This window comes from Lygodium microphyllum, chromosome 2, assembly GCF_053477565.2.
Source record: "Lygodium microphyllum isolate KBCC chromosome 2, Lygodium_microphyllum_v1.1.10, whole genome shotgun sequence".
Taxonomy (NCBI): domain Eukaryota; kingdom Viridiplantae; phylum Streptophyta; class Polypodiopsida; order Schizaeales; family Lygodiaceae; genus Lygodium; species Lygodium microphyllum.
In genome coordinates, this window is record NC_141136.1 from 17,442,554 (window position 1) to 17,586,732 (window position 144,179).

Consider the following 144,179-nt stretch of genomic DNA (forward strand, 5'->3'; position numbering starts at 1 on the left):
GAAGAACAGATCCATCGATGAAGAAAGCAAAGATTTGTTGAGGGCTAAAGGAGAGTCAAGGAAGCTCGAAGAGGAACATAAAAAGAGAAGAGGAGGTGAAATAAAGGCTAAGACGAGAGGAGGAGGAGTAGGTGGCCATCGCCATCTAAAGATTAGTTTAACAACCCTCTCAATCCCAGGAGCTAGACATGATGACCCCGACACGTGAAGATGTGCCTAGCACAAGTGTTGTTGCTGCAGAGGAGGTCAAACAAAGACCAATGGTGTAAGGTAAGGGATGAGCCCCTGTGCATGTAATATCATCGTTCATGGTACCACAACCACCCCCACCACAAGGAGCGACAAAAGCAGTGATGAGCCCCTGTGCATGTAATATCATCGTTCATCATTGTCGCTACAGAGAAGGTCAAACAAAGACCAATGGTGTAAGGTAAGGGATGAGCCCCTGTGCATGTAATATCATCGTTCATGGTACCACAACCACCCCCACCGCAAGGAGGGACAAAAGCAGTGATCAATGAGAGTAACATGATGGCATGGGTGCAATACTTACTAGGCAAAGTGCATGAGCTGGCACTAATAGCATTAGAAGGGGCTCTGATAGTAGGAACCAAGATATCAACAGCCAACCGATGGAGAATCTTGCCAAGGTCCAAAGGTACCACAACTTAAGGTATCCACTACTTCAATACCATTGGCAACATGCAACATAGAAGAGTATGATGAGCTAGTGAAAGAGCTTCAAAGCCAATGTGAGAATGAATGAGGAAAGAAAAGCTGCACTCATGTCCTGAGTTAGAAGTAGAAAATGAGACTTTTGTAACCTTGCAACTAGAAAAAACAAGGCAAATGATGGTATACACCAAAAAAGTGACAGGATTGAAAGAGGCCTTAAAGGCAAGATGGCAGGGCAAAGAAAATCTGGACAACCTTTATGAAGAGGAAAGGGAAGGCCGCATGGCTTTAGAGCAATTGTGTGCCTCAAACTCAAAGGAAAACAAGCATCTAGAGTTAGAAAACAAGGAGTTGAAGCGACAAGGAAAGGAGTTGAGACAAGAGTTGCATGCCACAAAGATGAAAACGGATGAAGAGACCATGAAGAAGATGGCAGAGCTGCATAATCAACTCCAAGTAGTACCCCATGAGCAAGGCATCCTAAGGGAGTAGGTGGAACACCAAAGCTAAGACAAAGAAAGGATGCTTGCAATATGGAAAGAGCAAGAGCAGATCGTAACTACCCTCTCATGAGAGCAAAACTAGAGCCTCAAACAAATGAAAGAGAAAGCTAAAGAATAGGCAGAAAGGAACGAGGCTCAAATCAAAGATTTAGCTGAGCACATGGTGCTATCAGAAAGTGAGTGTGTAATGGCTGAAGGAAAAGCAAAGGTGATAGAGACAGGGATGCTAGCACAGCAAGAGGCTTTCTTGAATACAATGTTGTATGTCACTCTGGTTAAAGGAGAAGTGACAAGCGAAGGGCTCGAAAGGAAATTAGAACTCATAAGGAGAGCATTAAGATATGACCTCCATGAAAAGACATCCATAGCCAACACAAGACTAAGCATAAAAGAGCAAAGGGAACATTTGATCAAGGCAGGGTTATCTAGGCAAGACCTTAACTTGTTGGATTTTGGGGAACAAGAGCAACAAGCACAACCCCCCATTCAAGAGCCATTAGAGCCAAATCTGGAAGAAGGGCTGAATTTTGAGCAATAGAATGATGAGAAAGAGCAGCCTAATGTACCAAGACCACCTCCACAACTTGAATCGCAAGCAGAAGTGCATGATGAAGAAAATTATGGAAATGAGGTGAAGAAGAAGGGAGTTGGCAGAGCTATCACATAGAAAGCTTACTACCAAGCCTTAGCCCCAGTCAATGTCCCTATCCCTCAACATGAAGAATGCTTACCAATTAATTCAACACGAGAATTGTCCCTATGGGATCAGTATGAAAGCCATTGTAACCCATTCAAGTTCGGCTTCTCTTATCCCTAATAACTTGATCGAGTGCTATCATTAAGGGTGGTGGAGGAGGTAATCAAACTTTCAATGCAGCTTGGCAAAAGGTGGCTAGGGCACTCTTAGGATCGAACTTAGTACGCTTGTCTTTGGGCACATGGTAGAATGCCTCACATCCAAAGACACGTAGATGCGCATAAGATGGAGGTTTCCCAGTCCATACCTCCTCTGCAACCTGGAAATCCAAACCACTAGAAGGTGATCTATTTATGACATGCACAACTGTACTACTCCGAATGGTTTGACTTTCATTCTGTTTACTAGTGTAACATTAAACCATGCAGTTTCCACTAGTGGGTTTCCCCAAGCTTGCATAACAATGTGGCTAAGCACACTAACTCCTGCTCCTATATCCACTATTCCTTTCCATGTGGCATCACCTAATGCAATGATAGGTAAGACTACGTGCATTTCCATGCCCTCCCAAAAGGCATTCACTTGTAGGGATCTAGATAATGGGTTCAAGGTTAAGCTTTGTATAAGCGTCTCTGCATCATAATCCAATAAGTCCTTTGCTCCATGTCAATCAAGTCTTTCTACTCACAGCTTCAACACTTGCCATGACATGGAATTTTTTCTAAGCAATTCTCATGATTGCAAGGTTATACGAGTTGATATCATTATCGTGAGCAAATTGCCAATCTTTTTCCTTTCCTCTAACTCAAGGCCTTTCTGCCAATGCTTTTGGGCAATTTGTATGTCCATGGCATCTAGATTCCACTTGTGTGGTGCTACATGGGGTATTGACATGACTCTTGATCTTGAGTGCGTAAGGGGGATTGGTGGACTCACTCTAGAGAGCTCATTAATCTCATCCTCCATGACAAGCTCTACATCCCATAAGTGCACTTATGCTTCTTTCATCCACTCTTTGACTTTGTCTACAACTTCTAATTGGCGTTTTGGGATAGGATATTCTCCAACCGTGGCATTTCCCTTTGCCATTGTCTTAGGAGTAGATGTTTCTGCCTTTGCATCTGTAACCTATTTCCCTTTGGTCAGTGTAGTGGCACTATTAGTCTTGAGTGTTATCTTGGCATCTGCCATCTTCCTTCTCCTTCTCCAACTCTTCTTTCCCTTTGATGTTGCATCTAAGTTCCTAGGTCTAGGCAATGAGATACCATCCTATTTCATCAGAGCTTGGGTCATAACATTGAGAGGGATTGGTATGGCTTCACAATTAGGTATTTCGATACTAAAAAGTCAAAGTGGTAATGATGGCACAACTATCATACTTGTGGAGGGTTTCCGTCTAGGGCGATCAACACATACAAATGTGTAATTCCACACTCTGGACATCTCAAATTGGGCTTGTCCTTGTTTGCTTGCTCCTTTTTAGGGCAACAAAACAAAATGTGCCCAAGGTGTCCACAAGTCCAACATGCTAATGGCTCTTGCTTCGGGCCCTCTCCTAGACCTCTACCTCTTCCCCTACCTAAAGCCATAATCGACACTGCGGTCTAAAATCCATTAGTATAGGAATACCCTCGTCGTCATAAGAGACATAAGGATTCACATACATTTTGTCCTCCCGTGGCTCCTCTACAAAGTGTATCAAGGTATCACTCAATGGATGGGTCACTATGGGTCTAGGTGGCCTTTGGATTCCTATAGGGTTGACATCAATCCTAGGGGCAACTAGCTTCGAGTCAATGGATGCTGGTAGAGCTAATGGAGCTCCTCTTCCAAAGTTGGGCTACCTATTCCCCGAATAGTAAGGCTGAGTATAAGGTTTTGGGTATGGTAGCCTTCTTGGGAACCAGTATGCAACACATCATGTCCAAACCTACTACAGTTAGCACAAGGCCGCGATCTAGGATGAGACATTCAGCTAGAAGATGGTTCCCACCACAATGCACACATTGCACATAGGGTCGCACTAGCCTTCTCAACATCTCTTGTAGCTTGGCCAACCCTAACTTCAAGTCAGCTATTTCTTGGTTTTGGTCTATGTTTTTTCCATTAACTTGCATGCCATGGCTTGATCGATCACTAAGGATTATGGTTCTCTCAGTGTTCCTAGAGGTGATGTTCACTTGTGGTGTGACTCTTGAGCTTCTCTCTCTCAACAAGTCATCCACCCATATTGCCTCTTCAAAGACCTTGTCTAACATGTCCCTTTGCAAGTTTGATTTCTAGCTAAGGCCTTATAGAGATCTTCATTTCGAATTTCATTGATAAACATAGTGGAGAATGCTCTCTCATCGGGTTGCTTTGTCCTTGTTTGGAATCCTCTTATAGAGACTTCTCACGTGAGCGATATGGTCTTAGATCTCCTCCTTGTATTTTTGGTTAACATTCATCGGTCTGACAATGAGGTTGTTTGAGTATCTAACCTTGAAAAATATTTCAATGAAAATATCCTTTAGGTTATTGAAGTTGTTGTGCTCAGTGTTGTCTAGGCTAGTAAACCAAGTTTGTCCCTTGTCTCCTGGGCAGAGTCCAAAAGATTGAGCATGCTGAGTGGGGTCCATGAGAGTATTTGCCTTGCGCACCTGGTCAAACTGCTCAACAAAGATGTATGGATCATTACCTATTCGGTACTTCTCAAGCTCCTTTGCAACTATAGGTATCTTGGTTTGGCTTCTAGTGTTTTGGGTGAATGATCCCTAGCCCAACTAGAAGCAAAGTTGCTAGGGCTACTGTACTTTGCTCCATGGTAGTGTTATCTAATAGCTGCTTCATGAAGAGCTCATAAATGTAAGATCAACCTCTAATGCTCTCTCCTTATTAGCATTTCCTTTGGCTCTATTCCTACCTACAATAGCTAGAACTCATTGAACATCATTAAGCTTTATTTCCTAACATAGCCTCTAAGCACATTGCTCATGGTTGTAGCTGGCCAAGCATTGTAGGGCAACTCTTCATAGCCTCCTCTCCTTCTCAAGATCGGCTATGATTTCATCTATGGATCTCCCATGGTGTGCTATTTTCATTTGACGGTTGTATCATGATATGAGTTGCTGTAAATTGCCTAGGTTGAGATCTTGGTTGCCCATGTCCATGCTAGCACATGCCATGTTGGCGGTATCATGAACCGCTAAGGTATTAATGGGGTGATTAAGTTGGCTAAGGACACATCCCTAATTGTGGTTCATTCCTTGATTCACTCGGTTGTTAGGTAGTCTGAGACTGTTCACTTCTCAATGTTGGGTGTCTAGGTTTGTTTTTGTGATTCCAGGGGTGTTGCAAGTCCTACTGGTGGGTTATTTCTCAGCTTCGTTCCCCTTTAGTGTGTTCCTTAATGAAATCATTCGCAGATTTACAGGTACTCACACACTTGGATGGTGCAATATAAGGTGAGTTGTACACAATCAGGCTTTCAACTTTCAATGCAAGGTGAGTTGTGCAAGGTAACTTTCCAACTTAGTTACATGTGCTTCTAGTTATGATCATGTGCTTATTGTTTAGTTTTTACAAGGAGGGTTCAAAGCATACCTGGAACCACCGATGGTAATGACACACAGATTTCTACTGCTCTCTTGGCATGTCGCTTTCTCCTTACTTGATGTTCTCTCTCTCTCTCATTCTCATACAAACTCAAATGGGCTATTTCCCCCTTTTCTTTTCTTTTAACACACTTTCTTTCTTCCCTTACTCTCTCTTTTTCTTCCAAGATATTCAAAATCTCTTTTCCTTTCTTTCCCTGCTCCCTTGTTTCCTAGTTGCTGCATAAACTTATCTTTTCTTTCTTTTTTCTTATTTCCCAAACCTTAATGCATCCTACTAATGAAAAATATCCTACCATTGATCTAACTAACATTCTAAATCTTCCAACACCTAAACTATCTGGCAAAGGAGATCAAACACCTTCCAACTCCTTTGCTTCCTAATTTGAACCAAGCACCATTTCAAAGATGAACTCCTACTGGGTCCCTCAATTTGGAGTGTGTAGGCACTCAAGCTTGAATCCCTTGGGCTTGGCAATGGAACCAAAATATTGTTGCTATCACTAGCAACCACTGAGACCCTACGGACCACTTATCAAGTCAAGTGTTTCAAGTGAGTGGTAATGGTGTGAAAAGTGCGAATCTAGAGCATGGCAGGAGCTATGGAGGATGGAAGATGAAGACAAAATTCATGTTGACATTGAAAAATAGAGACCAATTGTTACACAAGTGAATTAGGTTTCAAGATGGAAGCCTGGACTCATAAAGACAATCTTGTGTAATGGACTGACAATGACAAATACACTAAGTGAAAGTACAAAACATCATGATATTGTATTCATTCCATATGAAAGTGATAGTCAAGTACAATGCTTTATAGAAGTTGGATTGTTCCACTCTCCTCACCGTGCATCTAGGATTCAGGACATCTATTCCTGGAGCATATATCATTTGTCTATTTCTCAACACCCCCCCTCAAATGATGAGTCCCTACACTTGCTGGCTTTTGCCCCCCCTACATGGTAACATGGCCTAGGAGACTAGCTCATAGGCAGCCTAGTCAAGTTAAAGCTTGAAACTTTACATCTTTGGCAAGGGTTTTTACAAAGCAAATCCACTATAGGAAAACATACTAAAGATACAATGAATATTCTTTAGAACAATGTGTCAGAGTTGTTGATGTTAGCGGAAGCATCTTCTTCTTCATTCATGAACTGGTTCCGATGGTGATCATTCTGCATATGTTGTACTCTTTTCTTGTGGAAACATTCACTGGCTATATGGCCAATCTTACCACAATAATGACATGTCATCTAATTTTTGTTGTCGATGTTGAATCCTCGACCTCTTCCTTTGGGTCTAGCAACTCCTTTGGTGTATAAGAGATTTTCCCTAGATGATGGGATACCATCTTTTGCATTCTTGTTCTTCTATTTGTTCTCTTCATTAAGACGAGAGTGCTCAATATCTTTAAGTGAGAGACTTGGAACATTACTTAGGGGATGGACACATGATTCTCATATGGATCCTTATTTACACTTGCAAGTAGCACAACTATTGCTTCATCTTCATCAACATACTTCTTAAGAGTTGCAAGCTGGGTTTTTAGGCTCTTGAACTTGTTAATGTGTATGGTCATGGAAGCACTGTCCTTTATATCCAGTTTATAAAACTGCACGAGTAATTTTACCTTTGGATTCTTTGCTTGGGTACCAAACATCCTGTCAAGTTCCTCCCAAGTAGTTCTAGCATCTCTAATGCCAGAGATATGATGTAGCACATCATCACTCAGTCCCCAGGAAATGATGCCTAGTGCCTTGTTATTCATCTTCATCCATTCTTTGGTTTTTGGTGGAGCTATTGCAAGGATCCCGCTTTTTGAATCTTCTTTTCCATCATCTGCATCACCTTCATCATCTTCAAAGAGATCCTAGAGGTCTTTCCTCATGAGGTGGTACATGGTCTTTTCCTTCTAGGTATGGAAACCTTCTCCATTGAACTTTGCTATTTACTCAAGCTCTGCCATGTTGATAAGCTTCAATTAACCAACAAAAGGGCTGTATTTTGATGTGTCAAGAGTCACAAGTGCAAGGTAATGTGAAGACACACTCTGTAGTATCAAGAGATAATGTGTCTAGTCTTGAGCTTGGATCTTATTCCTGCTTGATGGTGATTCTTGATGCTTGTCTTGTCCTTCAACTTGAGTTTGGCTTTGTCAAATGGATTTGAGAATGGAGTGAGGAGGGAAGCTTGAATGTTAATGACTATGGTGTTTTATTAGGGTTTGCAGAAACAGACGACTAGTTTTTTGGTTGTAGCAGATTGTACAAGCAATCAATTGGGACAAGAATTGTTGGGGAGGTAGCCTATGAGGTAGGCTTCAAAAGCCCTATACCAGCAGGATAGATTGCACCATATGGAGGAAGGTTTGATCATACGTATAGAGATTGGTGCAGTTTAGGGCATTAACCATGAAATCTCAAAATGCTAGAGCATAAAGTGCTCAATTCATGAGGTATTGTGGCAGAAAGTTGCATCCTGAGTTATTAAACAACTCCTCAGAAGAAATCGTAATGAGATATGGCCTCTATTGTGAGATTTAAGATCTCAAATGGCTGCAGGTCTTGTTTGGCTATGGAGGACACATAGAATAGAAGTTGACACTGTTGACAATGTTGAGCTATAGATGACCTAATGTTGAGCTCTAAGGTGATAGAGAGGAGCTCCAGTAGTAGAAGTAGAGATCTCCAGAAGAAAGCTTGTCAAGATCTTGTCTACTTGAAGAGATCTAAGAGCTCAAAGCAGGGTAGGTGCAAAGTGGCTATGGCTGCCAAGCAGGGCAGTGAGAAGAAGGAGTAGGAAGACTTGTCTTGACCTGGCTCAAGTTGAGCTAGATGAGAGTGAAACGAAGCTAGAGGAGTAGTGCCATGCCCGACTGGGCTCTGATATCATGTGAAAAGTGCGGATTTAGAGCATGGCAAGAGCTATGGAGGATGGAAGATGAAGACAAGATTCATGTTGACATAGACAAACAGAGACCAACTGTTATACAAGTGAATTAGGTTCCAAGACGGAAGCTTGGACTCATAAAGACAATCTTGTGTAATGGATGACAATCCAAGACGGAAGCTTGGACTCATAAAGACAATCTTGTGTAATGGATGACAATGACAAAGACCTAAGTGAAAGTACAAAGCATCATGATATTGTATTCATTCCATATGAAAGTGATAGTCAAGTACAATGCTTTATAGAAGTTGGATTGTTCCACTCTCCTCACTGTGTATATGGGATTTAGGACATCTCTTCCTAGAGCATACATCATTTATCTTTTTCTCAACAAATGGCTACTTGAATCCGATCGTTGTAGTCCTCTTCCTCAAATCCTTTGATGGCTCCACAATTCAAGGTGCTCACTCAAGCAAGCTCCAACCTCCAACCTCCATAGCCATGCGCACAATAAAAGAGAATAGAAAAAGGAGAAAAATAAGAGAGGAGAAGAATAGCTTCTCCACAGTCCCTCACTCTTACACACTCACACTCTCCCTCTCATGCACAAGAAGGAAGCAAGAGTAAGAACAAGAAGACATCTTGGTGCGCAAATCGGATGTTGTATGCGTGTGTAGTGAACGTCGAAAGGTCCCCAAGAACAAAGAACTCTACAAAAGCTTCATAAAGACAAAAATAGATTTTGCATGACAAGAGACAAGAAGACCAATTGGGTGCAATCTCCCCCCATGCCTTGTGTGAGCACTTCACAACGCATGTATTTATAAATTTATTAATCTCCAAGCTAAAAAATAGTCCACTTTACAATTAGCATGCTTTTGGCTTTTGTGTTTATTTTTGCCCAAATAAAGAGTAAAGCATTTGGGCGTCCCAAAGATCGAGATGTGTCCAAATACAATGTCAAATAATGAAATATTTAAACTGAGTGCCTATGCACATATAAAATAATAAATGTTTGTCAAGTACTCGCGCTCAAATAAATATTGGTGCCACGCTTTTAATGATAAGATGCGCACCTATTGAAATAATAATTCTTCTAGGTAATCTGAATACACGCCATCGCCTAGTGCTTCCCAACATCTCCGATGTCTACTCTACACATCAATTGAAGCATTCACAATTGTTAGAAAATAATAAGATAAAACCCACAAAAGTGAATACCTAAAGTGATCTTGTGAATTATTTTGAAAGATCCATAAAATCTAGGTGCTAACTTAACAATAGGGTGTTTCTCAACACTTTGCAATCTTCTCTTTTCAATGCATAACCAAACATAATCATCAATATTGAAACTCATGGCTTTTCTTTTCTTATTATCTTGTTCAGTGTATGATTGCTGGGCTTTCGCAATCATATCTTTAACTTCAACAAAAATAGTAGCATGTGTATTGGCAATATCATTAGCAGCTTTAACTTTGTTTGACAATGATGTAATAGGTCTAGGGAATCTATGTCCATAAATTATTTCAAAATATGCTTTATGTGTAGCTGTGTGTGGTATATTATTGTATGCAAATGGAAGTAGATGCAAATGTGTATCCCATGTTTGTGGTTATGCCAGGAGGCATATTCCACGGTGGATTCCGTAAAATTATATTTATTGCCAGGGCACGTACACAAGGTGAATTCTTTGTGCGAAAAGTCGATGGGGACGCCTATCCTTTTCAAGTGTTTCGTTAATTTAATGTGCAAGTGGGTGATTCCATAGCGGGTGACTCCGCAAAATACATATTTAAATTAATAGACGTTTATGAGTTTAGAGTGTGCACTCGTAATAAATTAAGGTTAGAATTGAGTTCTAACCAATTTATTTATTTTGTAGCTAAAGACTACTAGGTATTCACTTTTGTCGGTTTAATTTTATTATTTTCTAACAATTGTGAATGCTTCGGTTGATGTGTAGAGTAGGAAATATGCTTGTTTGCTAAATCGATCTACTATAGTCTAAATCATATAATGATTAGCTTGTGTGTTAGGCAAACCAATTATAAAATCCATTGAAATACGTTCTCATGGATGTTCAAGAATTGAAGGCATTAACAAACCATATTGTTTACCATGGTGTCTCTTGACTCTTTGACAAATTAAACACTCAGAAACAAAGCTAGAAACATCAGATTCCATTTGTAGCCAGTAAAAATCTTCAACCAATGTTCTTAAAGTAGATATAATACCTCTATGGCCTTGATATGGAGGACAATGAATTTCGTACAACACAAATGATCTAAATTGAATAGTGGCACACAATATTTTATCATAAAACTTAAATCCATTTGAATAAGATAAAGAATCAATTGGAATCCAGTTATTAGCAACTAATTTATTCCAATCAGCTTGAAAACTGGGGTCATGGTCATAGGTGTCCTTTATAGGAATAAGGGAATCAAAAGATAGAACATGAATATTATGGATACTTGGTCTTCTACTCAATGCATCGGCAACAACATTCTCTCTACCGGATTGATATTGGATAAGTGGATGGAAATTTTGAATGAAAGCAGCCCATTTAATATGACTGTTAGAAATTCGTGGCTAACTAAGGAGATGTTTGATACTTTGCTCATCAGTTTTGATCATAAATTCAGATCCCATTAGATAATGTTTCCATTGACGTAAGGCTTAAACTACAGCTAACAACTCTTTATCATAGGTGGAATACTTCAGTGTTCAGAGGGTTTAAGTTTGCAACTAGAATAGGCTATGGGATGTGAATCTTGCATGAGGACAACTCCTATTCCTGATTCGCTAGCATCAGTGACTACTAGAAAGAATGGTCGATTAAAATCAAGCAATTGCAAAATAGGTGCATGTGTTAAAGCATGCTTCAATAAATTAAAAGACTTTTGTTGATTGTCAGACTAATGATACACAACACCTTTCTTTAATAATTTCGTTAAAGGTAATGCAAGCAATGAAAAAATTCTCACAAATTTTCTATAAAAGCTGGCAAGACCTAAGAAAGAAAGTAACTCATGCATATTTTTAGGGGATTGGCGAATTCAAAATTGTCTCTATCATTATAGAATCAACACGAATACCATCAGAAGAAACAATGTGACCTAAATATTCAATTTGGGTTTGGAAAATTTCACTCTTGTCAGGGTTAGCATACAATTGATTCTCTTTCAACAATTTGAAAACCAAAGATAGATGTTCACAATGCTCATTCTCATTCTTACTGAAAATCAATATATAATCAAAGAAAACAATAACACAATTCTGATACTTCAAAAATATACGATTCATCATACGATTGAATGTAGCTGGTGCATTAGTCAAATTGAAAGGCATAATAAGAAATTCATAATGACCAAACTGAGTTCTAAATGCAGTCTTAAAAATGTCAGGTGTATCCAATTGTACTTGATGATATCTAGATTTAAGATCTATCTTGCTAAAAATAGTGGCTCATTGTAGTTTATCCATGAGGTCGTCTACCCTAGGAATCAGATATTTATTATTAACAGTGATCTTGTTTAGGGCATGATAGTTAATGCATATCCTATAGGTATTATATTTCTTCTTAACTAATAGGACATGCGCACCAAAAGGAAAACTACTGGGCCTAATGAGTCCTCGGTTCAATAGTTCTTCAGCTTGTACTTAGATTTCTTTCTGTTTAATCTAATTTTTTCTATAAGGTGCTTTACATGGTGGTTGAGAACCATGGATTAAGTCTATTTTATGGTCTTCAAGATGTGTAGGTAGTAAACCAGGGGGTAATCAGTAGTAAAACAATCTTTAAATTGTGCAAAAAATTATGCATGCCTAGGATGCATCTAATTTTTCTTAGCTTCAATTTCATTCACCCATACTAAGTATGATTTGCTATCTTTTTTCATTGCGTGTTTAGCATGTGTGTGACTAAGCAATGGAAAATTATCAAAGCAGGTGTACCAAAAGGAGAACTACTGGGCCTAATGAGTCCTCAATTCAACAGTTCTTCAACTTGTTCTTGGATTTTTTTCTCTTCAATTAGATTATGTCTATAAGGTATTTTACATGGTGGTTGAGAACCAAGGATTAAGTCTATTTTATGGTCTTTGGGACTTGTAGGTGGTAAACCAGGGGTTGCGCTCCTTGATTGACAGTGGATCATTGAAGTGTAGCTAGTTGTGCTTGCAAATTTTGACGTACTCTTCGCTCTTCTTGAAGTTGCATCATGATTAAGTCTAATTTTTGCTCCATAGTTGTCTCTGATAAATCACCTTCGCCCATAAAATCTTCCATGTTTCGATTGGACATCTTGCAAAAATCTCAAACAACCTCACACACTCAAAATCTTGTTAAAAGGATGAGCATAGCTCAAATTTGGGTTTACAAGGCTTGCTTTTTTTTTTTTTAAATGGCCTTTGCGATCTTGCTTCTTTCGCGGGTACGGCAATTGATGATTGTCTTCTTCCAAGTGAAAAATAAAACTGTGTGTGATAGCTTGTTTGTTGTGAATCAACTCTACCAAGTTGCAGGTGTGAATAGAGGCTTGTTGGAGTTTCGAAACAGTTTCGGGATTGATTTGATGTGAACTCCCACTATGGAAGAGATTAAAGATTGAGTCTTTAGTCTTAGTAAGGGTTAAAACTTTAAGCTTTAAAGAAAAAGCTTTAAACAATTTGAATTGTCTGTAACAAGACGGCGGCACGTCATGATTAGAATCGGCAACCATGAGTACATGCTACCACCGCCGATTGTTGAACTTTGAAAAGCTTAAGTTTTTTCTTAAGCTTTATCAACTCAAACTTAATGAAATTTATTATCTGCTTCTCTAAAAAAAAAACATTTTGACAAAGGAGCTTGAGAGATGGTCCTCCACCTCCTAGGAGTGGTCCTTCGCGATCTGACAACACAACAGGGGGTTCTTCACCGCCAATAACACGACTGTATTGATGGTTTGTCGCGAGGCTGCCTATAGAGCCTGATCATTCCAGGAGCTTCATCTTTGCGCGAGATGGTAAGCGATTGGAAGCCCTTGATCTCAGCTTTGCTGCAATATCACTGATGCGCAAATCGGATGCTACATGCACGCGTAGTGAATGCCGGAAGGTCCCCAAGAACAAAGAATCTACAAAAGCTTCATAAATACAAAAAGAGATTTTGCACGACAAGAGATAAGAAGACCAATTGGGTGCTATCTCCTCCCATGCCTTGTGTGAGCGCTTCATAAGGCATGTATTTATAAATTTATTAATCTCCAAGCTAAAAAATAGCCCCACTTTACAATTAGCATGCTTTTGGCTTTTGTGTTTGCTTTTGCCCAAATAAAAAGTAAAGCGTTTGGGCATCCCAAAAATTGGGTTGTGCCCAAATACAATGTCAAATAATGGAATATTTAAACCAAGTGTCTATGCTCATACAAAATAATAAATGTTTGTCAAGCACTTTAATAAATAAGTATGCCCAAATAAATATTGGTGCCACTCCTTTAACGATAAGACGTGTGCCTATCAAAATAATAATTCTTCTAGGTAATCTGAATGCACGCCATCGCTTGATGCTTCCCAACACCACCGTTGCCTGCTCTACACATCAACTGAAGCATTCATAATTGTTAGAAAATAATAAGATAAAACCCACAAAAGTGAATACCTAGCAGTCTTCAACTCCAAAATAATTAAATAGATTGAAACTCTGTCCTAACCTTAATTTAATACGAGTGCACTCTAAACTCATAAAGGTCCATTAATTTAATATGTATTTTGCGGAATCACCCACGTGCACATTAAATAGGGCACCCAACCCATTTCCATGACTTGTCATCTGGCCTTGGTTCTCTTTTCCACTCTTTTTCCTATTCTTTCCTATTCTCATGGCTCCTTTGCATGCACCTTTTGACCTACAACTTGCACAGGAGGGAGCCTAGCACTCTTTTTCAAGGACAAAATATATGCTTTATCTCTTGTGTGCCTTGTTCTTGATTTTTAAAATTTTTCTTGCACTTCTTGGCCTTCTTTTTCTAGCAGGCTATCTTTTTATGCTCCTTCTTAAGTCTTTTTTGTGCCTCGTGTTGTTTTGTGCCTTATGTCATTTTGAGGGTTACCACTTTAGTTTTTTATTAAAATTATAAATTTCACTCCTATGCTTATCCAATAGAAAACCTTAATTACAATCCAATTTTGTAGAGCAACATAATCTAACAAATATTTACAAACCCTCTTTCGACTAAATAGATGTTGATCAATTCCAATGACTGCATTGATACTATAAACCTTCTACTAGGGCTAGAAGACGATCTCTTTAAAAAAATTGTAGAGGAGCCATAAAAAATGGGTTGATGCTAAGCATGCTTCAAATACCTTAAATTTTAAGAATGATGCAAACATTTTAAGACACAATTAAGCATTCAATCACCCTGCCACCCTTGTGACATTAAGCTCATCCTTAACATCAATGGATATAAGAACCTAACTAATAAAAAACATTAAGTTAGGGACATGAAAGTTTATAAGTAAACATCAATGTTTTGACCATTCAAACCATTCACATTCTTATTATATTATGCTCACACAACATATTGAGTAAAGTGCTCAAAGTATCTCTTGAAAAAGTCAGTTAAAGCTAGCTTAGTTTAGCATACGATTGTATTTAGAGGCCATGTCAAGTTTTCAAAGCGACCAGCTCCTCAAACCGTACATATAAGGTCACCTTGCTCTTAGGAAGTGAATTTTATGGGGAACAAAGGAATATCCCCTTGCACCCTCCCGTGCCCCCAATTGATGACATTATGGACTGATGGGGCAGACCAATGAGCATCAATCAACTTGCAAACTATTTAAAATCAAGCTCATCCTTGAGATTGAGTAACATTGGAGCTCAATTAATCAAGAACATGTGCCTTGAGAACATAAAAGTTTCTAATTAAACATCAATGCTTTCACCATTCAAACATCTCAAACATTCAGATAATTTAGATTCCTATTGTATTATACTCAAAGAAGACCTTAACCATAATACAAAGCAAGTCACGACTAGCATTAGAAGAAAGGCTATATCAAAAGCCTAACATCCTTAGTTGTATCATAAGCACATCTGTTTACCTCAAAATTGTTTCACACTGACACAAAGTATTCACATCTACATTAATTATGAGATTATAGATAGATATTGTTGTTCATGCATTATGATGAGGGCTTACTTTCATGTGCACACAAATATTAGTATTCCCACAAAGGCCCTAAAAATGAGAGAGAGAGAGAGAGAGAGAGAGAGAGAGAGAGAGAGAGAGAGAGAGAGAGAGAGAGAGAGAGAGAGAGAGAGAACTCCTTTCGATGTTGGAGGCCCCTATTCTTACTAAAATTTTAAGCGTCCATTTGTTGCATCATCAAGATAATAATAATTGGATATCTTTTGTAGGTTGTTTGTTGAATATCCTCATTGAGCGGAGTGTGAAAATAAGTTATTTATTTTGCTATCCTATGTCTAGGCATTGTGTGTGTGTGTGTGTGTGTGTGTGTGTGTGTGTGTGTGTGTGTGTGTGTGTGTGTGTGTGTGTGTGTGTGTGTGTGTGTGTGTGTGTGTGTGTGTGTGTGTGCATCGAATGAACATGTATATATGTGCATGGACAATGGCAATAATTATTCTATTTTTGACTACCATTTTAAAATTACGTGTACATGTAAGTACCCAATACAAGTCCACAATCTTACAAACACTTGTATAGTTGCATGCTAGTTGCCTCCTAGTTGTGTATTTCCATATATCCATGCACACAAATATGTGAATATTAAAATAGGGCTTCATGTATGTAATACTTATTTCTTTAGAGCTAAGTTGAAAAACCATAAAAATGGTTCATAAACATTTTAGTGATTTTGAAGAATGGTGGAATATAGAAAAGTATAATCATTTTCAAGGCTGAAACATTAAAGGCCTCGTGATACCACCTATGCACATAAAAGAAGGGGACTATCTAGGTGAGAGGCAAGATGTGATACTAAAGAGCTTTTGAATATTGAAAGTGGCCTAGATATTGGAATGTAGATATAAGTCTAACAACTCTAGAATTTGTACACATGGGACGAGATCTTAGCAAACGAGGCTAGAGGATGCCACGAAATACCCACATAATTTTCAAAATATTGTTGGTAAACAAAGTTTATTTTTAAAGATACACATAAGGTCACTCAATGGATGAAATTTCACTTCATTCAGAGGTTCCCATATGAAATTTGTTAATGCATCATCTAGTCTAAATAACCAAGAAGCCCAATATCACTTGAATACATTATATGATAACAATGCACTTATGTCTATCTCAACTAGTTCATAGTGCACACTATAGATGAAGCCATCTAATCTAAACATGTTTTAACATCTAAAGAAACCTGCCATCTTAGCTTTAGAGCCTTCCCACTTCAATGAAAATTCAAGGAAAACAAAAAGGAATATCTATTTCACCCTAGCTTTAAACTTTATAGCTACTTCAACTCTATTGTGCATCCATACCATGCTATCTCATTTCCATTCTTTATTTTATAATTTCTATTTTTAAATTGTACTCTCTCTTTTGCTCTTCCACTTTTTCATATGCATATATTTTCATCTAAGCTTTAAATGAACACTTTTGTTTTAACATTATGTATACATGGATCCTTTGAAGGAAGACAATAACCTTGATTCTTCACAGGAATAGTTTACTTTTTGCAAAAGTAACCAAGTAGGAGATGGGACAAGGGCATGACAAAGATCTACACGTGCTTTGTTTGAGAGATAGCCATGCACAATGGTTCGCAAGAATGCTTTAGTTTATCACATAATTCGATTAACATTTGCACACTTTCATGAAATGTTTATGTTGTTTCCCTTTTATTTATTCTCATGAAAGAATTGCCTACTAATACTATATAGTACACTTGATGAAAGGTAGCATATTTTATGCGGTTAGAGAGACGAGCAGAGAGAGCCACTCTTGGAACCGAAGGTGGCAATCTCATAAGAAAGAAACACTTGGTTTTTTGCATGAAAGACAACATAATATTATAATGTTCTCAATGAAAAATACATATCCGAAATAGTTTGAATATATGAAGAACATATGCACTTGAACATTTGTAAGAGGAAGCATGAAAATTTTAATGTGCTTCTATCACCATGTATGTCTCCAACTTCAAAGTTGTATCACATGTCATGATTTGCAGTTCAGAGTAAAAAGGTTATATTGTGTGTTAGTTGCTTATTCAACATCTAAGAATGAGGTGGACATAAGACTTATATAATTAGACATGTTGGAGAGCCAAGTTTACAGTGCCCAAACTTTCCATGCTAATTTTTGACATTGTATATTAATTGGTCTTCACTAGAGCCATTCTTTAAATGTTGCTAAAACCCTTGCACAACTTTGTTTCTTTGGATCTAATGATGGTGCGAACTACAGAGGCTTATATTATTTTGTGAAGGCACACAATTAAGTTTTTGGGAATGGTTATTTGAAGCTTATTAGTATTGCAAGAGCAAGATTCTTCACATGCTTTCATTCTTGCTTCTTCGACAGGTTGTGGATCTTATCTTTGTTGTTCTTTCTTCCTCTTGTTGGGTTTGTTACACTTCTTTGTCTAGGGTTGTCCCTCTTATGGTTTTTGCAACACTTCTTTGTCCAAGTTTCTCAATAGTGCATGTTTGCACCTAGAGGGTGATGAATACTTCTCCCATCAAGAACCATAGCTCTAACAATCAAGTAACCACCGAAGGCACACCAATTGTTGGAAGCACTAAAATTTTGTTATTATTTTACGAGGTGTGTACAAGGGGGGAGTCTATATTTGCACTATGTTGTAAAGATTTTCTAAAATTGGCTCTAGATGCTTCAATCTCTCCATCATATCGCAAATATTTTTTAGCATAATTCCATGATCGCTTCTCATTGCCTCTAAGGTCATGTTTCATGTTAGTCAAAAGATCAAGATGCCAATTGTTGAACTTGTTCATACAAAACTGAGATATACAACACAAATATTTTCTCCCCATGATGTGAAGATATTCTAAAAGTGGCTCTAGATGCTTCAATCTCTCCATCATTTTGCCATGATTTTTAGCACTATTCAATGATCTGTTCTCATTGTCTCCAAGTCCATGTTTCATGTTAGTCAAAAGGTCAAGAGTGCCAATCGTTGAGCTTACTTGTTCCTACAAAAGAGAGATATGCAACACAAATCTTTTTGTTTGTTTTAAACACATTTTCATTCCAACTAGTTTATTTTATGGTGATAAGAGACATACCTGAAGGCCCACAGGAGGGGTGCTTCCATCTAAGTACTTCTCACAATACATCTACAACCCGCATATAACACCAAAGAAGTCCACCAATCGACATTTGATAAGCACTATGTTGTTCATGAAAAAACTATTTAAGATTATCACAAAAGGAGAAAAGAAATTGAGTCATTTAGACATTGCTTTTCTTCATTCGCCTTTGGACACAACAAATGAAGATATTGTCCCTTCTTATCATCTTTTCCGCTAACAAAAAGGAGTACTAGAGGCCTAGCTTTAGGAGAAAGGGCATGGGATGTAGATTTCTTGTTTATTATTGAGCAAGAATATTAAGTGTGTAACCACACGAACACAGGTGTGTAACTAGGTGACACAACTACCCAAACTTTGCTAGTACAAGCCTCATATTTAACTATTCAGACATCTCAATAGGGAGATAGGCAGTGATAGAGCTTTAGGCATCATTGTTCTCTAGAGGGAAGTGTTTCCCTTGGCAAGATCCAATAAATACCCAACAAGGATAAGTGAGCCATGTGGCAAAGTGTTTAGGTGATGTAGTAGTCCTTTAGGTAACACAACAATTATTTGGGGGACGCGTTGTGACATAGCTGACATGACATTGTCTACTAGAGGAAAGTGACTTCCCTCACAATATCCTAAGAAAGGCTCAATGATGATGAGTGAACTGTGTGGTCTAGCATTGCGGTGACATATTAGGGTTGGTTCCAGGCTTCATTGGATGGACATAATGGCTAATTTTGTGTCCAATTATGTAGCATTCATACTAAAAAGGATGCCAAATTTGCAGCACCAATGGTTTTCTTGTCCTAGAAGTCTTGTAATTGGTCAAGTATGTCTCGATGGTAGTTCAAATTCTGCCAGCTTTGATTTTACACATCCGTGCACACCTGGTGTCTACCCTATCTAGGCCGAAATTGTTGAAAAGGTAGAGTTTTGTCGTGTCATTTGGCATAATGAATCAAAAATGGACATATGGACATCGATTATCCTTTTCCCCTTTTTGTCCACTGGGTCTGAATTGACCCTTAGTAGGCCTGTGGAAAGAGAGGGGACAAGTTAGCGGTGTGGGTGTCGGCAACAATCAAGCATAGCGAGAAGGTGGAATTAACGCCGGGGGGTGGAATGCGTGTGAACGCATGGTAAGGGAGGAGCGGGGGGTGGGAACACACGATGTCATGGGTTCACCAAACCAAAGCAAGTGTGAAGGGAACCTTACAAAAAACGAAGTTCTTTATTCTTTTCATCTTCCTCTTCCTCCTTTTCTTGGTAGGCTAGCGCAGTAGAAGTAGATTGTTTTCTCCCCCCCCCGCTCTCCCTTCCCCTCGGGTGTGCACCGTAGAGAGAGAGAGAGAGAGAGTGTGTGTGTGTGTGTACCCTTGCAGGCTTTCCTCGCCACTGTGGTTTTCCCTCCCGCTGCCTGTCTTTTCCCCTCGTTTCCCCCTCGCCATTTCGCCGCGGCCTCTCCATGCCATTCCGCATTTCGTCTTGCAGGTTCTGGCAGGCATCCGCCCCTGATTCCTTCCTCTCCCTCTCCCCGCGCTGAACTACCATCATCCCTGGGCCTCTGAAGTGCTCTTGCAACGGCATTTGTTCCCTTTGCCCGGGCATGGAGTCCTCGCAAGATCGAATGCGCCACAAAGAGTGGCCGCATTGAGAGCCATTCCAGGGATTTGTAAGTCTGCTGCCTCTTTTTGTTGCGGAATTTGCTCATGACTGGAGGAGACAGATCTCGCTTGCTTTTGACATGTCATCCTCAAGGAATGACGAAATTTACCCGAATTAAGAAATCAGAACGCGGATGTGCGAGAAGCCACAGCTAGCTCGACTTGTCCAGACAAAATTTCGTTACCTGCAATTCTGTTATGAGTTTCTGTACAGTTTCATGGAGCGGCTTCTTCTGGGAGCTCATGACACTAGACTGGAAGGATGATCATAGCGACTTTGAAGCAGCGAGGCTGAATGCACACAGTGAATAGGCTTATGGAAATACTGGTTCCAGTTACAGGAAGATTGGGATCTTTGGTATCTCAAAGACCATTCTTCGACTTGTCATGTTACTCTAGACCACTGCAAACAAACATCATACGAGGAGCAGGGCTCGTCCATTGCAGTTTTTGTCACAGGAAGGCAGTGAAAAGTTGCTTATGGAGAACATAGGACGATTGTGGAATCTTCGTCTTAACATTAAGACTGCTGGATGAAGCACTCCTTGAATGATTAGACCAAATGGGAGAGGCTGCACATATCATTCTGGACTTTTTGCGGAGACATCATTTTACGAGTGCCGAAGCTGCTTTTAAAACAGAGTTACTTGCTCGTGAAAGAGGTGAGTTACCACTTTCTTCCTCAGAGAGTGTCCCGGATTGGGAAATAGAATTCCGGTTGCGGTCACTCAATGGGACTGATCGTTCAATCTTGAACGAAAAGTCATCTTTGTCTGCTCTTCAGGGAGAATTTTGCAGAAATGTGACAAATCAAGCAGAAGTGGTGCATGATCTGCAGCTGGATAAGTCCAAATTTCCACCTGAGAAACAATTGTTTGTTGAGTATGAACCTGGAAAATCTGAGGGTTGGGAGTCTCAGCCGTACATAACTGAAGAGTTTGCTTTTGGGGATTTTAGAACTCCAGGAGAGTCAGAATCAGCAGTTGGATCTAATTTTTCTTCTATCACCCAAGATTTGAAACCCCCTTTACAGATTGGGAATCAGCTTCTGGAGTGGGATGATCCAAGTGCAGCTGTGGGCACAGTGCAGAGTATTGCCTGGGCAGATGCAACACACAAAAGAGAAGTCTTTTTAGAAAGCAGACTAAGTGGAGGCTTCTTAGAAGAGAAAAGGCAAATGAGTTCCTCTGCTAGTGGGGAAGCTAGCCAAACTTCAAACTTGGAGATGGGTGCACAAAGACAGCAGCTTGGAAAATATGAGGCTTCTGACTTAATTTCAGTTTTTCCAGCTACACAAAGTCCCAGGGATCTATCCAAGAATGTTCATGATGGGATGCATAGAGAGACAGATACCAAGCCCAAGGGGTTAGAGCTTTTTAGTAATGCAGTGAGTTACAGAACAGAGCAGAGCAACTCATATCAAGATGGTTCACATGGAGAGTCGTCTATACATTGGAAGGAAAAACTAACTTCTAGTTCTGATATGTCCACGAAGGGAAGAATGCAGGAAGGCAGGAAAATGGTGGTGGATTCAGGTGAAGGCACCTCAGAGGTTGCAGCAGGGATAAGAACTGGATTAAAAAATGGGCTTCCAAGCATTTCGCCACATGAAGTAGTCATTAAAGGACCTGCCTTAAAGACTTCCTTACCTCTTTCTCTGTTTAAGTCTTCCATGAACGATGAACCAGAGAGGTGGGTAACAGTACAGCACGTGGATTTAAATTTTCAGGCACCTGTAAACAGGCTAGGATGGACTCAGCAAGATTCAGGGCAAATAAATGATGCTGCCCAGGCACTTGTAAGAAATGGAGAGGCTTGCCCGTCATCAGCTGAGGTGTGCTTGTTTCCAGATTGTTTAGAAAGTCAGGAGTGTAAAACATTGAGCGGTAGTCATGGACAGGAAGAACTACCAAGACTGCCTCCTGTGCGTCTCCATTCAATGGATAAAAATGTTGTCGATATCTCCAAGGATGGAGAATCTAATGCTGACAATTCTACAAAAAGCTTTGAGTCAGCTGTTTTCAAGAGTCTAGGAAGCACCCCAGAGGCAAGTTTTGGATGGGCCACATTTATGGACGGTCCCGTGGGTCAAGAGCTGCCATCTTCAGGTATCTTCTGTCTGAGCCGTGTAACATTAAATCAGTAAGAGCAACTACACAAAAGAAATTTCCCTAGTATCCCTTGGATGAAGTTCATTTCTTATGTGATTTGCTGCAATTCTGTTTCTGAAATAGCTAATTCCTAGATGGATACTTTGCTGGAAGTTGTGTTTCTGTCATAGCTGCTTCTTAGATCTAGAAAGTTTACACTTGTGAGGATGCAGGGTTGAAGCGACCAGTTTCTCGGCCCTCTGTCAGTCAAGGGATCGTGGAAGATATGTCAGAACGGCTTTCAGGATTTGCAACTGCAGGTGATGGCCAGAGTGAACGAGGTTACCCAGATGATTACTGTGATTCTGACACATATGAAGATGATGATGATCCTGGCTATCTTAGGCAGCCAATTGAGGACGAGGAATGGTTTCTTGCTAATGAAATTGATTATCCTAGTGATAGTGAAAGAGGAAGACAACGTTCTGTCAAAAACAGCCTCACTACTTACAAGCAAGCTGGAAAGGTTGAGGAGGATGATCGCTCCTTTGTTGAAGAGGAATCTTACTTTTCAGGTGAGGAGTACTACAGATCGCAGGTGGCAAAAGAGGATAAGTACAGGTTACAGCAGTCTGAATTAAGGGGTCAAGTCAACAGACCTGAAGCTGGTTACGATAATTTATGTTCTAAGTGTAATGATAGTGACCTATTGACACTACCGACTAATACTGAACCTGAGTACGCTAATCAGGATGGTGCTTCAGAAGAGTTCACAGTGTTACAATCAGAGCCAGCATGGAAAGGCTTCATGGGACAGATGAATGAGCTTGACCATGGGAAAGAGGGTTTGACTGGTGACAGGGTGATTGGTCCAAGTGTGGATGACGAACATCATGGATCTGTAAGATCTGGAGGCAATGTTTTAAGTAGTGATGCTGCAGATGTGGGGAGTGAAGTGCGAGATAGTTTGTTAGGTGGTAGCAGTGAGGGTGATGTAGAAAGTCTTAAAGATCAAGAGCTTGTGGCCTACAAGTCGACTCTTGGAAAGTTCCACTTAGGAGGAAACTTTCATGAAAAAGAAGGGAGACATGTGGAGGTTAAGAGTGCTCCTGTTCGGCACTTGGATGAAGAAGAAGAGGACGAGAGGGACATGATTCTGGAATATTATAATGAGGCTTGGGGGCATACAAAGAGGGCCAGTGAGATTGACATGGCTAACAGGAATACCTTTGATCTGGGGAGTACAAGCCTTGATTTGGCTAAAACTAGTAAACTTACATTCAGCAGCAGCAGCAAAGTTGTAAAAGACAATGGATCATTTGTATTTGATGGATTCTCTTTCGCTTCTCCCTCCAGCACTGGTGATGTGGCTGCTTCAAGAACTGGATCTGGAAAATCACTCTGGTCAAATAGAGATAGTGCAGCTCAGGGTGAAGAGACTGATGGCTATGCTAGTGGCATGGTTGGGCCTGATGATACACTTGCTGCTTGGAAAAGAAAGAGCAATGAATCATCTCCAATTATTTGTCCAAGTGAGGAGAACCTTCCAAATGCAATCTTGTCAAATCGCTCAACTGTTTCTGCTCAGTCCACCGATGAATATGTAAGCTTGGAGGCAAGAGAGGATGATCTTGAGGACCCAGGTGCAGTCCAGCCCCAGAGTTGCCCACCATTGCCGCAAGATGATGAAGATGCTGCCGCTGTTCAGGATGAAATAAGAAGGTTAAGTCTCGATGAGGATGAGTATGAGATCTTTGACCTCAGAATTATCCATAGGAAAAACAGGTACACCTACAGCTTCTGTTCTTTTTAGCTAATAAACTTGCTTGTCATGGTCTTGTATTGTTGTTGGGTATCTTCCTCTCTTATAAACTAGTTTCTGATGATTGTAAAGTGTGTGGCTATTTAAAATCAGTAGTGATTGTGTACTTTGTATTACGTGTATAGGAGTAGTGTAGGATTTGCATAATGTAGAGAAGTGGCATATAATTTGCATAGTGCACTGTGACTTTCTATTTGTGAAGGGGCAGTTGCTCTGTTGCCTCCGAGTGAAATTCATATACCTGGCTCTTTTGATGTGGAGAACAGTCAGTGCCTAGATCAGCCTGCATGTAGCTTTGCTGAATGGATACATCTATCTGTGTATCATGTAACATTGTCCTGATTTTTGAAGTTTAGAAGTTAAGAGTTTGTATTCTTTCTACTTGCTGCCTGCAACTCCTCAATGACATTCATAATTGCATTAGCAAAAAACTCAAAAGAACAATATGTTTGCCACTGTTTGCTCAGCCCACCTTGACAATTTGGCTTGCCTGCTCCACGCATTGCATCATCTAAACCCTTACCTCACTGCTTACTCTACACCTTGCCTTGCCTAAAGCCTTACTTCACTGCCTCAAGATTTTGCACCTACCACCTTATCCCTCTGTTTACCACATTCTGTGAGCTAGCTTCTCTTGGCTCTATCAATGCTTCACTTGGCTTGCAAAGGGTATTCACTAGTCTTTCTCCTTTTCCTTTCTTCACTGTTGTAGGGACCTCAGCCACCTCTTGAGAAGGACTTGGTGGAAGCTTTGGTGTCTTCTTTGAGCAGGCCATGTAACATGCCATGGTAAATTACAGCTTCTATTTTGAGGTTTCATTGTTGCAGAGAAGGACCAAGTTTGGCATTTGTCATCTAGCAGGCTGTTAGAAGTGTAGTGCGTAACAACATAATGAAATAGAATGCACCTGATAAGAGTACATGGGAACATGATCTAATATGATATTCAAACGGAAGTGTCAGATTAATCACTCCACGAACTTGTTAGAATGGTGTGGAGCACATAAGCAAAGAGACAGCTGATAGACCTGCTATAAACATGAACTCTTAAAGAGAACGAACTTAGGAAATGGAATCCATATACCACGGCTCAAGAGTGTGTACAAAGGCACAGGTTGTGGGCAATTATTAGGTTGCTGCAGTCTCCCTCTCCAATAGTAGTGTGCTTGTATGATTGAGTATGGTAAACAGTGGAGGAGCAGCAGCCAATAAATAGGTTGCAAAAATACAATAAAATGAGCAGGTTGGCCAGCATTAAATGTGGCCAAAAATCAGATCAGCCAGCATTAAATTCACCTACCTTAGAACAAAAATGCCCTTTGACTATAAGCTCTATTGCCTAGGAGATGTACAATGCTAACATTCTCTCTTAAAAATAAAATATACAATGATGAAAGACACAATATGGTACTTAACAATGACAATTAGATAGGACCATGGATACCCAAGCAATGGATGGTTAAGCCACCATGAAGGTACCTTTGCAAGACATGGATGCCGATGTTGATAATACCAATCCTTGACCATTGAGAGTAGAAGTAGTTGAATCTCAATGCTTGTCACGAACTTGTTGCGTGGAAAGTACTATTATGATGAAGGACTCCTTGCATTTGGCTAGATAAAGTATCCCCTCATGTGAGAACTAACTAGGAGCAAAGACTACCTTGTCAAGACTCAAACATCCTATCATGAACTTGATTTGAAAGGCAAACAAGCTCCAACATTTGAATTTGCCAGACTTAGTTGGTGCATGTAGAAAGGCACCCTTATGGTCCACCACACCTGCATATGGATGAGGAATTGGATGCCCCAGTACCACCACCACCACCCTCTCACAATCTCTTTGGCATTGGAGAATTACGAGGGATGACAATACTACTAGGGCTGGAAAGTTGTAGAGGTTGTTGGAGTAGTCCTTCCTCTTCCTCTTCTTCTTCTTCTTTGTTTCCTCCTCCTTTTGCAACACTACTAGTTTCTTGCAATGCTTGTGGAGAATCTCATAGTAGTTCGGAGTTTCAATAAGGCATGGTAGGAAATGCGTTTCAAACAAGTTTTTTACATCATTAATTTCTAGGAAACGTTTGAAAAACGTTTCTTACCTATATAGTAAATAATATGAGCTATAGAATCCCATATACTTGAAATGCTCAAAGAAATAATCCTACCTATCCATTATCTAGTTGATCAATGATCATATTGTCTACTATAAACATGCAAACAATGTCAAATCTTCAAGAAAATAGCCATTATTGGCCATTTCTAAATCACAGTTCAATTTATAACTATTAACATCATTATCAATGATTATCGACATAATATTTAAAAGGAAACATTAAATATAATTTTAAAGCAAGGATAAAAGAAGCAAACATGAATAGAATTATAAAAGTAACAAAGTGTCAAACAAGTCCCAAGCCTCACGGACCTTGTCAAATATTCAATACATAAATGGATTATCTAAAAGCCAATCCTAAGTCTTAGAGAGAGTATCATGAGTCATGACTCATACTGAATGTCCTCCTCATCGTTCTCAATCTCCTCATCCTCCTCATCACTCTTGTTACTAGAGTTAGAGCTCGTAAGTAAATCTTCATTAGTAGTTGCAGTGGTATTTGTGCTAGTTGCATTACGAGTACGAGCTACTGATCTTGTAGCTCAAACATGCATCACAAGTTCCTCAAAAGTTTGTAGAATGCAATCTGTCATGGATTGTTTGGAAGGGCTGTAGCCTTTCATGATTCATGAATTCTAAGGTTTCAAGTAGAAGGCATGATTGCAAGGAAATAAACGCCACTTTCAAGTGCTTTCACAAGGAAAAAGGCGCTTTCATGATAGGGCACACTTTTTGGGGCCAAAATGTCACTTTCTAGCCCATTTATATTTTTTTCTTTTGGGATGTATAAGAAACGGCTCAAAAAGGCAAGAAATGTTTTTTAACCGTTTCATATGTATCCAACCTTGAAAAACACATTTCTTTCCAAATATGGTAGAAATGCCTTCTTACCACAATGGTAGCATTAACTTTTCTTCTTTTGCTCATTACCCCTCTTTTAAAATAGCCAACATACTTGAAGGGCGGTTGTGAGATTGAGATTGTAACCTCCCCTATAAATGCAAAGTAGCCTCATGCTTGAGTTGCATTGAGGTTGTGTGATCAAAATTGATAGGGGTGGTCGATATTTGGACTTGTAAGTCATTGGCAACGCTGTCAAACTTCGGAGCTAGATTGTTGGTATAGATCCCACTAGATGCGATTCGAGAAAAGCAAACTACACGTTCTGAAGTTGATTTTGGATCTGTCGCTTTGAGAAGAAATGACTTGTCACTCAATCATATTAGTTGCCTTGAACCTAATAGTTTGCAATTGGCGACAAAGGGTAACAGCTTGCTGCTAGTAGATATGTCAGCTCATGTGCGAGTCTGTGCATGCTAGATTGGGTTGGGCATGTGTTAGATATCTTATGCATTTTATTTGTGCTTTATTTGTGGCATTCTATGGAATTTTATGCCAGTCAACGAGCATTAAATGCTGGTCGACTATATTTATTGCTTGTATATTGTGCTCCTTCTCAGTCAGCATTCATCATGTGGAGGTCTTGGAGGAGAGAGGAGCTAGTGTTAGTACCCGTACAACCAGTGACTCATTGCTGTACATGACTGTCTCATGTCCTGCTATATGGATTTCATTTCTTGAGTCTTTTTCTGAGTTCTTCTCTTTTGTAGTGTTCTTCTTTTCTCTCTATTTTGTGTTTAGTAGTGTATTTCAACATACGCATAGGTTTCCATTGTTGCATTCACTTTTGACATGGTATCAAATTGCAGGATCTATGTTCGTGCTAATGTTTTCTTGCTGATTACAAGTTTGTTTTACCTCTTTTGATCAAGCGACCTTTTGTTGATTGATTTGAGTCCTTCTGTCCTCTATTGCAGCTTGCGTTTTCTGCACAACAATCTGGGTTTTCAGCTTGTGTCAGCATTCTGCTATGTTTCTATCAGCAGATATGTCAGCTCATGTGTGACTCTGTGCATGCAGATGCTGGGCACATTATTTAGGATATTTAGGTATTTTTATTTTTGTCATTTTATGGTCATATTGGGCATTTATTGCCGGCTAACTTGATCATTCTGAGGACATATTTTTGTCCTATTATTCAGGCTCTTCCTCCTCAGTCAGTTAGTCACTCATCATCACTTGTGGATCTTCTGTTGGGGAGAGGAGCCTGCCGGTGCCCACGCAACCAGTGACTCATTGCTGTATGTGATTGTCTTGTGTTGGATATATGGATTCCGTTTCTCGAGCATACATCTGAGTTCTCATGTGTATTGTGTTCTTTAGTGTTTTTTCTTTTCCTTTCTCTTTTGTCTTGTGTTTTAGTAGCTTATTACAACATATGTTTATGCTTCTATTGCCACTCTACTTTTAACATGGTTTCAGATTTTAGGTTCTATGCTCTTGCTGTGTTTTCTTTGCTGATTTCAGGAGTGTTTTGACCATTGCTGATTAGGTGATTGTTGCTCCAACCAAGCGACTTGTTTTACTTGCGTTTTTGTTGTCGTCAACATCTGTACAGCCTGCCTTAGTCCCTCTACTGCTTGCATTCAATTTCAGCCTGCGTTTTGGTGTCTTTGCATCTCCTCCTAGTTGGGCAATTGCATTCTCAGGCCGTTTTTACTGTTTCAGGCAGTTTCTAGGTAAATTTTTGCCTTTTCACAACAAATTTTTTCTTGTTTTGGTTAGATTTTGGTGAATACTATATGTGTACTCTCATTTTCTGCAGTTTGTGCCTGTGATTTGGCAATGTTTCCTCTCCAATTACCTTCTTTTCTCTACTTCTCTTCTAAATTCTATATAGATGTCTTCTCTGTGCACATACACTGATGATAAGTTATGTGGACTTGATTATCTCACATGGAGTGCTGTGATGAAGGCTTGGTTTATATAGAAGTAGTTATGGTATGTGGTTTGCAGAGCTATTGACCGTCCTCAATGGCCTTTTCCTATTCCAGTTTGATGAAGATAACCATGAGGAAGTGATGCTTACATGGGATTCGGATGATGCCCGTGCTTACTTGGCCTTGCTTTGATGTATTTTCAAAGAAGTCCTATTGGTGGTTACTTGTAGGACATCTTCTGAAGTATGGACGAAGTTGTTGTTGATGTACGTGGCACCTTCCACCGTGAGGGTAGTTACTCTTTATGGACAACTCCAACAAATTTTGTTCGCGACCACAGATACTATCCAGTCTTTTCTACTTCGTGTGATTCACATCCAAGACCAGCTTCGGCAAATGCAGTCTGCCCTTCCAGAGGCTCATCTTGTTGGACTCGTACTCTTCTAACTCACTCCGGTGTTCAATGGCGTGGCAAATACTTTGAGGTGTAGGCATCATCGACTCTTGTCAGTTTTACACATATGACCTCAATGCTGCTTGAGCATGAGGTATCATTGCGGTTACAGGGGAGGCTTTCATCAGGTTCTAGTGAGGCTCTTGCAGCTTCAGAGAGGAGTTTGAAGAAGCAGTTGAAGACCCAGTGTTACCATTGTGGGAAGAAATGTTATTTATAGGACTGCAAAGAGTTAGTGGCTGCTAGGAAGGAGGAGAAGAAGACAATGCGAGATGTGGACTCCTTCAATGAGTCATTGTTCGCCTCTTAGACTCAGACTTTGATCCTCTGACCAAGGAGAAGTCCAAGGCGCAGAAAGGATCAGCTTCTTTAGATTGTGGGGAGGGATTGATGGCCCCTTCCTCAGTTGCTTTCTAGTGGTGGTGATGAGAGCATCCCTCATGACTCTCAAGTGCCAGAGAGGGAGTGTGAGGGTGGTGAGATGGGGCAGTCATGCCTCATCTATACATCTATACAGATGCATAGGATCCAGAGAGAAACTTCTCTGACGCATTGATTGAAGTCTTGCAGGTTCAAATCTCAGAGCTAGGATTGACATCTAGGCTCATGATGGGTTGTTTATTTGATAGAGTGCAAGATTGGTTCCTAGTCATGAGTTCACGTGAGGGGACACCTTGGGGGTCTAGCTAAAGGCGGGGAATCCTTGGTCATATATGTTTCAAAGGCATTTTTGATAGACTTCATGTATGCTACTGTGAGACATTGGGACAGACATAGAGATATGCTATGATCTTCTCTATTTTTTAGAGTTGGTATGATCCACATCGACATTAGGTTCTCTCCGAGACACCTTGGTGGTGGCTTGATCACCCACTGCTTGGGTATTCATGGTTCTACTTGGTGGTTCTATGTTGTATGGTTTATGATTCATTCTCATTGTACCATTGAATTGTATCAAATCACTCATGATTTGAGAGAGGGTGTTAGCAGATATGTCAGCTCGTGTGTGAGTTTATGCATGCAGAGGTTGGGTACATTATTTAGGATATTTAGGCATTTTTATTTGTGTCATTTTATGGTCATATGGGGCATTTATTGCTTGCCGACCTGATCATTTTGAGGACATATTTTTGTTCTATTTATTCAGGCTCTTCCTTCTCAGTCAGTTAGTCACTCGTCATCACTTGTGGATCTTCTGTTGAGGAGAGGAGCTAGTGCCGGTGCTCACGCAGCAGCTAGTGACTCACTGTTGTATGCGAATGTCTCATGTTGGATATATATGGATTCCATTTTCCAAGCATATATCTGAGTTTTCATCTGTATTGTATTCTTTAGTGTTTTTTATTTTCCTTTCTCTTTTGTCTTGTGTTTCAGTAGTTTATTATAACATACGTTTATGCTTCCATTGCCGCTCCACTTTTGATAGTTTCCGTCAGATTGTTGCATTTATCACTTAATTCAGCCCGTATTTTGGTTTTTTGAGCTTGATTGCTGGTTGGGCGATTGTGTGTATATGTCTTTTTGTTGTTTCAGACATTTTTAATCTCTTATAGTAGTCTCAGTATCGTTTGGTCAGATTTGGGTCTCCATTGTGTGTGAACTCACACTCTGTGCAATGTTTGCTATTGGTTTGGTTGTCTTCTTTCTCTGTCCGTCTTCTATCCCCTATCTTCTCTTTCTATCCTCTCTAGATGGCTTCTACTAATGGTAAGTTACATGGCCTTGATTGTCTCACATGGAGTGCTGTTATGAAAGCCTAGTTTGTGTAGAAGCAGTTATGGTATATTGTTTGTGGAGCTATTCCACGTTTTCAGTGTCCTTTTCCAGTTCCAGAAGATTTTGATGAGGACAATAATAAGAAAGTTGAGCTTACATGGGAAACGGATGATGTGCGTGTCTATTTTGCTATTCTCGGATGTATTTCGAAATAAGTTTTAGTTGCGGTTATCTCTTTTAGACATCTTTAAAAGTATGGTCGAAGTTTTAGATGCTGTACGAGACACCTTTCACCATGTGTGTAGTGACACTTTATGGATAGTTCCAATAGATGAAGTTCGAGCCTAAGGACACTATTCAGTCATTTTTTCTTTGTGTTACATAGGTATAGGACTAGCTTTGATACATGCAGATTGCTCTTCTAGAGGTGCATTTTGTGGGGATGATACTCTACAAGCTCTCCTTAGGGTTTAATGGAGTGGCCAATTGTCATGAGCACATGTATGTTTGAAATCTCACTTAACACGTGGATTAATTTTTAATTACATGGTTATGTAAATGTTGCACATGTGATATGTAATCGGGGTTAGAGTAAATTTACGAGCCTAAGACCCGAGGAGATCACTAGAAAGTTGCTATAAGTTATGTCGCATTGGTTCTTGGTGATATTTGGAGCCAGTTGTTGGCCTAGGTCATTCATTTGGCCATAAGTGTCAGTTTTGGTGACACTAGAGAAGTGGCATTTAATGGTACCTAACACTAATCTGATGGTCAAAGATGGCATAGAGACACTTGAGAATTGAAGTTGCCTAGCCAATTTAATTATTGGCTAGTCAGATTATTTTTCTAGACATCGAAATAATTATTACATTGATTTTCAGTATTTAAAGATTGAAAATTAAGATATAATTGTGGATAATGCTAGAAAAACCATTTGGGAAGATTGCAACTTATCTAGAATGCCCATGTAAGACAGAAAAACGTCTTTAGAGTTTGTAGAGAGTCATTTTAGTGCATTCACCTTGCAAGAGAGAGGGAGGAGATATTACTGGTCTGATCTATAGCCATTGGAGGATCTTTTGAGGTAGTGAGGGGCAGGAGAAAACCAATCAATAACAAGAGATAGCATATACAGTGTGTTGAGACAGGGTAGCAATAGTAAATGATTGATTTTCTTTAGTTCTTTATGGAGAAAGTTTGAATTTTCTCTCTCCTCAACTCTCTCATCTCCCAACCTTTCTATAGCCTTGCTTTGAAGATTACAGCATTGAGATCACCAGAGGCTAAGAACTTTCAGATTTCTTTGCTATAAACTCTAACTTGCGACATAAATTAGGGTTTAACAGTAGCATCGGGAAGTTGCTAGAAATTGGAGGTCCAGTCTTCAAGACTTGGATTCAATAGGGCTGAAACCGTTTTCAATCAAGTTCAAGTGGAGGGACCAGCAAATCAATGAATTTGGGGCATTTTCCATCTCCATCAAAGTGGGTGAAGGCCAATTGACTGCCCAAATCAAGGGGCAAATTAGATTGAAGACTTATTGGTCATTTTGGATAGCAAGGGGAGTTGGAATATCGAAAGGGATTGGGAGAATCCAATTGTACATAAACCTTTTCTTCAATTGAGTTAAAGAAATACCAAAAGGGATGCTAGTTTTGGGGCCAACAAGGTGTCCATTGTCCAAGATTGTAACTTAATTTGCATTTCTTAGTTTTGTAATAAATGTTGTTGCTGTAACTAAGTTGTAATCAAGAAATTACCACCCATCCATGGAAGCAAGGTTGGTTTCACCAATGCTTTGAAGGCACAGATATCCTCGACACCTATAAATTTTACCCATATTTCCTCCGTGTTGCTTGAGCATGAGGTATCTTTGTGTCTATAGGATAGGCTTCCGTCTGGTTGTATAGGTTTTAGTGAGGCTTTTGCAGCTTTTGAGAGGGGTGACAGAAAGAAGTCGTTGAAGGCCCGACGTTGTCACTATGGTAAGAAGGGATACTTGTAGAAGGACTGTAAAGAGTTAACAGCTTCGAGGAAGAAGGAAAAGAAGAAGAAACATGATCCAGACTCTTCTGTTGAGTCATCATCTTCCTTAGACTTTGATTCAAATCCTCCAGCCCAGGTGAAGGCCAAGGTGAGGAAGGGGTCCACTTCTTCCGATCGAGGTAAGGGCTTGGTTGCTTCTTCCATTGTTGCTTTCTAGTGCATGTGATATGTTTGTCCCTCATGAGTCTTCAATGCTAGAGAGGGAGTAAAGAGGGTGGTGAGATGAGATAGGTGAACCTCATCTATATAGGTATACCTATTACCAATGCATAGGTTCTAGAGAGGGGCGTCCTTGACACATTGACCAAAGTTTGACAGGTTCATATCTTGGAGTTCGAATTGTCATTCAGGTTCATGATGGGCATAGTTTCGTGCTCATATGAGGGGACACTTTGGCGGTCTAGCCAAAGGCAAGGATTCTTGGTCACATATGTTCAGAGGCATTTTTGACAGGATGGTCTTGTATGCTAATGCAAGACATTGTTGACAGATATTGAGAGCTGCTTTGATTCTTCTCTATTTCTAGGAGCTAGTATGATCGACATTGACATTAGGTTCTCTTGGAGGCCCTTTGGTGGTGGCTTGGATGCCCATTACTTGGGTATCCATGGTTTAACTCTGTTAGACATTGTTGCATGTACTATGATGGGACATTGTCATTGTATATTGTATTGTATCAGATCACCCATGATCTAGGAGAGGGTGTTAGTAGATATGTCAGCTCATGCGTGAGTCTGTGCTAGACTGGGTTGGGCATGTGTTAGATATTTTAGGCATTTTATTGTTCTTTATTTGTGGCATTTTAGAGCATTTAATTCCAATCAGCTAGCATTTAATGTTGGCCGATTGGGTGTTGTTTATGGCATATTTATTGCTTATATATTGTGTTCCTTCTCTTTGGTCATTGCATTCATCACGTGGAGGTCCTAGAGGAGGGAGGAGCAAGTGTGAATGCCCGCACAGCCAACAACTCATTGTTGTACGAGACTGTCTCATGTCTTGATATATGGATTCCATTTCTAGAGTCTTCTTTTGAATTCTTCTCTTTTGCAGTGTTCTTTTTCTCTGTCTTGTGTTTAGTAGTTTATTTCAGCATACATATACGCTTCCATTGTTGCATTCACTTTTGACATTGCATTCATCACTTGGAGGTCGTCGAGGAGAGAGGAGCCAGTGTCAGTGCCCATGCAGCCAATGACTCACTGTTGTACACGATTGTCTTGTATCTTGATATGTGGATTCCATTTCCCAAGTCTTCTTCTAAGTTCTTCTCTTTTGCAATGTTCTTTTCTCTTTGTCTGGTGTTCAGCAGTCTATTTCGGCATATGTATATGCTTCCATTGCTGCATCCACTTCTAACACTTGTATGGTTGACGGAGCTTGGACATAAGTAAGAGCTTCTCCCATACCTTGGAAGATGTCTTGCAAGAGGTAAATGCTGGCAAGGCTTCCTTCAAGATGCATTGAAGAAGAGCTGAATATACATTGGCATTGTCATCATCCCAATTCAGAACCACTTCGTCATAGTCATCTTCATCCTAATCGGATGGAAGGGAAACTTGAGCGTAAACCACAATTATACGGTGAACACTAATAGTAGAACTTAGGGGTGAAGAGTAAGTCAAAGATAATGATGAATAAGTGAATGAATAATGCTGAATGTTGTAAACACACTATTCAAGAGTGAATACAAAACCTTGAACTTTCGTGTCTTAGAAAGGGCCGGGGTTAAAGATGAACTTGAGAGTGTGTCATACTTCGAATGGATCTTGAAACACAATAGGCAGCCTTTGAAAGCAATCAGCAGCTGCAAATGCAGATCTGAGTGTGGATTAGGCTGAATAAGGTAGTGGCAGCAGGGTGCCCTGCATAGAGGTGAATATGCCAGGGCAGCAAGTTTAAGATTAAGCGGATGATGCAGATGACTGCTTGAAAAGCAAAATGCAGCCTTCTGCTGCTTGGAATGCTGATGGTGACAGCTGATCTAATGATGTCAGCTGTCAGGCAGGTCCATATAACAGTAAGTACAGCCTTTGGGGCTGATGTCAGCTGGCTGTTTGCATAGACATGCTGAGAATATGATGTTGCCTGCAGCAGATGCAATAGTGTGGGCTGCCTTGATAGCCCGCTTGGGACTGAGGAAGAGATGATAGCACCATGAATAGAGGTATTTGTTGAAGGAGGGGTGTCGACAACATTGGAAATTGTGTGCTAGTAATCTGCAAAATGAGGATGGGCTTGGTGGAAAGAACAGCCTTCTATTCATAGATGTGAATCCCGTTAAAGAATAGGCCGCTACAGTAGGTTAGGGGATGAGGGATCACAAGGAAATCCCATAGGGTAAATGGGTTGAGGATAGCCTTGCTCTTACATGATTAGATGTCATAGTTTGTCCCATCTTAAAACATTCACCTAGGATCCAACTTGCACATGAGACATGATACTAGTCATATCCACAAACCATAGGAGGAATAGATTCAGAGTCCAGTCTCACCTCCCACCCATAGAGCCAAATAGACTCTCCCTCAAGCTTGGGAGCTAGCAACAAATTGGGTCACAACCGTGTCCCAAGAATTGTCATCCCATACCACCAGCCCACTCCATCCCATTGTACGGATGCGTCAGCCTAAGTGCGAAGAGTCCAAGAGTGGTGATCACACAATGATGTTTATAGTGGGGCATTGAGTCCTATAAATAGGACTTGAGTGTGGACTCCACTAACCTTGGAAGTACTTGTAGTGCATTTGCATCGAGTCACTTGATAACCAATATGATCAATGCTACTAGTGCCCATCTAGATGTCCAAGGATGTAACATATCTAGCTTATGGTCATTGAGAGATTTGGTAGGACATGCATCTATACTTGGAGTCAAGAAGAGTGAGATGAGGATGAGACCCCTTGGAAGAGGGGATAGAGAAACATCAAGAGATGTCATATGAGAGGGAGTTTAGTCATGGTCTTCATCTAGTTTTGCATCATGATCATGTCGATCTTTGCATTAGTCCTCTTACTCTTGGTGGCTTTGTGATAATCCTCCTGGTCTTAATAATTGTCATGGGGACGTGAAATTTTGAGATGCTTTAATCGTGTTGATAACATTTGATTAAGTTATTAGTAAAATGTGCAAGGTTGTTTAGCAAGTGATGCTCATGGCGATTATTTCATGGTAATAGGCCAAGGACATCGAGGATGTAGTGGGTGTCAAAGGTAAAAGTTGTGATAAGTTAATGCGAATTGGGTTTTGGTGGTTAGTTGGTGTCAGTTTTGACCCTAGGATAGTTGCTTGGCCGATAAGTGTCAGTGGTGATATTAGGGATTGACATTAATTAATCAATTAATACCATTTTAAGTGTCAATAGAGATTGGGGACCACTCCATCTTGCAAATGGCCTAGCCAATTTAAATATAGATAGGCACATTTAATTTTGGGCAGTTCAAAAAGACAAAAATTAGTTTTATTTTTTTTAAAATTATGAAAATTAATTCAATAGATGGATAATGCTGAAGAATGGATTTAGAAGGTTGCTATGTGGCAATAATGCCCATGCAAATTGAGAAAACGTTTTTGGGGGCTGGGTCTCAGCCTTTTAATAAGTTTTTAGTTGGTGGGAGAGAGAGAGAAAAGACTGATGAACATTTTTCGAGCAGAAAAAAAACAGCAATTGGTTGTAGGCAACAGCCATTTGAGACCTTCCAAGGGCAAAGGATAGCATTGTTAATTAAGCGACAACATTTTGGGGGTGCTTGTATAGGTGATTGCATTAAATGCATGTTGGAGCAGGCATTATGCAGATTTTAGAGTGTTCTTGTGAAGAAAACTAGATTTCTCTCTCATCTTGGCTCTCTCTCATTTTCCAGTCCATTCTCAGGAGATCTCAGCTTATCTCAGCCAATTGGAGTAGATCTCAGCCAGATTTGGTGGATAATAGAGGATATTCTGCTGTAAACCCTAAATTTCTATAGAAATTAGGGTTCAGCAGCCACCTTGGGACCTGTGCCATCAGTAGAAGGCATTGTACATTGAAATCAGCACCTGCAATTTGTTGTAAAATTGGGGCAGCATTTGGCCACTTGGGGTCCAATTAGAGCAAATCCTGGGTGAAATTCAAGGGTTAAATTGCCCAATTTGTTTGCTGATTGTTGTACCAGCAAGGGGCTTTTGGATCAACCAAGGAGATTGTGGAATCTTCGCTTGTAATAAATCCATTGGCATTTAATGCAATCAATTTAATGCAAGCAAATAAATCCATTTGGCATTTAATGCAGATTTTAGAGTGAGAAGAGAGGAGAAAGAAGATGACGGCTGGCTGGAGGTGATTGTGACTAAACTCTTGGTATAAAGGCTCTAAATGTTTGGAGTGTATTGCTTTAAGTCTCAACATAAAGTAAAGGCCTTAAAATTAAGACGTAGGTCCAAGATTTATCAGGCTGATTAGTATTGAACTAGTATCGGATGGTACTAATTGGACACCATTGGATGTGACAACCATGTTATTGCAATATTACTTTGTATTTCCTCAAGGTTTAATCTACACTTGTTTTCTTGCTGTTTGATTTCCCTTGTCTAAAACTGAGATTTGGCTCTCTAGGAGGACATAGATTAAGCCCTCGTAGATGGGAAAATCTTGATGATCCATGAGCATTGAGTAGATCACTCCAGGGAAGTTTGCAACAAGCAAGGAACAGATCTAGCTGATTTAGTCTTTGACAAATTACAGTATAATGCTTGATCACGTTTGCTATTCTGTTTTTATATTTTCATCCATGTCTAACTCTCTCTTTTATACAGAACCGGTTTTGAGGAGGAGAAAGATTTTCCAGTGGTAATAAATTCTGTCATAGCTGGACGATATCATGTCACTGAATATCTGGGATCTGCTGCATTCAGTAAGGCTATACAAGCACATGACCTACATACGGGAATGGATGTTTGTATGAAGATTATAAAAAATAACAAAGATTTCTTTGACCAAAGTCTTGATGAGATAAAGCTTTTGAAGTTTGTGAACAAGCATGATCCGGCAGACAAGCACCATATTCTCCGGCTTTATGACTACTTCTACCACCGGGTATGCTTTTTATATAAACACGAGACAGGAGTTACACTGTCCAAAGTTGTTGACACACCTGTATCTGCAGACACAGGCATCCTTGTTTAACATCTGAGTCAGTATGATAGGTTGATAGTTGTGCAGCTTTATGACTGCTTCTACCACTGGGTATGCTTTTCATATAAGCACGCTAGGAGTGACTCTGCCCAAAGTTGTTGACACACCTGTATCTGCAAACACAAGCATCCTTGTTTAACATCTGAGTCAGCATGATAGGTTGATAGTTGTGCAGTTTTTATTTCAGAAAGAATGGTACCAAAATTATAGTAGAATGCACACGTCTTGAATCTGGATTATCTGTTTCATTTTCAAGTTAACGTGTTATATGTGTCTGTGCTATTCTCAGAGTGAGCAATTAGTCTCTTTGTTCTATCTCTAAGATGTCTAATCTCAGAAGCTGGATTCATTCCAGCACTGATATATTTTGGTATATTAATGATTATGCAAGACAGTTCAAAACCGTGGCCTGTGAGAAACTGGCAAGGTTGTTACAAAGTTATACTGAAAACATATTATTGCTACTTATTACCAGGAACATCTTTTTATTGTGTGCGAGTTACTGCGTGCCAATCTCTATGAGTTTCATAAATTCAACAGAGAATCTGGAGGAGAAGTCTACTTTACCATGCCTCGCTTACAGGTATCTTCTCAGTCTCATCTACTGCTTGAAAATGAGATTGGACTTCAGTGGTTTTGCTCATAGAATTACTTGATTGAGCTATCTTAAGTGTGCATCAAGATGCATGTTTCACAGCTAGTTAGACATCACTTGAGGTGACAGCTTGAAGTTCTACAAGTGGTTTATCCTGGGTATAGAAGCGTGGGACTTTTTTTCATACCTGAATTATTTTTGCAGTCTATAACGCGACAGTGCTTGGAAGCTTTGGAATTCTTGCACAAGTTGGGAATCATCCATTGTGACCTAAAGCCTGAGAATATCTTGGTCAAGAGTTACAGTCGCTGTGAGATCAAGATCATTGATCTAGGGAGTAGCTGCTTTCAAACCGACCATTTGTGCTCATATGTGCAGTCACGTTCATATCGTGCACCTGAAGTCATTCTTGGGCTTCCATATGATGAAAAGATTGACATGTGGTCACTTGGTTGTATTTTGGCTGAGCTGTGCTCAGGAAATGTAAGTGTTGTGCTTATTTGCAATAATACATTTATACATGCTTCATGCACATGATTGACTGCATTTTTGGATTAAAATTAATGGTATTGTTACATTTTTGTTAGGCATTCTTTGTATGCGGTGCTTTCGTGCATGACACTTGGAGGCTTGATGAATATTTTATCCCAAGTGTTTTAAAAGTGCTAATTTGTCTTATTAAACTGGCTCTTGGGATGACTGTCCTTGGCAACAGTCAAGGAAGGGTTCTTTGGTGAAACATGTGACACTCTGAATTCTGAGGATTCAAGGAATGTTTCTCTCCATAGAGTAGAGGGGTGATGGTAAAATTTCTTTTTCCCTTTTCTTTTGGGGAGGAGTGAGGAGGGGCGAGCTGCACAATGAGCTTTACATTCTTTTTCTGCCTAGTTTGAGCTATTGCCTAATTGCACACCTGCACCTAGATATTGGAAGCCGCTTTTGCTAAACTACAAGGACAGAAGTACCAGACAAACTGGATCAGGTTGCTGCATTGCTGAAAAATGCACTAGCAAGAGGTTGTGCATTTAAGTTTCCACAAGTCTCAATGTGGTGGATCTTCTTAAAGGTGTCTCTAATTTTGTGGCATCTTCATCAATGCTTTCATACACCATCTTCATAGGAAGACCCAAGTAAGCAAATGATTGGAGCAAGGCTGTACTTTTCAAAGGAAAGCCAAGATCTCCTTTCCAACTTTGATGGAAGTGGGATACCTAATTTTAAAAAAGTTTCATCGATGTCCATGTCTTGAAAAAAACAAAAGCTTGTTCAATGAGTTGCTTCTTCGCAATCCATGCATGGGTGTTGGTAGAGTTATCCATCACCCATTCTATGGACAATTGGGGTTTTGCCTTAAACAATCTCAGATGGGGTGTTGTGGTAGAAGTTATAAAGTATTATTGTAAGCAAATTCCACCACAAACAATTCTTTCATGGGCATACTTTAATGTATCAAGTATTTTAATATTTGTCATTGACTTTGTCCATTTGCATGTGAATGGTATTTGTCATTTAACATTGTCCATCTGCCTGTGGATGGTATGAAGATGAGAAACTACGTTTCCCCATCAAACTATCAAGTAATGCTCTCTAGAGCAAACTGGTGGTTCAGGAATTTATCTGCAACTATTGATCCTAGAAGTTCGTCTGGTGATTGAAGATTTGTGCCATAAAAGCTCTTGCCATATTTGGAGCTTTGTTAGTCTTACTAAATTATAATGAAATGAGCTATCTTGTTGAATCTATCTGTGATAGTTCATATAGCATCATTTCCGTTCAATGATTTTGACAATTCTGTAGCAAGAGCCATGGCATTGTTCTCCCAAGGTCCGGGTTGCATTAGAACTGGACAGCAATTGTGGATTACCTCTTGACAACCATGCATTTGCCTGTTAATTCTTAGCATCAAATTGACCAACAACTATTCAATTTGGAAGAGACGTGTCAATCTCACCTGAAGATGCACCAACATTGGGTCATGATACAATGCAAAGGCCCAATTCCTTTGAATGATTGAGCAGTCCTCCAAAAATTCTCCAAAAGTGTGAGATTGCAGATCAAGCAGTCTTAGCTGCTCTCCTTACCATCTTTTAGTGGTTACTTTTGCTCTCCTCTTGACCTCATCCATTAGATGTCGAATGCTAGGTGAATGCTTTTGGATTATCTTTGTTCCATCTTGAAAGCCTCTATATCCCTCCAAGTTAGAATATGCCATTAAAAAGCTTTCAGTTGGGTGGAATGATCTCATGTCTTAATTTTTTCAAGCTTTCTGAAATGGTTTCAAAGAGATTTTTCTCTTGATAGATGATACTTGGCACATAGGGGGCCTTTGACTCAATGGACTAGGGCTTCATTGTTATGACAATCCAATAATTTGGTATGAGCCAAAGTTGCAGAATGCGATTGATTGGCTTTGAACAAAGCAAAGCACATCATGTACATTGGTTGTCTGAATCTTTGATGTAAAGTTGCTTCTTACATCTACTAATATGAGTATCTGTAAATTTATGACTGTCTGTGGACATGGTAATTTTTGTGGCAAACAAAAAAAGAAAAAAGGAGTGCAACTTTTGGCAATGTACAATGTTTGCTTTCCCAAGTCACCTAGAGGGTCAATTATGCTCAACATTCATCACTATATGTTGGCTTGAAAATTAGATCTGTTCTAAAAAATTTTCTGTGAATAACAGCCTCGGATGGTGACATAGACTGCCATGTGTACAAAGTATACAAATGCATTTTGGGACTAGGTATTATTGCTGAGGAATCCTTCCTAGTTAATTTAGAATGATCCATATCTAGATGCTGGCTTGCTTCAAGGACATAATATGGGGAAGTTTTTAAAAATTGGGGAAATGGAAACGACAAAAAAGGAGTTCTGGCCATTTTTGAAAATGGAGGAGGGAGTTTTGGATTTCAGCATTAAATCCATTCATAGGTAGTGACATATATCAATACCCACAACAACGTTTACTCCAATTACACACAAAACTTCAAGCCTTCATGTCACATGATTCATGAAGTTTGAACATGTTACAACTTGCGTCATACATGATCATTAGAAGATTGAATAACATAAAATATTGAGTTACAAACAATGAGCATTGCCAAGGCCCAAATACTATCAAGACTCAAACCAACTAAATGAATCATGATGGCAAGTGGTAAGTCTAAGACACATGATAGTAGAATCAAGATACATGTAACATCATCTAATAAAAAATTTATGTGCATTTGCCATCATACAATGATAAATCATAGTCTATAGTGTGAAGAAAATACCCTAACACAGAAACATAAATAACACCATACGACAAAGCACAGATTGATAGAAAGACACAGTTAGGGTTAGGATAACTTAGAGACAATGAACACAGAGAATAAATGAAGTGATATGACTATTGAAATATACAATGCTCATGCATTAGCACACTATGTAGTGAATGAATACTGTACCTTGAACTTTTGTATCTCAAGGATCAAAGCAGGGGTAATGAGCTGGAGAGTGTGTTGTACTCCAAATGGATCTCAAATCGTAGCAAGGCAGCCTCGGGATATTGAACACCAGCAAATGCAACTAAGGAAGGCTGGATTTGATGTAGATATGGCAGTGTAGGAGAGAGAAAGACTAAAAAAGTATGTGAGGAGAAAGACTAAAAACGCATGTGAAGAGAGAGAAAATAGTGAACGTAGTTGGGAGGAGAGAGAAACCATCAAACGTAGGATGTAGGAGAGAAAATAGCAGCGACAGACTGAGGAGATGATGGTGATAGTTGGAGGAGAGAGAAAATTTGTAGGGCGGCAGCTGGGGCCTGCAAACATAGCAGTATGCTGATGTGGCAGACTGTACGACAGCTCCATGATAGATAGCAATAGTCGCCTGGTTGGAAACAACAACAAACTGATGATGGAGGGCTGGAAATAGGTGCCGGATGAGTGAAGATTGCAGTGGACAGCTTGGATTGGGATGTCCTCTGTGAATAGGGTGTGGGCAGTAATCTAAAAACACATGAAACCTACAAAAACAAGATTAGGGTTGAATGGAGGGAAGCATACCTATTTATACAAAGTGGAGATGCAAGATGTCATGCTCATGCAAAATCCAATGTAACAGTGCTACTTGGACGGTGCCCTTGCAAGGAATTATTCACTTGCCCAAGTGCCTTGTGCCCTCTTACTGTCATGTCATCTTGGCAATGCGAACGAAGTTACAAATGTCTATTAGTACAATACATAAGAATAAATGAATGAATGAATGTCTAAGAAGTGTAAGCATCATCAGTGTCATATCAAGAGAAATGGCCGCCTCCTCTTAAACTAGATTGGAAAGCAAGAGGGAAGCATCCTCTTCTCGTCAAATCTGAAGAAGTAGAGGAGGGTGTATCCAAGCCGAAAATGGGTAGAAGGTACTGAAGAATCGGCCGGTTGACCGCTTTGGTCAAAATGTCTACAAAATTGTTTGATGAAGGCACAAACTCTAAGTGGATAGTGTCTAGCTTAACCTGCTCTCTGGAAAAGTGGAAGTGGACTTCCACATGCTACATCCGCGGTGTGATGATCGATTGTTCGCAAGGGCAATGACACTCTCGTTGTCGTAGTAGACAACGGTGGGAGAGTCACAAGGGAAGTGAAGCACTGCTAGTAAGCTCCTCAGGTAGATGGCCTTAGTGGTGCCATTGTAGAGAGCCCTATACTTAACCTTGACTGTGGAAGCCACCATTGTCTCTTGCTTACGGTTGGATCAAGAAATGAGAGCCGTATCAAAGGTGAAGAGGTAGTTGCCATGGGAATGTCTGGTGTCAAGATCTCCTAACCAATCAAAATGAGTGTACCCTTGCAAACATAAAACCACAACCATAAGTAAGGCCATAATAACAAGTACACTGTAAATAACCCGACACATGAAGACATACAATCCAATATGACATTGTAGGTGCTGTGAAATACTAACGGAGAATGCCTTGAGAGTAAGCTAAGTTTGAATTAGCCAAAGAAGTTTTTCTACAAAACACCTACAGGTATGTATGCGCATCGAAGGGCCGACCTAGGATATCCTTCGACAAGTGGAGAGTAGGATCGAGAGGCATGGCCACTGGTTGTATGTGATCTGTAGTGAACTATTCTACAAGCTCAAGTGCGTACTTCTGCTGTGACACAAAAATACAACCCCTAGATTGAACTACCTTCATCCCCAAGAAGTAAGACAACAAATTGAGGTCTGTTATCTCAAATGTAACACTAAGCTTTGCCTTGATTTCTACTATGGCATTATAATCTGAACTTGTGAGTGTAAGTCACCAACGTATAATAGGATGTAGCCGATCTCCTCTGCAGTGGATCGAAAATATAAGTTCAAATCACAAGGGGTAGAATGGTATCCGTGAGTTTGTAGGAACTCGTCCATCTTATGTAACCAAGACTTCGGTGCTTGCTTCAACTCATGAAGAGCTTTCTTTTGGTGGAATACCTTATTTCTTGGGTTCTAGAAGGAAATCTTGGTGGCTGCTCCATATAGACTTTCTCATGGAGATAACCATTTAGGTAGGCACTCTTGACATCCATCTGATGTATTGGTCAACTGTGGTGTGCGGCTAGGACGAGTAATAATTGAAAAGATGTCAACTGCGCAGTAGGTGCGAAGGTCTCTTCATAATCAATATCATGCTTTTGTCGAAACCCTTGCACGATAAGGTGAGCCTTGTACTTGTCTAAAGTTCCATCAGCCTTTAGGTTGGTCCTAAAAATCCACTTTGTCTGATGACTTTCTTGTGTCTCAGACAAACCACCAATGTCCAAGTCTCATTTCGGTCAATACTCTCTAGCTCCTTCTCCATGGCCTTTTGCCATTAAGGGTGCTAAAAAACCTCGTGCCATGTATCCAGCTCAAAATGCACTATGTAATCAGCTGTAAACAGTGACACAAATGATGCTTGGGGTGCAAGTGAAGCAAGTCTTCTAGGTCCCTCTAGAGTGAAATCCAGTGGTAAGATTTCTGAATCTTGCACGGTCTGCTGGTACCAGCGAGGTAAGAAGTCCCGCGGAGGGGTCTAGGAGCTGAGGAATCTGCAGGTAGGTTAGGAGTAGGAAGTAGACCAGGCTCAATAGGCACATTCTTCAATGTTGTGGAAGGAGGATTAGATTGAAATCTGGTGCAAAGGACTTCACGATATCCCTCTCGTCAAAGATGACGTTCCTCTCCTAACGATTACTTTGTTCATCCGAGGATTGAACAAATGGTAGGCTTTCGCTTCAGAGGAATATCTGACAAAGATAAGGAGATCAACTTGGAGAGTGAGCTTTCCTATTTTATCATCTTGGAGGAATATCCGACAAAGATAAGGAGATCAGCTTGGAGGAATATTTGACAAAGACTCTGAAGTGGGATATGATAGACTGAGAGCCAAAGAATGCCTCGTACGGGGTCTTTTGAGGAAGAGGCGTAGTCAAGTACCGTTTGAGGATGTATACCGCAGTGTTAGTAGCCTCAACCCAAAGGCGCTCAGGGGGCTCTCTTGTAAACATCATAGATCGTGCCATTTCCATGATTGTCCAGTTTCTACGTTCTATGACTCCATTTTGAGAGGGGGAGTTGGAAGAGGTGAGTTGGCGAGAGATGCCATGCTGTTGTAGAAACTAGAAAAACTCGTGGGAGATGAACTCACCACCGCTATCACTCATGCATCAAACACGATGAACCATCTGGTTATGAACATGTAGCACCAAAGTAGAGAAATATGTGAAGGCATTGGACTTATGCTTGAGGAAGTACACCCACATATATCTCGAATAATCATCTACTATTGAAAAGAAGGACAATGCGTCGTTCAAGGCGACAGTGGATGTTGATACACAGAGATCAACAAGAATCAATGATCAATCTAAGAGTTACCTTAGCTCTATGTGTAGACTGCTGAGGGAAAGAGATACGGTGTTGCTTCTTGAGATGACATGCTTTATAAACATCTCAAGCTAGCTTCATGCGAGGAAGGCCCTCAATCATCTCAAGGCGAGACAACTCTTAAAAGAGTCATAGCCAAGATGTCCTAGGCAGAAATGTCAAAGACGCTCATTGTTTGTAGGCTCTTGAGATGTGGCTAATGCCTGGAAGTGATGGAATACGGAGCCCTCAGTTGTCGGCTCGGAAAGAAAATGGGTCATGCGGTATAGATCATTAGATAGTGCCTCACTGCGAGCAATCACTAAACCAGTTTGAGAGTCAAGGACCGCGATTGTGGTTGCTGTAAAGAAAATTGCTCGTCCCAACCAGCAAAGATGTTGAACAGATAACAAGTTCACCCCAGAAGCGAAGAGACATAGATACAAAGCCAAATTTGGACCCTTGTCAGTGAGAAAATTGATGCAACCTTGAGTTGGGATCTTGATCGAGGGGTTGTTTTCTACGCGGATCCACGCGGCTGCAGGGGCTCGGATATGGAAGATGTTATCTATAGGAGTCATGTGACGTGTAGCTTCACTGTCCATAATCCAAATAGGTGTTGATGTGCTCGGTTGTGACAAGTAGGCCTCTGTAGTAACCTCGTCGGGAGGCAACTCACAGATGTGGACAAGACTCGCATCCGATGTCTCTACGGAGACGATGTAGGCCTCTGCAGACCAGTCAGACAAGCCCTTTGGAGTTGAGAACGTTGTTGATTGAGATGGCTAATCGGTGGCAATGTGGGTTGACGATGTAGGTCTCTGCAGACGAGTCAGACAAGCCCTTTGGAGTTGAGAACGTTGTTGATTGAGATGGCTAATCGGTGGCAATGTGGGTTGACCTTTCCATTGCCCCTTGCCATCACCTTGTCCCCCCTGAGGGGGATTGCCCGATTGAGAGGCCGGGGGGGGGGTCTCTCTGACTTGGGTTTTGGTGTTGCGCCTCTTGCCTTTGATCGACTCTCGTCGTCAAAATGGCTAGCCTTTTGACAATGTTGACAATATCTATTCTTCTTAGGTACATTCTACCACCCAGGTTTGAGTTGAGACTAGGAGTTTCCTTGTGATTTGCCTGCTTATTTTTTATTTTGATTTTGATTTGAAGTTTGATTTTGTTTACCCTTCCCTTGCTACTCCTTCTGAGAATGAGCAACAAGAGCCCTCTTTGAGGAATTATTCATATGAAATTGATCAAATAGCTATGTATAGCGCAATAGCTGACACTCAAATTCATAGAATGTGGATACATTGGGCAGAGAAACCAATTGTTGCACAAACCTCAAGTATTTATGCGGCAACTTGTTAACAAACAATGTGACTTGATCGTCAGAGGACTTAGGAGTCCTTGTTAGTGGAGAATTCAGCAAGGAAACGCGATTACTCGGCCAATTTGACTTTCAAGTCATCTTGGTCAGAGATTTTGAAGTTCTGAAGCTCATGGTCAAGATTTATTCCACGGGTTCTATCTTGACCGCATAGCGGTTAGTCAAGTGTACTTATTGCTTTGATGCTAAGTCAAAATATTGAAGCTGAGAATGAAACTCAGGCAATAAGCCCTGCATCAGCTCGACAATAGCGGAGGCATTCTTAGCCTTCCATTGGACGATCTCGTATGGAACAAGTGTGGGATCAGGTTGGGGTTTCAACCCCTGCACAAGTCCCATAGGTTTTGTGAGTCAAGGATATGGCTCATCAAGTTCGATCAAGTTGTAAAGTTTGACCCGTTAAAACGAGTTCTGCCATTGAATGCATGCTTGGCGGAAGATAAGGTAGAACCATGAGGTGTTAGGAATGTGGGGTAAGATGGGTGCAGAGGATAAGATGAGGGGGGTGGTGGTGGTTGAAGTGTCTAATAAGGAGGAGGGGGAAGAGGTGGATAAGCAAAAATAGTCTATGAGTGTTCAACAAGTGCCGATTGATGCAAAGGTACTAGAACATGAAAGTTTCCATAAGGTGCCGGTGGAGGTGGAAGCACCGGGACACGTAAGCCTTGTCTAAATGTTGGCTGGGATATAACATAATGACCAGAGGGATACAACATAATGACCCGATTGAGGAAGAGATGAGGTCTTAATGGTTGTGCCTAAGTTTGAAGAACCCCTTGGTGTCGTGAATGAAAACACGTGATCTTACATGAGATGTAACATGCGGTGCACTTAATGGAGCCTGAAAGGATGTGGCAGCAGAATAAGAGGATGCGATGTGAGGGAGATTAAATGGATTTGTGATAGGTGTAGGTGTGGGAAATAATGTGGGTTCCTTTTGTTCATTAAATGCATTAAATTGAAATGATGATGATGAAGATACACCTGCTTCATTTTGACCTTTCAAAACAAAATTGTTTGAAGGAAAAGAAGGGGAAGGAGTACTCACAGTTTCTTGTTTCAATTGCTTACCTAGTCTTGAGTTTATAAAGAAATATTTGTCTTCCTCATTACTCATAGACCAGAAATTGTTTTGCATAGGTCCGTCATGAAAATCATCCATACCAATAGGAGAAGGGGAATCATCATTAATAGAATCTGAATTGATAGACATACATGGCATCAGAGAGAATAAGTATGAAGGCAATGGAGTGTACCCTATGCCAGTTTCTACTTGCGGATGGCCAGTCCTAAGTGGAGATTCCGACCTTCTTGCATGGTCAGTAGATCAGTGTACCGAATCTAAAGGGTGAAATTTAGTTTACCTTCTATCTATTGCTATGCTCTATGCATCAAAATGAGATTATACTCAGCTGCAGTGATCTTGTAAGGTCATGGAACTCCATGGTAGTCCAATGTCTGTCCGGCCATGTCGAGAGCTTGTGAAGCAAGCTATGAGGTCCACTTCGACTCGTCCCTCGATGGATTTAGGCCAGATGTGAGAAGTGGTGTGGAAGTGGTGTTCAAAGTCATCTGCCCTTTTGTTGTTCCTGCTTCTTGTGTAGAGTTTTCAGATCAAGGCCTAGGTTTCTCTTAGAGAACTTGGCTCTCATGCTATATGAAGAAAATACCCTAACACAGAAACATAAATAACACTATATGGCAAAGCACAGATTGATAGTAAAATACAGTTAGGGTTAGGGTAACTTAGAGACAATGAACATAGAGAATGAATGAAGTGATATGACTATTGAAATATACAATGCTCATGCATCAACACACTATGTAGTGAATGAATAATGTACCTAGAACTTATGTATCTCAAGGATCAAGGCAAGGGTAATGAGTTGGAGAGTGTGTTGTACTTTGAACGGATCTCGAATTGTAGAAGGGCATCCCTTGGATGTTGAACACCGGCAAACGCAACTAGGGAAGGTTGGATCTGATGTAGATGGCAATGCAGGAAAGAGAAAGACTAAAAACGTAGCTGAGGAGAGAGAAAGACTAAAAATGCATGTGAGCAGACAGAAAACAATGAATGTAGCTGGGAGGAGAGAGAAAACAGAAAACACAGGCTGTAGGAGAGAGAAAACAGCAGCGGCAGGCTAAGGAGATGATGGTGATAGTTGGAGGAGAGAGAAAATTTGCAGGATGGCAGCTATGGCATGCAAACGCAATAGTATGTTGATGTGGTAGGTTGTACGATAGCTGGATGACGGACAACAGTAGTTGCCTAGCTGGAAACAACAGCAAATTGATGATGGAAGGCTGAAAACATGTCCCAGATGAGTGAAGACTGCAATGGACCCTCCCAAGTTTGGGCCCTTCCAAGTGGGTTTGTGCTTAAGGGACACATATACTCTTTAGGAACAAATTTCTTTTCAAATAAACAAGGTTTTTTCCATAATTAAGCATGTTTTGGGGCTGTTTAAGTGAAGCTAATGCATTTTTAGCTCAATATATAGAACATGGATGATCGCACTATGACATATCTCTAGGCTTGATTTGAAGACCCATGCATAGTATGGAGACGGAGGAGAACAGAGCTACTAGTTGCGTGGATGAGAGAGAGATGGAGTGGAGCAGAAACAAGCAAGCGGATGGATATAACAGAAAAAGAGAAGAAAAATTGTTATGGTAAATTGTATTGTGGCAGGGTGGACAAGCCAAGATGGAGTTTCAATGTTTCTATTTCAGGTAGAAACAACTGTTTCATTTTGTGCTGCCCAAAATGCCATTTCAGTATACTATGTTCAAGGTTGGTCATGCATTGGTATTTTGGAGCATATAAAGGCTTATTGTACTCTTGCAAGCTTACAAAATGTATATTGTGGGATTATTAGAGACCTCTATGTATGATTTAAAGAATGATTGAATCATAGTTGTTAGGTACGAAAGGTATGATACGATACGGTACGATAAAATACGATACTAAATGATACCTTAAGATTTTATAAGGAACGGTACGATATTAGTATGAAAAAAACTTGATTATTTTGGACTAAAGATAATAGAATAGATGTTTCAAGTCTAAATAGCAATGCTATTAGAGTATAAGATGAATACTTGAGGGTAACATGCCCAAACCTGATACTACATGTGCTATTGCTACCTACAACTTACAACTATATAGATGGGAGTGGATACATCATACATGAATGATCATACAAATAAGAGATGTGTGGGCTTGAGAGAGAGAAGGTTGAGAGATTTTTTAAATCTCAAATAACCTAATCTCATGGGAGAAACATATTAGTAAAAGGAGTATTTAGCTTTTCCCCAAAGTGCAGTTCGAACAGGAAAAGATGTATCCATTAAGTTAGTACCTTATTGCACTAATACGTAAGGTATGATGCCTAAAGTATGTTATTTTATGAAATCTTTCATATGTGGTACTAGTGCAACTATGGATTGAACCATTTGACTTAGTGCCCTACCTTAATAACCATCATAAGATAAAGTATTACAGCTTTGAGAGGAACTTTGCACTACATTATGCATTGGCCAAGAGAAGCAAAGAAAGGGCTCAACTGCACTTGTTAGAAGAAGATTTATGTCAATTGTTTTCATTGTTGTCAGACGTCTAATGAGATTATGTCTCATATCGTATACAAGGGCATTCATCATCATATGGTCTAATTTGTTAGACTTAGTTTTATTTCCTTTGGCAGTGGGCTTTGAAGAAACATGCTAGCTCTTTGGATGACTATCGATTGGTTGGATACTTATATTAAATTATCTTCTTGGATGTTTTGACCTTTTGAATTATTTGGAGCATATAAAACTTAGTGATCTTGATATTGCTTTGTTTGATGTACACTTTATTTTGAAGATCTTAGCACCTGCCCCTCTTTGACAATCTTGTTGCAAGAGGATTGGACAGAGTGCAATAGGATCTCTTTCAATGCTTTTTTCCTTGGGGTTTCATTATCTTGCTTGCGCCACACTGTTTTTTTTATAATAAGTACTAAGTTTTTTCATCACAAAAATGTGTGCGAAGTAACAAAAAAGAAGTCTCTCTCTCTCTCTCTCTCTCTCTCTCTCTCTCTCTTATATTGCAATTGTATTACTTAGTGAAGAAGTATAAGTGTCACAAATAGACTAAAAAGACATCAAAGGAATGGAAGACATTGTTGTATCCCATGAAACTAAATCACCTTGCGGAAGAATGCTTGGCGTGTTCAAGGATATCAACCCGCCAATGAGGAGACTTCATAGTTGAGCAATATGACTTTGCAACAAGAATGGGAATAAGGAATAAAAGCATTTTGGGTAGTTGAGTTCTCTTGTCATCACAACTCCTTGCTAGTGAGGGAGATACTTCATGTTGGTAAGCTTGGATGTCATCCTGGATGGAGCTACATGGCTTTAGCATGGAGAGACTACTACCCTTTTAGTTTGTTGATGCACCTTCTCTCACTTTGAGCTAGTAAGAGATTGATAGGATCTTTATGGACTTTATTTAGTTGGATATTAGGAGGGCATGGCTGGTAGAGCAATATGCGAGTTGGAGATGAAGATGATTTTCTATTGAGAGTATCTTCTACACACTAAAGGAGATGGCTTTATTGTTCATATGGGATATATGGACACCCACATCTCGCATGGGATCAGATGTGCTATTGACTAGATCCACACCTCTTCACACCAGCTAGAGATTGAGACCCATAGATATAGATCCATACCCCTTGAGGATCGCATATGCAAGATTTGTTAGCTAGAGCTAGAGAAAGAGGAGCAGTATATTTGCCATTGTGCGGGTCTGTTATGATATTTAGAGGCTCCACAATTCTTCCATTCTTTGTGTCTCTCATCTCATTTTTGCTAGTATTTGTCATACCCTTTGTTGCTTGCACTACAAATACTACTGTTTCTTACACCTTGCTTGCTTTGGCTCCTTCCCTCTACTTGGTTTTGAAGTGTGGAGGTGAAACTCAACAAAAGAGGTGCATGTATCATTAGGAAAACTAGAAGGCATGGATTAAGGTGTCTGAATTGGTTTTGCTTTTAAAATGGTAGGGATGTGAGAACTTTACTCAATCAAGATGATATGAAGGGTTGTAGCGAGCAAATTTTTAAAATTTTCTAAAGATTGGGATATGTTTTTGGCCTAAGCATACAATGTTATCTTTTTTTCATTGTTGAAAATTTTGGCTAATAAATTTCTTTTCTTTGGAGAAAAAATTCTATATTTTTGAACTTCCAATTCATCACTAGCTTAAAAAAACGAGTGTTTTGTTTGCTGTTGTGTAAATCTATGTATATAAAGAAACTAGGAGTGTTTTGTTTGTTGTGTAAGTCTATGTATATGTTCCACAATGATTGATGTTTTGTTGTTTCCATATTGTGCTTCCATTAGATATGGCTGACTAGAGTAGTGTGGTCTTGCTGACATGGTGTTGTTGCAAGTGTTAACATAGGGCGCTGCATGCGCAAGGAAACAATGAGGGGTGAGGAATTTAAGGAGGGGAGGATTAGGGGGAGAAAGCCAAGGTAAAGAGCAAGAGGATGTAGAGGAGAGGGTTTGGGAGAGGAGCGAAGGGCTAGGGAATGAGGTGGAGTGGTAATGGTGAGGGGTCTACTTTGAGAGAGAGAGAGGGGGGGGGGGTAATTTTGATCAAGAAGCATCCATATCCTTGGATTTTGCTCTTTCTTTAGTTTCTTTTCAATTGCGAGTCATTGGGCTTCGTGATGAGGGTGCTTATCCATCACCTTGACATGCTTATGTAAAAGGCTCTTATTTGGTCAAGCGACCTCTATACATCCTTTGTCATCATTGAATTACCAATGACATGAGAGAGAAAGAAAGAAAGAAAGAAAGAAAGAAAGTTATATTAACGTCTTCTAAAGACCAAAACTGGCCTATGAGACAAACTGTGATACAACTGATGAGGCCTAGCTATCCAAAATAAAAGTGCTGAATGAAAAGCTAAAAACTGGAAACTGAAAATACGGTGCTGTGAGTATGATAAGTGTCGTGTATGTGTATGTGCGTATGTAGCTCTGGTACTCCAGATAATGGCTACAAAAGGGGAACAAATGTCGGCTGTGATAGGGGAACAACTGTCGGCTGTGATAAAGTGGTGCGATGTGTATATGTAACAGATGCAGGGAGATATACTATCCTGGGATGTAGTAGCAGTCGTCGAAGTCGCTAATAGCAGGTGATCCCTCCTGGATGCAAGATGTGGTACATCGGCGATGGAGAAAGAGCAAATTGGAGATCTGAGATCCAATGTGTCGAGTGTCGTTGGATCTCAGTCTGCTGTCGATGTAGATCAAGAATCCTCCGGATCTCCTGTCGGTGTTGCTGTGGGGTCCAAGACCCACGGATCCTCGTGCGGCGTCGGGTACGCTGGTCCTCAGCCTGCTGTAGTGTGAGCCCGGAGGTCTGGCTGGAGGCTGGTACACAGAGAGAGAGAGAGAGAGAGAGAGAGAGAGAGAGAGAGAGAGAGAGAGGACTCCATTACGAAAAAAAAAGAGAGAGAGAGAGAGGACCATGTTGTCTCGACTCAAGAAAAACAATGGAGATGAAAAAAACTAAACATACTTATGCTTAAAATCACTGGGATTGCAAACATAGACTATGATCATGTGCAAAATGATCTCTCAAAGGGAGACAGAGAAAGAAACATGTATAGATCTATGAGAGGCTAAAATTTGATAGTGTTGATTGCTGTAAGGCTAGGCTTGTGGCGAAGGGTTAGTTGAGTAGAAGGGCATTGACTTTGATGAGACCTTTGCTTCCACTTGCCATATGATAACAATTATTAGCAGCTCATAATGGTTTGTATTTACATTAGTTGGACATTAAAATTACATTTTTGAATGTTGATCTGTAGGAGGAAGTATATTTATTTTAGCCTTGTGGTTTTGTTCAGAAAGGATAGGAAAACAACGTGAGCCTAAAGGCATTGTATGGTCTAAAAATAAGCACCTTGGACTTGGTATGAGGAAATCTATGCATACTTAATTGCACATGGTTTTAAGAATAGTCCTATTGAGAGCATTTTGTATGTTAGACACAAGGGTAGTGTGCCTCTACATTGTGATTTATGTCAATGCATGTTGCTTATTGGTCCTAATGAGATGCATATTGCTGATTCTAAGGCTGATTTGAATTCAACTTTTGATATCTTAGATTTGGATATGTTGTGTCATTGTTTGGGCATTCAATTCAATTTAAGAAGTGTGATGGAGGCATTTCTTTGTGCCTAACAAAGTATATTGAGATATTGTTGCAAAGATTTTGTTGTGAGAACTGCAAGCCCATTGCTACTCTTGTGGCGACATGAAGTGGAGCCTTCGTGATGCTGAAGATTGCTTTGTTGCCTTGCTATCAATAAGTTATTGGATGGTTGATTTTATGTATGCATTATGATGCCTAATATGAAGTTTTTTTGTCTCATGGATGACCAAGTTTATATGTATAGCCCAAATGGCAAGCTTTGAAAGGTAGTGAATTGTATCTTGCATTATGGAGTGGTATTTTGCATGTTGGGCTATTTTATTCCAAGGGGGGATCATTCCTACTAGATTTATATGCTTTTCCAGATTTTGATTAGGCTAGTTGTTAGCAACTATTGTGTAATGACAAGTGGTTTTTGCTTTATGCTTGGCAACTCATGCATATTGATGTTGAGCAAGAAGGAATCTATTGTGCCGGCTTTTAGTTGTAAAGCTGAGTACAAGGCAACTTTCACAACTGTGGTTTATGTATATCCCAAGCACTAAGCATTGGCATGTTGTGAAACGTATCTTTCAACAAGTTGTATTTGGCACCTTGGGCTTTTATTCCAAGGGGGATCATTCCTCACCAGATTTATATGTTTTTTTTGGATTTTGACTAGGTTGGTTGTTATGACACTGGTGTATCGACAAGTGGTTTTTGCTTAATGCTCACGCATATTGTGTGGTTGAGCAAGTAGCAGCCCATTGTGGTCACTTCTAGTTGTGAAGCTGAATATTAGGCAGCTTTCATAGCTATGGTTGAATGTGTTTGGCTTAGACACTTTTTGGCTGGTTTGGGTGTTGGATAGCCATCTGCCACCACCATCATTGACAGTTACATGTTGTTGAGCCACTAATATTAGGGTTTGCACTCAATTATAGTTATCATATATTAATCACTAATTTAGTCTCCTTAAAAAGCTATTAATGCAAATTTACAAAAAATTAATGGCTTATTTTTGACAGTAAGAGACATGCACCCCCAATCCTCTACAAAAAGGAGTCTTGTGTTTGTGCATCCTGAGTCCGGTCATTCCAGCCAGCGAGTCTTCAACACTCTTATGCTCACACCCTTTTGGAGGACATTGCCAGTTTGTGGAGCCTTCCCGAGTATTGCCCTACGGTCTGTACAGCTGCTTTTTGTACATGCAACCTGTTTTGGAGACTCCCTTTTGCTGCCGTTGCTATTTCTACTGGCTGTCCAGCTGCCCACAAGATCGTTCCAGGCGAGTCCAGCAGCTTCCCAAGTATTGCCCTACGGTCTGTACAGCTGCTTTTTGTACATGCAACCTGTTTTGGAGACTCCCTTTTGCTGCCGTTGCTATTTCTACTGGCTGCCCAGCTGCCCACAAGATCGTTCCAGGCGAGTCCAGCAGTCTTCTTCAGCAGATATACTTGCCTTTTCTGTTGTTTCAGACCACCCAACATCTCAGCCCCCTTGCAGCAGTGGCCTACACCTTGAGCCTTGTTTTGCTGCTGGAGGTCATGTACAAGCTAAGACAATTGGGTTGTATTGCATGCAAGCTGTTCAGCTGTTTGTCTAGCCGGCTGCATCAAATCATATCACTGATGTCATCATCTAGACAGCCAGGTTGGCATTTTGTTGTCCTTGGGCTCTATATACTATTACCAACATCTTTTCATCATCATTAGACATCTATGGGCTGTTGTTGCTGCATTTTGCGATCTATCTTGAGTTTGACACATTTTGACACCTTCAGACACCTTTGCCTTGGTCCTAGAGACAGGGAGATTCAAGGTCCCCTGATTGCATCATCCTCATTATCATTCATACGTTATCACTTAGCATTCTATAGATTGTGTTTTCTATTTTGTCATTACACTTTGCATTTTTTGTGTTTGCCATACCATTTCTTTACACATAACCTTATCTTCCATGTTGGCACTTAGCATATTGAAGTGCATTATCATTATATTAGGGAATAACGCTCTGGAGGAGAGATTAACCTTGGCTTATGTGTCAATATAGGATAACCTTGTAGATCTTTTCACAAAGGCTTTGCCTTCTGAGGAGTTCAATGCTTTTCACAAAGCTTTTGGCTTACTTCCCTTCCTGGATTGACCACAATCCACCGGGCTTGGCAGTTGCTTGTAGATGAGTATCAATTCTTGTGCTTTACCCCCAGGGAAGATTCACTACCATATTTTGGTAATGATGTATATGAACACACTTAGGACTGCTAGAGCACTTTTCTTCCTCATCGGCAAGCATTTTTTCCCTTGGCTTTGTATATATGTTCATTTATTCTAGAGCAAACTTAGTCTTGTAAATTTTCTACATTGATATGTCTCAATGCCCTTTCTTTTGTGTGCTCTCAAGCTGCTTCTTTAAGTTCTGAGTCTGCATTCTTGTAACTCTCAATCCAACATGTGTTTATATATATATATATATATATATATATATATATATATATATATATATATGTATATGAGAGAGAGAGAGAGAGTCGCCATGGTCTGCTTTGATTCGTCGCTAGGTTGAAGAATAGTGGCCTACTACGGCAACACGATTGCTTGTAGTTTTATTTGGACTATGTAGGGCAAGGTGGTGTAGTACAAGCAGTATAGTACAGTTAGTTCATTAGCATGCGTTGTCACAAACAGGGCAAGGTGGATAGTTAGGTTGTCAACAGGCTGTCACAGAAATGATGGACATAGCAATGTGATGTCATAGACAGGGCAAGATAGGTTGTCTGTGAGCGCTGTCACAAATAGGGTAGGGAGTGGGATATTTAGGTTTTCAGTAGGGCGTTGTCACAGATAGGGTAGGGCAGGACAGACATTGTAGTTGCAAGCGGCAAGATAGAGATAAAGACAAAAGATCAGGCCTATAGGCTAGCGCAAGCTTGCCCTATATTTACATGCAGGGCTAAGCGAATTAGGAGACAAATAGAGATAGAGAAATAGAGAGAGAAAGGGGAAACAACCAACATGACTGGGCTTGATACTGTGCTTGTGGAGCGACTAGAGGCTGTAGTGGCCCTGGATTGTGTGGTTAATGATGAAGAGGAGATGGTTCCATGGCACGGAAGCAATGGTACCCTATTTGGATAATCAACTAGTAGATAAACGTCTTGAACATGTTTTCGATGAACTTATGGGCTTTGTGGAGGCTTCTACTCTAGTGCATACTCCTATTTGCTCTTATGCACAAGTGGCTGCCATCTTTGAGGACTCCCAAGGGTTGGTTTTGAAGCACTTGCTTGAATTTGTGAACACTTTGTTGGGTGATTATGTTCACCAAAGTCTTTCTAGTGCCACGGTTAAGGTTGAGGAAGATGTTGTGGATGTTAATGTGGATACTAAGGCTGCGTTGCGCTTAGTTTTTGGTTTTTATGAAAATGATGTCATATTGTTTTTCACGGGTAGAATTTCCATGCTTGCTCGGATCCGTTGTGTGGATGAAATTTTTATAGGTCGTAGGGGCTTTTATGAGGTGCTCTTGCATTCTCCTCATAGGCGGGATGCTTTATTGGCTAAGCTACCTTTGTTTTTCGATTGCTGCTTGGTGCATGTTATGCCCTAGCAGCCCTTGGTAGGCTTTCGATGTCTACTAAAGCGTAAATGTCCCATTTGCGTGGAGGTTGAAGCTTGCCTTGCAATATATTGGTCTTTGTTAAAGGATGCTATGGTTGCTATTGGCATGGTTTTGGTACCACCAAGGTTGCATGGTGCTAATCGGAACATATTATGTGTGCTGTGGGATATTGGCTGTAAGAGGCCTAGCTGGGTGTGCATAAATTGCTCCAATATGCGTTCATTACTCTTTCGCCTCAAATGGGGCAGTTTTCAATGCCACTGTTTTTCTTGTGGGTAGTTGGGTCACTTTATGTTAGAGTGTTCAAACAAAGTGGATACAAATGTTGCTCTTGTAGGGGATGCAGACATATTAGTTGAGGAGCCATGGGATTGTAGATATCCTCATCCAGCCCCGACGAATAGATCTAGCTCCTCCACTTCAAAGTTTACTCATTGAGGGCAAAATGCTTTTGTGGTCTCGGTAGTTTTTTGGATGATGGAGTTCTTGAGGCATCGATAGAGAAGGTCCAAGCGAGGTGTGGGCAACCTTCTACATGATTTTGATTTTTATTATGCGGATTGCCACTTGGAATGTTTGCGGGATTTGTTATTGTAGTAAGCAACATGACATGTGGTGCATTTTGCATGAGAATTCTTGGGATGCATTATGTGTTGTTGAGCAGTAAAGTCATGACGAGGCTGGTTGCATTTTAGATTGTCAAGGTTTTCACCTTTTTCATGTGGGAAGCAAAGCAGTGCACTCTACTTCTGTGTCCTTATGGTGGTGCATGAGAAACTTCAGCTTGTTCTTATCAAGAATGATATGCATGGTTGCTGTATAGTGGTGGAAATTGTTATTGAAGGAGAGGTTTTGTGGCTTGTGGAACTTTATGTGCACAATGCCTCGTTGCATCGTTAGGCCTTGTGGAATTTGCTTGATGAATAACTTAATCAAATGTTATCAACAAGATTGAAGCATCTCAAAATTTCATTTTCTCATGACAGACCCCTCCTTTGAAATCCTTGCAATCGTTCTCAATTGCATTACATTGTGCCAAAGGAAATGCATACTACACTGGAATTTCCATAAGGCATCACAATCACAACATTGGCCATTGTTATCTAACCATGCCACATGCCCCAAACTTGTTGAAAATTTCCAATCAACATAAACATGATATAAATCTGAAAGATGGTCCAAAATTGTTGCTAGAAACCCATTGGATGCATCCATAACTCATGTTTTTGAACCATAGTAAAGCATTGTGCATATTCTTAGCATAAACCATGGGTGAATTTGTTAATGGCATTTACTGATATGCTGTTGTCCGTGGAAGCAGCTGTAAACCATTGAAAATTGAGTATCAATTGATCATAAAGTAATCACTTGCTGATTTGAGAATTGATCACAAATTGTTGCAAATGTGATTTTAAACCAATCACAAATTGATTGCAAAAGTTAATGAACAATTGATGTAAAAAACCCATGCAAAACAGATTCGAAAAGTGACCATAAATGGTTCTCAATCTCATTAAAAACTGAGCTGAAACCATACTCATCTGCATAAATCTCATAGTGGCTTGTACACTGAGTAGTGACCTCATGGCAGACATACTATTAGCACAGTACCTTGGATGCATGCTAAATACATCTAAGATCGACTACATACGAGAGCTATCCAAAATTGGAGGAGTGGAAGTGCTACCTCCCCCAAATGTATAGTTTTAGTGCTGTAGTAAGAACCGTACTCATGTGCATATATCTCATAGTGACTTGTACATTGAGTAGTGACCTCATGGGAGACATATTGTCAGCATTGTTTCTTGGATGCATGCTAAATACATCTAAGATCCACTACATAGGAGAGCTGTCCAAAATTGGAGCAGTGGAAGTGCTACCTTCCCTTTGAGCATTAGATAATACTCCGGACCCTTGCTCTGTTGAACTTGATTGAGCTCGAAATGAAGTCAGCTCTAACTGAAAGGCATCTCGGTAAAGTTGCAACAACTGGGGATGGTCTACCAAGTCATTATCTTCCATCCACTTTACATCTATTGGTGAAACAATGTTGAAGTTTCACTAAGAAGCATTTGGATACTTTACACTTGCCTTAAATCTCCACTAGGTTGTAGGCCTTTCTTCCCCTTATGCATTGTGATGGTTTATGCTTTTACATTGTTGTGATTCCAACTTAACTAATATGCAACATTGCATCCAACTCACTAGCCCCTCATGTGTAGCTAACATGCTAGGAGCACCAAATGCACTAGTAAACATTCTTGTTTGCATATTTTGGACCATTGCAATGTGACTATACATGAGAATTTGCATACTACTAGTCATACCAAGATATATTTTTCCATACATTGCATGCATTACTAGCTGCATTTTTCCTCTTGACCAACACTATATGAGTCACTTGCATGATCAACATTAATACCATGAGTCCCAAACAAAGTGGGTTGTTTATATGCGTTGCCAGACTTGCCACTTTGCGCCCTAGCATCATGCCAACATTATTATACATGGGGTTATGTATATTACTAGTCATACCCGGATACATTGGGCCTTACATACCACACATTGGTTGTTGCTTGCATACCATAAGGAGTTGCATCATACATCTCCATATGTGGTGCTTGACCTATCATAATATGGAAACTATTGCCACCACCAAAGTACCTTGGCTGTCCCATCATTGTGTATAGCCGTGTTGTCCAAAAAGCATTCGATTGGCACTTCCAAGTTGGCCTTGCATATGTCTCAATTGCCGCACTGGCACCATTTGTTTATGCTCACTACACACATTCGGATCATCATGTTGTTGTATTGGCTCTTTCTTTGGTGTATCTTGATGTCTTGAAGCTTTCGAAGACGATTTCCTCTTGTTGCCTTTGCTGCCCTCCTTTAAGGGTTTCAAAAAGCGCATGAATTGAGGATCTTTTGCGAATTGCATTAACATTTTAGTTGTTGTTCTTAGTCGATCTTTAAAATGATGATCAAATTTTTCTCTCTCTTGCTGATCATCGGTTGTGAAAGGCCTAGAAGGACCCATATTTTGGTCTAAACTAGCATTATTAGCTTACTGTCCATGTTGCGTGCCTTGTCCAAGATCAGATATTGCATTTTTTCCAACACTTTGTGAATTTTCAGATCGAGAGGCATCATCCTTGCTTGATTCCATCTTACTAATTGAAGACATTCTTGCTGTAATGCTTACGTGAATACAATCTCAGTACTAGAGCAAAGCTTATGATCTTCAATTAGGTGCCTTGAGCCCATGAAGTCAAGGGAATTGATGGTATCTTGACGATGGAACCATGAAACCAGTCTTTCTCTTCGAATAAGGTGGTAAATAACTTGATTTAGCACTAATTACAACAAGCATAAAATTCACATATACTGAAAATGCACACTTTACCAAACAATCTTGAACATTGGTCAGCGTATTGGTCCCAAAACTAGCGCCCCTTGTAGTATTCTTTTAACTTTTATTGCAAATGGAGTACAAGAGAGATCCTCTAACCTCCTTTGCTAATCCAAGTGCCTCTAACTGTCAAATCTAAACAACAAGTCTCCAGACCAATTTGCCCCTTGGTTTGCTTGGGGATTGGCCTTCACCTTGCTTCTTGAAAGACAAATTCAGCTCTAAATTTGATATTGGCTGGCTGGTCTCTTGAATCTCCCTAAAATTCCTCAATTTCAGCTATTGGAATTCAAGTCCTAGGTCTCAATTTTGAGCATGCATCTTGAGGTTTGCCAAAACCCTAATTTCTATTGTAAATTAGGGTTTGTAGTAGAGATTGATTGAAATCTCTTCCTTTGATGGCTCAAACTGTTGGAAGATGTTGAGATAACTTAAGAGATGGCTAGGGGGAGAGAGAATGTTGTAGAGAGAGAAATTTCTAAGTTTCATTGCAAGAAACATTGAAAACTTGTTGCTGCCCTACTTAAACAACCATGGAAGTTGTCGCCCACAGCTTAGGACTACTAGAAAGACTGCTGCCCCATCCTATATGTTGTCATCTGTAGCAAAGGGACCTTGGACTATTGTCACCTGCCCTTGAAGGGCTCCAAACTACTGTCACATGCTATAGGACTGATCCTTGGTGGTTGCAAATCACATCATCAGTCTCTCCTTACTCTCTAACAACCTTCTTTTCTCTCACAATGGTTGGAATAGACTTCCACTAGCCCTTAAAAAACGTTTTTCCCACTTGGATTGGCAAGTTTTACTAAGTGGTAGTCTTCTAATTCCATTTCAGCATTAATAAATTGGTCTAGGTCAAAATCTAACATTGGGTACTACCTAGTACGTGTCAGACATAACTTGTTACAACTTTTGCCTTTGGCACCAATTGCATCCTCGGGGTCCTTGGTTTATTACCATGAAATAATTGCCATGTACATCACATGTGCTAAACAACCTTGCACGTTTGATTAATAACTTAATCAAATGTTATTTGCAAGATTAAAGCATCTTAAAATGTTATTTGCAAGATTAATAACCTTGTACGTTTGATTAATAACTTAATCAAATGTTATTTGCAAGATTAATAACTTTTGCCTTTGGCACCAATTGCATCCTCGGGGTCCTTGGCCTATTACCATGAAATAATTGCCATGTGCATCATATGTGCTAAACAACCTTGCACGTTTGATTAATAACTTAATCAAATGTTATTTGCAAGATTAAAGCATTTTAAAATTTCACGTCCCTGTGGCAGATGGCCTTTGGGCTAGTTTTTCTAAGTCTCATAAAATTTTTCGAGCCTTGCACCCATCCCGTGAATGAGAGAATATGGTGAGATTGTAGAATACAGAGGGTCACATAATTACAGACCCCCAATCTATTGTTGTATGTGCTGGGGCTACTTTGTAAATTTTTTGGGTTCTTAATAGGCATGCTCTCCTCAGGTTGATCGTGCTTGTGTAAGTTTTTATGCCTTGAACAATGATTATGTTTCATAGGATATGCAAGCTACTTTGGATGCTGATATTCATAAGGATGAAGTCATGGATATCTTGTTGCACTTGCCTCGCGATAAAAGCCCTGGCTGGGATGGTATTACCAATGATTTTTTCAAAAGTCATGCATCTCTTTTGTCCAGACTGTTCATGGCAATGAGTCAGCAGGTTTGGGATTTAGGCAACATGCCTTCATCATCGAAAGAAGGGGTCGTTAAGTTGATTCCTAAAGTTCCCTCCCCTTCAAAGCTTGCACATTGGAGATCGATATCCTTAATGGGTACCATGTATAAGATCTTTGCAAAGGTATTGGCAAATCGTCTTCATGAGCAACTACCTGGCCTAATACATTCTCATTGGTACGGCTTCATTAAGGGTAGCAATATTCTGCATAATATTCTCAATGCCCCAATGGCCATTGATTATATGCAACATACACAACAAGAGGTGGTCTTGGTGCAATTAGACTTGGAAAATGCATTTTCTTTTCTAGAATGATATTTTCTTGTAGATCTTATGCAATTCATGGGTTTTGGGCCTTGCATGGCTAGGTCGATGGAGCTCTTTTCCCTTGCATGCTCAGTTTGCCAGGGCTGCCTACTGAGCCCTCTTTTTTTTGCACTTGCTACGCATCCCATTCTCTCTATGTTGTCGCATCTTGCTGATGTGGGATAGCTGGCTGGTTTCTCTCTTTCTTCACACCAGCATTTTATTGGTCAGGCATTGGCAAATGATACCTTTATTGTTGTGAAAGCAGATGCTACTAATCTTTGCAAAGCTTTAGATGTTTGGGATTTAGTAGGGCATGCATTGGGTCTTTGCATTAATGTTGCCATATCATCCCTTATGGCTTCCACTAGCTCAAATTTGTGAGATTTGGGATGGCAAGGTGTGCTTGTTTTGTATGGAGATATTGTGAGGCATCTTGGTTATCCCTTGGGTGTCAATGTGCTGCCTAGACACTTGCTCAAATGGATCTTGCACAGATTAGAAACCAAATTTGTTTATTGGAAATCTCAAGCTTTGCCCTTTCATATACGTTTAAGTGGTGGAGAACATTATGCTTCCCATGTTCACTTACTTTTTGTCATTGTTGCTATGGACCAATGTGGCTTTGAGGGATATCGCTTGACACCTCTGCTTTATGCTATGGAAGAAAGACTCAGTGTATACTGGTATATCTGGGCAGTTATTGCACGTTGTTTTCTTGAAGATTGTGGTCTTTGAGAGGGTAATACAAAGATTTAGGGTTCTTGGTGGCATGTGCTTAATGCTGATGTTCACTTCTCTATATTTACTTCAATACTTCCACACACTCTCGCTAGACTGCTGTTTGCTTCAGGTCCAGCTATACACAGGTTGGGTTTAGTGTTGTTCGACATCCAGAGTTTGCCTTGTTGCGATTCGAGATCCGTTCGGAGTACGACACACTCTCCAGCTGATTATCCCTGCCTTGAACCTTGAGATATAGGAGTTCGAGGTTCAATATTCATTCACTACATAGTGTGTTTGCTACTGCATGAGCATTGTATATTTAGCAGTCATATCACTTCATTTATTTTCTGTGTTCAAGTCTCTGAGTTACCCTAATCCTAACTGTGTTATTTTATCAGTTTGTGCTTTGTCGTATGGTTTCTATTTGTGTTTTTGCGTTAGGGTATTTCTTTACATGGTATCAAAGTGAGGTTCTCTGAGAGAAACCTAGGCCTTGATCTAAAAGCTCTCTGCAAAAGTAAGAACAATAGTAGGTTCAGATGACTTTGAACACAACACCAGTTTAGTCTCCAGAACATCTATGGCGAGAATCAAGCGAGAGTGGGCAGATCAACTTGCTCCACAAAGTTTCGACATGGTGGAAGACACTTCTGATCACAAGGAAGAAACAAAGTTATATAAGTTGTTCGATGAAGAATATCACACGATCATGGCTTATAGACAAAAGAAGATTGAGGAGCTCGACCGAAGGATTTCCCTTCAAGAAAAGCTACTCAATGAAGATATACATGATTTTCTCTCTTTAGATTTTGCGCATATGTTTGATGATGTTGGATAGCCGTCGAGACCTCCATCAAGGATGAGCCCCCCTGTTTTGGAGAAAAAGATCCAGAGTATATTCTATTTTTTCATCCTTTTCCGTCTACTCCGGTGCAAGGTACTTTAGATTCGTCTTTTGTTCCTTCGTCTTTTACCTCTTCTATTTTGCAATATACTGGTAGAAATCATGAGGAAGAAATAGTATAGGCTGTTGACTACGGAAAAGGTTCTCTTGAGGACAAATTCTTGTATGTTAACACGTGTCGTGGGGATTATAAGAAAAAACAAGGTACTTCTTCTTCTACCCTTTCTTCTTTTCAATTTACTTCTCAAAATCAGAATGAATTTGGTGTTCCTATTCCTTTATTACATGGTGCATCTTCATCATCATCTTTTCATTTTCAATCATTAAATGGGAAAGTTAAACATAATGCATCTTCACCTTTCACTCCACAAATTCAAAATCCACCCATCCCATCATCTTCTTCCGCTGCTTCTTCACTTCCATTCACACCATTCACATTCCCACTTTTCCAACACCTCATGTTTCTACCTCATCTTTAGCCAAGCATGCATTCAATGACAAGACTGGTTTCAACGGGTCAAACTTTACCACTTGGTCGGACTTGATGAGTCATGTCCTCGACTCAGAGAACCTATGGGATCTTGTGAAGGGGTTGGAATCCTAACCCGATCCTACACTTGTTCCATACGAGGTTGTTTGCTCATGGAAGGCTAGAAATGCTTTCGCTATTGTCGAGTTGATGCAGGGCTTATTGTCTAAGTTTCATTCTTAGCTTCAGCAATTTGACCGCTATACGGCTTGGGATAGGACCCGTCGTATCAATCTTAACCATGAGCTTCAAAATTTCAAAATCTCTGATCGGGATGACTTGAAAGTCAAGTTGGCTAAGTATCGATGTCTTCGTGCCGAATTCTCCACTACAGGGACTCCTCTGACGATCAAGTCACATTGTTTCTAAACAAACTCCCAAGGAAATACTTCAATTTTGTGGAAGGTATAGTTTCAAAGCCTACCATGCCTACTTTCTATGAATTTGAATGTTAGCTGTTGCGTTGTGCATGGTTGTTCGATCAATTTCATATGAATAATCCGTTCGATCAATTTCATATGAATAATCCCTTAGAGGGGGCTCTTGTTGCTCATTCTCAGAAGGGGTAGCAAGGGAAGGGCAAACAAAATCAAACTTCCAATCAAAATAAAAAACAAAATCAATCCGGGGAATCACAAGGAAACTCCCAGTCACAACTCAAATCAGAGTGACATAATGTAGCTTAAAAAAAGTGTTGAGCTAAAAATGCATTAGCTTCACTTAAACAACCCCAAAACATGCGTAATTAATGAAGCAACCTTGTTTATTTAAAAGAAATGCATTCCTAGAGAGTGTTTGTGTCCCATTAGCACAAACCCACTTGGGAGGGCCCAAAATTTCTATAAATAGGTATGTTGCCCTCCATTCACTCGATATCTTGTTTTTGTAGGTTTCAGGTGTTTTCAGCTTGCTGCCCACACCCCTTTCGTGGAGGACATCGCAGTCTTAGCTGTCCCTTGTTGTCATCTATAGTTGCCTTTGTTTCCAGCCTTCCACCCGCAATTTGCAGCTGTTTACAGCAGAGCGATTGTTGCTGATCACTCTTTCGCTGCCGCCTGCTCAATGTTCTCTCTCAGCCTGTTGCAGCAGATTTTCTCTCTCCATTGCCTGCGTTTGCAGATTTTCTCTCTCCTTTGCTTGCGTTCAGCAGATTTTCTCTCCCATAGCTTGCGTTTACTGCACACTCTCTCTAGACTGCTGTCTGCTTGAGGTTTGGCCATACACAGGCTACGTTTACTGTTGTTTGACATCTGGAGGCTGCCTTGCTGTGATTCAGGATCCGTTTGGAGTACAACACACTCTCCAGCTCATTATCCTTGCGTGGATCCTTGAGATACAGGAGTTCGAGGTTCAGTATTCATTCACTGCATAGTGTGTTTGCTGCATGAGCATTGTATATTCAGCAGCCATATCACTTCATTCATTTTCTGTGTTCATTGTCTTTGAGTTACCCTAACCCTAGCTGTGTTTTTTTATCAGTCTGTGCTTTGTTGTACGGTTTCTGTGTTAGGGTATTTCTTTACATTGCATTGGAGTCTCCACATCACCAATTTATCTCTTGTCCCTTTGCCCAAAAAAATTGGTTTCTCTGTTTTGAGTTTCGGCATGCTGTGGTGGGTGCAAGGATGCGTCTGTTTGATTGGGTTTTTAGTTAGCCTAAGCATCATGGTCCGCTGCAACCTCACATGAAGATTCTATTTCATTTTCTCAGATTTTGGGCTGGTGGCATATGTGGATCATGCATAATGTGTTCCTTTTTGATGCTGCCTCGGGTGTCAAGAATTATGTTGCCAAGCTTAAAGGATTTCTTCAAAGACAGCTTGGTCTTATTCAGCATGTTGACACTTGCGTGCAGAGGATTTAATAACTTCGCGTTGGGCAGTTTCTTCAGTGAACCTACCCTGATTTTTGTCCTTCTTGGTGTTCCTTTCCCATGTTGCTTGTAAAAAAGAGAGTTGAGTTTATGCACAATGGCCTAGAGTCATCTTGCATCGTGTAATCTTGTCCTTTTTTTGTAATTAATACCACTACCTATTATGAGAGAGAGAGAGAGAGAGAGAGAGAGAGAGAGAGAGCGCTCCTTTACTAAAAAAAAAAAGAGAGAGCGCTCCTCATTGTCAAGGATTTGCTTAACCTAGCTGCATGGATTTGGTGAATTCATCCATGCTAAACCTGACTGCTTTTCTGTTCTTTTATATTACTAATCACTTTACTTTATTTCTTCGATATCTGGTCTATGTGTAGTCTCTACTCTACTCTATGTTGTTGATATGCTGCAAGTATGAACGTGGTTCTTAATGTATCTACACGTGATGCTTGCTCATGTTTCTGTTCTTTCTCATCAAGCAGAAAATTTTAACAATCATTTATCTTGTTACTTATATTATTAAAAGAAAGGCAAACCATCATGATTCTTGACTGTAATCATTCATGTTATCACTCTGACATTTCACATCATGGATCTTTGTAATGCACCTTAACTATGAGTAACGTAAACCTGAACCTGGTTTTGCAGGTCTTATTCCAAAATGATTCACTTGCAACACTTCTTGCCAGAGTTGTAGGTATTCTGGGACCAATTGATCCTGATGTCCTTGCAAAGGGACGTGATACTCACAAGTATTTTACAAAAAATCATATGCTTTATGAGCGAAATCAGGTATGCCTCAAGTTCACTTATCTTTGAACTATAGCAACTTGTTTCAACTTAGTAGGTTTGTTTTGACACTTCTTTGCATTCAGCATGTTGTTTATTTGATTATCATGCTCTGTCTTCTCCTTGCTTGTTTTGAGCATGTGAGTGCGTGGATGTTTATGTATGTGTGTGAAATTGAACTTTATCTCTGCATGCATGCCTGGGTGAGTGTTGTGGGCTTGTGGACAATATGGACGGCACACAACTTGTCAATTTGGGGACTCCATTTCAGCACCTCTCTTTTCTCATTTTTCTTTGCAATATTGACTGTGACCGTGCTTCACATGGTGATGTTGATGGCTCCATACTGAAAAAAAAGTTTCCCCAATATCTATGATATGCTATTCATTTGGTGCTGATCTCCTTGGTACACTCTCTATTCAGTGGGAGAGACATCAGGCAACTGTTTGTAATGCTGTGTATATTTTCGTCATTGTATTTTATAAATCAATTAGAATATTGATTCATAAATATTCTAATGCTGTTTGTAATGCTGTCTATATTTTCGTCATTGTATTTTATAAATCAATTAGAATATTGATTTCAGCAAAAAAAGAGAAGGGTGAGTATGTGATACAGTCCAAAATCATGTAGTCTTGTAATGCTGTCTATATTTTCATACATTCTAAAGCAATTAGAATATTGATTTCATCAAAAAAAGAGAAGGGGAAGTATGTGATAAGTCCAAAATCATGTAGTCAAGGTGGTTAGAACACTGTTTATTAGTGTGACAAGGGTTCAAGTCCCATGGGTTCCATGGTGAGGTGCAGGAGCATCTTGTGAAATCATTATTTTAATGGTGTGAGCAGTGTTGCTGCCCCATAGCGACTTGCAAAGCATCTGTGACTGTTCAGGTCAAATTTATCAATGGTGTGGAGCCAGAACCATATTTTTCGAGTTTCTTTTTCATAATCAGCACCAAGAGACCTTGAACTTGCCTGAAATCAGCATGAGTAGCAGTAATAGTCTCGAATGGTAGCTGTGACCACTCCTGCAGCTGTGATGAGGCCGAACCTGAAATGCATGAAAGGAATCCGACAAATGATCAGAAAAGGGCTCATAAGCTATGGTCTGAGAGAGCATGCAAGGTGTTACATTGGTTTTCCTTATGTATATCATATGCTATGGTTATACAGATTACTGGTTGCAGTTCTCCAAAGGATGCATGGGACATACTCATGAAGAATTATGGAAATATAACACATGCAAGAAAGATTCAACTAAAGCAATAGTTGAATAACATGTCTAGGACTGGCAGAAGCATTCAAGCCTACACTATAGAGATCAAGAACATAGCAAATCAGCTTGCCACCATTGGATCTTCAGTGTCTGAGGATGATATGATTGCAATGATATACTTAGCCTTTATTAAATACACGTCCTCATACTAGGTGTAATAGTCATCCTCTTTCACTCCAACTCTCTGGCAGCCAAATAGACAGAGAGAATACTGGGAAACAGATCGCTGTGTGGAGACAATATGGCAGTAGGAATCAATCCTTAGATAATGAAAACAAGGGGCATTTTAACAGGATTTGGCCAGCCCTTCCAATATTGGTTCTATTGGTAGTCCCTGAACTAGTCCAATGTCTGGTCTGTGTCATGCTATCACACAGCTAACGTCCTTGCATGCTCCAGATGTCACTGTGATTGTCAGGTCCAATCATTGTGCTGCTTGGTTCAATGCAATCATAAACTTATCTGTTTCATTCTTTCCTTTCTGTTATGTCCAAGAACATGTGCCTTCTACTGGAAACTGTTGGTGTATATCACCAGACTAGTGCAAGGAGTTAGACATCTGTGATTTATTTGCTTCAAAGTACCAGATACAAATCTGCAGAATGAATGGAGGGAGGAATGCTGTTGAATTTTAATCTGACATCAAAATAGTTTATCTTGAACCGGGCCATAGATTGACACCTAGATCTGCAAGTTGTTTGCCAGTAACGCTAACAGGCTTGTTTACTGATTAAGCTAACAGATTACAGCCTGACCCTTTAATAAACTGTGGCTCACTCAGCTTTCAATTTTTTGTTACTGGAGGGGGGACCTATGCATTTTGATATATGGGTCTGTGTGTGATACGTGTTGGACTATGTTTACACTGAGCATGGCACTCATTATAATATAAATTACAATGGTTTCACAACAATAATGTCATTGAGAATGAACTGAAGCACATGGATGTTTTGTCATGATATTTAAAAGTTCTCACCTGCTGCTGTCATTTGAAATTTGCGTTATTTCTTTCTGCTGTTCCTGAATTGATGGTTCTGGCACGAGCAGGAGAGTGATCAGCTGGAATATTTACTTCCCAAAAAAACTTCTCTCCATCACCGGTTGCCAATGGGGGACCAAGGGTTCATTGAATTTGTGGGATATCTACTCCAAAGTAACCCTGCAAAACGGCCAAATGCAACCGAGGCTTTAAAACACCCCTGGCTCTCATATCCTTATGAGCCCATTTCTTCTTGACACCTCCTGACATCTCAAATTCATCTGGTTGATATTTTTATGTAGCATAGTGCAATTGTGAATTTATGAGTTTCGTGGCAATATCTACAGCTAATTATGTTTTTCCATTCTTACAATGTTCAGGATTGCCTGCCTCAGGATGGCTACAAAGGCTTGATAGCTAAACTTGTATCTCCATTGAGTCTCACTGTCAAGTTGTAGTATAAATTTAGTCTTGTGTCAATACATGATCACAAGTACACTGCAAACACTCACTGGCCAGAAGTTTTACCAAGGTTCTTCAAAAATGTATTTTATATCCCCAACCTTGTCAGTGGGGTTTGATGTGCATACACCTCTCTGTTTGAGGAATTTTGAGTTTCTCTCTCTCTCTCTCTCTCTCTCTCTCTCTCTTTCTCTCTCTCTCTCTCTCCCCCCCCCCCCCCCCCCCCCCGCCCCCCCCAACACCTATGATTGAAACTTTATTGTTTCCCTTTACACATGCTTGCCAGTGATTAAGAGAATGTTGCATGAGTCACAATTACAGCAGATGGCAGAAGAAATATGTATCCATTTGATACTAAAGGCACTTGCTCTGCAAATGGCCTGTGCATGCTCCTGCTGGCCGAGAAGTTTATACAGTGGCTCTCAATTCTGAAAGAATCAAGTTATGTTTTATCATACTGGCCTGTTTAATTGCAAGCTGGTGGCTCATGATCCTGTAAGATTTTATTCAATCAGACATTATCGTGTGCACAAAAGTTTTTTCACTTCAGTAAATATTTTAGGTTAGAGTTCAGTTAGTCATCATTGGGTGTACTAAGGTTTTCACGTGTTGTGGTACTTGAGCAAATAGGTTAGAAATAAGGTTAACATCAATTTTAAGCTCCCTGGGATATAAGGAGGCATCAACTTGCACATATTATTTAGCAGTCGATGTTTTGTGCATCATGTAAATTTTGAATGCAAGGGCTCCAAACAAGCGAAAAAGATAATTTAGTATACTTTGCTGCCTCTGAGTGTGGATCATTGTGGATGCTGTCTTTTTGTAACAAGCTCAGAATGCAGTGGTCTGGTAGTGAGACATTTGCAGGAGGTAAAAGTTTTGGAATCATTTATGGACCTCCCTTTAATGATATATAGCCTATTTGCAGGTTGTTTGTTTGAGTTACATAAAGAATAGTGAAGCTTCGTCAATGTTGCTTTGATTGATCTCAAGACTACCTGAACACAGTCGTGTGTAGTTTTTGAGTGGTAGGCATGTAACATTTCTTGAGATTTTACAGTGTAGTGATGCTTTCACAGAACTTTGATTTGATCCTTTTTCCTTACTGCAGCACCTCCTCCTGGGTCCGCATTGTTCAGTTCATGCTGGGCTCACTTCTCTCAACCTACCTTTTTTTGGATGTGTGAGAGTTTGAACCAGGGCCAGAAGAGAGACAACAGCAAGAATAAATTTTACAATGTAAAATTGCATTGCATGATTTTACAGTGTAGTGAAGCTTAGAAATGTGATCTAGATCCTTTTCTGTTATTGCAGCATCTCCCCCTGGGTCTGCATCGTTTCAGTTCATGCTGGGTTCATTTCACTCTTAACATACTCTTTTTCAGAAGTTTCAGAGAGTTTGAAGCAGGGCCAGAAGTGAGAATGGCAAGGACAAGAAATTTTACTTTGTAAAATTGCATAGAATTGCATGATATGTGGGATTGAACTGTGTACAGTTTTGGCATGTGTACACTTGGTGCTTTCAGAAGAATGGAGTTTACCTTGAACATCATGCAGTGCTGCACTTCAATATTAGCCACTTGTCAAAGAATGAAACATTTTAACAGTGGGCAATTTTGAGCCAAAGAGGTTGATTTGCATAGAGGGCATTCTCTATGCTTTCAGCTGTGGATCATTCTTGGTTTTGGTCCCTGGGTTTTCAACTGCTAGCAAAAAGCTACATGTTTTCTATAAAATTATAAGTTCTGTGATTCATTTTATATGGATCTTCATAAACAAAGGAATAGATCAAAAAAATTTGTAACCAAATATCTTGTAAACAGCTCAAAATTGAGCTGTGGTGTTGCTATGTTGATCAAAATACAGGTAGTTGAATAGTGGTGTACACGTGCATGCACATTCAGGTAGTTGAGGAGTGGCGTACATGCATGCCTGCATGCACAGAGAGAGAGAGAGAGAGAGAGAGAGAGAGAGAGAGAGAGAGAACTACTTTCGATGTTGGGCATTAGATTCTCAAGGACCTTAAGATGCATGAGTCATTTTCCTTTCATGTCAGGAGGAGGAAGATGATGAATTAGGTGAGACAATGTTCTGTAGACACCACAGAACAGCCACCCATACATTCTGCTAATAAAAGGAATGAAATGATACACAACTACTAACCAGTGGGTTCAAGAAAATACTGTCCTTGTATTTTTGAAAATCATGGATGCACAGTATCTTATTGTTACAATACTTGTGTTAAATTGCATTTTATAAACAATTGGGAATCCTTTTCTACGACTTTGTGATTGGACAATTTATAATTGATCGAGGGAAATTGAATATTTGGATATATTTGTATTGCAAATTGACCGTTGCAGAGTTGCTTATAGTTTCTAGGCTCTTCATCTTTATTTTTTGCAAACACAATGGTTGAAAAGGAAAAGATAAGGAATGTAATCGTAGAAATTAGTGTATTATGCATTTGAGCACTCTTTTTTGGTTGGCTTAAGTTATTGTGCATTGCCTTTTTGGCTTTTTATCTTCCACTTGATGTATTGGGTTGTGTGAGCCTCGTTGTGTGGTTTTTTGTTGTTTTCTTGGGCTTGCATTTCAATTGGTCATTTTGTGTTGTTTGACTAGGGTGGTTAAAACTAACTTATAAATATAGTAGTACATTCATATTGATGCTTGAAATATTGATCATTTAGCATGTTCAAATAAAAAATAAATGGAGTTTAGGAGTTTGTTATTAAAAGGTTAAGAGTTTTTGTGGCTCACCTTCACAAAAGCCTAGTTTTCATAGTAAGAAAATATGGGAATAGTGTCATTCAAAGGAGCCTATGAAATTATGGCCTAGCATATGCTAGTCAAACTTAGATAGCTATAGGTGACATAGCTTATGCTATTTCAAACTAGAATAGAGATTTTGAATGCCAATGTTGGTGCAAAACAAATATTAAAAAAATCTTTTCATTTGGATATTAGATTATGGAAAAATCAATATTTAGAATAATTTAAATGATTAATATCCAAAAAAAGGAGTCTTCTTTATCCATAAGCAACCTAGGGTATAGAAGGCTATCAAATTGATGAAACTTTTCATCCATGGAGGTAATGTCCTTGTGTTTTTGGAGTTATGCACTTGATACAATATGCTAATCTTGCATTACACGCTCATGCGCATGTACACATATGCATGTGCATATATACACACGAATCCTTCTTCGTGGAAATTTCATCACAATTACGTAAGTGTATCATTAGGACAAAATGCTTCAAAAAAGGCACTTTTGTTAATTATGAGATTAAGGAAAGGGCCAAAGAGAGTTTGCTACGTGTGCAATAATATGGTATTCTTGTTTCTTTCCTTTTGGAGATAGTAGAGTTCACTTCGTGATTCTCACCTCTCTTTTAGGTGAAATCTCCAAAGTTTGACATGTTTTGGTAGTTTTGAAGTCCTTATAAAAATTGACAAAGGATATGATAAAGATATTATGAAGTTAATAATGACTTTTTTGAAAGTTGGAAGCTTTTGGTGCCCAATATATTTTCATTAGTCTTTTTAATATTTTTTTTAAGTTCATTCATCTTTCTCGATGAGCTTTTTTCTTTGCTCATTCATATTTCTCGGAGAGTTTTTTCTCTATGAATTCAATCTAAGTATGGCATCAAGAAGGTGTCCTCGTTTAGTAAACTCTTGTACTGTCTATAGCTAAGGAGTTGATAAAAATCGGGAGTCCAAAACCTTTTGTACAAATGATTGAGTTATCATGCTGTCCTCTGGCAAGAGCTCTCACAAGGTGAAAATGAAAAAAATGAGAGGATATATAATATCACTAGAAGGGACGTATCATTGTTTTTAAAATTATGTATAAAGGGTGGTTTGTTAAAGTATAATATGTTTATATGGCCAAGGATATGCACATGTCTCTAAATGAATGTATTTGTCAGCAGGCATTGTAAGTCTTAAGTTGATAAAATGTGTGATTTTTTTCATTAAAGCAAGTATTAATTTGAATATTTTCGTCAATAAATATCAAACGGTAATCAATGGAGAGCTTGAGTGAAACTTTCAATGCGATTCAGAAGGCGTTTGCAGACATTATCTATACTAATGAAATCGTCGATTTTTTTAGTGAGAAGGATTTTAATATATTATGCACAATATGTGGTTTTCTCTAGAGAAGGTACATATGGAGATATAGAGGATTTGTCATTGCCAAGTCTCACATATTTAAATTGGGAGTTTCTTAATAAGAAAATGATGCATAGTTTAAATTCAAAATATGTCAAGATATTTAAAAGGCCACGACAATTGGAAGGATCTAAGGAAGAATACGCTTGTCATGGTTTATATCCTTGCATATCTTTATGGCTTGCTTTAAAATAGCAAATTTACAAAGGACAAATATATCTTGGCTAAGTAGAAATTTTGCAAAAGTGAAACTAGACAACATTATATGAAGGCTTTGGAAATCTAGAGAGTGACCATAAGGGTGATACCATGACGTGTATTGTATGTCATAATCCTTGTCTTTGTGTTATAACATCGTACGATAAACTCTTGCTTTGGGCTTTGATTATAGGAGATACAAACAAAAATTGGGCATTTGGATTTTCTTGGATTTTGATACAAATTGCATGTCCTTCAAATTAAGGTACAAGTTATAGCACATGAAGAAGAAAATGAGTAAATGTTACTTTTAATTGGAGTCTTAAGGATGTAAGGGATACCTTGGAGCTGCTAGACAGTACATCCCTTGAATATAAGTTTAAAGTAAATGGTAAAACAATTGGAAAAAGAGTTGAATGCTCTTTTTCTTTTATGAGTTGCTTAATTGAAGTGAATATACAAGGATGCAAACTAATAATAAAGATTCCTTTTAGTTTCCTTTTGTATCTATTTGTTTTATTTTGCATTTTTAAGTTCGTTGCGTTCTGCAAAGATATCTAATCTACTTACCACAGTTTTTTTCTTTGGTTTGCTGGAAGAATTTGACTTGGATAGAGGGCCTCTTCTCTTTAGGTTGACGAGGAGATGACTGTTGGTATTTCTTTCTTTTTGGAGTTTACCTTACTAGTCTTTTCACATGACTTGCCCTTGCATTTACCCTTACTCTTAGTTGAGGGTTTTTTTGAAGGGGAGTTGGGGTTGATTGACGTGATTGTCCTATCCAAAATCAACTCAATATATCGCTTTCTTATCTAGCACATGTATGAATCATGGTAATCTTGGCATTGCGAGAAAAAATGTAATAAGTTGAAAAACTCAAATTACGGGTTTCTAAAAAAACAATGTGAAAAATACTTACATTAATCCCATCTATCTTTAGTATCTTTGAATCTATTGTCCTGCAAACATTTGAAATCACTCTTTATCCATAAGAATGCGCATTACTTTGCAAGGGTGTTTTTTGTTGGAGAAAGCTATATGATTTTTGAGGATGAGCAATATCCTCATATGTGGTGTCTAAAAAGGTAACCACGAGCATGCTAGCATTGTAAATGAAAACATGTTACTAAAATAAACAATCAAATAAAATAAACAATAAACCAAACAGCAAGCAATACACACATTTTTGCTTGACCGTGGATATCACTAAGAGAGTTTATGATAATAATTTCCGTAGAGAGAATGTCAATATATATGAGGTTCCAATGTCATCTGCAAAGTGAAATGTTAATAAGAAATACATCCAACAAAGAAGCATACATTAACCCCTTTGCAAAAATGCATACCTTTTGATGTAAGGAAAAAAATAATAGTAGTTATTAAACATTCTAAAAATTATTTCTATGTTTAAATCAGATCTCGACCACTGATAACAGTGGATCAACAATAAATATACTTTTAGAGATTTCTTGGTTGAGAGAAGTAACCAACGCCCTAAAACTAATAGCAAAAACAAAGGAGTATTATTTGCAATGAATAATACTCCTTACAAAGAGACTAAAGTAGGTGTGATTGCAAACATCTCAACACCCCTCCTCAATCACAACCAAAAGTACAAAGCATATAGAGGCTTTAGTGAAAGCAACACTTGCAAAGTGTGGGCACATCATAAATACGATGGACATCCAGAGGCTGTAACAGGGGCCTCACAAAGTGTACAGAGGTTGTAGTACAAGGTTATATGCGGAGTTTTTATATCCAAAGCATTAGGGCTAGGAAATACAAAGCTAAAAGAGACTATTCGAATAGAAGGACTGATGAGGTTTGTCCTCTCTTGATGGTCTTATTATTATTATTATTATTATTATTATTTTGCTCCATGTTCTTTTTCTTTAACAGCAACTAGATAGGCCTTTTGGGACTTCTTTCTGGCGTGGCAAAACTTCTTGGTGTGTCTGGTCCTTTTGCAGAAGTCACAGAAAAGCTGATCTTTCTTGCCTTTGTACTGTTGCCAACATATAATGCTTGTTAATCTCTAGAGATACTTGGTTCTTCCTTAGTCTTTAGCTTCTTTTTCTCCTCTAACAGTGATGCTTGGATATCAACAAGCTCAAGGTTTGGCATATTGATTAGAGTTGTTGATACATTATTATATTTAAGAGGCAAACTTTTAAGTAAAACACCAATGCAAACATATTCTTTCATTTTAATGTTGATTCCTGCAAATTGGGTTAGAAGTCCTTCCATGTAATTTAGATGTGTGGCAAGTGATGTGCTTGATTTCATTTCAAGCTTGAAAAATTCAATCAAGAGACCATACTTTGATGACTTAGACTATGCACCAAACAAGGTGTCAAGTCTCTTCCATGTATCTTGTGAAGTATCACAATTATCCACATGGTAGATATAGCTGTCGTCTAGCTCTAGTTCGATAATGGCGTGAGCCTTATCATCATTCTTTTGCCAAGTGACTGCAAGTTTTGCATCACGAGGCTTCTTTTCTTTTCCAGTGGTAATGGCCCAGAGGCCCTTCTTCATTAGGATGAGTTTGATGCGGGTCTGTCAGGTGTGAAACCCAACTCCTTTGAAGCGAGTAGTTGGAGAGTCTTTGCCCATGTTAGATAGCTAGAGCAGTAGCAAATCAACACCAAAATTCTCAGATTTTGAGCAACAGAGAGATAATCTGAGTGTGTTAAATAATAGGCACAAGTGCCCAAAAGCACTAAGTGATTAGTATGCTGGAAACTCAAAGTGGCAGAACCTTGAGTAGGGTAAGAAGAATGAGAAGGATGAGATATAAGATGTTTGATTTCTTCAAGACTTCAAAGGAACTTCAAGCACTTTCCCTCAATGATTTGATGGCCCAAAGTCTACTGAGACCTCTATTTTGAAGCAAACCAGAGTGACAAGATGTTAGGTTTTTCCCAATGGGAGTACAAGAAGAAGTGGAAAATGAGCTTATGATAGATTGGCTATGGCAGACTGCTTTTAGGGTTTCAGACCCGTCTGCATTTTTGTTTGTAGCGAGTCGCAGGAGAAGGAATTTGTCACAAAACTTAGTGGCCAAGGAGCTCAAGCCATGGGCTAAAATTGCCCTATGCTCAATCACAAGATTGCACCCTATAGCTCCGCCACCAGATGGTACGACTACACAAGGCGCAGATTTGTGCTGCAATGGAGAATGTTGCCAATGTTGGACCAAAACAACAATGTTGAGATGTGGCATAACATGATGCTGCACCCTAAGCAGAAGATTACATTCAGAGAAGAAAGCATGATGTATTACGGAACTAGAGTGAGAACAAGAGGCTCCAAGTAAGGTAGGTTCTGTAGGCTATGGCTGCCATGGAAGGTCAAGTAGAGATAGGGATGGCAATGACGTTAGATACTCACCCTGAGCTTGGACTGAGCTAGAGAGGGACCGAAAGAATAGAGAAGGAGCTATGCCATGCCCAACTGGGCTCTGATACCATGTAAAAACATGGATCTAGGACATGGCTATGATAGAAGCTATGAAGGTTGAAAGAGGAAGAATGAACTCATGAGGACATCGACACTGACAAGACAAATTGTCACACAAGTGAATTAGGTTCCAAGATTGAGACTTGGACTCATAAACACAATCTTGTATGTGGACAATGACATAGACACTTTATTGGAAAGAAAAGAGTACCATCATTGCATTAGAAAAGAGAGTAAGTACAATGCTTTACAGGAAACTGGATGGTAGCACTTTTCCTACTCTGCATATGGGATTCTAGTCTTGAGCCGTCACTGCTCCTTACAAAGAGATTGAAGTAGGTGTGATTGCAAACATCTCAACAGATACAACGTGAAGGGAAGGAAGCACCAGATTGGAGGTGATGCATTTGTGCCATATTTACAAAATTAGACAAATAGGAACATTACTAGCAGATATGACATGAAGGAAAAGGAGCACCAGATTGGATGTCATGAATTCACACAATATCTATAAATCGGGACTATCTCGTACAACTCAAGGTATTTCAACGGCTTTGCATGTAGTAATTAACATACATTTTTGAAACCGAAGGACAACGACAACAGATATGACATGAACATTTGTGAGTGAAAGATTGAATGTGATGTACTCATGCCATATCTGCAAGTAAGGGAGTATTAAGGTCGATACGGCACGAAGAGAGGGAAAAGTGAGATCGGGCAAGATGTGCTCGCACCGTATCTGCGAATGCATATAGGAATTGTAGACACACCGCAAAAGCAATGTGACGCAGGATCGCACATGACGTAGTTGCGCCGTATTTGCGTCTGCATACTAGTAAGAACTGAGTGAGGCCGAAACCAACTTGTAGATTAGATGCAAATAGAGTAAACCGCAAGATGCCAGATGACCTATTTGCATCATATTGTGCTGTGCAAATACAATGGGAAAGGAGAAAACTGAGATTATGCATTGAGCATATTTGCGTTGTATCACAGTGATCACCTTTGACTTGGGTCCTGGAGAGCGCAGGTCTATGAGCTTTCTAACTAGGATATCTGATACAACGTGATGATGGAAGAGCTTTGGCAGTGCAAGAGGTCTCTTGCTCTATATGGTTGTTTGCATCGTATTATGGATGTCAAAAGCAAGCAATGTAAGCTAGCATCGGTCTTTTATACTTGTGTGTTAGGCAACATGTGGCACCGTATGATTGGCTAGGGTTTGCAATGGCCATCCACATGGTTGTTGACGTGGCTATCCATGTGGTAAGTCCCTTTCCTTGTCTATATATATGTATAATTAGGTATTTATAGCTTTTTTAGCAAATTGTCAAGCCTATCTAGATTTGAGCTCCTCTTGCTTTTTTACATTTGTTATTGTGCCATAATACCACTTAATGATATAGAGCGAGAATAGTTTTCTTATCTCATCAGCTTTGTCGATTTGCGCCGTATTGTGCACCCTTTGATATGAAGCAAACGAGCTTTCTCGTTGTGAGCATTTTCAACTTTTTGTGCCGTATCATGCATTTTTTGATATAAAGTGAGCATGCACTTGTCCTGTGCACCTTTTCACGCCGTATTGTGTATCCACTCGTGTTTGAACCAAAGGATTTTGTAGGCTCCCAAGACGTGGTCACCCCTAAGAGGAAAATTAAAAGATTGTCTTTAGGGTCAAGGGCCTTTGGTTGTCCTGCCTTTCCCCTGAAATTCCCACTACTTCTTCCCCTTGCTCACAGCAACAAGTGTGGGAATGCTTAGAAATTCTCTAGTCAAAGGCAAGTCACCATGGAGGGTTCCTGGATTGTCTCAGATCACATAGGTTTCTCCCTCAAAAAGGCTCCTAGAGTTTCTTCTTCAGAATGGCATGGATTTATCTTACTATGGAATTGCAAAGGATATTTTCAACCCTGACTAGGATATTGATCATGTCTTGAATTCTTGCAAAAAGTTTTTTGCGGAGGAGTTTGCTGAAAGATTTTGCATTTCTTATGGTTGAAAAGGATGCAAAGGAATATGTTCATATAACTATGGGGAGCTCACCTTCAAATAAGGCTTTGTTTTCAAGAAAGTGTACAACTCATTCTCTTGATAGGTTTTGTGCACTGGATTCATTTTGTTGTGCTCATTCTAGGAAATGCAGGCTTATGTCAAAAGCAGTTGCATTCATTGTATATACTCTTGTTAAATATCCTGTCAAATCTGATGAACAACAATTAGAGGATCCAAAATGTTCCAACTTCTGCCTTTTGGATGAGGTGGCAAATGACAGGGATGCAAAGGAATGTTTGGACCTTGAGCAAGAAGCATTTATTGCTAGCAAACTAGATGTTGCCCAATTTAAAGCTGAGACCATTATTGAAGAAAACCATGCAAATATAGATATTGTATATTATTATTCTTTCTATATTGTTCCCTCCCTTCCAAATTTATGCATCAAGGACAAGGAATACATAGTGCTATCAGACATTCAAAGGCTTTTCAATCTCAGAGGGAGGATTATTGTTTAGCGATCATTGCAGAGGCTTCCGATGTTGTAAATGGCATTGTTGATGTCAAAAATGAATTGAAAGAAGAACTACTTAGACTGGATGCTGAAATTAAAGATGACAAGTTTATTGAAGTTTGTATGTGCTTGATAGTGAGATTTTTCCATGCCTTGGCCACCATAAGTTGCTAGGGGGCCTTGTTCCTCCACAAAGCAAGGCCCATGGATATGAAGGATATGCTGCAAATTCAAAAGAGTACTGATCATTTTATGCCATTGAAATTTTTTTCAAAGAAAGATTGTATTTAAATGTTCTCTCTTACCAAATAAAATGTGATATCCTTTTCTCCCCATGCCTCCTTTATTGCTTGAACAAGATTTGTAATCGAACATTTGAACTCTTCTGGATATGTGTAGGTTGTCTTTTCTTGCTTGAGGAGCTTTTGGAAGACATCAAGGTGTCTCCAAACCTCCACTCTTAGAAATGCAAGTCGTGATGTGCTTACAATGTTTTTCATTATCCTCCACACAGCTCTCTCCAATGCTTCCAAGTAATGTTCACCTGTTTTCCTATATGGTTTCCTAAAAAGTGTCTAGCTTTTGAGCCTCCCATTGAGACGTTAGCCAAGACATCTCTTTTTTTCCCTACAAGTGTTGGATCTTTTCTTAAGTGAACTTGATCTCCATGAAAACCCATTTTGGAGAGTAATGCCTCATACTTGTTAATACACCCATTCGATAAAGACAAGGGTTTAATTGAGTATGCATAATCGAGATGCAACGTGAGAGGTTTGTCAATAATTCTAATCTTTGCATGCAAAGTACATATATGAACATTTGTAAGAGGAATTGAAAGAATGGGATCCCATATATCTTTCTTGTTTTTATATTTACTCAGATCTATAGAGTCTCTAGTTGGGGCTCTTCTTGCAAAGGGGGCAAGTTGCTCCAATCTTTAGACCCAACACTTTCCATGCAATAAATACAAGGATATTTTACATTTGTCCCATTACATATTTCAAGCATACATTTGATAGTTTTTAAGTCAGCGCGCTCATGTGCCATTCCACATTAAAATTACCAACCCCATCAATCACCAACATTTCTCCTTCACTTTGAGTCTTAATAATGTTTGGAATACATGTATGATTGAACAACCATTTCAGAGTTTGATGATTCTCAATTGGTACTTCAGTTGCACCAACCCACTAAATCTACATCTCAGATTGGATCTTATGCACTGATGCTTGACCCCCACCATTGTTGTAGTTCAATACCCTGTTCATGATGCAAATGCTAACTCTTTTCATCTTTTCTCCTTTTTGAATTTGTGCTTCATCTAACTTTAAGGCAAACTTTAAAACACGGTGACATTCCTCTAACGTTAGTCTACACATGTGAACCATCGCAATCTGCACTCTTCTGAGATCAACCCATATACGGTTAAACACATTTGTATTCAAAACTAGATTTTCTTTTTGTCTTTTCTTATGGCATAGACACTTCAATATGAATGTATTTCCCAAAAACATGTGGAATCTTATAATTCATGGCAGTCCTTGCAATTGATACTATAAGGGATTGAGGCAATCCAAATGCATTTATTCTATTATATTTAAGAGTTTTAAACCATAATTTGGAGAAAGCATGATAACCTTTTCTACTAATAACCATAGTATCACATGCCTCTACAATTTCATTTGGTTTTTTGGTTTTACTATGTCCTATGAGTCCTTAACCAATTCTTTGAGAGTTGGGTCTCTCAAATCCACGTTCTAGGTGACTTAAGAATCCTTAGAATATCATTCTTATCGATGGTATTTTTTAAAAGACTGATTCTCTCCTCACTCTCTCAAATGTTAGTGCCTGATATGTTAGAGATATATTTCTTTATAATATTCAATATTCTTTTCTTTACTCTCATACACAAGCTAGTTATATTTTTTAATGGTCTCTTTCTCTCTCTGAATCCTATTGGAGTTTTCTTTAAGTGTGCTAGTTTGTCTTGTAAAATGACTTATTAGCATTTTTCAAAACATCAATCTTATTTGTAAGCTCAGAAATGCTTGTCTATGCAATTAATAATGCTTTTTTCATTTCATTCATTTGAGCCATGTATGTGAAAGATGCATAGTATAACCTTGTACAATAGCCAAGCATCCCATTATAACCTTCCCCAACATATCTCACGTAGTCATGAATATTAAAAAAATTAAGGGGTTCACCTGTTGAATGATCCTTGGGATAAATATTTCCATCCACCCACAAATCTATATGTTTCTTTCCTTGAGTTCGCAATCTGTTTGCCTCCATCTCATCTGTTAGTCCTCGACAATGTATATTTCTCCAAGATGAATAAATTGGATCTAGTTGGATGGTAAGTTGCATGTGCTCACATCTGTATTACTTGCAAATGTATTGCTAAATATTTTAGCAAACCAATGACAAAAGAATCTCACAGTGATAAGAAAGTGAGCACAAAGAAGAGAATGGTGAAAGAGAGTGTGAAAAGAAGACGTAGGAGTAGACAAACATGATTTAGGTGGACATTTCTAAAAAATACAAATTCTCCCAAGTTTCAAGATAAAAAAAGGCCGAAAAGGTGACCCTGCCATAATTTAAAGATGAGGGGCAATTAATGGCTGACCTCTTCAATGAATTAAATATTCTCTCATTAATCACATTTGAGCAACCAATTTGATGGTTTCATTCTTCCAAAATCTCAACTAATTAGCAACTTAATCATTTTCTTACAAGTGTCTTTTTTGAAGCCTTTTGGCCCTAATGTTCCATTCTTGCTCACATTTAAGCCATTGTACATTCCTCTCTTTTGTTCCATTGAAAGTTTCAAAAGAAATGATTGTTTTAAACGAGTGCACATTTAATTTTTACTCTCTCTTTCCTTGTGTGTACATCTTGATGTTTAACCAATATGATGTTCCTAATATATGTACGTTTTCTCTTAGAGTAGCATAGGGCAATGTTATAGCAAAATATGGCTATGATACTCGCATTAAGTTTCTTCGAACTAGGATGGAAAAAAACTAGCTCAATCTTAGTTCAATAAACAATCTTTGAGGAGGATCTTAGGATATGGCAAGCAAGTGCACTCCATGAACAATAGTTTATCCAAGTAGCTTCAAGTGGCTTTAGAATAGGTCTTGTCAATTGAGAAGGCTAGATTTAACATCCAAACTTTTTGAGAAGATTTAAGCCATGAGATGAGTAAGAGAAATGGATTTAAAAAGAAACAATTTTTGAAACATAATATATAGGAATGAATTGCCTTAGTGCTAATTCCCTATCTTGTGTTCAAACAATGTGTTTAGCTTTGTCCTTGTTACTAAAGCTTTTCAAACAAAGTTATTAAAATCTCTAATAATGATTTAATAGAGCTTGAGAGACAATACTAACAAGTTAGGAAGGTATTTCTAAACATTGGATTTGCAAATGAATATGGTTATGCTTATCCTATCTTTAAATCAATGTGTTCAAGATATCTTGATTTTGATCACATCATAGTTGTTTATGTATTCTATGGGGATACTTCTTCCATTGATGAGATCCACAAATGGTTTAATGCTACAATTTAGGCTAAGGTTGCATGAAACTATTATGAGTTGTTTGAAAGGGTCAAATTTGGTCATGATTTGTGGTCTTTTGAGGGCAATTTGGTGCATTGTCCTCCATAGTCTACTATCTCCTCCTTTGTTGGTATATTGCTATTTCAATATCCCATTTGGGTCAAATTTCTTGGATTGCATGCTATGATTGAAGTTGACATTAAGACCTTGGCTAGTGCTTTGGGATGATTTCCATATATTCCTTCTCTCAATATTAATCCTCTTGGTGGGGATATGAGGGCTTGTATTATTTGGGAGTGTTAGGTGGAGCATCTTGAGGAGCTAGACACCGTTGAGTAGCTAGAGACCTTTGATAGTAAGGTTTTTGCATGTGAAGTCAAGTTCTTTCTTTTGTGAAAGTCCTTTGATAGTAAGCCTCTTGAGGAACTAGAGACCGTTAATAGTAAGGGTTTTGTATGTGAAGTCAAGCTCTTCCTTTTCGTAGATGCTCAATGTTTGTGTAAGTAGATAGATAATTTTGATAGGGATTGCCCTCAAAAGGAGAAGAAAGAGGAATATAAATAGGTTAACAAACCACGTGGAAAAAAGGTGAATAGAAATTGTCAAGCTACATACACACTCAACAATGGGACATGAGCGGAGCTCCTATTCTTTTAGGAGATCAACCTTCCTAGCTCTCAAATAACTACTCTCCTCTCCTCTCCAAACCAAAAAATTCACAAGAAATCAATTTATATACATAGACACTTTTCGGAGGTTCTCTTTCATTGGGCACCCATTTCCTAGTTGGCCCTTGGAGTGGATTTTTCCTTAAGGCTCCAATTACATGGATGATCAATTGTTGGGGGCGCTTTTGAAAAATTCCATTGTCTCCTTTCAAGCGTTGAATCTTTTTCTCTCTTCCTCTTTCAATGTTTTTCTTCTTTTGCATGCTCATTTCCTTTTTCTCTCTAGCTTTTACTAGGGGTTAACTCAAGTTTGATGCCATCTTGTGGATGACATTGGCTTGGGCACATTTGACTTTCTTTTCTATCTTTTGTGTCACCTTTGTGAGGCTTTTATCATAGGCAATTTTTATGCCAATGAAAGTGAGATCCAGCTTGTTGTACTTCTCCAAGGTGTCAATAGGATTTTGGGCTAGGGTCACATGTCTTGCCTTCTCTCATTCCACATCCTTTGTGAGATTTGCCACTTGAACCCTATTTCATTGGTCCTATTGGCTAGACAACTTCTAGCTCTTGCACATGGACCCTTGGGCCTTTCTATTTCCACATTCTTCTCCTTAGTTATCTCTTCTATTTGGTTATTTTCCTTTTCTATTGGTTGGCTTTTCTCTTCTATTTTCTTGCCTTGTTCTTTGGTCTCTCTACACATTTCTTCTAAATAAGTACTTTCCATTGCCTCCATATTTGTTTTTTTGATATCCATGCTTATTTTGTTTAACCCTCATTAAACTATTTGATTCTCTCTTTCAATTTCTTGCCCTTTGCTTCTTTCTCTTTAATCTTCTCCTTCAATTCTTTGATGTTTTCTTCTAGTGCCTGGCTATTGTCCTCCAACTCCTTGCTCTTAGCCTCAAGCTCCTTCTCTTTCTCCTATATTTTCCCTCATAGCTCCCAATGGTATTGGCCAGCTTGTATGATGAGGCTTTCAAAAATTTCACTTGTTTTTCCTAATTGCAATTGTAGTTTGTTCTTTTCCCAAATGGCTTGTGCTTTCTCTCTTTGTAGCTCTTTGCACATGTTTTTTAGGGGGATATGGCCTTCCTCTATAGTAACAATTGGCTGGCACCTCTTGCTAGAGTTGGTGAGTGGACTTGTTGGCTTGTTAGTGTCCTCCCCCAATATGGTTTTTTGGGTTGTCCATTCTTTCATGAGCTTCGAAATGTCAGTCTGCAAAGTTGTTGACACATCCATGACATTGGGAGTCTCTTGTGCCATTTCTTCTTTACCATTGTGTGAGATTTAAGCTCTCTTATCCAAATCTGATCCAAATTTTTCCATCCATTCTTCTTCCCTTCATCTTGTGTCTTCTATCAAGGTCTCTTTAATGCCGAAGATGAGGTTCTCTTGATCTTTCTTGTACAACTCCTAATCTCTATGCAAGTCCTTGAGAGACTTTGTAGTGCCCTGTCCATGTCTTACTTATGCTCAAACCTTTTCTTTTGTTAGCATCTCTCCTCCTTGTTAGCATCCCCTTGGCCTTTGTTCCTTCTCCACCCCTTTTTCTCATGTCATGCAACTCATCCCTCTCATTGTTGGAGTCATCTTGATCTTTTTTTTTTGTCCATTTCTTGATCCTTTTGTTGGTCCCTATCATATTCATTTTGCTAGTTGTTCTACTAATCTCTTTGCCTTGTATCAACATGGTTTGGAGGATTCTATCGGTCACCATTCCTTTTGCTAGTTGTTCTACTGCTCTCTTTGCCCTTTATTTTCTTAGTTTGGAGGATTCTATTGGTCACTATTTTGATCTCCCTTATTTGTTTGGTAAGTTGATGGTGTCGATGTCAAGTTCGCTTTACCTAGGATAAAGGCATATAGTATGGTCAATGCCTTGTTATTCATACTTGACTTCTTCTCTAATTGTTGTTTTAGTGCACCTTGTACCTTGGCAATCAATTTTATAACCAACTCCAACTAGAGGTCATTTGGGTTTAACTTGATAATGGCCTACGTCAGTAGTTCCTCCATGAGGCTCTTGGGAATCCTACTAACCAAGGCATTTGAGTGGAAATAGGTGAAGATAGTACAATACTTGTGCAACCACTTTTAGATGTTCATTGACAATAGCATAATAAAGGAGACCATCATTGTTAAGATCTTTGATGTCTCCCTTGTGGTCGTTCATTGCTATGGCTCTCTTGGAATTGTTATATTTCTTAGCCAAATTTTTTATTTCTAGGGCCTGCTCTAGCAACTCTTGATGAGTGAGCTTGGCCTTGATAGATGAATGTGGCCTCTAATTGGTGAGGTACATGATGGTAGATCTAGTGTTTGGTTCGTACTCTTGAATGAAAGCTAATGAGTAGCTTGATAGTTGAACCTTGGGCGTCATGGTCTCAACACACTACTCTAACCCACACTCAACAATCCTTTGTTGGGCTCTTTGGCTACTATAGCAATGGCCTTCTCTAGACTACCTATTAGGTGGTACTTTAGCTTACCGGCATGGTACAAGGCGGGCCAAAGGTTGAATGCATTTTTCTCTTTTGTTGTGAAGACGATCTTGTCAAAGTTTTTGGTCACTTGGATGACCTCCATGAATTGTGGGGATGCTTGTTCCACCCTTTTCTTGCCCTTTGGTTTACCCTGGGTGGTGTACGGTGAATGAGATTTTGCAAAATTGATAATTTTTAAGAACAATTGACAATTAGCACTCTAGACATTTTCCACAGTTAACTTTAGTTCACTTTTGCTTAATGTTTTCCTTCATGCTTCTTTGGCTTGAATTTTTTTTTTGGTTATTTTGATGATTTTTGTTCATACCATGATTTTTCATCCTTACCATTTCTAGCCACTTTCCCATTGTATTTGTGGTAGTGGTGGCCAATGGGGAGTATACAATCGTCAAGTATATGCATTTATGGAAGTGATGATTTATTAGGTATGTATGGGGACATATATGTCCAAGTTGGTGTCACGACTTCCTTGTTGAAATATTTACAATCACACCTACTTTAGTCCCTTTGTGAGGAGTAGTGAGGGCTCAGGGCCAGAATCCCATATGCACAGTAGGAGAAAGTACCACCACTCAAATCCTATAAAACATTGTACTTGCACTCTGTTTCTAATGCAATGATAGCACTCTTTTCTTTCCAGTAAAGTGTCATGTCACTGTCAATACACAATATTGTGTTTATGAGTCCAAGTCTCAATCTTGGAACCTAATTCACTTGTGTAACAATTTGTCCTTGTCAGGGTCAATGTCTTCATGAGTTTCTTCTTCCTCTTTCAACCTCCATAGCTTCCGCATCTGGCATGCTCTAGATCTCACGTATTCTAACATGGTATTAGAGCTCAGCTGAGCATGACTTAGATTGTTTTAGTAGATCTTCACCCCTGATCCATCTCTACTCAGCTCAGTCTCAGTCTATGAACTCACCTTCCATCTCCACCTTCAAGCTTGCCTTCATGGCTGCCATAGCCAGCAGCACCTGTCAGATTGAAGTTCTTGTATCTCATTCCACAGGCCAAATCTTATCGAGCTTCCTTCTGGAGAAGTGTTCCTCCGCTACTGATGCTTCGCTGTATCATCTCAGAGCTTGACATTGCCTCATCCACTACTCAGCATTGTCAATTTCCTTAGGTTCTATGGCCTCCATAGGCAGGCAGTACCTAGGCATCTTGGAGCTTATGGATCTCACACTATAGGCCACCATTGATCATGATATCTTCTAGAGAAATCTTCTTCAACATCAGGCGCTCCATTCTATTACAACAAACATTGAGATTGATGCACGCTGTGACCAGTATTGACAAAAACGTGGAAAACTGATGAAAATTGTGCCTACTGTTGTCGTCTGCCCTGCGCACTTGAATCAAGCATCAATCATGACCATCATCATGGGGCTTTGGTAGAGCATGAAGAGAGCTACATTTACATTAAAAAAGTTTTCAAAATGATCAAGTGTAGCTCCTGCATTGTCAAAAAAACCAGGCTACCCTTAGAAACCCTAACTGTGACTCCATAGCCAAACTTCACCAAGCTTAAAAATCTCATCATTTTCTCTCTCCTGCCACCTGGAACAACCCACTATGACTCAGATCTGAAGGTCCCAGCATCAAATCAAGAAGAGGAAGATCTGGATCTGAAAGAACTTGAAAGATTTTTGTAGGTTTGAAAGACTCAGGGAAGAAACATAGTGTCTATTGACACTCATTTTAGTGATCTAAACACTTATGTCTTTTGACACATCTCAACCAACTCTTCTATTGCTTAAATTTGATAAGTTTGAAGCTGATTTGCTGCTGTTCCCTCAAGTCTAACATGGGCAAAGATTCTCCAACTGCCCGTTTCAAAGGAGTCGGGTTTCATACCTGGCAGACTCACATCAAACTGATCCTGATGAAGAAGGGCCTCTGAGCCATTACCATTGGAAAAGAAAAGAAGCCTCGTGATGCGGATCTTGCTATCACTTGCCAAAAGAATGATGATAAGGCTCAAGCCATTATCAAACTAGAGCTAGACGATAGCTACATCCACCATGTGGATAACTGTGAGACTTCACAGGATACATGGAAGAGACTTGACACTTTGTTCATTGCATAGTCTAAATCATCAAAGTATGGTCTCCTAATTGAGCTTTTCAGGCTTGAAATGAGGTCCAGCACATCACTTGCCACACATTAAAATTACATGGAAGGACTTCTAAAACAACTTGTAGGAATCAACATTAAAATGGAAGAAGATGTTTGCATCGGTGTTCTACTTAAGAGTTTGCCTCCTGAATATAATAATGTATCAACAACTCTAATTAATATGCCAAACACTGAACTTGTTAATATCCAGGCATCATTGTTAGAGGAGGAAAAGAAGCTAAAAACTAAGGAAGAACCAAATACCTCTAGAGATGAACATGCATTATATGTTGGCAACATGTACAAAGGCAAGAAGGATCAGCTCTTCTGTGACTTTTGCAAAAGGACCGGACACATCGAGAAGTTCTGCCACGCCAAAAAGGGGTCCCAAAAGGCCTATCTAGTTGCAGTCAAAGAAGAAGAAGAAAACAGAGCAAAGGAAGAAGAAGAAGAAGAAGAAGAAGAAGAAGAAGAAGACCACCAGGAGAAGGACAAACCTAATTAATCCTTCTATTCAAATAGATTTTTTTAGTTTTGTATTTCCTAGCCCTAATGCCTTAGACATAAACTTGTAAACTCCTCAGTTAGCCTTGTATTATAGCCTTTGTACACTTTGTGAGGACCTTGCCTACAGCCTTCGGATGTCCATCATGTTTGTGGTACCCACACTTAGCCTTTCTGCAACAGCCTTTGGTGTTTTGCCATGTTTATGGTGTGCCCACACTTTGCAGGTGTTGCTTTCACTAAAGCCTCTATACGCTTTGTACTTCTGGTTGTGATTGAGGAGGGGTGTTGAAATATTTACAGTCACACCTACTTTAGTCCCTTTGTGAGGAGCAGTGAGGGCTCAGGACCAGAATCCCATATGCACAGTAGGAGAAAGTACCACCACTCAAATCCTATAAAGCATTGTACTTGCACTCGTTTTCTAATGCAATGATAGTACTCTTTTCTTTCCAGTGAAGTGTCATGTCACTATCAATACACAATATTGTGTTTATGAGTCCAAGTCTCAATCTTGGAACCTAATTCACTTGTGTAACAATTTGTCCTTGTCAGGGTCAATGTCTTCATGAGTTTCTTCTTCCTCTTTCAACCTCCATAGCTTCTGCATTTGCCATGCTCTAGATCCCGGTATTCTAATATTCCTTAGGAGGGAGCCACCAATTGTAGAAGCTTAGGTTATACTAGAGCTTGGTTGAGGGGTCCAAATTGCAAGGATTAAGGTAACTTGTAGCGATAGGTAATGATGTCAATTAATAAGGATGCGTCCTTGAGTTAGCTTGCAACATGCACTTTCTCTTTGATAAGTATTTTGTCTAAGAGGGGGTGTTGCTCCAACTTCAAAGGGTAGTCAAGGTCATGCACGATAAGAATTTCCCTAAGGAGGAGGCCACCACATCACATTGCATAGTCTTCACAACGTATCACTACTCTACATTAGTCATAAGCTTGTTGTCATTATCATCACTTTCACAAGCTATGAATAATAGACTTGATGGAATGCTTATTGTTCAAGTGCTTCAAACAATGCTGCTATGGCTACTTCTCATAAAACCATTTCATGCTCTCAAAATAAACATAGCAAACTCATTGATTTACCTTCTCATTGTAGTTTAGTCACAAGGTTCATTGTGATTGCTCTATGACTTGAGCAATGTGTGTCAAGCAAGCTCCACCTCCATGGCCTTGATCATCGCATGAGTTCATGTAGGAGAAGAATAAAGAGTAGTAGTAGTAAAAGAAGAAGATGATGAGGTAAGAACTTCACTTGCACCAATCTCTCACTCTACCTCACACTCTCCCTCTCTCCCTCTCTCCCTCTCTCACACTAGCAAGATGAAAGCAAGAAGCAAGAAGGGAGCTTCACAATATTGCATACCACAAGAATAAGATTATCCTTTTATTTATTAGTTTTTATACATGACCTTGATTTTTGGGAATCCTCCCATGTTATTGGCACGAGCATAACTTATTTTTCTAAGAATCCTTCAATATCCTTAATAAGTTACAAAATAATTTTCTTTTTAAAACTATAACCACTTGATAAACATTCTTATTTTTGCATGTCTTTTCCAAAATTTTGTAATTCTCATTGCACGTCTCATCTGCATCCTTGTTTTCCTAGAGAGGGTTAACATTATCCTCCTCCTAGACATGTGCTAGTCCCATAACACTGCAATTTGGTGGGTAGCACTGTGTAGTCAATGTTAGTGAATCATGACAAGGGTGATTCAAAATGATGCTGCAATTTTGGATCATTGTTGGTATGGATTAGGTTTCTTGCTTTTGGTTCTCTAGAGTTGGTTTGCCACCATTGAGGGGAAAGAGGAAAAATAATAGAACAATGAGGGCCATTGATGTTGTTGGTTTAGTCAAGCAAATCTTCAAGCCATAATTCTACAATAGAAAATGATGTACACTCCCTAAATATGTGTGCTTGCCTTATTGTCGAAATGATGATGCAATTTTGGATCATTGTTGGTATAGATTAGGTTTCTTGCTTTTGGTTCTCTAGAGTTGGTTTGCCACCATCAAGGGAAAGAGGAAAAAGAATAGGATGATGAGGGCCATTGATGTTGTTGGTTTAGTCAAGAAAATCTTCAATCCATAATTCTACAATAGAAAATGATGTACACTCCCTAAATGTGTGTGCTTGCCTTATTGTGTAGTGAATGCTCGTGCAATTGGGAGTGCAGTAGGGAGATGGGTTGAATCTTAAGCAATCTTGGAGTGTTGTTCCACACTTGAGGACCCAATTGATGCAAGGGGAGGTGCATGCAAAGCTTAGCATGACATGTCTATCGATGGTCTCATGATGCCTTGCCCTTGATGTGCCATGAGTCTAGAAAGTGGGTGAGGGCTTGGGGTTTGGGAATAGAGCTCACCAATTGTTGCCCCGCAAGATGTGCCTAACTTGAAGGCCCCTAGGTGATGTGATTGTGGATGTACCTAGTTTACAGTGGAGCTTTTTTTGACTTCTATTATTTTCTTTTCTTTTTAAAAATTCTATTTTTAAAATGAGGCTTCATCATAGCTCCTTTTCTTTGCCTTGTGTTGGCCAAGAAACTTGTTACAATGATCTTTTCAAGCATGTCCTACTGATCATGCAGATCTTCTTTTGCGGTTAGGGGTGTAGTTGAAAGGAAGGGGTGCAAGTAGAGTGGATTGAATAAATAGTCTCACCAAGGCATATATATAGATCCCTATGTTTATATGAAAGAAGAGTGGATGTAAGTCCTCTTCTTTTGCTACCTTCTTTTGATTGAGTAACTAGAGAAGTAACTGTAGGTAGTTCCATGTGGTAATGAAAGCATGATCAAGAAAAGCTAAGGACACATTTGAGAATTGTTTGAAGGAGGGAATTAAGTGCTTTTCATAAAACTTGAGGCTATCTTCCATCTTGTAAGCATTAACATTGAAGATCATAGGAAAGTCATACCTACAATGCTTTTCAGGGTTGCGATCAACCCCGTGCCTTTTGGGATAAGGCATATAGTTGCCCCCCCCATTCTAAAAGGTAGCACACTACAAAATCCTATCCATGCTTCCATGTTTCCATCTGGTGTATTCCTCCGCCATCCTACTTGGGAGTCAAAGCCCCTCACCTTGTCTTGCCAATAGTCGACTGGTTCTCACTCCCACATTCTAGAATCTTGAGTTTTTTGCTTGAGCCATCTCTTTTTCAATTGTGAGGATGCTTGAATGACCTTTTTCATTGTAGTGAATGGTAGAACCTTCCTAAGCCCACATGAAAAATTGAAAGAGAATCGCATTAGGGTTTCTTGGGTCTCTCATTACTCCTATGTGTTGATCTCCCTATCCCAACTTTCATTGGCCTCCATTCTATCTCAAGTGTAGGAGGTGATGGCGATGGCTCTTTTATGTATGGGTAGGCTCTTCAATGGTATTTAAGCTGGGGTATTTTTATCTCTAGAGTGTTCTTAAGTGCCTTCCTAGTGAGTTGCAACTTTCTTCTAAGATTGTCAACAAAGTCCTCACATGGATCTGACAATTTAAGCAATGTGTTGGTGAAGCTTTGCTACTATCTTTTCATCACTTCATTCAATGCGTTGGCCCTTTCAAGTGACAAATTTTTCTCATATTTGGCTTGAGCTAGATGTATAGCTACATTGCACATGGCATCAACATCTCTCCTTGTTGAGATAGCAAGCTCAACATGTGCAGACATTGATGATGGACCGCCTGGCTAGATGGGTCTGCACATCTACACTTAGCACATTGGTGGTAATTATGATACTCACATGGCCACTAACTTATCACTTATTATATTTAGTTTGTTACACCTACCTACAGCTGGCAAAGACAGAGCGCCAGTCAATTATTAGTGTAGTCGGTTATGCACTGTTTGACTTAGTAGGCCACTTTCCTTTATGTTGTATCTTATCTATACTTTGTGTACATTGTATAGTGTGTGGAAGAAGAAGAAGAAACCAGCAAGAAAACGTTTTTGGCCTCCATCTCTCTTCTTGTGTTCTTGAGTGAGCTTCCTCTTGTGTATACAGTGTGTGTTTGGCACCACAGCTCAAGCTAATCCCCCCATCTCGCGATTCTTGACATGGTATCAGAGTTGCACCACTAAGAGAGGCTGATTTTGAAGGCTGAAGTGAAGGAGAAGAAGCAAGGTTCGAGCAAGCAAGCAATGGGTAAGAAGCTCTCCCATTTTTCCACTCTCTCTCTTGGATAGTGCTTGTGGAGGCACCAGAAGCAGGGTTGAGCAAAAATCTCAGATTGCTGTGAGATTTGGTGTGTGAACAGAGCATTGTATATTCTGCAAATTGAGCCCTTCAGGCCTTTAGTGTAGTTATTTTGGGCGTCTGAGGCCATTTTAGGTCCCGTTTTAGAGCCACAAGGTTACGGACAACAGTTTCAGGGTACACTATGATTTCGGCTATGTTGACTGAAAGTGGGTGTGCAGGTTACAGATTGTGAATTTGTAATATTTGAGGTGTTTGTAGGAAACAAACATAAGGTTTATCTGCAAATAGGTTGCAGATTACATGTACTATTGAGCAATCAGTGAAAAAGGTTGCTTGGTATAGTGTTGTGCACATGTTGTAAAAGATTACAGAAGACTAGTTTGTTGTGTTGTATCCTTTTTTGTGATAATGGAAGAGAACAGTGGAAATCCCATTATTGAGAAGCTCAACAAGAACAACTACCCTTCATGGAAGTTCCATGTGACGAACTTCCTCATTGAAAGGGCCTTTATGAGTTTGTCTCAGGTGAAGAAAAGGAGCTAGAGCTGGGTATCCCTCCGACTACAAAGGAATTAAAAGCATGGAAAGAATAGAATGTGAAAGAAAATAAGGTGATGTATTGGTTATCTGCAGTCATTGATAATACGATGTTGGGACATATCAAGAATGCAAAAAATTCACATACAGGTTGGACAATTTTTGAGAACATGTTTTTAGTAAATACAAAGGCACGAAAGATTCAACTCAAGCAAGAGTTGAATGCCTTGAAGAAAGGAAAAATGTTTGTCAATTGAGTATGTGTTGAAGGTGAGGAGCATTGCAGATACTTTAGCAGCGATTGATGCAATGCCAGATGATGATGATTTGGTTTCATCCACTCTGAGTGGCCTTAACAATGAGAAGGCATAGAAATCATTTGTTACTTCAGTATATGTATGGAAGCCATTTCCAGATTTTGATGAGTTGATCTCTCTCATGATTACCGAAGAGATGAATATGCAAGGTGACTTATCTAATAAAAATGGTGAACAAATTCAAGCATTTTACTCAAGTTCAGGAAGGGGACGTGGTAGATCCTCTTCGAGAGGTCGTGGTATGGAACGTGCTTGCGATAACCAACAAAACAGGTTCAATCAACAGTTTGGTGAAATACAGGTTGCTGGAGGCAGAGGAAACTTTAGAGGCAAGGGGGAGCTCTAGAGGAAGAGGTGGATGGCAAAATAGAGGTTCTGAAAATTCTACTATTGTTTGCCATTATTGTGGCAAAACAGGCCATATTGCAGCCCATTGCTATGCAAAGAAGGATGATATTCATAGTGGTAAATTATAGCAAGGAAACTATGCATCATGTTCATAATAGAATGAATATAAAAATGAGCGTCCGTTTATTATGCAACATATGATGAATGCAGTTATATGAAAGGGGACACATGATGATGTATGATATGCCAACTCAAGTGCATCTAATTATATGATGAATGCAGTTACAGGAAAGGAGACACATGATGATGTATGGTATGCCAACTTAGGTGCATCTAATCATATGACCAGTCATGTTGAATGGTTTGGAGAGATGCAAGACTTACAAAATCCAGGTTATGTGCAGACGGGTGATGATTCATGCCACCTAATTTCACACATTGAAAAGGTTCCCTTGTCCTTGTATGATGGCTAGACAAAGAGTCTGATAGATGTATTACATGTGCCATCAATTACAAAGAATCTAGTATCTGTTGGCCAAATGGTAGAGCAGGGGTTGCAGGTCGGATTCAATGCAAAATGTTATTTTGTAGAAGACTTTAATGATAAATGCAGGTTGGTCGCAAAAGGAAGTAGAGTTAGCCAAATGTTCACTTTAGATGTTGGAATTCCTGCAATGGATACTGCTATGAATGCTAAAGGAGAAGGAGTAGTTGTAGATATTGAAATATGGCATAAACGTATTGGACATGCAAATGTGCAAAGGCTGAAATTAATGCAGTCTAGAGGATTGGTCATAGGGTTGCCTTCTTTTAGAGTTGCAAAATTGCATAAAGTCTGTGAAGCATGCCAGTTTGGTAAGCAGGCAAGACAACCCTTCTCGCATGACAGAGAAGTGAGTAGAAAAATACTTGATGTAGTGCATATAGATATTTGGGGGCCTACACAGAATGTATCTCTTGGTGGCAGCAAATACTTTGTCACATTTGTTGATGACTGTTCAAGGAAGTTATGGATATACTTCATGAAGGAAAAAAGTGATGTGCTTGAGCACTTCAAATATTTTAAGGTAGATGTTGAAATAGAAATAGGCTTAAAAGTAAAGTGCTTGAGATCAGATGGAGGGGGAGAGTACCTCTCTAATGAGTTTAGTGGCTTCTTGAGGACTCATGGGATAAAGAGGCAATTTACTTGCAGGTATATCCCACAACAAAATGGTGTTTCAAAAAGAAAAAACAGGCATATTGCAGAAGTTGCACATGCATTAATGGCTGAAAATAATATGCGCAAACATTTTTGGTATGAGGCTGTCCATATTGTTGTTTACATTATGAACAGAACTCCCACAGCTGCAATTCATGGAATGACTCCTGAAGAATGCTTTACTGGCAAGAAGCTTGATGTATCGCACTTGAAGGTATTTGGTTGTATTGCATACGTTCATGTTCCAGATGAGCTACGGAAAAAGCTTGATCCAAAGGTAGAAAAATGTGTTTTTATTGGATACTCTTTAGAGTAAGAAGGGTATTGCTGTTATAACCCTGTCATAGGTGAGTTCAGAGTGAGCAGGGATGTTATCTTTGATGAGATGGGAAGTTGGTATACACCTACTGGTGATGTTTTGGATGATGATAATGATCAAGATAGCTATGTGCAGAAAGATAAACAAGAATCACGGAGTCTTAGTGGACTAGAAACATCATCTGGTACTACACCTACAGTGAGCCCTTGGTCTGGGAGACTAAGGAGTAGCCTCACATCTTCAGGTGGGTCTATAAGTGTTGCAGGGAAGGACAAAGGAAAGAAGAAAGTGCTGGATGGTAATGATGCATCTAGCAGTCATTTGGGATTGAATGAAGATTCTAGTGGTTCGGAGAGCTTGGATGATGAGCTTGGTATTCCTTCAGTCAGGACACCAGGTGTACAGAGACTCATAGTAATGTAAAGGCTCCATTGAGTGATCTGGTGGTACGTAGATCTAGAAGGGTCAGATACCCTGTTAAAATATTTGGTTTTGAAGGTTACGCAGCTCACCATTATGCTTATATGGTGAAACTAGTTGAGGATATTGAGCCCACTTGTTTTGAGGATGCTGTTGGTCATGCTCATTGGGATGCAACAATGGTGGATGAGGAGATGGGTGCAGTAGAAGCCAATAAGACTTGGGATTTGGTACCCTTACCTAAGGGTAAAAATAAGATCATATCTAGCAATAATAGAGAGAGATAGTAAGAATTCATAGATTACTACTACAATTAAGGATGATTTGAGGGTGATTTAGGAGGGGAATTCTAATGGTTTATTAGCTTGAGAGAGAGGAGAAGAGAGGGGAAAGGGTTGGGAGTCTAATGAATGATATTTTATGGAAGTATTAAGTGTGGGGAAGAAAGTGTGGGTGTGTATAAAATTGGGAGGTAGTCTCCACCACAGTTGGAAAAATTTGGCATCCACCATTTTGGCCATATCTCCTCACTCGTAGCTCCAAAAAATTATTAAAAACTACCAGCCAAAACTTCAGCTCACATGCTACAACTTTCATGTTGAAAAGTTTTTTTGGATCAGAGTGGAAGTATTTTTTAAAAATCTTACAAAATCATATGCCTAATTTTTCTTCCACTAATGCTTCCAAGAAGGGTCCCATTTGGTTGAATTATCATAAGGCTCCAAAGTCATGACATTATGAGCCTCATATGCCCTTTGGATGGCTCCAAATCTATTTCATGTCTTTTCTTTTCACATTATACATTTTCCCTTCACCTTCCTCCATTGATCTTTACTCTTCACCCCCCCTTGGTAAACCGGTCCATGAAATATTTCCATCCAGTGATTTCTTGGATTTCCCAAGAGGTTGTTCCCACCCTCTTCTTTATTTCAAAGCTCCAAATGTTCAAAAAATCAATAAAATGTTAGATAAATATTTTTTTATGATTTTTCTCGGATCAGAACCCAAGGACAATTTTACCAAGGACAGAAGAAGAAGGCAAAATCCAATGCAGTTGGAAATTTTGTTCCTACCCAGGGAAATAGGGATGGTCTTAGGTGTTTCCACTGTAATGAGACACGACATTTTAGGAGAGATTGTCCAAAGCTTGGTAGAAACCATCACCAAGGCCAATTTCGAGGTCAAGGCAGGTAGAGCTACCCAAGGCCGTGGTCAAGTAGCTATGGCAAGAGGAAGAACGTCAAATATTACCCTAAAAGAGACTAATAAGGAGGAAGACCCTACTTTGGAAGAAGATATGATCTTAGACAGGTAGACCCTTTTGAACACCTTTTATTATCCGTGTTGCTTTTGCCAACTATATTTTTGGCTTACCAACCTCACCTTGAGTCGTGTGACTAGTTCCCCTTCAGAATTTCGGAAGGAGACTTGGCCCTTCCTACAGTGGATGTGGGCATCATTGGGTATTAGCCAATCCATTCCGAGTAAATATTTGTGGACACCTAGGTTCACTACCCTAAATCTCACAGAAGTTGGCTTTCCACCCAGTAGGAATTTCACCTTAGTAGTTTGCCTAGTACAAGTGACTTCATGACCGTTTGCTAATTCCACAAGTAAAGTAGGTGCATCTATTGTGGCTATCCCTAATCTTTTTGTATAGATTGGTGAAATGAAGGAATGTGTACTGCCACAGTCAATCAGGGTTTTGAAGCTTTTACCTTGATATTCTGATGGAGTTTGAATCACCGAGAATTGGCGATTCGGACCCTTCTTGTGAAGAGTGGCGTGAACCATTGCCCTCTCCATGTTAGCATCCATGGATGGATCTTCTTCATTGTCTAGCTCCTTGTTGGAAACACTGGAGGTTCTCCCTCTAGCCATAATGGTGGTTCCTTGGCCATAAGTGGCTCTATTTTGACCTTGGAATTGCCCTTGGCAATACCCTTTGCCAAGCTTGGGGCACTCCCTCTTGAAGTGTCCAGGCTTGTTGCAATGGAAGCAACATGGGTTGCGATCATTGCTTCGTGTTGGAACAAAATTATTGACAACATTGGCCCTAGCTTTTTTTCTTTGGCCCTGATTTTGACCCTGCGCTCTCTTAGTCTGAGCCATAGACATACCCTTATTCTGATCTTTGTAAGGCCAAATCCTATTGTTCCTTGGTTTGGTCTGCATGGGTGGATTCAACCCAACACAGAATTTTGACACCTGTTGTGTCATATCCATTGGGGGTGCATACTTTAGGAGTGAAACGAACTTCAAATAATATTCTTCAAGGGATAATCCTAGCTACTTCAAGTCATAGAATTCATTCATCTTTTATGTGCCGTGGGCAGGTGGCAGATACCTTCCTCGCACAGCTTCCTTAAGCTTATCCCAGTGACTGCCCCCTTTGAGATCACTTGGTCTTTGCACCACTGTTTCCACCAAAGTCTCGCTTCGTCTGTAAGCTTAAGTTTGGTGAGCATGGCTTGGTTAGCAGGTGCAGTTCCTGCTGCCTCAAAATAGTCCTCCGTGGACTCAATCCAGATCTCGGTGTCAGCTTGAACAGTCCTTCCCTTGCCATCAAACTCGGGTGGCTTAATTTGTTTGAGAAGAAACTTCTTCTCTTGAACCACATCTGGACTTAGTGTAGGAGTCGGATTTGAAACCTGCGCTTGGGGTTGCGTCTGAACAATAACATTGTTTATGCTAACATCTTATCATACATTCCCATGTTATGTTAATATGACTAGCACAGCTTTTAGCTAAGTGATTTAATCACTTAACACCTGAGTTAACATGTATGATCAAGATTGATAATTGTAAAAATTTATTTATTCATGAGGGCATATCCCTTTGAGTACATTTATTTTGGATAAGTAGGACAAGCTGATTGATACATCAGTTTGGGAAAAATAGGATTGTGTTACAATCGGCTATAGGGACAGAATAATAATATGGAGTGGGGTCATGGATTTTCAGGAAACGGTAAGTCATAGGAAGCTTGGGGTATCCCTTCCTTTGATACCCGTTCTTCTCATAGTGCCCTAATACTTTGATCCTGTCAGCAGAGATCACTCGGGTCACTTCTTCATAGACATACTTGTTCTGCTTGACTTGCCGACTGCTAACGTGCAAAGTTGCGTTTACACGAGATTTGACAAAGATGAACAGCTTCACGATCTTTAAATCCTCCATCCACTTGATCCTCTTTAAGTGGTCTGAAGGTATGCGAGTCGATGGGCTACTATGTAGTATATTCCTGAATCTCCCGTCCATCTCCGCTTTGCATACATGGGTGAAGGATTATAGATGCGGTCCAGAATATCCATCATGCCAAGCCTTTCGCGATCATTCGAAGCATGCATTGTAGTCATGAGCATGACTTGGAACACCAAGAACTTGCTCCATGCTTCGTGAATCTGCAACCCAACATCCATAAGTGAGTAAAGAAATGTTTTCAACAGAAAACATTGCTCTATTCTACTCACCTTCCCCTCTTTATCCCCTTCCTTTATTTTCCTCCATTAAGTTCCCTTGTAATCCTTAGATCTCGTTGGTTTGCTCTGATACCAACTGTAACGTGTCCGCTCGTCCACTTGTGGGACACGTCTTACCAGCCCATCGGGAATAGAGTCTAGAAAGCGCCGCCTGGCACTCGCAAGAAATGTCATAGGGCTTGCAATCTAGGTCCTCCTGAATCTGCCCCGAGTGGAAGTGTCCGCGGCCATTACCACTTAGGACCAACCTGAAATCAGAGTTCCCTTCTTATGGGCAAAGTCTCTAGGGAGTAGCTAGCATCAAGCTCCAAATGAACCACTTTGCATAGGAACAACAGAGTCAAAGCGGATTCATGCTGCACTTGGTTCATCGAGAATGGGAAATGGGAGGGATGCGAAGCTCAACCTCTCTGCCCATAAGGCATAGTCCCATTCCGTTCCCCTAAAACAACATATATCGGGATTCTAACTCTACTGGTGCTGGGTCTTCATAGTCTCGTTATCACGTCTTTTGAGAAAAGTTCCCAGCTAACCGGGACCACCCTTCCGTAGGACGGACCCAAGTCACGTCCACCACACTTTCCTCAGTTTGCTTAGTTATCTAATTACCTACCACATTATGTTTGACATGCAAAAGTAGCTTTCTTAATTAATCAATTTAAACACAAGTTACTTCACGTAACTTAGGCATTGACACAAAAACAAAGTCAAGCAAGTTCCTTTTTCAAATATCTAATCTTTATTTATCATAGTCCCGGAATACATCAAGTATCATGCCCGAAGGCTATCCCAACAATCAACAGGATTGCTACTCCAAGTTCCACCCATAGACTAGTACTCGAGCCTCGAGATCCCATCTCGACTCACGTCGGCCTCTTGTGCAGGATCCAGAGGCAAGAAATTTACAGCTAGAGCCTCCCTTGGCACCCAAGCATCCTCCCGCTCCAAGCAACACCCACAGAGAGACCTCTTGCGGCGGGTTCGGTCCACATACTCGGCGCGGCTAACAACACCCTTGGATAGGGCCAGGCAGGCAGTCTTCTTCTTCTTCTCTTCTTCTCCTTCTCTCTCTCCCTCTTCTTCTTCTTCTTCTTGTTCTTCTCTTCTTCTCCTCTCTCTCTCTCTCTCTTCTTTTTCTTCTCTTCTTCTCCTTCTCTCTCTCCCTTTCTTCTTCTTCTTCTTCTTCTTCTTCTTTTCTTCTCCTCTCTCTCTCTCCCTCTTCTTCTTATTCTCTTCTTCTTCTTCTCTCTCTCCCTTCTTCTTCTTCTTCTTCTCTTCTTCTCCTCTCTCTCTCCCTCTTCTTCTCCTTCTCTCTCTCTCCCTACTTCTTCTTCTTCTTCTTCTTCTTCTTCTTCTTCTTCTTCTCTTCTCTTCTCTCTCTCTCTCTCTCTCTCTCTCTCTCTCTCTCTCTCTCTCTCTCTCTCTCTCTCTCTCTCTCTCTCTCTCTCATCACGGGGAGAGGGGGATTTCCGCCTAACAAGGAGGAGGGCGGCCACCATCGAGACCACTAGGGGGGAGGGCGCTTTTGTCGAAGATGGAGGGGGGGGTCGTGATGATGACAAGGACGGAGGGGGCTATGGACTGACGAGGAGGAGGGGGGGGGGGGGGGGCTTCCTTATAAGGTGGGGGGGAGGTGGTAAGGGGGGGAGATGGCTGTTCACAGCCTCCACCCTCCACCTGGGGGGGGGGGCATGCCCCCTTCTCCCCCTTTACTCACACACACACTCTCTCTCCCCGCCATGCACACAGCAGGGGGAGAGAGAGGGAGAGTTAAAAAAAATTGTCTTAAATTTAAAAATTTTTAAGGGGGGGTTCTTATGGGGGAAGGCACGCGGGGAGCACCGGGGGGGGGGGGGGGGAATATTACAATTAGTGTTTGGTAGGCCTAAAGATTTATTAACCACCACTATTGTTTTGAGTGGGAATTTTTCTTCTCATTGACCATTGTTATCAATCACTATGATTACATTGTGTCCATCATGTTGTTGAGAAATAAGACATAGGTTTCTATATCCTATGTATGCATAAATAAAGTTGAAGCTGTGTGTGAAGTGACTTAAAGGCCAAAAGTTATCTATCACTTTTGGGAGATACTTTGTGTATGCTCAATTGAAAATGGAAGAAAGAGAAGAATGAAGAATAAGAAGAAGAATATTGCTTGAGCCTCCATATGTTGTGCCATTCTTCCTTCTGTTGCACATCCATATCCATTCTTTTCAATTGGTACTACCAAAGCAAGATTGCGAAATCAAAAGATCAGATCAAGGAGCATGAAAAATCAAGTCTATATCGAATTAAAAGCTCATTGTTTGTCACTAAACCAAGTACACATCCTCATCTAATCCACCCAAAATAGGTACATGAATTCAAGAGCTATTATGGCTCTGATTTTGGGAGCTATTGAGCTCATGTTGAATGCATTTTGGGAAGCCAAAGGAGGTTGGAAATGATGTATGACAACAAGGTTTTGATTGTCTTTGGTTTATATCAGCCTATGTATTGATTGCTAGAAGCATAAGGGCTACTTAAGCTCATGGCTTACTTAACCACATGGTCTATGTGTAGGAAATAAGCAAGGGATAGCTTATCCATGGAAGTAGGGGCTTTCCATTGTTGGACACATAGAAGAGGAAGAGAAGATTACTCATGGGTTGTAGTGTTGATTGAGCTAAAGCTTATAATCCAATCTTTGTGGGACAAGAGGACGTCTTGGATGGATTCTTAAAAAAAAAAGGATTAAGCCTTAAACACTAAGGCTAAAATAACCCTTTCTTTTAAGTGCTTTCACATTGAAAAAGTTAAACTAGTTTGCAACTTAGAGTGTTAACACTTGGGAGAAGAAGAATTGGTTATTTTGACAACTTTGTTCACATTGAAGGCAAGCTTGAACTGGTTATTTCTCAAATTGGTTCATTGTTCTATGTGTTCGCATTGCAAAGGTTGGAACTAGTGACAAATTTTCCCCTTCAAACCATACTCAAAAAGGGTGCAAAACTATATAGGTTATACAAACTGTGGGTGCCAAATTGACTAAGAACAATTATAGTGTATGGACCTATTCCATGGATAATTTTTTGATGGGAAGAGGTCTATGGGACCTCATTATATGTGAGGTGTCCGCTAGTCTCAATCCACGGCACACCTTTTTGTAGTCCATCAATAGGATTTCCAAAAATGATGCCGCCCGGTGCTCCCTTGGAACATCACAGGTTTTGTCACTTAGGCCCTATACTGAGTCTACTTCGCAACGGGAGAGTTCTGGCCGAACCCATTAGGATCGACATGAAGTTTTGGGTTCCTAAAATTGGATGGGTCTCCTAGTAGCCAGCTAGCGTCAGTAACTTTGAGTCCCACTTTTAGAGGATTACTCGATCTGAAGCAGACTTGCCATTGCACTTGGTTCAAAGAGAATGGGAGACGGAGGGGAGTGCAGTACGTCAACCCTCCTGCCCATAGGGAAAAATCACATTCCGGCCCCCTAAAACAATGCAAGTCGGTTCTACCTAACGACTAGTTGGTCAATTTACCATCTTCCTATTTCTATTGTCGATTTAGAAAAGCTCCCAACTAACTAGGACCACCCTACCATTGGACAGACCTGTCGATGGTTACGCCCACCCGCTTTCCTTTGATGATGGGTCATGTTTAGTTTTTTAATTACCTACAACACATTTATTGGAATATATACAACCAGCTTCCTTTATTAGTCCATTAAGTCAAGGTTCCTTCACATAATTTATCTCACCAACACACATTCAATTCAAACAGTAAAGCAAACTTATTTATTATATTGGAAGTTTATTACAATTTTCATCATTCCGTCCTAGTGGAAGATACACAAAATTCCATAAGGATATTCTGTCCACCAAGATTCCACCCTCATAACTAGTATTTAGGGTTCCAGGATCCCATCCTGGGTCACGAAGGGGCTCGTCAGATTCTTGGAACAATGTAGGATTTACAGCCAGAGCCCCCTCTAGCACCTACAATTACTACTGTTTGAGACTATCCCTATTGATAGACCTTTCACCTACAGAGCCGGTCCAAGCCTCTTGTAGCGATAATCATGACCCCCTTGGAGTAGGGTCTCGCCACTAGCTTGGGGGTAGCCTAGCGCGATCCTTCCTTTTATTCTGTTTGACAATATTTTCAATCAGAGATCTAGATTCTAGCAAACACAAACAGTCCTTTCAAATGTGTATCAAATGATGCAATGACAATCACCCCAATATGTAATTCATAGCTTCACATAGCCAAGGTAGATCTTATCCTAAGGTAACCTTACATTCTAATGAGGATTCTCCTCCCCATAAAGAAGTGTTGAGTACACCTCTTATAACATGTTAAGCAAGGCATGAATTTTCCATTTGGGTTCACTTATCCAACATAAGCAAAATCCCTTAAGGAAATATATTATGTCAATAACTCAACGAGATGACCTACATGATTCCTAAATAGACAATCAGATTCTATAACCATCACTAGTCAACTCTTAATCTTGTCGCATTTGACCATAACTATATCGAATGCGCATAAAGACATATGTACAATAACCTTTGGCAATTAATTCTATCCTGATTCTATGACTTAGAATCTCAATTAATCTAGCTACAAATCATAGTGATTAATTGTTTTATACTTGTACTAATATGTTTTCTAGATGAGTTATCAATTTGTGTAAGTGAAGAATATGGAAGCTAATATCTTATGTAATTATCTTATATAGCAAAACAATAATCTAGTAATGAATAACCTGGTTTGGTAGCATGATGATATTAGGAACTTCGTCTTTACTCGCGCTCGCATTAGCCACACCCGATGTTCCATTGGTAGTGCCGCAACCTCGGGCACTCCCGTATCATTGGCAATACCCGTTGCTTGACTGGTTGCGTTGGTCCCCATGGGTTTTCCACTTCGTCGCTTCGGAGCCATCGTCCACGAGTAGTTTGAGAGATAGGGAAGGTGGAATAGATTTGAGATGAGAGAGTGTAAGAGAATATGGCTTAGTTAACGATCGAGACAAGGGATTTGAGCTAACTCTTTTCCTCTCTCTCTTTCTCTCTCTCTCTCCCTCTCTCTATAGCTTCTTCTTGCAGCCTCTTGAAGGAGTATCCTTCTTTCTCTCTTCTTCTCTCTCGCAGCCTCTCGGGGTCTCCTTATGTCCCCCTAAGTGCCCCCCATGCCTCTTATTTATAGTGAATTGGAGAAGAAGGGTTGTGGCTGAGAGGAGGAGCTTTTTGTGGAGGGGGGATCTTAGAAAGATGAGTGATATGCTCATATCATAAATCTGATGGTTTCATTGGATCCGAAAGGGGGGTAAAACACCAAGACACTTGGTTAGAAAGCTCTCAGTTCACTCCTTCTTCTTTTCTCTATTCGAAGTGTTGTCTACTGCTTGTAGACTACGATTGCGGCGCGCGAGATTTCGCTAGTCACTTTTCTTTATTTTTCTTTTTATAAAATCTTCAAACTAAGTAACACATCACTTGTCTTTTCTTTTTAAATGACATCCAATTCTAGAAATATCCATATCTTAAAAAAAAAGGATAATATCTAAAATATCTAAAATATTCTAGTCTTGTCCAAAAGTTTAATATTCTTAGACCATCCTTACTATGCACATTAACATTAGTGATTAGTAGAGCTCATATCTCTTGTTCACGTTATAACTTCCATGAAGGGTGGCTACGGTCCTTGTTAATTCATAAGAAATATCAAGTTACGACTGTCGATTTTATTTATTTATTTATTTTTAATGTTAGTTAGTTATTAATGTTAGTTGATTTTTTTCTTTAGTTAGTAACCTTACTCACTTATTAATTGACTAACTAACTTTTGAACTAACCAATTAACTTTTATTGCCTGGGAATATTACATCCTCCTCCCCTTAGAGAAATCGAGATGTCCTCATCTTGAGAGAAACTGTGGGTACTGTTGATGAAGAGCATCCTCATCTATTCATGAAGCATCTTCTTCAGGATAATCTTTCCATTGGACAAGGTATTCTCTAAGGGTTCTACTCCTCAATTTTCTCTCCCTTACATCAATTACTCTGTCAGGTTGTAGCTCAAGGACTCCTTGGCTAGGTATTACAACTTGTTTATCATCAAGGATATGGCTAGGGTTAGCTACGTATGCTTTCAATAAGCTAACATGAAATACATTGTGGATTTTTATATTCTCAAGGAGTTGTATCTTGTAAGCATTTGGTTCTAAGCACTTGAGAATCTTATAGGGTCCACAATATCTTGGGCTTAGCTTCCTAAATTCTCCTAAAGACAAAGAACTCTTCTTTGGATGGACACCGATGAAGACCATGTCTCCCTCTTTGAAGATTCGTTCTTGCCTTTTTAGATCAGCATATGCCTTTTCTCGATCCTTGGCAGCTTGAATATCCTGTTTGATGATCTTGATTTGATCATCCATTTCTTCTAACATTTTTCTCGAGGCTTCTATCCTTAGAGTAGGATCGGAAAAATTAAGTGGCATATGACAATCTTGACTATATAGTGCCTGAAATGGAGTCATCTGAATACTTCGATGATAGGAGGCATTATAGGCAAATTCCACTAAGGATAGATACTGAATCCACCTTTTAGGTTCCTTGCTGCAATATGCACACAGAATATCCTCAATTACTTGATTAACTCGTTCTGTCTGCCCATCAGTTTGTGGATGATAAGTAGTACTGAAACAAAGTTGGGTTCTAATGGCTTCAAATAAACTCTTCCAGAAGTGTGATGTGAAAAGAGAATCACGATCACTGATGATCCTTTTAGGTAACCCATGTAACCTAAAAATCTATTTTACAAAAATTCTAGCAATATCTAAAGCTTTATAATTGGTTTTTGTTGGGAGAAGATGAGCGACCTTTGTTAGCATGTCTACTATCACCATTATTGAGTTATATCCTCCTTGTACAGAAGGTAACCAAACTACAAAGTCCATGCTAATAAATTCCCATTTCATCTGGGGAATGTCAAGTGACAGGAGTTTTCCTGGTAACTTGACACGTTCAGATTTTACCCTTTGGCAATTTAGACATTCAATGACATACTTAAGTACATCACCCTTGAGTTTTTGCCAGTAATAACTTTTTCTGATAGCATTAAGAGTTTTTGCATACCCTGGGTGTCCTGAAAAAGGAGAATCATGTGCTTCCCAAAGTATCCTTCTCTTGAGAGTTTGACTTGAAGGAATGCATAGTCTCATTCTGAAATAAACAAGTCCTTCGTCTTCATCTATAGAGAATTCCTGATACTTAGCCTTGAGTTTGGGATCTTTTTCCTTATTTTGAACTTCCCAAAACAAATTTTGATAGTCTGGGTCCTTATTTGCTTCATCCTTAGTCAACTCGATGATAGGATTAGTTGACATTGATACCATTGTAGCCAGAGCTTCTGACCTAGATGGTTCTTTAGTGAGATAAGAGCATTAAGGAAGTCTTTATGGCTAAGGGCATATGCTACTACATTTTCTTTACTGGGTCTGAACTTAATTTCAAAGTCATACTCCTGTAGAACCTTGATCCAACGTTGTTGCCTCATATTAAGATCAAGCTGAGTAAAAATCCACTTAAAACTTTTATGATCTGTGACTAAGGAAAACTTATTTCCAAGCAAGTAATGTCTCCATAATTTGAGAGCATGAATCACAGCTAATAACTCCAGGTCATGAGTAGCATGTTTTTGCTCATGGGTTTTCAATTTTCTTGAAGAGTAAGCTACAAGATGTCCTTCCTGCATTAGTACGCATCCCAATGCAAGAGAGCTAGCATCTGTGACAACTTCAAATTCCTTGCTTAAGTCAGGTAGCCTTAAGATAAGAGTAGTTACCAAACTATGCTTTAGTTGCTCAAAGCTAGACTGTTCAATTGGCGTCCAATCAATGTCAACTTGCTTCTTAAGTAAGTTTGTAAGAGGTGCTGCAATTTGAGCATAGTTTCTGATGAATACCCTATACCATCCTGTTAGACCTAGAAAACTTCTCACTTCCTTGATAGTGGTTGGGGGTGGCCAATCTTGAACATCCTTGACCTTGGTAGGATCTATTGATATACCCTTAGCAGACACTATGAATCCCAAGTATTCAATTTTCCTTTTGAAGAATGCACACTTCTTCTTCTTGGCATACAACTTGTGTGTTCTCATTGTCTCTAGAACAATGCGAAGATGTGGTTCATTATCTTCTTCCTCAGAATAAGTTAGGATGTCATCAAAGAATACAAGAACAAAATCATCAAGATGAGGTCTAAAAATGTTATGCATTAACCTGTTCAAGGTAGTTGGAGCATTTGTCAACCCAAATGACATCACGATGAATTTGAAATGACCGTATCTTGTGTTGAAGGCGGTCTTTGGAATATCTTCATTCTTGACTCTAATCTGATAATATCTTGACCAAAGATCAATCGTAGAAAAGATTTTTGCTCCTTGTAGATGATCAAGAAGCTCATCTATCCTCGAGATTGGATACTTATTCTTTACCGTCACTTGGTTTAGCCCTCGGTAGTTGATATAAAGACGAAGAGTTTCATCTTTCTTCTTTTGGAATAATACTAGGGCTCCCCATGGTGAACTACTTGGCTGGATATACCCTTGTTCTAGCAGTTGCTTGAGTTGCTCTTTTAGTTTGATGGATTTAGGAATAGACATTTTGTAAGGTCTCTTTGCCACTGGAGCGGTTCCTCGAACAAGTTTGATCTCATGATCAACTTCTCTTTCCGGAGGTAACTCAGTTAGCTCTTCAGGAAATATGTCGGCGTACTCTTTTAACTAGGATGGTTCTTCTTCTGCATGACCATCTTGATTTATCTTGTTAAGCTTGATCAAGTAAACAGGTAATCCTTTCTTCAAGCCTTTCACAATTCGAGAAGCTTTTGCTAATTGAACTTTAGGTTTCCCTGTTTCACCTTGTGTAGTTGCTATTTCACCATTCAAATCCTGAAATGTGACTTGACCTTTTCCACAATGGATATGAGCATCATTGGGAATCAACCAATCCATTCCTAGTAAACATTCATAGGCTCCTAAGTTCATTACTCTAAACCTCATACTTGAAAGGTTTTCTCCTAGATTAAACTCTACCTTGGTAGTTTGCTGTGTAGAAAGTACTTCCTTTCCATTTTCTAATTCCACAAGCAGCTTTGATGCATTTACCGTATCTATACCTATCTTTTTAGCACACTTGGGTGAAATAAATGAGTGTGTACTCAATCAAAACTTTAAATGATTTACCTTGGTGACTAGCCAGTGTCTGTATTATCGAATATTGACGATTTGGTCCTTTCCTGTGGAATGCAGCATGAACAGTTGCTCTTTCAATATCTTCTTCCAAAGTAGGGTCTTCCTCCTTATTAGTCTATTTTAGGGTAATATTTGACGTTCTTCCTCTTGCCATAGCTACTTGACCACGGCCTTGGGTAGCTCTGCCTGCCTTGACCTTGAAATTGGCCTTGGTGATGGTTTCTACCAAGCTTTGGACAATCTCTCCTAAAATGTCGTGTCTCATTACAGTGGAAACACCTAAGACTATCCCGATTTCCCTGGGTAGGAACAAAATTTCCAACTACATTGGATTTTGCCTTCTTTTTCTGTCCTTGGTAAAATTGTCCTTGCGTTCTGATCCGAGAAAATCATAAAAAAATATTTATCTAACATTTTGTTGATTTTTTGAACATTTGGAGCTTTGAAATAAAGAAGAGGGTGGGAACAACCTCTTGGGAAATCCAAGAAATCACTGGATGGAAATATTTCATGGACCGGTTTACCAAGGGGGGCTGAAGAGTAAAGATCAATGGAGGAAGGTGAAGGGAAAATGTATAATGTGAAAAGAAAAGACATGAAATGGATTTGGAGCCATCCAAAGGGCATGTGAGGCTCATAATGTCATGACTTTGGAGCCTTATGATAATTCAACCAAATGGGACTCTTCTTGGAAGCATTAGTGGAAGAAAAATTAGGCACATGATTTTGTAAGATTTTTAAAAAATACTTTCACTCTGATCCAAAAAAACTTTTCAACATGAAAGTTGTAGCACGTGAGCTGAAGTTTTGGCTGGTAGTTTTTAATAATTTTTTGGAGCTACGAGTGAGGAGATATGGCCAAAATGGTGGACGCCAAATTTTTCCAACTACGGTGGAGACTACCTCCCAATTTTATACACACCCACACTTTCTTTCCCACACTTAATACTTCCATAAAATATCATTCATTAGACTCCCAACCCTTTCCCCTCTCTTCTCCTCTCTCTCAAGCTAATAAACCATTAGAATTCCCCTCCTAAATCACCCTCAAATCATCCTTAATTGTAGTAGTAATCTATGAATTCTTACTATCTCTCTCTATTATTGCTAGATATGATCTTATTTTATGAATATTCTCTATATATGAATTCTTACAACTCATATGTGATGGAACTTGATTAAGTACAAAATTGGTAAACAAAACATCTAGATGGAGCTTCCACATTGGTGGAACTGCCTTAATGCAGCTTTGGTGGTGTTAATTCCTATTCTATCTTAACCTCCTCCCTAAACAGCCTCAAGGCCTATATAAAGAGGCATTTCCCTTTGTAATTTGCAAGAAGAGAGAGAGCCAAGAGGCCTTCTTCAGCCCTATTGAGCCTTCCCCATTCTCTCTCATGAGCTTATGCAGTTCATTCCCTTACTATAGCTTATGTATGCTCTACAGTGTAACAAGGCCATGCTATTGGTGTCCATATTGTGTATATTGGCTATGTCTCGAGGGTTCTCCATCTCTTAAGTTTCTTGATTCATCTATTTTTTTGTAGTTCTCTCTCTCTCTCTTTCTCTCTCTCTTTCTCTCTCTCTCTCTCTCTCTCTCTCTCTCTTTCTCTTAGTTTTCCTCTCTTCTCCCTCACAAGCTCCTCTCCCTCTTGCATAGCGTCCTAGTCCGATCTTCCATGACTAGGTGGTGCTCTTACCTCATTCACTTTGTGGTAGAAGGGAGTTTGGCATAATATAGAGGCTGCCATACCGAATTTCCTTCGTCAGGTTCTTTTTGCTTGACCTTTGAACCCTCCTTTGTTCTGGTTATTGTAACTCTAGAACTTATTGTTGTTAGGCTTTGATTATACTTCCCGCACAATAGGAGTAGCTCGAATCAAAGCATCCTGGACATCTATGGGGCGCATTGACTCCAAACGAGTGTTCAGAGGATAATTTAGCCCATTCAAAACTTGGACACTTATTGAACATTATCCATAGGGGGTGCATATTTAAGAAGAGAAACGAACTTGGAGTAGTATGCTTCCAAGATCAATCCCATTTGCTTCAAATTGAAGAACTCATTCATCTTTTGGGTGCGATAAGTTGGAGGTAAATATCTTCCTCTTACAGCTTCTTTCAGCAAATCCCAAGTAATGGTATTTTCAGGGACACCTTGATCTCGGCACCATTGCTTCCACCAAAGTCGAGCTTCGCCAATTAATTTTAGTTTAGCTATCATGGCTTGGTTGGTTGGGATAGTTTCAGCAGCAGTAAAATAATCGTCTATAGATTCGATAAAAATCTTTGCATCGGCTTCCACATTTTTGCCTTTCCCGTCAAACTCCGGAGGTTTGACTTGCTTCAAAAGATTCCTTTTCTCTTGAGCTTCGTTGGGAATTATTGTGGGTGCGAGATTCTGGGAAATTTTCCAGCAATTCACAAGTTAAATTTTACAAAGTCTATATAGCGTCAATAATAGAGTTCCATACTCAAATTATCTCTCGCTTAGTTTACTGAAACAACTCTCAAATAAAACTCTCTTCCCATGCTAAAGTTAAATTGCAATTCCAGAGGTTTCAAGAAAAAAAATAAGATTGCATTATTTCTCTGATTGATAAAGTATCAATCAATCTTTTATTACAATGGATATACAAGGTAATCAGATGGAAAGAAATACATTATTCAAATGGCTCACAGGCTCATCTTATTTTCTTTCAGGAAAGGATTTCCTACTACAATCTAAGTATGACACCCTGATACATCCTTTATGAAGTAACTTGGATTCGGAGAGTAAATATCTAGGAATCTATATTTTTGAGGGAGTTCAAGAAATCCGTCTTTTTTGTAGTTGGAGCGGCTAGAGCGACCTATGTATTTTATTCTGTCAGCCGGAAGGATCTTCCTAACTTCCCCATATATATATTGGTTTAGTTTGATCTTCTTGCCTCTAGTATACAGGGTTGAGTTTACACTAGCCTCATGAAATAGATAGATCTTGACAACTTTAAGATCTTCCATCCATTTTACCCTTTTTAGATTATTTTGAAGATAAGCTAGACGGCTTGCATCGATATAGCAATATCCTCCGCTAATCATCCACCGTCTTTCACGATATAGAGGCGAGGGGTTGTACAACTGATCTAGTACCTGCATCATTTGAATTCTCCAAGCAAAATTGGATGAATGCATGGCTGACATAAACATTACTCGAAAGATCAAGAATCGCTTCCAAGATTCATTATTCTGTCATAATTCAAAACATACATTAATAAAGAGAAGAAAACATGTCCTAGGCTATGCTTAGAAAAAATATTTTTCTTAAGCTTACGTCGTAATCTATACTAACGTGCGCTCTGATACCAACTGTGAGGTGTCCGCTAGTCTCAATCCACGGCACACCTTTTAGTAGTCCATCTGTAGGTTTTCCAAAAATGATGTCACCCGGTGCTCCCTTGGAATATCATAGGTTTTGTCACTTAGGCCCTACTGAGTCTACTTCGCAACAGGAGAGTTCTGGCTGAACCCACTAGGATCGACCTGAAGTTTTGGGTTCCTAAAATCGGATGGGTCTCCTAGTAGCCAGCTAGCGTCAGTAAATTCGAGTCCCATTTTTAGAGGATTACTCGATCTGAAGTGGAGTTGCCATTGCACTTGCTTCAAAGAGAATGGGAGATGGAGGGGAGTGCGGTACGTCAACCCTCCTACCCATAGGGCAAAATCCCATTTTGGCCCCCTAAAACAATGCAAGTCAGTTCTACCTAATGACTAGTTGGTCAATTTACTGTCTTCCTATTTCTATTGCCGATTTAGAAAAGCTCCCAGCTAACCGGGACCACCCTACCATTGGACGGACCCGTCGAGGGTTATGCCCACCCGCTTTCCTTTGATGATGGGTCATCTTTAGTTTTTTAATTACCTACAACACATTTATTGGAATATACACAACTAGCTTCCTTAATTAGTCCATTAAGTCACAAGTTTCTTCACATAATTTATCTCACCAACACGCATACAATTCGAACAGTAAAGCAAACTTCTTTATTATATTGGAAGTTTATTACAATTTTCATCATTCCGTCCCAGCGGAAGATACACAAAATTCCATAAGGATATTCTGTCCACCAAGATTCCACCCTCATAACTAGTATTTAGGGTTCCAGGATCCCATCCTGGGTCACGAAGGGGCTCGTCAAATTCTTGGAACAATGTAAGATTTATAGCCAGAGCCCCCTCTGGCACCTACAATTCCTACTGTCCGAGACTATCCCTATTGATAGACCTTTCGCCTACAGAGCCGGTCCAAGCCTCTCATAGGGATAATCATGACCCCCTTGGAGTAGGGTCTCGCCGCTAGCTTGGGGGAAGCCTAGCGCGATCCTTCCTTTTATTCTGTTTGACAATATTTTCAATCAGAGATCTAGATTCTAGCAAACACAAATAGTCCTTTCAAATGTGTATCAAATGATGCAATGACAATCACCCCAACATGTAATTCATAGCTTCACATAGCCAAGGTAGACCTTATCCTAAGGTAACCTTACATTCTAATGAGGATTCTCCTCCCCATAAAGAAGTGTTGAGTACACCTCTTATAACATGTTAAGCAAGGCATGAATTTTCCATTTGGGTTCACTTATCCAACATAAGCAAAATCCCTTAAGGAAATATATTATGTCAATAACTCAACGAGATGACCTACAGGATTCCTAAATAGACAATCAGTTTCTATAACCATCACTAGTCAACTCTTAATCTTGTCGCATTTGACCATAACTATATCGAATGCACATAAAGACATATGTACAATAACCTTTGGCAATTAATTCTATCCTGATTCTATGACTTAGAATCTCAATTAATCTAGCTACAAATCATAGTGATTAATTGTTTTATACTTGTACTAATATGTTTTCTAGATGAGTTATCAATTTGTGTAAGTGAAGAATATGGAAGCTAATATCTTATGTAATTATCTTATATAGCAAAACAATAATCTAGTAATGAATAACCTGGTTTGGCAGCATGACGACATTAGGAACTTCGTCTTTACTCGTGCTTGCATTAGCCACACCCAATGTTCCATTGGTAGTGGCAACTCCCGCAACCTCGGGCACTCCCATATCATTGGCAATACCCATTGCTTGACTGGTTGCATTGGTCCCCATGGGTTTTCCACTTTGTTGCTTCGGAGCCATCGTCCATGAGTGGTTTGAGAGATAGGGAAGGTGGAATAGATTTGAGATGAGAGAGTGTAAGAGAATATGGCTTAGTTAACGATCGAGACAAGGGATTTGAGCTAACTCTTTTCCTCTCTCTCTCTTTCTCTCTTTCTCTCTTTCTCTCTCTCTCTCTCTCTCTAGCTTCTTCTCGCAGCCTCTTGAAGGAGTATCCTTCTTTCTCTCTTCTTCTCTCTCGCAGCCTCTCAGGGTCTCCTTATGTCCCCCTAAGTGCCCCCCATGCCTCTTATTTATAGCGAATTGGAGAAGAAGGGTTGTGGTTGAGAGGAGGAGCTCTTTGTGGAGGGGGGATCTTGGAAAGACTAGTGATTTGATGCTCAGATCATAAATCTGATGGTTCCGTTGGCTCCGAAAGGGGGGTAAAATTTCAAGACACTTGGTTAGAAAGCTCTCAATTCACTCCTTCTTTTTTTCTCTATTCGAAGCGATTGCAGCCGCGCGATTTCACCAGTCACTTTTCTTTATTTTTCTTTTTATAAAATCTTCAAAGTAACTAATACATCACTTGTCTTTTCTTTTTAAATGACATCCAGTTCTAGAAATATCCATATCTTAAAAAAAAAAGGATAATATCTAAAATATCTAAATTATTCTAGTCTTGCCCAAAAGTCTAATATTCTGAGACCATCCTTACCACACACATTAACATTAATGATTAATATAGCTCATATCTCTTGTTCACGCTATAAATTCCATGAAGGGTTGCTATGGTCCTTGTTCATTCATAAGAAATATCGAGTTACGACTCTCGATTTTATTTATTTATTTATTTTTAATGTTAGTTAGTTAATAATGTTAGTTAATTTTTTTCTTTAGCTAGTAACCTTACTAATTTATTAATTGACTAACTAACTTTTGAACTAACCAATTAACTTTTATTGCCTGGGAATATTACCTTATAGGTGAAGATGCATACCTTGAACTTTGTAATGAGCTCACGAAGGAATAGAAAAAAGCGTATAAGGATTGGACATGTAAAAACAAGACAGTCTTGCATTGGATATCTATATACATCTCAGAGACATTGATTTTGCACATTAAAAAGGCTAGTACATACAAAGATGCTTGGAAATCATTGAGAAAATGTATGGCACTTGCATGAAGGCCAGGAAGATATAACTAAAGCAAAGATTGCATGGTGCATGGCATTGAAATAGAATCATCAGTGACTATGTGCCAGAAATAAAACACGTTGGAGAGGATCTTGCTTCAATAAATGTACTAGATGATGATGATGATGATTTGGTATCTGTTACTTTGAACAAACTTGGATTGGCATACAAGTCCCTTGATACCTCCATTTTTGTGAGAGAAGGCTTTATGCCCAATTTTGAAGAGTTGATTGCTTTGTTGCTTATAGAGAAGGAATTAAGTTGGGTCTCAATGCATTGAATAATTGAAAGAATGCAAGTCACGATAGTGCATTTTATAATCAAAGAAGTCATTGTAGCTCATCTAGAGCTAGAGGATCATTATATGGTCATGGAGGTAGATTTTCACATGGTTGTAACACCTTTGGACACGGTGATTTTATGCCTAGAAGCAAGGGAAAATCTTGCTCCAGAGGTAGAGAATGATCTAGTCCACAAATAATGGTGCATGTCATTACTGTGGATAGTTTGGTCACTTTGAGAGGGAGTGCTTTCATAAGCAAAACACTATGTTTAGAGGTTAAGAACCTGATCTCCCTGAAAAATATAGATTCCTAGATATCTACTCTCAGAATCCAAGTTACTCATAAAGGATGTATTAGAGTGTCATGCTTAGATTGTAGTAGGGAATCATTTTCTGAAAAAAATAAGATGAGCGAGTGAACTATCTGAATAATGTATTTCTTCCCATTTGATTACATTGTACATCCATTGTAATAAAAATTGATTGATACTTTGTCAATCAGAGAAATAATGGAACCCTACTTTTCCCTTGGAACCTCTGAAATTTTAGTTTAACTTTAGCAATGGGAAAAGAGCTTTATTTGAAATTGTTTCAATAAATTAAGTGAGAAATAATTTGAGTATCAAACTCTAATATTAACGCTATATGAATTTTGTAAAGTTTAACTTGGGAATTGTTGAAAATTTCCCAAAATCTTGCGCCCACAATAATTCCCAACGAAGCCCAAGAAAAAAGGAATCTTTTGAAGCAAGTCAAACCTCCAGAATTTGACAGGAGAGGCGAGAATGTGGAAGCTGATGCAAAAATTTGGTTTGAATCCATGGAAGACTATTTTACTGCTACTCGAGCTATCCCAGCCAACCAAGCCATGATAGCTAAGCTAAAACTAATTGGCGAAGCTCGACTTTGGTGGAAGCAGTGGTGCCAAGATCAAGGTGTCCCTAAAAATACCATTACTTGGATTTTGCTAAAAGAAGCTATAAGAGGAAGGTATTTACCTCCAGCTTATCGCACCCATAAACTGAATGAGGATTGACCCTGGAGGCATATTACTCCAAGTTTCTTTCACTTCTTAAATGTGCACCCTCCATGGATATTGCTCAACAAGTGTCCAAGTTCTACAATGGAGTAAATTCTCTTCTGAACACTTGTCTAGAATCAATGCGCCCAACATACCTCCAAGATGCTTTGATTTGAGCTGCTCCTATTGTGTGGGAAGTACAATCAAAGACTAAAAATAATAAGTTCTGGAGCTACAATAACTAGAACAAAGGAGGATTCAAAGGTCAAGAAAAAGAAAACCAAGGTCAATTTCACCAAGGTCAGAAGACAAAGGATAAATCCAATGCAATTGGACATTTTTTTCCTACCCAGGGAAGCAAGGATGGTCTTAGGTGCTTTCACTATAATGAGCTAGGACATTTTTGGAGAGATTGTCCAAAGCTTGGAGGATTGCCTACGCCAATTTCGAGGTCAAGGTAGAGCTTCACAAGGCCATGGTCAAGCAGCTATGGTAAGAGGAAGAACGCCAAATATTACCCTTAAAGAGGTTAAAAGGAGGAAGACCCTACTATGGATGAAGATATTGAAAAAGTGACTAATCATGCTTCATTCCACAAGTAGGGTCCAAATCATCAATATTCGATAATATAGACACCAACTAGTCCATTAAGGTAAATCATTACAAGTTTTGATTGACTATGGAAGTACATACTCATTTATTTAGACCAAGTGTGCTAAGAAGTTAGAAATAGATATAGTAAATGCATCATAATTGCTTGTGGAATTAGCAAATGGAAAGGAAGTACTTTCTACACAGCAAACTGCCAAGGTAGAGTTTAACCTAGGGGAAAACCTTGAAGTATAAGGTTCAAGGTTATTAGGAACTTATGAGTGTTTACTAGGAATGGATTGGCTGATTCCCAATGATGCTTATATTCATTGTGGAAAAGGTCAAGTCGCATTTCAGGATTTGAATGGTGAAATAGTGACTACACAAGGTGAAACATGGAAACCTAAGGTTCAATTAGCAAAAGTGAAGGCTTGAAGAAAGGATTACCTGTTTACTTGATCAAGCTTAACAAGGTAAATCAAGATGGTCAGACAAAAGAAGAACCATCATGGTAAAAGAATACACCGACATATTTCCTGAAGAGCTAACTAAGTTACCTCCAAAAAGATAAATCGATCATGAGATCAAACTTGTTCCAGGAGCTGCTCTAGTTTACAAAAAGACCTTATAAAGTGTCTATTCCTGAAGCCATCAAACTAAAAGAGTAACTCAAACAATTACTAGATCAAGGGTATATTTGGCCAAGTAGTTCGCCATGGGGAGGCCCAATATTATTCCAGAAGAAGAAAGATGGAACTCTCCGTCTTTGTATTGGCTATTGAGGGCTAAACCAAGTAACAGTGAAGAATAAGTATCCAATCTCGAGGATAAACGAGCTTCTTGATCGTCTACAAGGAGCAAGGATCTTTTCTAACATTGATCTTTGATCAGGATATTATCAAATCAAAATCAATTATGAAGATATTCCTAAAATTGCCTTCAATGCAAGATATAGTCATTTTGAATGTATCATGATGTCATTTGGGTTAACAAATGCTCCAGCCACCTTCAACAGGTTAATGCATGACATTTTTAGACTTCATCTTGATGATTTTGTCCTTGTATTCTTTGATGATATCCTAACTTATTCTAAGAAAGAAGAAGATGATGAACCACATCTCCGCATTGTCCTTAGACAATGAGAACACATAAGTTGTATGCCAAGAAGAAGAAGTGTGCCTTCTTCAAAAGGAAGATTAAATACTTAGGATTCATAGTGTCTGCCGAAGGTATATCAGTAGATCCTGCCCAGGTCAAGGATGTTCAAGATTGGCCACCCCCAACCACTATCAAGGAAGTGAGAAGTTTTCTATGTCTAATAGGATGGTATATGATATTAATAAAAAACTATGCCCAAATTGCAGCACCTCTTACAGTACTACTCAAAAAGCAAGTTGCTATTATCTGGACACCAATTGAACAATCTAGCTTTGAGCAACTAAATAATAGTTTGATAACTGCTCCTATCTTAAGGCTACCTGACTTAAGCAAGGAATTTGAGGTTGTCATAGATGCCAGCTCTCTTGCATTGTGATGCGTACTAATGCAGGAAGTCATCCCATAGCTTACTCTTTGAGAAAGTTGAAAGTCCATGAAAAGAGTTATGCTGTTCATGGCCTGGAGTTGTTAGTTGTGATTTACACTCTCAAATTATGGAGACATTACTTGCTTGGAAATAAGTTTTCCTTTGTCATAGATCATAAAAGTCTTAAGTGGATTTCTACCCAACCTAATCTTAATATGAGGCAATGATGATGGATCAAAATTTTACAAGAGTATGACATTGAAATTAAGTTCAGACTTGGTAAAGAAAATATAGTAGCAGATGCCCTTAATTGTAAAGCCTTCCTTAATGCTCTTATCATTGAAGAACCATCTAGGGTAGAAACTCTGGCTACAATGGCATCAATGCTGACTAATCCTATCATCGAAATAAGGATCCAGACTATCAACAATTGTTTTGGGAAGTTCAGAATAACGAATAAGATCCCAAATTCAAGACCAAGTATCAAGAATTCTCAATACATGAGGACCAAGGACTTATTTATTTCAGAATGAGACTATGCATTCCTTCAAGTCAGACTCTCAAGAGAAGAATACTTTGGAAAGCACATGACTCTCCTTTTTCAGGACACTCGGGTTATGCAAAAACTCTTAATATTGTTAGGAAAAGCTATTACTAACAAAGATTCAAGGGTGATGTACTTAAGTATGTTACTAAATGTCTAAATTACTAATGGGTGAAATCTGAACATGTCAAGTTACCAGGAAAACTCCAGCCACTTGACATCCTCGAGATGAAATGGGAGTTTATCGGCATGGACTTTGTAGTTGGGTTACCTTCTGTGCAAGGAGGATATAAGTTAACGATGGTGATAGTAGACATGCTAACAAAGGTCGCTTAGCTTAAGCTTCAGATATTGCAAGAATTTTTATAAAAGATATTTTTAGATTACATGGGTTACCTAAAAGGAATCATCAGTGATCATGATTCTCTTTTCAAATCACATTTCTAGAAAAGTTTATTTGAAGCCATTGGAATCCAACTTTATTTCAGCACTACTTATTATCCACAAACAGATGGTGGGTAGATAGAACAAGTTAACCACGTGATTGAGGATATTCTTCGTGTATATTGCAGCAAGGAACCTAAAAGGTGGATTTAGTATATACCCTTAGTGGAAATTTCTTATAATTCCTCCTGCATCGAAGTATTCAGATGACTCCATTTCAAGCACTATATGGTCAAGATTGTCGTATGCTACTTAATTTTTCCGATCCTACCCTAAGGGTAGAAGCTTTGAGAAAAATGTTAGAAGAGATGGATGATCAAATCAAGATTATCAGACAAGATATTGAAGTTGCCAAGGACACCGACAAAATGCATATGCTAATCTGGAAAGGTAAGAATGAATCTTCAAAGAAGGAGACATGGTCTTCATTTGTGTCCATCCAAAGAAGAGTTTCTTGTCTTTAAGAGAATTTAAGAATCTAAGTCCAAGATACTATGGACCCTACAAGGTTATCAAGTGCTTAGGACCAAGCGCTTATAAGATACAACTCCCTGAGAATTTAAAAATCCACAATGTATTTCATGTTAGCTTATTGAAAGCATATGTAGCTAACCCTAACCATATCCTTGATGATCAATAAGTCATAATACCTAGCCAAGGAGTCCTTAAGCTACAAGTTGACAGAGTAATTTATGTGTGACCATTGTCTTTATGGTAGGTAGACCCATAATTCTCATAAGAAGCATGACATCGCACACATGGGTGAGGCTTTGGCTCTTGTGCATTCTGATGTATGTGGTCCTATACCCTATCAATTATTAGGTGGTGCAAAGTACTTTGTTACATTCATTGATGATTATTCACATAAGGTCTAAGAATATCTTATTAAGAAAAAGTTAGATGTCTTATCTACCTTTCACTTGGCTTGCTTTTGTTGAGAATCAATTTAGGCATGGACCGAAATACCTAAGATTTGGCAATGGGGGTGAGTATGTTTCTAAAGCATTCAAGCAGTTTTGTGATGAGAGAGGTATTAAGCATTAGCTGACTTCCTCATACACCCACCTAGAATGGTATTGCAGAGTGCATAAACACAACCATTTAGGAAAGGGTCTGTAGTATGCTTAGTCAACTAGGCTTACCATAGCATTTTCAGATTGAGGTAGTTATTACTACTATATATTTGATAAATAGATTCCCATACATTGCTTTTGGTTATTAGGTTATAGAGGACGTATAGTCTAGGAAACATCCCTTATATGCGCATCTTAGAATCTCTGGATGTGAGGCTTTTGCCATGTACCAAAAGAAAAATGCAATAAGATGAATCCTAAGTCGGTGTGATTGAAATGCATCTTTCTTATTTATGGGGATGCAAGAGAGAGGGGCTATTGCCTATGGGATCCATAGGCTCAAAAGGTTATTTGCAACCACCATGATGTTGTTTTTCTTGATGTGAGAAGAAGCATCAGTAGCATGAGCAAGTACTTGAGGAATGTAGGGCGATCCTTCAAAAGGAGCCTCATGTTACCATACAACTAGCTAGACAACTTATAGCTAATATTCTAGTGGCCCATGATTATGATGTTGGAAAAGATGTACATACCCCACAACCTATTTTGAGATGGTCTACTAGACGTGGATGTCAGCTTGATCGGTTTGCATCCTCCATGGACTATGCTATAGTGATAGATTCCAATAAGTCCCTTACTTATGAGGAGGCCATGCATAGAGGTAATAGTCACTCTTTAGAGAGGGCCATGTAGTCTAAGTTTGATTCATTATAGAAAAACCATATAGAATTTGGTTCCTTTTTCCCTAGTGAAAAACATGTATTGCCATGTAAGTGAGTGTATAAGTTCAAGAGTACCCTTGGATGCCCCAAGTCAATATACAAGGCTAGATTGGTTGTTAAAAGGATTTTAAGGAGTATGGTATTGACTTTGATAAAGTCTTTTCTCTTATAGTCAAGATGACTACCCTATGATTCGTTTTGGCCTTGGTTGCATAGTTAGATTTGGAATTTTATAAAATGGATGTGAAAATGGCTTTTCTATATGGGGACTTGCATACGGATATCCATATGTAGCAACCAAAGAGTTTTATAAAAAAGTATAGAAAACATGTAGTGTGTAAGTTAAGAAAGAACCTTTATGGCCTTAAGTAGGAACTTAGGGGAACACTACCATAAGTTTGATGGTTTCATATATTCACAAGGATATACTCATAGAGTTATATGGATTTGTATCTTTATATGAAGAAAAATCATGATGGTAGCTTATTATCTTGGTATTTTATGTCAATGCCATATTGATTATTGGGAGAGCTTATGATAAGCTAGATTATTTAAAGACTCAGCTCAAGAAGAGCTTTGAGATGAAGACATGGGTTATGCCTCATATACTCTTGGTATGCACATCACACACAATCACTCTAAGAGGCTTCTTTTCCTATCACAATAGGCACACATAGAGAAGGCGCTCGATCAATTCCGTATACAATATATTAAGCATATTGGATATTCTTTACCTTCCCATGTGAAGGTTAGTCAAGATGATTGTCCTATTGAGATGGCAAGCTCAACATGTGTGGACATTGATGATGGACTGCCTGGCTAAATATGTCTACACGTCTACACTTAGCACATTGGTGGTCATTATGATACTCACATGGGCACTGACTTATCACTTATTATATTTAGTTTGTTACACCTACCTACAGCTGGCAAAGATATAACGCCAGTCGATTAGTGTAATTGGTTATGCACTGTTTGACTTAGAAGGCTACTTTCCTTTATGTTGTATCTTATATATACTTTGTGTACATTTGTATAGTGTGTGGAAGAAGAAGAAAACTCAGCAAGAAAACGTTTTGGCCTCCATCTCTCTTCTTGTGTTCTTGAGTGAGCTTTCTCTTGTGTATATAGTGTGAGTTTGGCGCAGTAGCTCAAGCAAATTCCCTTATCACGCGATTCTTGACATGGTATCAGAGCCGCACCACTAAGAGAGGCTGATTTTGAAGGCTGAAGTGAAGGAGAAGAAGCAAGGTTAGAGCAAGCAAGAGATAGGTAAAAAGCTCTCCCATTCTTCCACTCTCTCTCTTGGATAGTGCTTGTGGAGGCCCCAGAAGTAGGGTCGAGCAAAAATTTCAGATTACTGTGAGATTTGGTATGCAAACAGAGCACTGTATATTTTGCAGATTGAGCCCTTCAGGCCTTTTCCGTAGTTATTTTGGGCTTTTGAGGCCGTTTCAGGTCCAGGTCCCGTTTTAGAGCCGCAAGGTTGCGGACGATAGTTTCAGGGTACACTATGATTTCGGCTATATTGACCGAAAGTGGGTGCACAGGTTACATATTGCGAATCTGTAATTTTTGAGGTGTTTGCAGGAAACAAACATAAGGGTTATCTACAAACAAGTTGCAGATTACATGTACTATTGAGCAATCAGTGAAAAAGGTTGCTTGGTGTAGTGTTATGCACATGTTGTGAAAGATTGCAGAAGACGAGCTTGCTGTGTTATATCCTTGTTTGTGATAATGGTAGAGAACAGTGAAAATTCCATTATTGAGAAGCTCGACAAGAACAACTACCCTTCATAGAAGTTCCATGTGATGAAACTTCCTCATTGGAAAGGGCTTTATGAGTTTGTTTTAGGTGAAGAAAAGGAGCCAGAGCTGGGTATCCCTCCAACTACAGAGGAATTAAAAGCATGGAAAGAATGGAATGCGAAAGACAAAAAGGTGATGTACTAGTTATCTGCAGTCATTGATAATACGATGTTGGGACATATCAAGAATGCAGAAACTTCACATGCAGCTTGGACAATTCTTGAGAACATGTTTTCAGTAAATACAAAGGCACAAAAGATTCAACTCAAGCAAGAGTTGAATGCCTTGAAGAAAGGGAAAATGTCTATCAATGAGTATGTGTTGAAGGTGAGGAGCATTGCAAATGCTTTAGCAGTGATTGATGCAATGCCTGATGATGATGATTTGGTTTCATCCACTTTGAGTGGCCTTAACAATGAGAAGGCATGGAAATCATTTGTTACTTCGATATATGTACGGAAGCCATTTCCAGATTTTGATGAGTTGATCTCTCTCATGATTACCGAAAAGATCAATATGCAGGGTGACTTATCTAAAAAAAATGGTGAGCAAATTCAAGCATTTTACTCAAGTTCAGGAAGAGGACGTGGTAGATCCTCTTCGAGAGGCCGTGGTATGGGACGTGCTGGCGATAACCAGCAAAACAAGTTCAATCAACAATTTGGTAAAATGTAGGTTCCAGGAGGCCGAGGAAACTTTAGAGGCAAGGGGAGCTCTAGAGGAAGAGGTGGATGGCAGAATAGAGGTTCTAGAAATTCTACTATTATTTGGCATTATTGTGGCAAAACATGCCATATTGCAACCCATTGCTATATGCAAAGAAGGATGATATTCGCAGTGGTAAATTACAGCAAGGAAACTATACATCATCTTCACGACAGAATGAAGACAAAAATGAGTGTCTGTTTGTTATGCAGCATATGATGAATGTAGTTATAGGAAAGGGGACACATAATGATGTATGGTATGTCGATTCAGGTGCATCTAATCATATGACTAGTCATGTTGAATGGTTTGGAGAGATGCATGACTTACAAAATCAAGGTTATGTGCAGACGGGTGATGATTCATGCCACCCAATTTCACACATTGGAAAGGTTCGCTTATCCTTGTATGATGGACAGACAAAGAGTTTGACAGATGTATTACATGTGTCATCAATTACAAAGAATCTAGTGTCTGTTGGCCAAGTGGTAGAGCAGGGGTTGCAAGTCTGATTCAATGCAAAAGGTTGTTTTGTAGAAGACTTTAATGATAAGTGCAGATTGGTTGGAAAAGGAAGTAGAGTTGGCTGAATGTTCACTTTAGATATTAGAATTCCTACAATGGATGCTGCTATGTATGCTAAAGGAAAAGGAGTAGTTGCGGATATTGAAATATGGCATAAACGTATTAGACATACAAATGTGCAAAGACTAAAATTAATGCAGTCCAGAGGATTGGTTACAGGGTTGCCTTCTTTTAGAGTTGCATAATTGTATAAAGTCTGTGAAGCATGCCAATTTGGTAAGTAGGCAAGACAACCCTTCTCGCATGACAGAGAAGTGAGTATAAAAATACTTTATGTAGTGCATACAGATGTTTGGGGGCCTACACAGACTGTATCTCTTGGTGGTAGCAAATACTTTGTCACATTTATTGACGACTGTTCAAGGAAGTTATGGGTATACTTCATGAAGGAAAATAGTGATGTGTTTGAGCACTTCAAATCTTTTAAGACAGCGGTTGAAACAAAAATATGCTTAAAAGTGAAGTGCTTGAGATCAGATGGAGGGGGAGAGTACCTCTCTAATGAGTTCAATGGCTTCTTGAGGACTCATGGGATAAAGAGGCAATTTACTTGCCGGTATAGCCCACAGCAAAATGGGGTTGTAGAAAAAAAAGATAGGCATATTGTAGAAGTCGCACAGGCATTAATGGCTGAAAAGAATATGCTCAAATATTTTTGGTCTGAGGCTGTCCATACTGTTGTCTACATTATGAACAGAACTTCTGTTGAGATGACAAGCTCAACATATGTGGACATTGATGATGGACCACCTGGTTAGATGGGTCCACATGTCTACACTTAGCACGTTGGTGGTCATTATGACTCTCACATGGCCACTGACTCATTACTTATTATATTCAGGTTGTTACACCTATTTACAGCTGGCATACTTATAGCACCAGTCGACTTGTGTAGTAGGTTATACATTGTTTGACTTAGTAGGCCACTTTCCTTTATGTTGTATCTTATCTGTACTTTGTGTACATTGTAAAGAGTGTGGAAGAAGAAGAATAAACTGGAAAGAAAACGTTTTGGCCTCCATCTCTCTTCTTGTCTATTGAGTGAGCTTCTCCTTGTGCATTCTGTGTGCGTTCGGCACAGCATCTTGAGCAAGTCCCCCCACCAATTCTTGAGAACTTCCATAGCTGCAGTTCATGGGATGACTCCTAAAGAGTGCTTTACTGGCAAGAAGCCCGATGTATCGCATTTGAAGGTATTTGGATGTGTTGCATATGTTCATGTGCCAGATGAGGTACGAAAGAAGCTTGATTCAAAGGCTAAAAAATGTATTTTTATTGGGTACTCTTTAGAGCAGAAAGGGTATCGATGTTATAACCCTGTCACAAGTGAGTTCAGAGTGAGCAGGGATGTTATTTTTGATGAGATGGGCAGCTGGTATGCACCTACTGGTAATGTATTAGATGATGATAAGGATCATGATAGTTATGTGCAGAAAGAAAAACAAGAATCACAGAGTCTTAGTGAACCAGAAACATCATCTGATACTATACCTACAATGAGTCCTTGGGCTGGGAGACTAAGGAGTAGCCTCACATCTTCAGGTGGATCTATAAGTGTTGCAGGGAAGGACAAAGGAAAGAAGAAAGTGCTGAATGGTAATGATGCATCTAGCAGTCATTTGGGATTGGATGGAGATTCTAGTGGTTCGGAGAGCTTGGATGATGAGCTTGGTACTCCTTCAGTCAGGACACCAGGTGTACAGAGAGCTCATAGTAATGTAAAGGCTCTATTGAGTGATTCAGTGGTACGCATATCTAGCAGGGTCAGATACCCTGTTAAAAGATTTGGTTTTGAAGGTTATGCAGCTCACCATTATGCTTATATGGTGAAACTAGTTGAGGATATTGAGCTCACTTGTTTTGAGGATGCTGTTGGTCATGCTCATTGGGATGCAGCAATAGTGGATGAGGAGATGGCTACATTAGAAGCCAATAAGACTTGGGATTTGGTACCCTTACCTAAGGGTAAAAAAGCTATTGGCTGTAAGTGGGTTTACAAAGTCAAGCATAATGTAGATGGCTCAGTTAGCAGGTATAAAGCTAGGCTGGTTGCAAAAGGCTATGCTCAAACATATGGCATAGATTATGAAGAGACATTTAGTCCAGTTGCTAGGATGGCAACTGTTAGATGTGTGATTGCCTTGGTAGTAGCCAAAGGTTGGAGTTTGCAGCAAATGGATGTTAAGAATGCCTTCTTACATGGTAAATTGCAAGAAGAAGTGTATATGGAGCATCCAACAGGTTATGAGGAATTAGAGCATCCCACATATGTTTGTAGGTTAAAGAAGGCGCTCTATGGGCTGAAGCAAGCACCTAGAGCATGGTCTGATAAGATTGGAGAGTATATTGTCAATATTGGATTTTGTATTTTTGATGCTGATCACTCACTTTATGTGAGAAAGGGAGATGTAGGGTTGGTCATCATAGTCATCTATGTGGATGACTTGATTATTACAAGTGACAGTGACAATGGGATTGTTGAAGTTAAGGACTTCTTGAAGAAGAAGCTTGAGATGAAAGATTTGGGTGAGCTGAGATACTTTCTTGGTATTGAGGTGATCAGATGTGATGATGGTATATGGCTATCCCAAAGGTAATATGGCTTGGATATGTTATCCAAGTATGGTACGACAGCATGTAAGCCCCTTTTAGTACCATTGTAGCAAAATGTGAAGTTGAGTGCTAATGTTGGGGATGTGATAGAAGACCCTACTATGTTTAGGAGGATAGTAGGGAGTTTGATTTACATGACTATCACAAGGCCAGACTTAAGCTATGCTGTTGGCCTTGTCAGTTAGTTTATACAGATGCCTAGAAAGCCTCATTTGGATGCAGTTAGATGTATATTGAGGTATGTGAAGTCCACTTTACATTATGGACTTTTTTATGAGGCAGGTAAGGACGTACAGGTCTTTGGATACACAGATGCAGATTGGGATGGTAGCATGTCAAACAGAAGATCTACAAGTGGATTCATGTTTTCCCTTGGTAGTGCAGTAGTTACATGGAGTAGCAAAAAGCAACCTACAATTGCTTTATCGAGTACTGAGGTTGAGTATAGAGGTGCTGCTATGGCAGCATGTGAGGTGGTATGACTGCAAAAGTTATTAGATGATTTGGACATGCAGGGAGATGGTCCAGTTGTCATTCATTGTGACAACATGAGCAGCATACAGCTAGCTAGGAATCCAGTGTTCCATGCTAGGACAAAACACATTGAGGTGCACTACCACTTCTACCACTTTGAGAAGGTACTTGTAGGAGATATTGACTTGGTATATGTCAGCACACAGGATCAGATATCTAAAATTTTCACAAAGGCATTGGGTGCAAAGAAGCTTTGAAAGTTCTGAAGCTTACTTGGAGTTGTAGAGATAGAATTGAGCTTGAGGGGGAGTGTTGAGATGGAAAGCTCAACACATGTGGACATTGATGATCGACCGCCTGGCTAGATGAGTCCACACGTCTATACTTAGCACGTTGGTGGTCATTATGATACTCACATGGCCACTGACTTATCACTTATTATATTTAGTTTGTTATACCTACCTACAGCTGGCAAAGATATAATGCATGTCAATTAGTGTAGTAGGTTATGCACTGTTTGACTTAGAATGCCACTTTCCTTTATGTTGTATCTTATCTATACTTTGTGTATATTTGTATAGCGTGTGGAAGAAGAAGAAAAATCAGCAAGAAAACGTTTTGACCTCCATCTCTCTTCTTATGTTCTTGAGTGAGCTTCCTCTTGTGTATACAGTGTGTGTTTGGCGCAACAGCTCAAGCAAATCCCCCCATCATGCGATTCTTGACATGTTCCTAGTTAGATGAGTAGAAAGCTGAGATAGCCAAGATCCCTTGTGTATCCATAGTGGATAGTTTGATATATGCTATGATAGCCACTCACCCTGACATAGCATTTGTACTAGGAGTTATGGCGGTATGCTATATGGCTACACCTAACCAGTGACATCGAGATGCTGTGAAGGGTATCATGCGTTACCTAAAAGGCACTGCAGATATGTGCATCTATTATGGTGGCCAAAGGTTACAGTAATTCCAACTATGTAGGATATGCAAATAATAGGAAGTCCACCTCTAGGTATGTCTTCACCTTTGCTGGAGGTACTGTTTCTTAGATACCTAGGGTGTAGAAATGCACAACCTTATCTACTACTAAGGTAGAGTATATAACAACACTGAGGCTAGCAAGGAGGCCCTATGATTAGACTATCTAGTGGGTAGACATTGTAATTATTGTTACTTTTATGTTGCATTTAGACTTTATGAGTGCTATTCAGTTGGCCAAGAGTATAGACTTTCATGTGAAGACAAAGCACATTGATATGCACTATCACTTCATCAGGGATGTGGTAGATGATAACTGTGTTGAGCTTGTCAAGATCTTCAAATGACAAGAATCTTATAGATTTTCTTACTAAAGATCTCTCAATGGAAGGTTTTATCTTCCTTAGGAAGATGATGGATGTAGGATGAGATGATATATATTCCTCATCTTATTATACTTTATGTACATTTGCATTTTGTCACTTTTATTGTTCTCTTCTCACTCAAGAAAAATTCACATTTAAGTGGAAGGTTATTGGGGGTAAAGGTCCATGTGCCGACATCACCATGTATTTACTACACACATTGTGATTGTATACTTGTACACTGTAGGTGATGGGTATCCATCACTGTCACTTTATTCTTTATTCTTTCAATAATTATTGAATATGGGAAGGTTGATCACACATTGTGACTGTTCTCTCTCTCTCTCTCTCTCTCTCCATCCACCATAGCTCTTGCTTTCACTTGTGTGCTTTTATTGGGGCTCTACCTTTCAAAATATTTGGAGGAGCTAAAGTACTTTGTTAGCATTGAGGTGATAAGAACATTTAAGAAAATATGGCTCTCACAAATGCAATGCACCTTGGATATGTTGATGAAGTATGCCAAAAAGCATTTTCCATTGGATCAAAATGGGAAGCTAAGTGGTAATATGGGTGAGGTATTGGAGGATCCCATGACGTACATGAAGATGGTGGGAAGTTTGATCTTCATCACTATCACCAAGCTAGATTGTAACTACATAGTTTTCTTGGAGAGTCAATTTATGTAGGTATCTCGTAAGTCTCATTTAGATAGTGTGAGATATACCTTGTGGTGCCTTAAGGGTATATTTAGTTATGCTATCTTTTATTAGGCAAACTTGATGGCATAGTTTTTTTGGTTATACTAATGCAGATTGTGCAAGTAGTATTGAGGGCTGAAACGATGAATGGGTTGTCTCTTACCCATCCAACCTCCAATCCTCACTAAGAGAACTAAAGAGGGGCACCACCTAGCCAAAGGGAGGATGGGCTAGGACATCCCTTTTCTGAAAGACAATTAAAATAACCAAGACACAACCTCACAAGAGAGAATATATGTACTAGACACCATATTAGAATATGAGAAAGAGAGATGAGAGGAGAGGGAGACAAGAGGAGAAGAGGTAGAGGAAGCTTGCCATTATGTATTCATGGAGTGAGAAGATGAGAAGAGAGGGAGACAAGAGGAAGCTTGCCATTATGCTACAAAATAAAAGAACTCACTCATAGCTTACCTCAAAGAGATGGACTAGCATGAGGGTATTCTAGAGTGCTCTTATGTGCTTGCCATTGTCCTTCCTTTACATATCCATGGGCTCCTTATATAGCCTCCATGAGGGATTATATTAAGCTAATCTTCTTGATTAATGTAATCTTAGATGATGTTTGGCATCTTTGAAAATATGGAGAATAGTGGATGGGACAAGTCCCCACCTTGGTCATCATGCAAGAAGCTAAGGGTGATGGTAGGAAAAATAGAGAAAGGGAGCTAGATTACAAGAGGTGGGTGCCCAAAGCACATTATTATAATATATTTACAAGAATGATAGAATGGAAAGTTGATGTGGTGAAAGAGAGAAAATTGTATGTAGCCAGCAGTCTGTACCTTCATAACTTCAAATCGGTGAAGAATCTGAAAAAAGTTTCTTCTGCAACTTTGTAGACCAAGTCAAAACGGATCAGGCGGAGCAAGAATTTTCTTGAAATTCTCTTTCCCTTGGGAGATATTGAGATGATAAAAAATGGCTTCCAAAAGCTGCTTTGACTTTAGTTATATATATATATACATTTTCATGTGACAGAAGGGGTCCATGCTTGTAAGCTTTTATGTAAGATCCAAATGACACCATGATGTGGATATTGACTTGTGTACTAGGGTGAGGTGTCCTCTAATGATGGTGATAGATTCCAAATATTAGTGATGCAGGTGGAACCCACATGTAGTTGGAGGCTAGTCCTTTGAAAAATCTATGTACTCACTCAACTCCTTGGTGTAATCCATTTCCATCTTTACTAAGATAACTATCCCTTTTACCCTTTACATTGACATCCCTCCTAAGAACTTGTTCCCCTCATTCGCTAGAGTTATCATAATCAAGAAGCAATGTAGCATACCTAGTGCTTGAAGAGTAAACCCAAAGTGATATGGTAAGGCTCTCTATAGGAGTTTTGGCCAAATTTTGTGGTAGCAATCCAGTTTGTGAAAAATCCTGATCAGTATGTCTACTAATAGGAAGTCCACTAGTGGCTATGTATTTTCCTTTAGAAGTGGGACTATGACATATTATCAAATATAGAGGTAGAGTACAGGGGTGCTGCTATGGTAGCATCTGAGGTAACTTGGATGAGAAAGCTACTTGATGATTTGGCAATATAGATAGACAAGAGAGTTGTCATTTATTGTGACAACGAGTAGTATACAATTGGCAAGGAACCTAGTATTTCATGTATACATGAAATACATTGAGCTTTGTTACCATTTCATTAGAGAGCGAGGTCTTGGTAGGTGACATCGATCTCATATACGTAAGTATAGAGGAGGAGTTTGTGGACATGAAGTTGAGCTTTAGGGGGAGTAATTTGAAATGTCAAGCTCAACACAAGCTAATAATAACATACCTGGATGATCGTTTTCACAATCACATCACTGACGTGGTTGGTACTTGCATCGGCATAGTCCACCTACCCAAGTTATAGGATATCTATCTAGTCATCTTTCTAATTATCATCATCATAGTATGGACCACTGGTATATTATGTATGTTTTACTCTCTCATTTTTTTGGTAGACTAATATAATGGAGAAGAAGAAGAATAATAAGAAAGGCTAGGGTCTTCCTATCTTGTGTGAATTCTCTATGTATTTTGAGCTCAAGATCTCTCTTTCTGTCCCCATCTTGTGAATTATTATAAGTGATAGTGATGGTGGGATTTCTAATATCAAGGGCCTTTTAAAACAAAAGTTGGGGATGAAGCATCTAGGTGAGTTGAGATACTTTATTGGTATTGAGGTGATCAAATGTGTTGATGGTATGTTGGGGATGAGATAGAAGACCCTACTATGTTTAGAAAAATAATAGAGAGTTTGATCTATATGACCCATCATAAGGCCAAACTCGAGCTATGCTATTGGACTTGCAAATCGATTTATATTAGTATCTAGAAAGCCTCATTTAAATACATTCAATGCATACTTGGATATGTGCAGTCCACCTTGTATTATGGACCTTTTTATGTGTTTGATAAGGATATATATAAGTTTGGATACACTAATACAAATTGGGCTGGTAGTAAGTTCGCGATAGAAGTTCTACCAACCGATTTTTATATTTTTCCTTGGTAGTGCAAGAATTGGACAAAAAAAGGAACCAATAGTTGCTTTATTACAAATGCATGGCTACAAAAGTTACCAGGTTATTTGGATGGATTATAGGAGATGGTCTAGTTGTCATTCACTATGACAACATGAGTAGTATATAGTTGGCTAGGAACTGAGTGTTCCATGCTAGGAAAAAACACATTGAGGTACATTACCGCTGTGCGAGAGAAAAGGTACTTATAGGAGAGATTGGCTTGGTATATGTGAGCATACATGATCATATAGTTCGCATTTTCACAAGGCATTGGGTGTAGAGAAGCTTTGAAAATTTTGAATCTTACTTGGAGTTGCCAAGATGCAATTGAGTTTGAGGGTGATTGTTGATATAGCAAGCTCAACATGTGTGCATATTAATGATGGACCACCTAGTTAGATGGGTTTACACATCTATGCTTAGCGTGTTAGTGGTCTTGATGATCCTCACATGGCCACTCTCTTATCACTTATTATATTTGGTTAATTATACCTACGTATAGCAACTGGCATAGTTATAGCACTAGTCAATTAGTATATTATGCATTGTTTGACTTAGTCGGCTACTTTTCTTCATGTTGTATATTATTTATACTTTGCATATATTGCATTGTGTGAGGAAGAAAAAAAAAACTAGTAAGAAAATGTTTTGGCCTCTATCTCTCTTCTTGTGTTCTTGAGTGAGCTTCTTCTTGGGTGTATTGTGTGTGTTTGGCATATAGCTCAAGCAAGTCCCCTACCACATGATTTGTGACATATAAGTAATTAAATTACCTTTGTGATTCAACAACCTTGACCTTGACCTCTTAGGTTAATGTTGAATTTTATTTATCTATCATGTGAGGGGTTGGTACCTCAAGTGTAGGGGTGGGTTATCTCATCACATCCACCCTAATATGAGTGACATTAAATTCATTTTCCCTAAATAGTAGCTTGCTCGAAAGTGTCAATTGTATCCACTAGGGTATCTATCACACCCTTAATCTCTTCCAGCTTGGGGGATGAGGAGAGACCGAGTAATGTTGACATGGTGTTCAAAGGAAAATCACATATTATTGCTAGTATGAAGAGTGTCTCATCCTCCTATATACCAAACATAATCTCCACATTGAGGAGGAAGATGAACTCTATTGGATTGACTAGGCTGGACACTTTTGCATTTATATTCTCAATCTCATCCACTTGGTCTTTTGCCTATGGAGTGGACTTGGGGTACTCTTTTGAATAGAGGATTCATAAGAGTATTCCTTCTCCTCACTAGCACTAGTGGCCTCTACACATGAGTGTTGAAAGGAGCAAGGACTATGGCAAGAACTTTGGTTACTATTGAGATGGCAAGCTAAACATGTGCAGTATTGATGATGGACTACTTGGCTAGACAAGTATGCACATCTACACTTAGCATGTGGGTGGTTGTTATGATCCTCACATGGCCACTGGCTTATCACTTATTGTATTTAGTTTGGTGTACCTACTTACAACTGGTATAGTTATAACACTAGTCGATTAGTATATTCAGTTATGCATTGTTCAACTTAGTAGACCACTTTCCTTTATGTTGTACCTTATCTATACTTTGTGTACATTGTATTATATATAGAAGAAGAAAAATAAACCAACAAGAAGGCCTCCATCTGTCTTCTTATGTTCTTGAGTGAGCTTTATCTTATGTGTATGGTGTGTGTTTAGCGTAGTAGTTCAAGAAAGTCCCCCCATCATGTGATTCTTGACATGGTATTAGAGCAATGCCACTAAGAGAAGTTGGTTTTAAGGTTGAAGTGAAGGAGAAGAAGCAAGGATTTGAGCAAGCAAGCAATGGGCAAGAAGCTCTCCCATTCTTCCACTCTTACTTTTGGACAGTGCCTATGCAGGCACTAGAAGTAGGGGAGAGTGAAAATCTCAGATTACTGTGAGATTTGGTGTGCAAGCAGAGCAATGTATATTCTACAGATATGCCCTTCAAGGCTTTCCACTTTTTTGGGTATCTAAGGCTATTTTGGGCCCCGTTTTAGAGCGGCAAGGTTGCATACAAAAATTTTAGGGTATATTGCGATTTTAGCTGTGTTGATAGAAGGTGATTCATAGATTGAAGATTTGAATTCTATAAATTTTAAGGTATTTTTCAGGAAGTAAACATAAAATTTATATGTAAATAAGTTATGGATTACATGTAATGTTGACTAATTAGTGAAAAAGGTTATTTGATATAGACTTGAGCTGCTATGCCAAACACACACTGTATACACAAGAGGAAGCTCACTCAAGAACACAAGAAGAGAGATGGAGGACAAAACATTTTCTTGCTGGTTTTTTCTTCTTCTTCCACACACTATACAATGTACACAAAGTATAGATAAGATACAACATAAAGAAAAGTGGCCTTCTAAGTCAAACAGTGCATAACCGACTACACTAATCGACTGGCGTTATATCTTTGCCAGCTCTAGGTAGGTGTAACAAACTAAATATAATAAGTGATAAATCAGTGGCCATGTGAGTATCGTAATGACCACCAACGTGTTAAGTATAGATGTGCGGACTCATTTAGCCAGGCGGTTCATCATCAATGTCTGCACGTGTTGAGCTTGCCATCTCAACACTCCCTCTCAAGCTCAATTCTATCTCTGCAACTCCAAGTAAGCTACAGAACTTTCGAAGCTTCTCTGCACCCAATGCCTTTGTGAAAATGTCAGCTATCTGATCTTGTGTGCTGACATATACCAAGTCAATCTCTCATGCAAGTACCTTCTCTCTCACAAAGTGGTAGTGTACCTCAATGTGTTTTTCCTAGCATGGAACTCTGGATTCCTAGCTAGCTGTATGCTGCTCATGTTGTCACAATGAATGACAATTGGACCATCTCCCTGCATGTTCAAAGAACCTATTAACTTTTGTAGCTATACCACCTCACATGCTGCCATAACAGTACCTCTATACTCGGCCTCAATACTCAATAAAGCAACTATAGGTTGCTTTTTGCTGCTCCATGTAACTACTGCATTACCAAGGCAAAACATGAATCCACTTGTAGATCTTTTTTCTGACATGCTACCAGCCCAATCTGCATCTGTATATCCAAAGACATGTATGTCCTTACCTGCCTCATAAAAAAGTCCATAATGTAAAGTGGACTTCACATACCTCAATATACGTCTAACTGCATCCAAATGAGGCTTTCTAGGCATTTGCATAAACTGATTGACAAGGCCAACAGTATAGCTCAAGTCTGGCCTTGTGATAGTCATGTAAATCAAACTCCCTACTATCCTCCTGAACATAGTAGGGTCTTCTATCTCATCCCTAATGTCAGCACTCAACTTCACATTTTGCTCCAATGGTACTGAAAGAGGCTAACATGCTATCATACCATACTTGGATAACATATCCAAGCCATATTGCCTTTGGGACAACCATATACCATCATCACATCTGATCACCTCAATACCAAGAAAGTATCTCAGCTCACCCAAATCTTTCATCTCAAACTTCTTCTTCAAGAAGTCCTTAACTTTAGCAATCCCATTGTCATTGTCACCTGTAATAATCAAGTCATCCACATAGATGACTATGATGACCAAACCTGCATCTCCCTTTCTCACATAAAGTGAGTGATCAACATCAGAAATACAAAATCCAATATTGACAAGATACTCTCCAATCTTGTCAGACCATGCTCTAGGTGCTTGCTTCAGCCCATAGAGCGCCTTCTTTAATGTGCACACGTATGTGGGATGCTCTAAATCCTCATAACCTGCTGGCTGCTCTAGATACACTTCTTCTTGCAATTCACCATGCAATAAGTCATTCTTAACATCCATTTGCTGCAAACTCCAACCTTTGGCTCTGCCAAGGCAACCACATACCTAACAGTTGCCAACCTAGCAACTGGATTGAATGTCTCTTCATAATCTATGCCATATGTTTGAGCATAGCCTTTTGTAACCAGCCTAGCCTTATACATGCTAACTGAACCGTTTGCATTATGCTTGACTTTGTAAACCCACTTATAGCCAATAGATTTTTTATCCTTAGGTAAGGGTACCAAATCCCAAGTCTTATTGGCTTCTAATGCAACCATCTCCTCATCCATTGCTGCATCCCAATGAGCATGACCAACAACATTCTCAAAACAAGTGGGCTCAACATCCTCAACTAGTTTCACCATATAAGCATAATGGTGAGTTGCATAACCTTCAAAACCAAATCTTTTAACAGGATATCTGACCCTGCTAGATTTGTGTACCACCGGATCACTCAATGGATCCTTTACATTACTATGAGCTCTCTGTACACCTGGTGTTCTAACTTAAGGAATGCCAAGCTCATCATCCAAACTCTCCGAACCACTAGAATCTCCATCAAATTCCAAATGACTGGTAGATGCATCATTACCATCCAACACTTTCTTCTTTCCTTTGTCCTTCCTTGCAATACTTATAGATCCACCTGAAGATGTGGGGCTACTCCTTAGTCTTCCAGACCAAGGGCTCACCGTAGGTGTAGTACCAGATGATGTTTTTGGTCCACTAAGACTCCGTGATTCTTGTTTATTTTTCTGGACATAGCTGTCCCGATCGTTATCATCATCCAAAACATCACCAGCAGGTGTATACAAACTTCCCATCTCATCAAAGATAACATCCTTGCTCACTCTGAACTCACTGTGATAGGGTTATAACAACAATACCCTTTCTACTCTAAAGAGTATCCAATAAAAACACATTTTTTTGCCTTTAGATCAAGCTTCTTTCATAGGTCATTTGGCACATGAACATATGCAACACAGCCAAATACCTTCAAGTGCTATACATCATGCTTCTTGCCAGTAAAGCATTCTTCAAGAGTCATCCCATGAACTGCAGCTGTGGGAGTTCTGTTCATAATGTAGACAGCAGTATGGACAGCCTTAGACCAAAAATGTTTGGGCACATTCTTTTCAGCCATTAATGCTTATTCAACTTCTGCAATATGCCTGTTTTTTTCTTTCAGAAATACCATTTTGTTGTGGGGTATACCTGCAAGTAAATTGCCTCTTTATCCCATGAGTCCTCAAGAAGCCACTGAACTCATTAGAGAGGTATTCTCCCCCTCCATTTGATCTCAAGCACTTCACTTTTAAGCCTATTTCTGTTTCAACAACTGCCTTAAAAGATTTGAAGTGCTCAAACACATCACTCTTTTCCTTCATGAAGTATACCCATAGCTTCCTTGAACAGTCATCAATAAATGTGACAAAGTATTTGCTGCCACCAAGAGATACATTCTGTGTAGGCTCCCAAACATCTGTATGTACTACATCAAGTATATTTCTGCTCACTTGTCTATCATATGAGAAGGGTTATCTTGCTTGCTTACCAAATTGGCATGCTTCACAGACTTTATGCAATTCTACAACTCTAAAAGAAGGCAACTCTGTAACCAATCCTCTAGACTGCATTAATTTTAGCTTTTGCACATTTGCATGTCCAATATATTTATGCTATATTTTAATATCTGCAACTACTCCTTTTCCTTTAGCATACATAGCAGTATCCATTGCAGGAATTTCAGCGTCTAAAGTGAACATTCGGCCAACTCTACTCCCTTTTGACGAACCTGCACTTACCATTAAAGTCTTCTACAAAATAACCTTTTGCATTGAATCGGACCTGCAACCCCTGCTCTACCATTTGGCCAACAGACACTAGATTCTTTGTAATTGATGGCACATGTAATACATCTGTCAGACTCTTTGTCTGGCCATCATACAAGGACAAGGGAACCTTTCCAATATGTGAAATTGGGTGGTACAAATCATCACCCGTCTGCACATAACCTAGGTTTTGTAAGTCTTGCATCTCTCCAAACCATTCAACATGACTGGTCATATGATTAGATGTACTTGAATCGACATACCATACATCATCATGTGTCCCCTTTCCTATAAGTGCATTCATCATATGCTGCATAACAAACATAGGCTCATTTTTTTCTTCATTCTGTCGTGAAGCCGATGCATAGTTTCCTTGCTGCAATTTACCACTGCGAATATCATCCTTCTTAGCATAACAATTGGCTACAATATGTCATGTCTTGCCACAATAATGGCAAACAATATTATAATTTCTAGAGCCTCTATTCTGCCATCCACCTCTTCCTCTAGAGCTCCCCCTACCTCTAAAGTTTTCTCTGCCTCTAGAAACCTACGTTTCACCAAACTGTTAATTGAACCTGTTTTGCTAGTTATCGCTAGCACGCCCCATACTATGGCCTCTCGAAGAGGATCTACGACGTCCCCTTCCTGAACTCGAGTAAAATTCTTGGACCTGTTCACCATTTCATTCAGATGAATCACCCTGCATATTGATCTCTTCAATAATCATGAGAGAGATCAGCTCATTAAAATCTAGAAATGGCTTCCGTACATATACTGAAGTAACAAATGATTTCCATGCCTTCACATTGTTAAGGCCACTCAGAGTGGATGAAACCAAATCATCATCATTCAGCATTGCATCAATCGCTGCTAAAGCATCTGCAATGCTCCTCACCTTCAACACATACTCATTAACATACATTTTCCCTTTCTTCAAGGCATTCAACTCTTGCTTGAGTTGAATCTTTCGTGCCTTTGTATTTACTGAAAACATGCTCTCAAAAATTGTCCAAGCTGCATGTGAAGTTTCTGCATGCATGTGAAGTTTCTGTATTCTTGATATGTCCCAACATAGTATTATCAATGATTGTAGATAGCCAGTACATCATCTTTTTGTCTTTCGCATTTCACTCTTTCCATGCTTTTAAGTCATTTGCAGTTGGAGGGATACCCAGCTCTAGCTCCTTTTCTTCACTTGAAACAAACTCATAAGGGCCCTTTCCAATGAGGAAGTTCATTACACGAAACTTCCATGAAGGGTAGTTGTTCTTGTCGAGCTTCTCAATAATGGGATTTCCACTGTTCTCTGCCATTATCACAAACAAGGATATAACACAGCAAGCTAGTCTTCTGCAATCTTTCACAACACGTGCACAGCAATACCCCAAGCAACCTTTTTCACTGATTGCTCAATAGTACATGTAATCTTCAACCTGTTTGTAGATAAACCTTATGTTTGCTTCCTGCAAACACCTCAAAAATTACAAATTTGCAATCTGTAACCTGTGCATCCACTTTCGGTCAATGCAGCTGAAATCACAATGTACCCTGAAATTGCTGTCCGCAACCTTGCGGCCTAAAACGGGGCGTGTAACGGCCTCAGACCCCCAAAATAACTGTGGAAAAGACCTAAAGGGCCTATATCTGCAGAATATATAGTGATCTGCTCGTACACCAAATCTCACAGTAATCTGAGATTTTTGCTCGACCCTTTCGATGCCTCCATAGGCACTATCCAAGAGAGAGAGTGGAAGAATGGGAGAGCTTCTTACCCGTTGCTTGCTTGCTCGAACGTTGCTTCTTCTCCTTCACTTCAGCCTTCAAAATCAGCCTCTCTCAGTGGCGTGGCTCTGATACCATGTCAAGAATCATGTGATGGGGGGATGTGCTTGAGCTGTTGCGCCAAACACACACTGTATACACAAGAGGAAGCTCACTCAAGAACACAAGAAGAGAGATGGAGGCCAAAATGTTTTCTTACTGGTTTTTTCTTCTTCTTCCACACACTATACAATGTGCACAAAGTATAGATAAGATACAACATAAAGGAAAGTGGCCTTCTAAGTCAAAGAGTGCATAATTGACTACACTAATCGAGTGGCATTATATCTTTGCCAGCTACAGGTATGTGTAACAAACTAAATATAATAAGTGATAAGTCAGTGGCCATATGAGTATCATAATGACCACCAACGTGCTAAGTGTAGACATGTGGATTCATTTAGCCAGGTGGTCCATCATCAATGTCCGCACATGTTGAGCTTGCCATCTCAACAGGCTTAGCTCCCTTCTCTGCTCTCTTAGCTCCTCTTCATCTTTGGTTAGCTCATTGTCAACTCATGAGCTCAATTTCCATCTCTATCTCTAGTTGACCTTCCATGGCAGCCATAGCCAACAGGACATACCTCAGTTGGAGCTTCTAGATCTCTCTTTATAGGCCATATCTTCCAGTGGTTCCTTATGGGAAATGTTTTCTGACTCCCAAAGCATCTCTATGGCACATCAAACACCAACATTGTCCTAGCCATAGCTTAGCATTTCTAAAATTTGTGGTCGTTGTCATATTTACGCCTACATGCTGTCGTATGACTGGATCCATGTCTACGTGCTATGATTCACTCTGCATCTATAGGGCATTTGAAGCCCATCACATGAGCTTCCTCCTGACAAATTTTGAGCCCAAATGCTTTACTGTAGCTGTTGTAATATGAGAAAACTAGTTAGCCAGAAACCCTAATTCTCAATTCTCCATAGCCGGCTTTTTTCACTTCATCTTCCCACTGGTTCTAGCACTCTAAAGTTCTTGTCACTTAAATTTAAAGTTTCCAGCATCAAATCAAGGAGGGGAAGATTTGGTTTTGGAAGATCTTAAAGGATTTTGAAGATTTGAAAGACTCAAGGAAGAAGATACAAACACGGTGTCTATTGACACTCATCTAGTGCTCTTAGCACTTGTGTCTTGTGACATGCCTGCTTATTGATTGCCCATGTATGTTTTTAGTAGTCCATCGAGCGACGAATCTAAGTGATGCTACTTGGCACTTCCATGGAATGTTACGGGGTTTTCCGCCTAGGGTTTCTTGAGTCCGTCTCTCGCAATGGAACGTTTATGGACGAACCCACTAGGGTCAACCTGAATTTTGGGTCCCTATTGGTCAAGGTCTCCTGACAACATTCTAGCATCAGGTCTTGGATATCCTACTTTACACAAAGATATCCAAGCCGAAGCATATCCATGCTGCACTTGGTTGAAAGAGAATGGAAAATAAGAGGGATGCGTCGCTCAACCTCTCTACCCGTAGGGAACAATCCCATTCTAGTCCCCTAAAATGGCATGAATCGGGGCTCTAACCTAACAATTTCTAAGAGTCAGACGTCGGTAAAACCTTGTGAGAAGCCTCCCAGTTCTCTAGGACCACCCTGATGTAAGGCAGACCCGTCGGGAAATTTTCCCACTCGCTTCTCTCAATAGGCATTCTTTAGTTATTTAATTAGGTCCTACCACAATTATGTGTGACATTTAAAATTAGCTTCCTTAATTAAGCCTTTTAGGAAATAGGGTTCGTTTGCGTAATTTATAACATAGGCACAAATACATAGTAAGTAGTCCTTTTGACAAACAAGTTAAAACACATTTCTTAACTTATCTTCAAGTTAATCTTTGTCTCTTGCCCATACATGAGAAATTATATGTCCCTTCTATCTGTATAAGTAATTGGTCCAAATCTCATGGCACCACAATTTCCATCCTTTATCTAGAATAGGATCTTCCAATGCCACGTACGTTGAGGTCATGGAGGTCTTCAACTCCATCCTGGACTTGGCAAGGGGTGTCCAGAGTTCCCATGACTTGCAAGCTACCTATAGGAGTGAAACATTATTCTCGTGGTTGGCCTTTTCACCACTCGACCTTCGGCCCGTGAATCGAGCAGTGCCCTTTTTGGGTGATCTGCAGTGTGATCATGGAGGTGATCCACCCATGAAAAATATCCTTACTTAATTAATCCAGTTAAGAATCAAGTACAATCAAGGCATTCATCTCTAATATCATATTTCAGAAAAGACATCATTTTATCCCCATGGCAAATTTGTCATCACAGATCCCGCCACAAAATTATATAACTAATCAAGCACTTGAATAATTGTCCAAAATCACAACCAATAATTAGTTTGGAAGCACAACTATTATGGCAGATGTTTATTCAACCATGAAGACCATTGCATTT

General features: G+C 39.5%; 1 protein-coding gene across 3 annotated transcripts; it reads left to right on the forward strand.

Annotated features, from left to right (window-relative positions):
- The first annotated feature begins 19,902 nt into the window (after positions 1–19,902).
- LOC148039519 (uncharacterized) lies at positions 19,903–71,350 on the forward strand. Of its 3 annotated transcripts, XM_087691529.1 has the most exons (8): positions 19,904–22,413; positions 22,629–24,180; positions 38,118–38,397; positions 38,972–39,079; positions 39,296–39,574; positions 68,291–68,434; positions 70,757–70,972; positions 71,069–71,350. In XM_087691529.1, exons 1-7 carry the CDS (start codon positions 20,868–20,870, stop codon positions 70,943–70,945), a joined length of 4,098 nt encoding a protein of 1,365 aa, XP_087547655.1. In that variant the 5' UTR covers positions 19,904–20,867; the 3' UTR covers positions 70,946–70,972; positions 71,069–71,350. The 3 variants fall into 3 exon arrangements, with proteins under 3 accessions (XP_087547663.1, XP_087547655.1, XP_087547647.1); XM_087691521.1 differs by lacking the exon at positions 71,069–71,350 and having other exon boundaries at positions 70,757–71,052; XM_087691537.1 differs by lacking the exons at positions 68,291–68,434; positions 70,757–70,972; positions 71,069–71,350 and adding an exon at positions 67,487–67,783 and having other exon boundaries at positions 19,903–22,413.
- Positions 71,351–144,179: the final 72,829 nt, after the last annotated feature.

Bases quoted from the DNA above. Each gene is read 5' to 3' on its own strand.
- LOC148039519 (XM_087691529.1), top strand. From the start codon at position 20,868: ATGGGAGAGGCTGCACATATCATTCTGGACTTTTTGCGGAGACATCAT. The intron at 24,181-38,117 runs GTACACCTACAG...TCTTTTATACAG, and splicing joins ATTATCCATAGGAAAAACAG to AACCGGTTTTGAGGAGGAGA. The intron at 38,398-38,971 runs GTATGCTTTTTA...ACTTATTACCAG, and splicing joins ATGACTACTTCTACCACCGG to GAACATCTTTTTATTGTGTG.